Below are 121,896 nucleotides of genomic sequence, written 5' to 3'. Positions count from 1 at the left end.
TTGCCACAATAGTAGCATTCAACATTGCTGTTTGCATTTTGGCCTCTCTGCCATCCACCATGGCCTCTTTGGCTCCCCCTGCCTCTAGAGTTACCACGTCCTCCTGCATAGGACTGGTTTTCTTGCGTTTGCTGCATATTCTGATTTCTACCATGGCTTGCAGATCGGCCTCCTCTACCTCTGCCTCTACCTCTGCCAGCATTTGAGTAGAAGACAGTTTCTTTTGAAGTTCCTACTGAAGAAGATGCACCCCCATTTCTCTGCTCTTCAGAAATTAGAAGAGCAATCAACTCCTCAAAATCTGGAAGTTTTTCACGGACGGCAATGGATGTCCAGAATTGTGCATAATCCTTTCCTAGACCATTCAAGGTCACAGAAACCAAATCGTCATCATCCACTGGCGACCCAATGGAAGCAAGTGCATCCGCAATTTTCTTCACCTTCATGTGGTAGTCATTGATGCTCATGTTTTCTCTCTACACATTGTGCAGCTCCTGCTTGAGCTGCATTTTCCTGGCTTGCGTATTTGTGTTGTACATTTTTGCCAAAGTATCCCATGCCTCCTTTGGCGTACTTGTATCCTGAATATGCACAATCATGGAGTCCGAAATACTAATAGACAGCCAGTACATAACTTTCCTGGCTCTCTCATGCCATCCTTTGAATGCCTGCATTTCCTGTTGACTGGGAACATTAGGAAGAATAGGTTCTTCTTCATTTCCTGTAATGAACTCCCAATAGCCTTTTCCCATCAAGAAATTCGTCATTCTAAACTTCCATGCCTGGAAGTTGTTCTTGTCAAGCTTTTCAGTGACAATCTGTGAAAGAGAATCAGATGCCATTACAGAACACTGCAAAATATTCTGTCACTGCAAAAAACACAGCTTTTACCTCACACGGGCAGAACTGCAAAACTGACGAAAGTGGTATTTCACCACACAGTCACTTCCTAGTGACGATTTTGCATCAACAGGCAACAAGCATGAATCTGCAACTCCCAATATCTCTGCACAAAGGCATACGATGCAATTTCTGCGACAACTTTTCACCGACAACTTTTCACCGACCCGCAGAACAGTGGTCGCACAGCAAAAACAGGGCCTTTTTCTGAGTGCCTGCAGAGAACTTCCGTCTCCAAAACGGGCCCCGAAATGACCTCGAATCAGAAAAATAACGTGGGCAAGGGCTTTGCCCTTGCTTGCAGCATATACTGCGCTCTCGCCACACCGCGAAGGGTGTCTCAATCTAAGACAGTGCACTCTTGCACTTCCGACTGTGCTACCTGCAGAGATTTGCTCCCAAACTCGAAAAAGGAAAGCAACACTTGTCCTCTTACCAGGACAATGCGAACTTGGTTTGCTTTCTTGAGCTCCTTACCACGAACAAGGCTCTGATACCATGTGAAGATAGTGGGAGAGAGGGAAGGAGTCTCACTTGCGGCTTTCTCACATGCACAATGGGGGAGTACACACAAAGGTGGAGGCTGAAAACAGTTTTCCTCTTCTTAGTTGTGAAAGCCAAAAGAACTCAAGTACAAAGAAAATAGAAGAACCCTATATGTGGGTCTCAAACCAAACTCAACTAACTAAGGTGGCATACTAACTGAGCCACAAACTAGAGTAGATAAGGATAGCTGTCATCCAGCTATTATTTGTGGGCGGTGTACCAACCGCATCTCCAGCTAACAAGTCGGTGACATAAATGCACAACAGTCACCCTGGCATATCACGAGTGGAGCTTGATATCTCAACAATGAAAACTCAAGGTGGATGGATGCTAGACAACTTCCCTACTAACCTTTGTCAACGTCAAGTTAGTGAAGATTGGGTAAGCAAGTTGGATCCCCAACCTGATTGGTGTCGTCCCAAGCTCTTTGATGTAGTCTTCTTGAAAGAGTACCTGCGTGCACCTCCATTTCTCAGAACCCATCCCAAGTTCTATGCAATTCCATGACGTCATAGATGGAAAGACAACATACACACTTTGGGTGAAGATCGCACCATAAATTGGCCAATAATCGACACATACTCTAATGTAGAATGGAATATCCAAGGCACACTGATCCGAGCACTTTAACAGCATGAGCAAATAATGTGCAGCAACATTGACTGCATCCTTCGCCAAAGTGCTATCTTCTACAAAACATTGGAATACACTCTGGAGGTCCCCAGCCACATCAACCGCCATTTGCCTCCACTCAGTTTCAATCCCAATAAATGGATCGATGCTCAGATTACAAGCCGACTCTATCAAAGAGTCATCTTCTTAGAAGCATGCCACATATCTCTGTTCGAACAAATGGTGGATAGGCTACCTGGAAATAGAGCAAATTTGTATGATGTAAGGCTTTACAACAGCATCGAATGGCACGACACAAGTTCCATAGCCACTAGATTACACACATGGCATCCCAACTCCGTGATCACAATAAGCCATAACCTGAGGATGGGTAATAAAATGGATCTGGGAGTATGTTGTCTCTGTGCCAACATGGACTTAGGTAGCACAGAATGTGTGTGTAGAGTAGCAGCAAAGCTCCGCTTATACTTGCATAAGGCTAGGACTAATCTCTCTTAGGAATCCTCAACATGCAAGTTCTTCTTGCAACTCCTTCATGCATGTTCTACATGCAAGTCCTACATGCATGTTCTACATGCAACTCCTACATGCAACTTGCAACCTCTATATGAGAGTTCTACATGTAGAGAGAGAATGTCTTACAATTCCTACATGCAAAGAGACAAGCTCTCCAACTTGTATAAATACCCCATAATGGAATGAAGCCCACACTCTTTGGGGCATTGTGTTGAGTTCTACTTTGGTATTCCAAGCAATTGTCTCCAAGTGTCCATGCTTCCTTGCACTCCACGTCCAAAAGCATGTCCTAACCTTGCAACTCCTCCTCCCCTGTCCTCCAACCTTGCAACCCATCATCTCCCTCTCCTCCTCCTCCTCCTCCTCCTCCTCCCTTCTCTCTTCTCCTCCCTCCTCCTCCTCCTTTCTCCTCCTCCCTCCTCCTCCTCCTCCTCCTCCCTTCTCCTCTCTCTTCTTCCCCCCATGCTCTTACACCTTCTTCCTCTCCCACTCCTATGCTCCTCCTAAATCCTTAGTCCCTCAACCCTTGACCTCCATGATCTACGAGGGAGACGAGTTCTCCACCATGTACTCTACCCTAAACCTTGGATCCTCCTTCTAACCCTTGAACCCCTTCTGGACCCTGGAACCTCTTCTAAACTCTGGAACCTCTCTTTGAACCTTGGAACCTCCTTCTAAACCCTGAACCTCCCTCTAACCCTTAAACTCCCAATGAAGGCAAAAGCCTTCATTACCCCAACCATGATGATCCACGTTCCTTTCACACATGCATACACTATGTTTCCTTACCACACTTAAGCGTACGTCTCATCGGAATACGACCCAAGGTCCTAAACTACACTTATACTACAAATGACAACACTGATATATCTATCGGTGACAAAAAGTCTGGGAACTCTGCATACTGAGAATACCTTGCTCTTCTTGTGAAAGCCATGGGAAAGAGCCAACAAGCACTGTTAATGTCCGAATCTTCATCGCTATGATCCGACTTCTTAGATTTTGCCAACTTCTTCTTGGTTTTGCTTTTTGAGGATTTGCGATTCTTGGCCACCCTGTGCAAAGATTGCCCTACTCGCACTGCTTGTGCCATGATCGCCGTGAGTTTCGCTTGTGTCCGATCCACTGTAGCCAACACAGTCCTCAGTTCCCAAGACAACCCCAAAATGAAGTAGACATTCAGCACCTCCTGAGCAAGTTGATTCGCTTGCAGCACACGCTGCATAAGTAAATTGAACTTGGATGCTTAATCCTCCACATCTATGGGGGGACAAGGTCCATATATAATATGCATGGATTTCCTTTAAAATTTTCAAATATGCAAGGGAAAAATATGAAAATTTCATGTCCCCCCCTTCCACAAAATATAAGGTATATACCTTGAAAAATATGCAAGATTTAAAGATTTGTACATATTTTTCATAATATGTGAGGCCCAAAGAGGGGGTCCTTTTGGATGAGCATGGCTAAAACAACAAAAAATACACTAAAATATGAAACCCATCTCCTTTCAAATTAATGTAACTTTTTCATGCGCTACCCAAATTTCAAGGTATAAAGACAAATTTGAAGCTCTTTTAGTGTAGAACACAACCGTGTTAATTTGAATAATTTCTACTCATGGCATATTGTTAAATTCATGTCATACTCAAAATTTTGATAGGTTTTCTTACTAAAGGGAGTTGGCGCCCTAGGATCCAGAGTTTGCAGTATCGTTTTCTCTTTACGAAACCGTCTCAAGAATGTGGTGCGGATGAGATCATATGTGGTGAATTGATCCACCGCATACTCTGCAAGCCACCTTGATGGCTTACCTACTAAGGTTGATTTGAACACTGCCTCCTATTGAAGTGGTACCACGGGTGGCAGGTTGTTAACCGCATACACCTTCTCAAACTATCGAACATGAGCATCCAGGTCATTGGATTTCCCCCCTGAAAACTTAGCATGCTTGACTTGACCTGCCATTGCTGCACCTCCAACGTTTGGTGCTCCTCCTCTTGATGGTGCTCCTTGATTAAAGAGGTTGTGAGAAGTAGTCAAAATCACTGTTGGAGACAAGGATGCACTTGACACTCTGCGTCCATCCGACGAGACCCGTACCCACTGCCCTGACCGCAGCCTCAGCAGTGAGAGTGAATGTGAAGGTGTTCCTCGACAACGGTCAACTCCGCCTGGAGAGCCCTAAGACATAACATCTCCATGCTTAGGATCACTCCTCCATCTCATAACCGTGTCGTCGGTGTCAAAGGATCAGGAGGGCCTTGCAAGCGTGTTCGCATGCATGCCTACTGGAAAGATAGCAAGTGCAAATGCATTGCCAAGACACCGGATGAGCTTCTTCACGGGGATTTTCGCACTTGCTCGACCGTAAGCAGGGTGTTGGGGATGTGTCTGCATCCGCTGGAGTTCATCTTGAAAGCTGCAAATGTGATGCTTCACCACTATAATCTCCTCCTGAACCTCTGCCTGAGTACGTGCCGATGCATGCAACCTTCCATGTGAAGTGCCTCCCTAGTGACAGCAAGGAGGGGACAACATGAGCTCGCAAAACACCCTATCAAAAGCAAGTTGATCACCAAATCGCGAATTCCTTTTGTGCATAGTAAGAATGCACCTTGTGATCGCCAATCTATAGCATCATAACTCAGTGCAGACGCTACAGGGAATAGGGATAAAACAACTGCACAACATCTTATGAAAGAATACAAAGAACACGAATAAGAATATCACATCACTGCGTAACTATGTATTCTCACAACATATGGAAAGAACAGAGACGGAATGCTAGTAATAGCATGCGTACAAGGACCGACTGTTGGCTAGAGAATGTTCAAGACTCAAACCGCTTGGAGGACTGCAATTCCTTTGCAAGAACCATTGGAAGTCGATGGATTCCTCAAGTATATGCTGAACTTCACGTGGTTCTACAATTAGTTGAAGAAGGCACTATAACGAACGTATGACACTGCTTCTGTAGGCTTCATGAACGCTCTTTATAGGTGCACTGCGCAAGTAGGCTACGTGGAGAGATGCTAGGTACTCTGAGCCTTAAGGTTTTCAGTCCATCGTCCATGGACTGGGTCAAGGTGAAAATAGAAAGTCGATATCGTAGGTAGAATAGGGCATGGTCCAAGCCACATCATCTTTTCGTAAAAATGAGTCCTTGCCATTCTTTGTCAAGTGCTCTACCCTGTAAGGGTTCATTCCATCTTTGATTGGTGACTAGGCTCCACGTGTTCACCTACACTCCATTCACCAAGTCACTCACTCACCAACAAATGGCCAAGGTCACATTGCAATACTTTCAATTTTCATCGCCGCATCATCCACACCACTTCACATGCACTTGCACACACTTAGGTTGCAGTCAATCAATCTGCAAGAGGCCTCAACAGGGTGCACAAATGGAGTCATTACTATATCTATAACATAGCAAGACCAATAACACGACAATTGACTCAATTGCTACCATACAACTAATGCAGCAACTCACCACCTACTATGCTAAAACTAATGCCGGTCGTTGTTATATTAATGCTACCCATTGCTTTAATGCTAATGCCCCCATCCCTAATGATGTGACACACTATCCAACTAATGCCCACCACTTCCTTAACAATGCTAACCGCTACTATAATAATGCTTACTTGGCTGCTTTATTAATGCTGAGTCATTGCTTTATTACACTGCTAACACCAGCCTCGCTACTTTATTAATGCAAAATTTCTACCGAATTTCCACAGCCCTCAAATGCTCTCGGATCACTCTAGCTTCCAATCACTCTACATGTCTACCACCTCCTCGCACTCCATTAGCGCCCATGATCTCATTTCCATAGAAGATCTCACCAACAAAGCTTCATCTACCACTCCCTACTTTGCCATGCCCTCTTCTGCATGTACCATCTCCATTCCACTCCCTAACCAGATGTAGTTGGAACAGTCCCCACAATAGGCCATCCACGAGCTCGAATCTTCATCTTAGCATTCGACCACTTGCACGCTCCACAGACAATGCACCCTAGACACCGCGGATGTCCAAAACTTCTCAAAGCATGTAGTCCAAGTCACCTGGTTCTCACCCCTTGGACAAGATTGGCTCCAGCACCTCCAGGGGGTGGTCCGGCTATACTACCACAACGCCGCATCCTACTAGGCTCTCTAAGACCCAGATGTAGTATCCTACCTCCCGATAGTTGGTTTGCAATTGATCGCTGATAGATTTCCCTACCACCTTAATCTTTGCATGGTAGTGGACTTCACTGATAGATATAATCAGGCTACACACACCAGCAAGGAGATACACATGGACAAGGAGTATCACTACTACTACCAATTCACGATAGAGACAATCCAATGGGCATTCAATCTCCCCGACCTCTCCCAACTATTTGCTAAGCTAAGGACCATGGAGAAGAGGTTGGCCACAATGGTCGACTATAATACAAATGTGCATAGGGGTGGCATCCCCATACACTGCATCAAGAATGCGACACTAGCCAAAATAGATCACGTCGTCACCTTGCTTGTGTAGATCTAGCTTACAAAGCATCATAGTGTGGTGTTATCCAACTTCCTACCCTACCTCCACAAGCCTAAAGACACGAACTCGATAGATTTCTTATACTAGGAAATCATCAGCATCTACACACATGATGAGAAACTCGGCAACCCGATGTTCTTGATGCCCATCATCCATCACCTAACTGACAACCCCATTTCAAAAAGGTTAGGGTGATGCAGAAAGAGAAGTCAATTTACTCTAAGTCCCCTCCACGATATCCATGCCAACGAATCCCTCGCCTAAAAGGAGAGAAGAGCAAGGCCAACAGGCCTAGGAGGAAGCAGCTGCTGCTAAAAGACAGCATGACAAAGAAGCCACACGAGACTTTAAGACGAAAGCAGAAACCCAAAGACAAAGGGAAAGGGAAGTAGATGAGAAACAATGCGAGGCCCTCCTCCAATAGTAGTTTGAAATAGAGCAACTTTGAGCAGAGGAAGAGCAAAAGAAAGCGGTTGACAATGGTCAGCGTCTCCATCATAGCAAGCATCGGGTAAAGAATCCCATTGGTCAGGGGGAATAAATCATTGCCATGACACAAGAGCCCAACCCCCCTCAACAGCCAACAACTAGCCCACACCAGCAGCCTCTACAAGCCCCATTCCTCCACAATATATATCAACAGGCCATGGTGAGCTCTGCACCTCTAGTGCCTACACTTCCGATGAGGGGTACCAAAAACTCTTGATGGAGGATAGCTAGGCGAGGTGGAAAGACATGGCCGGGCAGGGCAGAAAGAGATGGCCAGGCAAGGCAGAAAGAGATAGCCTTCATGGAATCAATTACAGCCTGAATAGTCATCACCAAGAACATCCTTCAACGACAACATGAAATCTTAATGTGGCACAACCTAATGCAATTGTTGCATACCACTGATTGGCTCTAGCAGATAGACGTAGCCCTCCAAAAAGAAAAAGCAGAGCGCCTAGTGGTAGAAGCTAGCAGGCTCTAGGCAGTTGAAATCGGTAAATATTTGGAGCATGAGCTCCAATAGTAAGAAGTCCTAGCCCTTGAATGCTCTAGAACTGACACCCTCTGAGCAGACTTCAAGGCCTTGTAGAGACAGGCAACACGGGGTCAGGAGCAGCATGATCAAGTCTAAGAGGAGAAAAGGGTCTAACTAGTAGCATGCAGCAGTCCAATAGCGTTGACAGCAAATCAACATCCTCTAGACGGTGGATTTGCATGCAGCTCGAGCATCAATCCCTCCACAACAGGAACCAGGTCTCATCCACGAGAGGCTATTAGAAGTGTCATCCCAAGCCTCTACCCTTTGCTTCACCTCACGCATAGTCCACGACATGTTCCACTACTTTTTGCACACAATCTCCATCGTGGTCCTTCCCCATTTTGACAACACACTCCCTTTGCACAACCTTGAAGAGGTTTTTCGCCACACCACCACCCAAGCCCGTCCAATCATCGCCATGGCATATTTTCACGAGGATATCATCCTAGAAAATGATGTGAACATCCTAACTCTCTTTTACCACCCAATTGGATACAGTTTTATCGCATGGACTAGAGTGTTACAGGATTCCCTCAAACTTCACCAAGGCCACTCCCTACTAGAACTAACTAAGCCATTTTTTTTCGAAGGCCAACCTTGCAGTCCAGATTCACTCTGAGAAATCTCAATGGATGCAAGAGTGTGGCCGGAATGATGCTGAATATATTTTCCACCGTCTGTTTTGGGCTGGCCAGCAAAAGGTATCTCCCTACATGCATTATTGTTCTATAGAATAATATTCTCCAAGCAATTCAGAATATGATTCAAATTGGCATACGTCAATTTAACGATTCCCATGTAGCATACCCAATAGATGTATAGCCCAATGACATGGATACGGCTTGGAACCTCTTTAACTCTGCCCCACAACCACCACCACCCTCATAGCCCGACACAACTCTTAGCACAGGCCCCAGCTCAACCCTCTCTTTTCCCCTCATGGAGTCACTCGCACACATTTTGGTAGACGCTTGGGTGACACAAGCGAAAGGCTTGCGCATACCAAGCTCCCACAAGGAGTTGTTCGGGAGTAAAGGCTTCGACAACATTCTTCCAAGATCCCCACGACACGTGAGTCACCACTGGAGACTACACGATTGTACCCGAAGGTATGGTGGAATTTTACCTAGAGAAGAGGGAGCTGAAAAAGCAAGTGGCACATGGATTACCCACAAAGAGCCCACAAAGCAATAAGGATGATGTTCTTCCCTATAGATTTTGTGTGTGTTTGGAGACTCTTGATAGAGCTAATGTTACAAACTTCTCGTGCCATTATGGTAACAAAATCTACTGTCCGATGCAGATGTGGAATACGTATTGTACTTACTGAATTTTGCTCCACGAATGTAGGATGCTCTTTATAATTGTTTGTGTGCAGTCTTTGTTTTTTGCAGAGAATTGGTTGGGGGAGCCATAGGATGACGAATCTGATGGTATTGGTTCTGGAGTAACCATGAATGAAATCCTAGGACATAGTTATCCACCAGACAAATATCAGGTGGTTGCATATGATGTTTAGTAGGATAGATTCTATGTGATTGTACCTTCTACTTGTGCGGTTGTCTGAGGCAACCTCCTTCCGAAGTACCTTTCTCTGGTAATCAATCCAAGCATGAAGGACGAGCAGGATAGGCTACAATTTTGGGGTTTGCTCCCCGATCAGCACCCCATTTGTAATTGGAATTGGATAGTCTATACAACCATGTCGGCCAGTAGGCACTCCACCATGCATTCCAATTTGGTAGATGTTATCTCTTGAAGGTTTTTGCAGAGCTTGCATTGAAATGAGTTTGAAACAAAGGATGTTTGCCCAAATTGTGAGTGTAAAAGATGCATTTTGTAAAGTTTCAAAGTGCAAGGGCTTCAAGGTTGTTCTAATGAGGCATGACAAAGATATTGGCGATTGGGAAGCAAGGACGTATGACCCTATTTCTAAGTGCTAGAAGGACTGAAAGCTCAGGACATGGTGAAGTCTAGGCACCATGAAGGAGCGAGGGATTTGGATCACTTGCTCTCAAGGTATCATAATGCCGAAAGGCAGTCTAGATAAGTTGTTATTTGCAAACAATGAATTCATCCATTTGCAAGTTCGATACAGTATAATATGTGGTTTAGCCACATCACTGTTGGTATCTTCACGAGGAAGGCAAAAAACGGGTTGTGCACATAGATGTGAAACCAAGCAATATTATGTTGGGTGCCAATTTTGAGGCAAAACTTGGAGACTTGGCCAAGCACATGTTATTGATCCTGATGTTATTCCACGATCCATGACTGCGGCAGCTGGCACAATCGGTTACATTGCCCCAAAGATTGCAAGCTTCCTACTATAGAATTTGATGTTTGCAGGTTTGGTATTGTTGTGCTAGAGCTGGCATCTGGGCGACAAAGCTTTCAAGTAGCATTTGCTTCTTACTGGAAAATGTGAGGGAACTGAGCAAACAATGGAGACTAATGGAAGCATTTGCTCCACGCCTGGCTAAAGTTCAACAAAACGGAAGAGGAGAATGGCAAAAACTCTGAATGGTATGAAAGGGAAGGGACAATTGATGCGGGGGGGCATGATGGAAGGTTTTGGGGGAAACGAAAACGATAAATATCAGGTGTGCATATAGAAAGGAAGAAACAACGGATGGAAATTTTTTCAAAGAAGTGAATGTTCATCAAAAAATTTCTTTCCCAATCTTGCATTTGGACATTGTGACTACGAGTAGCCTGACCCGTCTACGATGGGTTTGGGCCCCATTTTTGTGATGCTCCAAACTTGCGATGCATGTAGTCCAGCCCTTTGAGGTCCATGTACGTATAGAAGGATTGGTGTACGTAAATTCATTTACAAACAGATGTTTCACCTTCCTTTGATGCTCTCACTATACTTATCTCCTACCAAACCATAATAAATTTGGAAATTGAGGCTTATCTCTAAGATACACCATACTTATCCCCACTATAAATATTTGGACATTGAGGTTGCTCTTACACAACACCCAAGCTCCCATTGCTCATAAATTCCAACACCAAAGACTTCACCTCCAAAGTAGAGACATAACCCAAGATTTTCACCAGATTTCTGTACCTTAGTCTCCCAAGTATTTGTAGCTCCCTTACAAATATATTGTAAGATCTTTCATCTTTGAGTTTTTTTGCAACAATGACCTTGTTGTCTCGCAACACGCCTTGGTAAGCCACGTGCTCCAAGGACATTTTTGTCATGTAGCGTATCATATGGCGAGAGCATGATGTGTCATGCGTGAGCTACACCATCAAAGGTCTATGTTCATTACTTATTGGGCGTCCGAAGCAAGCCCACTCAATCACAAAAATGGATTGCATAAATATTCTGAATCCTAGCTACACTGCGCCGCGTGCCATGGTATTACTTGCTGTAGAGAAATTGTAGCAAGAGCAGCCAAAAATGATAAGAAATGGCAATGTTGTTTCATTGCAGCCCGAGAAATTGTAACCAATTAGGAAAGGCTTACTTACCACTGCTATTCCGCCCATCGCCGGGCAGCTACTACTAACAACCCATACCCATGTTCACTTCCTTCCTCAAGCTGTGTTTGTGTGGAAAGTCGGGGAAATTGAGGATGCCTTTGAGAGTATCAAAACCTGGAGTGTGGAGGCATGAGAAATAAGTTGCATCCCGATCAATGGCAACTAATTAGTGTGCAATGGGGAAGGTACCTAACCAAATGATTTTTTTGATGCTGCATGGGCGCAACGTAGCTGGGACTCGGATTTTTGCAGTCCTTGCTCTCAAGGGGGTCGTTGTCGAGTATGGATAGTATTTCTATGCTACCTCTGTGCAACCATCTTCTACACCGAGTGATCTTCACACGTTTAGGAATTGTCTCACATCTTGTAGGTACATAGGAAGCTCAATGAATGGACTGCACATAAAATTTCCTTCAATGACAATGTCGAATGCTTTCATTCAAAGATGAAAGAAAGTAATATACTTACCAAAGTAATGCCTGTGATTCTGAAAGTGCCTTTTAGTGTGACTAAGTTGAGTGAAATCTGACTGTTGATACGTAAATTAAGATCTTGACTCCGAATTCAGAGTAGCGATCCCAATTTTACTATGAACGTGTGTTGAGACCTATTGCACGAAATCCGAATACACATGTTCGTCTCCCAAATTACTTAAATCAAGACGAAATAAATGTATAGCAATCAAGATGAGCTACCCTGAATCGATTAGTATATCATCCTCTTGTTCACTATCCAGATCTCCATTGTCGACATTGTCCCAATCGGAGCCCAACACAGACCTTAGATGGTGAAGATCGTGTGAGAATGAAGAGAATGAATGTAGTGAAAGATGCACATTGGATAAGATGAGAGGAACGAAGGAAAGAGAGAGATTGAAGCGAAAAAGATTGAAAGAAGTTATGACAGTTTGAACTCATATGCATGAGCACGTGAGGGTCGCGACTCATGTAGTCTCATGGTGTCACATTATTAACCCACTCATGAAACTCCTCTAATGGTCCTATCGTCAGTTATGGCAGTTTGAATTGACCTACATGAGCACGTGAGGGTCGTGACTCATGGAGTCTCATGGTGTCACATTATTAACCCACTCATAAAACTCCTCTAATGCTCGCCACCTCAAACTCTAAAATAAGAGATATAAGAAGATAAGATGAGATTTTTTCATTGATAGCCTGCATATGACGATTTTATTGATACCATGCACATTTAGAGAATTGATTGTTGCTCTGACTTCACTCTCATAGATTGTAAGTATCGTTGCACTGCTTGATTGTGTGGCACATTACAAGGTTGAACTAGATATCACCGGCCTTGTCTCACAACGTTTCATCACACACTCTTGTCGCCTGACAAACATTTGAAAATGTAATTTTCTTTGGTCAACTATTGCACTATTCAAAACCAATGGACCAAAACTGATAGACCGATGGATCATTACACCCATACACCACGAGGGAAGGGCCCGTTCTTGGTTTTTATAGCGCTCGGAGAGGAAGGACACTGCTTCTCCAACCACACACTACGTGGCTATATTTACTTTTATATATATATATACATACATACATACATACATATACATTACTTGCAACATGGAAAAAGTATATCTTTTAAATCAATTAAATTTATCTATTGATGATTCCTCTCTTTTCATGCAATGATCTTGATGCAAGCGAACATTCTGACTTAATAAAGAAGATAACCAACTTGGATGCAAGATTGAAGGATGACGATAACATTGTATAGACTGTACAACAATGATAAATTATGAGCTCTTGTGAGCACATCCTTATTCATGTATTTGTTGGGCTTCAACGCCTAAAAGGCACAAATCTTTTGGCATCACCAAATTAATACTAAAGTAGCACCCTTGCCATTTGCAAGGAGGATTGGGTTCTAATGGACCCTACATTGTGTCTTGTGTCCGTAATTTTACTCATTCTTTAAAAATTAATAAAATAATGGGAAGCGATCATGAATGAAGGATACAACGACCCTCAAGCCAACTCGGGGTCATCGAATGAATTTATTTCTTGAAAAACAAAGAAATAATCTAGATGAATCATTTTGGTAGATACATAGTTTTTTGCTATGGGAAAGGGTCTTCTTCTATCGCCTAATTTTGCAATATCTCCACCCCCCAACCTCCCGGCCACCACCCAATATAGATCATACATAAACACAATTGCATCGTTTTTTATTGGGAAAAAGGTATCGTTCTATCGGCAAATTTTACAATTGCATGAATGTGAACGACTAATTCAAACGGGTCTCAAGTACTAATTCAAACGAATGCGAAGTAGCTTGCTCTAGGTCGATGCCACCTACTAGTTTAAACCATGCCTTGTGCAATACTAGTTCCAGGGACTTGCAACACTTTTTGGGCGTGTGTGAACTCAATGACAATCCTATTATGAAAGAGGCATCATTCCCAAAGATTCTTTTTTTTTTAAAGTATAAAATTAATTGCTTTTTATTTTTGCGTTGTATTGAAATTGAAAGTGTCAACAACGATCCCATATAGGGTGACTAAGATAGAATCCCGAGCTGCCCTTGGGGTGGAACTCAGGACCGACACGTAAAGTGCCAAGGTCGGCAGAGAAATAATCTTTGTCGTTCGATCACGGCACATACAGAAAGGGAATGCGACCTCCCCATTTCCGGTGAGCCTATTCCCAACCCGATTTTCTGGCAAGCACCAACCACTCTTTCCGACGAGCCTGTTCCCAGCCCGATTTTCTGGCAAGCACCAACCACACGTGGTCCATCGACGTTGTGCAGCCACGTGTGGCATGAACACACCGCGCACATAGTGCCAACAACAGACCAGTGAGCGAGCACCTACCCACCACGTCATACGAGATGCACACTGCGCCACCACCAAACCGCTAGTTCGGTGCGCCGCGTGCCTCGCAATCCGAGCCAACCATTTTCTTGCAGTTTGCCATGCGATTCGCACCGTCCGATTGCCCCGTCCGATCTGCCGCCTGGTCGGCCATGTCGGAAATGCCGAACGGCTGCCATTTTCACGCCGCTTTTCTTCCTCCCGGCAAATTGCCCTATACAAAAACACCCACACGTTTTTGGACGCTTGGTCTAAACGATTTATAAGCCTGTTTTTCCTTAATCGCCCAAATGGAGTACTGCTAGTAACTTTCAACATGGCTCTTCCGTTCTCTTCAACAGTCGGAGTTCATGCGTCTGCAACTGCTGGTGAACCCAACAACGAAGAGGTGATTTCCTTCATATCAAGTTGCTTTTCCGTCACTTGCAACGACGTCATAATCACATGGTTGTCCTTTTTTTATACAATTGCATTCCGTCACATGACGAATTAAAGCTCCGAACACAGTCTACAAACTCGAAATGAATCCATCAATCGAGCAAAGGTCCTTGTCCCCGCTTTTCAATGTTGACATCCTTGGGACCAGGAAGTGATGCGGACTCCTTTGTTCTGGCGTCTTTGTGATATCGACTTCTGAGGGCTAGATCCTTTTGTGCAACATGCAGGCAGAAGCTTCTGCCATACTATCCTTTCAGCTCACTTTTGGATGCAGCTGAGCAATTCTGAATTTATTGAGAGTCTCTTCTAGAGAAAATACCGTGCTACATCTAGAAAAGATGTCCTCCTTAGGCATATTTATCCCAGAATGTATAGGCTATTCTTATCCATTTTGACAATTATGCCCTTTGCACTTCAATATATCTTGTGTCTCTGTGAGAGCCTGCCATGAAGACCACATCGTCAGCATGAGAACATTGTGACATCAAAAGGGCAGCCACTATGTCCACATCAGTGTGCTCCATACAAAGGCAAAGAACAAAGGCCAGTCTTGGTTAATCGATGTTACTGAGACCAGAGGTCTCTTAATATGTGTATACAGAGTTTGTGCAGGTCCATGTTGCCAGGTGTAAATATTGATTGTGCGGCCATTTCAAGTTCGTAAGACCATGTGCAAAGTATCGGCTTACCCATTTTTCCTTGAAAGCTTGAGGTGTTGAGATCAACTAACCCCTCTTGTCTGTGTCCATCATCCAAGGGTTTGCAACCACCTTGTCTTACTTGGACCTACCTGCATGCTTCGTCCATGGGTCCTCATTGCCATTTTGAAGCTCGCCTATAGCTGTAATCAACATTCGTCCTTGTCTGACCGCCTACTGCTGAGCATCAGCCTTCTTGGTCTCATTCACTCCAGCCAAAAGTGGGGGCAGATTACGAAAAGAGAAGAGCTTAGAACTAGAGCATTAGAGAGACATTTCAGATGGGAGACCTCCCTGCTCGAGTAATGTGCTAGTAGCCCCCCTCCTCCATCTGCCCTCACCCTCTCCGCCTGCGGCCTTCTGGCCTGTTCTTCTGTTCCATCCTTCCTATTCTCCTCACTTCCAGCCTGTGAAGCTTTTGCTTACAGGTTTGCTGCAACACCCCCCCCGCCCCCCCCCCTTCCCGGTTTTCTGTTTGTCACCCCCTGGGCTCCGTTTCTTCCCCCTTTGGCCTGGTCGCAGCCTATTTCTGCCTTTCGTAATGGGGCTTGCACAACCCCCCCGGACTCTGTTTTGCTGCCTGAATGCCGGTGCTTTGCCACAGCCTGGCAGCTCATGGGCTGTCTTGGATAGCCCGTTTCTCTCAGCCTGTTTTGGTCTCCCTCCTCCTCCCCTTTCCTCTTCGTATCCTCTACCTTCCCTCTTTGGCAGCCCCTGCTTTCTTCTTAAGCCCTCCCTCCCTTTCCTTTCTTTTCAGCTTCCTTCTTCCCTCTTGCCTTTGTCCCTTTCTTTTTCCTCTTTCCTTCTTGCGGCCTCCCTTCCCTCCCCTTCCCTTTCCCCTCCTTTTGTGTGTAGCTAGTAGTTTGCGTCTCTGTGTTTGTGTAGTGGATAAGGTGAGCCTTTCAGGTTTGGCCAAAGGAGCTCAAATGGCAACATCCTTGACTCCCACATTTTATCACATGTGCTTTCACTTGAGGATAAGACGCAAGTTAAGCATGCAGTATAGGAGCTCAATGCTGGAGCAATCATTGGGCATCATGTGGGTCTCACCCCTGCTAGATGATGGTCCAAGATGGGGTCCTCCCAACACTCCTCTCCTTCCTTGTAAGGAGAAGATTTGCTAGGTCTTTCTCAATGGCCTTCTCCCCTTTCCCTCTTATAAGCACCTGCTGTGGGATGATTTGTACAAAGAAGAGACCCCTCTGATCCAAATTTGAAAATCCAAAACATAGAATGGTACCCTCTAAGAAATCCCAATATACTCTGTTATAAGCTTTCTCAAACGCAAATTGATAGCTTTGTATTAAAAGTGCCCAAAAGAATCATTGGCCTTCATTGGGAAACCAAATTTCAGCAGCCGCCCTTTGGAATAAGATGAAAGAAATCCTCTTTAAGTGAATAATGCATGGTATTAGAGTCGTAAATGCCCTATCAGGTATGTTCCTTAATCATGTCCTAAAAAGCAATGGAAAGGGAGGGTATCAACCCATCTAGGCCTGCACTTGCCCTTGTGGAGGGCAAGAAGTGCAGTGCTAAATTTTAGATTGGTGGAAGGTGCATCAAGTCAGATCCTGATGTTGGTTTCACCAATGCTGGAATAACTCGCTAAACTCTTATGTATGGCATCATCTTTGGTAGGCATGTTAGGATCTGTTGAAAGGAGGCGGCATAAAAATCAGTAGATATATATATGATGGCATCGGGATCTAATCGGAAACTTCCATAGGAATTTAAAAGGACTCCCGTGCATTGAAGGCATACTTTGGTCTCTAATCTGTGGATCAGCCCTTGTTGCAGCATGGCACTCCTGAATCCAAGCATTTGTAGGCCGTTTCTACTCTTGCCTTTCCAGGGCTGCTAACTTTTGTTGGAGGCTAATCTCCAATTTGAGAATCTCATGTCTCTTGGTATTGGCGATCGTATGATAAAAATCACAAATGCCAGAGAGGGCTGCTGTCACATATGAAGGAGATGGTACTCCACCCCACAAATGAGACGCGTGAATTTGTAAAAACATCCTCCTCATACAAGGCATCTGGAATTGTGATATTGGTGGAGGGGCGTCTCAAACGAGGCTAAAAAATCATCATAACCACCAAAAAGAGAAACCCTTGTCAAACGCATACCGAGATATGGCTGCCTAATGTCCATGCCCAAACATCAACATAAAATCTATCTATTCGTGCATGGATGGGCATCTGCATGAGCAAATGAGGCGAAGTGTCATCATTTGTCCAAGCATCTTTGCCATTGAATTGGATAGGATGGCATCCCAAGCTGCTCTCTCTAGTGAGTGAATGCCACCTTCTCTTCCTCCTTTTTTGTCTGAGGGCAACTCCACCATGTTGAAGTCACCTCCGTGAGTTTGCAATGGCAGCCCAAGAGACGAGTTCCTTCTAGAAAAGGACACCATTCCCTCTATTGTTGGGGACATAAAGGTTGGAAGACCAACCTTACGTCCCTCGGTCAATAATATGGACACAATGACCCTATGTCTTGGAACCCGATACGATCTGATCACCTCTACTCTGGAAGTGAAGGGGGGGTCTCTGTGACCAGCCGAAAAGAAGCTCCAATTGCGGCTAGTACACTTGAGGCTACGTGGGAATTTGATGAAGAGTGAAGTCTTTTGCCTGTCCTCCTCTACAAGGTTGAGCCCTAAAGAGAAGGCTTGAAGGAGATCTTCCTAGAACCAAGCGCTAAGGGACTAGACTTGAGCACTGTGCTCGTGGCTCCAAGAGAGTCAAAGGTCAGCTGGAAAAGAAGCTTTGCCCTAGTAATCAAGTATCATAAAGGCATGGTGAGGTTCGAAGGTAACGCCTGTAACATGCAACAGTAATCTGATCGTGTAATCACAGCAAGACCTTCTTTAAACCTCTAGCGAGGGATTAGCATTATGCACCATAGAGAGAGAAAGGAGATAAGGGTAGAGAGAGAATGGAGTCGACATCCGATTGGGTCCGTGTACCCATTAAGGGTCCCCTTTCCCAATCAGGGGAGGATTTGCTTTATACTTGGAGAACTGAGAAATACAAATAACACTCTTCGAGAGAGCATGGAAATGCGCTTCTGAAGAGTACACTGTGCACACGTATTGCAGACCCAAAGACCTGAGAGGCAACGCCAACTAATACCGAAACCTTGATGCTGTCCACACTGACAATTTAGGGCACTTCTGCAAGGCAAGAAAGAGGCTTGTGCTGTCCACTGGGATGCAGGGTTACTACGTGAATGTGACAGTGAAAGCCAGGAGTAATAGATTCTAAAGAGAGCTGAGAGATGACTGAAATATAGAGCTGAGAAGTGAGCTGTGCAAAACTGTAAAGAAAGCTGTAAAGAGCTGCTGAGACAGTACCCTAACCTTACTCCGTTTGCTGGTCCGAATCCTCAACTGTGGTGCTGCATATACACCTTCCGAACAGGCTGAGCTGAAGCCAAAAGCTGAGGCTGATCAGGGCCAACTTTGGAGGTGTTTAGGGCTGCACACAAGAGGCTGGAGGGGAGCTATTTTGGAGTACTGAAGGTTGGGGAGCTGGATGGGAAATGAGGCATGGAGGCCCCCTTTATATAGGGCTGGAAGGGCTGAGCCAACCAGCCCAAAATGGCCGACTTTCTAGTCGGTTATTTAAAATTTTGGGGCTGGTAGGCTGGTCCCTTGGCCCTTTTAATCTTATGAATGACTATCATGAGATTGAAACTGCACTATGTTGTGCTTTTAGAGGATGAGTTTGGGAATGTTCCTGGATTCATCTAGGTATATTGCTGCAATGTCTACTTTAGAACATTTAAAGATTTTCTTTGTGGTGGGTATCAATAGCAAAGTCTTGGATTTCAATAATGCATGCAAGGAGACATGCTCATTGAAAGCTTGATGTCAAAATGATTACTATCCTTTATTTTTTTAACGCAAATTCTAGTTCAGGTTATATATTCCAACAAAAATTCTAAATTTGTATGATTGGACTTATTCTAGTCTTACAAAAGTATATATATATATTCCAAGTTTGCAGAAATGTCTAATTTGGAACTTTCATTGTGGTGGGACTCATCAAAAGCAAAGTCTTGGATTTCAATAATGCATGCAAGGACACATGATCATTGAAGCTTGCTGTCAAAATGGTTGCTATCCTTTATTTTTTTAAATGCAGATTCTAGTGGAAGAAATCAATCATGCAAGGGTGGTCATCTTAAACAGGCCTCGTCAACTAAACGCTCTTTCGCATTGGATGGTATGCGTTCATTTCTGCTTGCCTATCATGTTGTGAATAACTGCTTGCTTATCATTAGCTTCTCTTTGGTTTGCATAACTTAAGGCACCAAGAAAATGACTCTGCTACATATTGTGCAAACTGATGGAGCAATATTTGTGTCTACATCTTTACATAGAACATGCCTTGAATTTGTCCTTGAGCTACATTTTTTCTTGTTGTTTTTGTGGTAGAGAATCTAGTTGTACTACAAGAAATTCATGTCAATTTTCCTCACTGTCCTTATTGTTTGTCTATTTGTGGATATTACCAGAGTGGATCTTAAAATTGGATCAATGTCAAGATTGAAGGTGGAAGGCAATTAAATGAAACCTATCATAAAATTGGACAAGTGTCAAGATAGATGAAGATGGAAGACTACATACAATAAGAGTGGTATACTTGCTTTGGGCCTATAAGTAAATGGTTTAGAGTTGTAGAGCGCATGTGCACAGCGCATGTGCACATTTCATACAAGGCATAGCAAACAGTGAAATTGGATATGAAAAACAGCCGTTATAGGCAAGAGGATTGTTTCAACTTATAGTAAAACAATAATATGATGGGAACCTAAAGAAGAAAATGCTTACCTTTTCACAGCTTTAGCTGGATTGCCTATTTTAGACAGTCGATAAAGCTGGAACCCCTACTAAAAGATGTATGGCTGTAGGAGCAGCAATGATATGGCATCTAGCCACGTGGTAGGTTGGCAAATGGTCTGGCAAATAGTTGCATGGAAGTCGACAAATGACATGGAAATGTGCCGGTCTGTGTATGCCTTATTACATGGCTCTCCAGATTCTTACTTTGTTAGAAGGTCCAGAGAATCTTCAATGAGCTCTGTTATTGATGTTCTAACTCCACCTCATGTGATGCTTTGAGTCTTGTGCCAATCTTTTGTCTCCTTGTAGAATGCTCTGACGCCTTTATCATAGTAGGTGAGGAGTTTCGAAATGCCAAGTTTCGAAACATGTTTCGGGGCAAACCCGAAACGTCTGTAAAAACGTTTCGTGCATAATAGGGTATTTAAACATATATTTCTTTCCCAAAAAAAAAAAGCATTTTAGATTGTTACCACCAGATGTCCAATATCTGAAAAAAACTCTGAAACGTAGTGCACAGACATTTGATATGTCACCTAGAACTTGAAATCGGATGCTTGAAACATATTACTAATTTCTAAATCAGAAAATTAATAACACATCATTGTAGATTCAAGCATTAATGGTCATATTTAAGAATTGAAAAAGTTACATGGAATCATGAATCATTCGAATCTGTGCTGCACTTGGACGGGCTAAAAGGCAAATGTACGGGCTGAAGGTCGATTTCAGCATACAAGCGATGTACAGGTGGCCCTTTGAGACGTATGGGTGGTGAAAGTGCGACATGACACCAGATTTTCCAAAATCAAGAAAAATTGGGGTTTTTGGGGGGCCCCGAAATGCGCGTTGCAGAACCGAAACGTTTTGTACGTTTCGGGCTGTCACCACAATGTAAATATCCTAAGTCAAAGTACAGTTGACCATTTATTTGATCATAATTAAAGAGATTTCATATGTATTAATTATGGTCAAAGAGTTCTTTTAATGGTCAAAGATACTTGACTCTGGTCAAGTAAACCTGACTTCGGTGGGGGAGACTTGGTATATTACCAAGAGGGTTAACTATGGTTAACCAGAGAACCACAGAGCTGACTACGGTCAGAGAGTGTTGACTTCGGTCAACGAGACTGGGCATGCACCAAGAGGGTTAACTACGGGTAAACAAGATGTGCCAACTTCGGTTGGAGAGTTGTGCCAACTTCGGTTGGAGAGTTGTGCCAACTTCGGTTGAAGAGACTTGACTATAATTAAGGCGCCTCGACCCTTGGTCAAAGCCCTTAATTATAATCAAGAGCGTTGACTTCGGTCAACCAAAAAATAAATATATATTTTTATATTTGTTATGTGTGGATGCCCCCCGTGACTAGAATTAGTCCACAGTGTGTTATTTGCATGCAAAGCGCTAACAATTAATGGGTGCCATGGTAGTGCGCTTTAATTAATTGTTGCAGGTACTAGGAAGAGTGATTTTTCCTAAGCGCTACAGGAGCCTTACAAGAGTCTAGGAGGTAGTTTGCGTGACCAAGTGCTTTGAAGACTCTAGAGTTGCCCTTAGTGGCATGTAATTAGGAAAGTAATGTAGAAATTGACAAGTGGCTTGTCGCCAAGAAGGGAAGCCTTAGAGCTTATGTAATATTTATTCACGTTTGGATTTATGGAGGAACAGCCTCCACGTTGAACTCTTGTACTCAATTTTCTCTCAAGTAATAAAAACTTTGGGGGGGGGGGTCCAGCCCGAGGATTGTCCTAGGCCCTAGTGTATTTGTTGAGAGAGGGAGAGGAAGGGCAATTGAGAGTGTCTCTACTGTCTTTTACGAGGAAGGTTTCATTGGTATCAGAGCCTAGGCTCATAGCGTTTTAAGGCTGTGACGATTCTAGCAAAGGGAAAGAAAGTAGAGACCCATCGTGACCACGTAAAGCATCGTGCAATGTATAGCCTGTTGGCAAATGCAAAGCGTGGTGATTAAATGTTTGCAGACAGAAAGCTCAGGCGGTGAGTGATTGGGTCTATGTGACAGTCCGTGAAGGTAACAAAACGTGGTCACGAGGCGTTTGCAGGCGACACGAGCGTCGTTTCTGAGAATTGGCTCTGGCGTTGGGAGATCACGGGGAGCTAAAGAGGCATCACACATTCCAGGCTTGGTGTGGTATTAAAGATAGACGAAACTGGAGCATCAGATCGGTGCTAGGCAAGCTAGAAACCAGGCGGAACCATTGACGGACTACGTAGGCTCCACAAAGCTTCTGCTATACGGCGCGTTGTGATGCGAAAGCTCCTGCAGCTGGAACTCGTCTAGGCGTGAATTGACGGAGAATAGATGGGCTGACTATGTTGAGCGCTGACAGGATTTCCAAGTTCCGTCGTCGATTCCTTGCGCAGGCACTAGGTGTTGCAGAAGAAAACACGGCGCTGGCGCGATGCGCGATGCTGACTGACCAGCCAAGGTCTCAAACCTTAGGCTGATGTGGTAGACCTGACACGTGGCAGGGGTAGTCTTCATAGGTCAGCAGACACGTGGCACACAAGTGATGTGGCGGCCACACGTGCGAGCTGATGTGGCACACGTGTGGATGCTGACGTGGCAGTGGGAGCTAATGCTGACATGGCAGCATATGCAGGGTGATGACATGGCAGGACGTGGCAGACTTGGGTCAGAGCAACCCGTGTCAAGATTAACTACAGTTAGTCAATCATGGTTTTGTTGACCTTGGTTAGAGGTCCAGCCAATTTGATCTAACCAGACCAATCTGGTTAAGGGAACTGAATCCCACTCACTTAGACTCTGGTTAGAGTCTAGTCCAGTTGACTAGACTGGTCCAGCTAACCACAATCTCAGTCTGGTTCAGTTAGCCAGATTCCAGTCTGGTTCAACTACTTCAGAATCTAGTTAATCTGGTTAGAGGTCTAGTTACAGACCAACTAGACCAGAACCAGTCAGTCTGGTTAGAGTAACCAGTAGTTACCCATCTGGTTACTGTCAACAAAAAAGAAAAGAAAAGACAGTTGCAGAGACTGTTTCTGCTAGCAGTTTTCACCTATCTGAGAGAGTATTTACTGTCAGAAAAAGCAGAAATCAGAGAAAATCAGAGATTTGCAGAAAAAGAGTATGCATGCCTTTGAACAGTGAAAAGAGGGAAAAACAGATGCTTTTTGAAGACATTTGCAGTAGCCAGAAAAGATGCACACAGCTTTAAGTTTATGCCTTGAGTTGACAGCCCGGTACTAGCATAGATTGTGAATGCAAGACACCTCTTGTTGAGGTAATTTTCTCTCTGAAAAGCAAAGGCTGCTTACATCAGTTGCATACACAGTGTGTGTGAGAAACTTGCAGATCTCAGACGAGTTATAAGAGAATGGCTCAATCACCTATCCAGAGGGAATCACAAGATAGGGATGCACATCCAAGACAGAGAAGTGTGCAGCAAAATCAGCAAGAATTTGAGCAGATGGTAGGCACTCATATGCAAGAGATGGAAAATCTCAGAAGGGATCCAAGAGCTCAGCATTTGTTTCAAGCAGAAGCTATGCCTAATGCAGCGTATGATGTGCCAATGCCAGAGGCACACTCTTGTGTACAGCCAGAGAAAGAGAGATCTCATAGGGGACGGTCTCATAGCAGGAAGAGATCGAGGCATCATCACCAATCTCCCAGTCCTTCACCGTCTGCCTCGAGCTCGACTTCTGTATCTTCTTCTTTATCATAAAAACCATCCAGGAAAAGAAGGAAACACAAGAAGTCTGTCTTCCAGAGAGACTAAGGAATTCAAAGAGGAAGGTAAATCTATCAAGTTTATGACCTACAATGGACAATATGGTTATATAGACAAAGCATTGCAGTTCATCAGGCAGTTTGATGCTGCATTCGGTATAGAAAAGTTTTCAGGATCCTCCAAGTTAAGAATGGTACAATTTGCACTTGACAGCGAGAGCTAGTGCATGGTGGAGTGCATAGACCACATATGGGTCAGCCCCAAAGAGGTGGAAGGACTTCAAGAAAGCCTTCTATTAGCAGTTTATGCCTAAACAGTTTAGAGATCATGTTCTTCAATATTGGGACAGTTTGCATATGGATGTAGGAGATACAATGGATGTGTACAACCAAAAGTTTTGGGATGCTTATTTGCAGGTTGCACCTTTCAAAAAGATCTCCAAAGGAACCCAAATGAGAAAGTACAGAGCAGGTCTCAGTCCAAAAATTCAGGTAGTAGTGAATGCTTTGGAGGCAAAGAACATTCAAGACCTTATGCATTCAGCTTCAGTAGCTAGTCTTGTGCCGTTACAAGATCCATCTACAGTACTATCCTTGCATGCAGGATGTGCTAAAAGAAGAAAACTGATTTTTCAAAATCAAAAAAGAAAGAGTATCCCAAGGTTGAAAAGAAAGCGTTTCAGCCTCAGAAGCTGAGGGGTACTCAGTTTTCAAAGACATATAAAGGCAAATTCCCATTCACTCCTGAACAGATAGCTGAGTTTCGCAGAGATGGGAAATGCTTTAAGTGTGGCAAAGAGGGGCATGTGGCTGCCCAGTGCCCGGAAAAGCCTTCAACTTCGAAGGGAAAAGAGGTAGAGAAGCCACGGGGACCGCAAAAGCGAATGGCAGGAGGAATTCCTGACATACTGGTCATGTTTTAAACCCAGAAGAACGAGAATTGCTGCTATCATTGGGCAAAGTCAGAGACCAACAAGCACTGATTTTATTTGATCCAGGGGCTACTGATAACTTCATATTAGAAGACCTAGCCCTGAGGCTGGGACTAAAGACGGAGGAGTTGGGCAGGGCTTTGGATGCTGATCAGATGTTCTGTGGGAACCCTGTGCCAGTCACTCCCTTCATAGGGAAGCTCCGTCTTCATGTACAAAGTTATGTGGATCAGGAAGACTTCTTCATTTCTCCATTGAAACATCATGATGTAGTCTTGGGTATGCCTTGGTTCCATGGCAAGGGAGTGAAGTTGACTCTTCCTGAAAGAGTGCTGGAGTTTGTACATAGGGGCAAAGTATATCGTGTGGTTGCTAGGAATAGAGGGGAAACTATTCCCATTGTATCAAATAGTTCTGTTGGAAAAGAAATAAAGTTTGCAGTTTCAGCTCACATGATTTTTGTGAAAGAGAGAGATGTGGAAATGCATGTTGAAATAAGTGAGGCAGATCAAAATAAATTTCAGTTTCTTGAAAATTTTAAAGATTGCTTTTGTGACGCTTTGCCAGGGGAGCTACCCCCTGAGAGACCTAAGGATCATGGCATAGAACTCATTTCTGGTAGCGAGCGAGCCACCCAATAGGCCCCCATACAGAGTTAGTACAACTCAGCGAGGAGATTATGACTCAGGTGCAGGACTTGTTGTCCACGGGGTTGATTGAGCCCAGTTCTTCTCCTTTTTGTTCCCCTGTTTTGCTAGTATAGAAGAAAGATGGCTGATTCCGTATGTGCGTCGATTACCGCGCACTGAACAAAATGATCATCAAGAATAGATTCCCTATTCAGCGCATTGATGATGTGCTGGACCAGTTAAATGGAGCTTCAGTTTTCAACATGATAGACTTAAAGAGTGGCTATTACCAAGTGAGGATACAGCCTCAGGATGTGCATGAGATAGTGTTCCGCACTACTTTTGGGTTGTATGAATATCTGGTGATGCCTTTTGGATTGACAAATGCCCCAGCTACTTTCAATAGGATGATGGATCATATCTTCCGACCCTACAGACAGTTCACCGGTACCTTCTTCGATGACATAATTGTCTTTTCTAAGTCCGAAGAAGAGCACAAGGAACATCTTGCTATAGTGTTTCAAGAGCTGAGAATCATCAGCTCTATGCAAACAGCAAGAAAAGTGAATTCTTCCTGGAAGAAATCCATTACTTGGGGCATATAATATCCAAAGATGGGATACGGATGGATCCGGCAAAGATTCGTGCCATTCACGAATGGTCAGAGCTGAAAACTGTGCATGAAGTTCGAAGTTTCCTAGGCCTGTGTTCTTACTACAGAAGATTTATCAGGCATTTTGCGGATATAGCTGCTCCACTCCATGATCTTACTAAGAAAAATGCAGCTTTCAGATGGGGAATTCCTCAAAAGACAGCCTTCACCACACTCAAGGAGAGGCTGACTACAGAGCCAATCTTAATCGTTCCAGATTTGTATCAGCCATTTGATGTGGATTGTGATGCTTGTGGGGAATGTGTTGGGGCTGCATTGCATCAGAATGGTCATGTAGTGGCCTATGAGAGTAGGAGACTCCGGGATGCAGAGAGATATCTGGGAATCTAAGAGAAAGAGTTATTGGCTGTAATCCATGCCATCCATACATGGAAGCATTATCTTTTGGGTGCAGATTTTACTGTTAAAACAGATCACCAAAGTCTGAGATATCTTCTAACTCAGACAAAACTTTCCGAGAAGCATATGAAATGGGCAAATATGCTGTCAATGTATCATTTACAGATTGTCCATACGCCAGGAATTCGGAATAGAGTGGCAGATGCCTTGTCCCGAAGACCCGAGGTCAACAATGTGACTATTGCTTATCATCAAGACCTGGAAGGCATGAGGGAGCAATATGCTAATGATGCAGATTTTGGCTAGATTTTACAGCAAATGCAAGAGGGGCAGTCCACCAGTCACTATTTCCTAAAAGATGGGTATCTAATGAACGATGACTGCCTATGCATCACCCAGGAGATGAGGAAATTTTTTTTGGAGGAATGCCATGCACCTCCCTATGCTGGACATAGAGGAATTACAGCAACAACTCTAGCACTAGAGAGGTATTTCTTTTGGCTAGGGATGCAGAAAGATATACATCTGTTTGTTACTGAATGCCTTACGTGTCAGAAAGTGAAGTATGATAGACGGAAGGCACCTGGCCTACTTATGCCTCTTCCTGTGCCTCAGGCACCGTGGGAAAGTATTACAATGGACTTTATTTTTGATTTACTAAGATCAAAGTCAGGGAATGATGGATTTGGACTATCATTGATAGATTCAACAAGCAAGCTCATTTCATTCCGGTTCGCAAAACCATAAAGGCAGATCATATGGCTAAGCTTTTCATGGCACAGATCTTTAAGCACCATGGTATGCCTAAGTCCATTGTCAGTGATCGAGATCCGAGAATGACCAGTCTATTCTGGAGAGCTTTATTTGATAATATGGGGACGAATATGAAATTTTCTTCTTCTTTCCATCCCCAGACAGATGGTCAAAGCGAAGTAGCAAATTCTACAGCATTGGATATGCTGAAATGCTACGTGGGTGACCAAGGTTCATAGTGAGAAAAGTACCTACCATTGGTAGAGTTTGCTTACAATAATACAGTACACAGCTCCACAGGGAAAGCCCTCTTTGAGGTCATCTATGGGAAGGTGATTCTGCCACCTATCCTGAGGACCAAGGAGGAAATATTTGCAACTGATCAGTTTGTGAGAGACCTCCAGACGGCTTACAGCCAAGTCTGGACAGCAATTGAAAGGTCTCAAGAGAAGCATAAAAGAGTTGCAGATAAGCATAGGAGACAGTTAGATCTCAAGGAAGGGGATTGGGTATTTTTAAAGTTCGAGAAAGCTAGGCTCCGCAAGTTTAAAGGCAAACAGAAAGTGTATGCAAAGTTATCTTCCAGGTATTATGGCCCTTTCAGGGTTACAGAAAGAATAAATGAAGTTGCATATAGGTTAGCATTGCCAGAGCATTGGAGGATTCACAATGCATTCCATGTGAGTCTTCTAAAGAAATTCCAAGGGCTAGAGGCTACACAGCCAGTATCAGAAGATCCACCAGAAGTGGATGAGTTGGAGGAGGTCCTTCAGCCAGAGTAGATTGTGTACCATACTGTACGCAAAGGCCCTCAAGGCAAGGAGTTTTACAGGTATCTTGTAAAATTCAAGAATTATACGGCATTAGATGCCAAGTGGATGAAGACATGTTGTCCGATCATCCACAGCTTTTGGATGTTTACAAGGAAGCTTTTTAGTTGAGGTCAATTGAATAGAAGTCGAGGGGATGTCACCACAATTTAAATATCCCAAGTCAAAGTACAGTTGATCATTTATTTGATCATAATTAAAGAGTTTTCATGTGTGTTAATTATGGTCAAAGAGTTCTTTTAATGGTTAAAGAATTGACTATGGTCAAAGATACTTGACTCTGGTCAAGTAAACTTGACTTCGGTCGGGGAGACTTGGTATATTACGAAGAGGGTTAACTATGGTTAACCAGAGAACCATAGAGCTGACTACGATCAGAGAGTGTTGACTTCGGTCAACGAGACTTGGCATGCGCCAAGAGGGTTAACTACGGTTAACCAGGATGTGCCAACTTCGGTTGGAGAGACCTGACTATAGTTAAGGCGCCTCGACCCTTGGTCAAAGCCCTTAATTATGATCAAGAGCATTGACTTCGGTCAACCAGAGAATAAATATATATTTTTATATTTGTTATGTGTGCACATGTGTTCAGTGGGGACGCCCACCGTGACTAGAATTAGTCCACAGTGTGTTATTTGCATGCAAAGAGCTAACAATTAATGGGTGCCATGGTGGTGCGCTTTAATTAATTGTTGCAGGTACTAGGAAGGGTTATTTTTCCTAAGCGCTATAGGAGCCTAACAAGAGTCTAGGAGGCAATTCGCATGACCAAGTGCTTCGAAGACTCTAGAGTTGCCCTTAGTGGCATGTAATTAGGAAAGTAATGTAGAAATTGACAAGTGGCTTGTTGTCAAGAAGGGGAGCCTTAGAGCTCATGTAATATTTATTCACGTTTGGATTTATGGAGGAACAGCTTCCACGCTGAACTCTTGTACTCAGTTTTCTCTCAAGTAATAAAAACCTTCGGGGGGGGTCCAGCCCGACGATTGTCCTGGGCCCTAGTGTATTTGTTGAGAGAGGGAGAGAGGGAGAGGGAGAGCAATTGAGAGTGTCTCTGCTGTCTTTTACGAGGAAGGTTTCACGGGCCTACTATGGTGGCCCTTTGTTTCCTGCTCCACTATGCCTCTAACAAGGGTAGGTTCGACAAGGCTCCACTAGTTTGTTTCTTGCTCCAATTTGCATTACCTTCAGGCAGCTTTATCATCTCATAAGTTGGCTAGAGAGTTGGGAGATATCAATGAGCATTGGAAGAGTCAGATTTGTCACTTGGCCAAGTTTGAGTTGAGGGTCCACATCATCTTAGGACAGTTGTATTTCATAATGAGTGTATAGCGCTAGCATTTCTGAGCTAGCTCAGGGTTGTGCTCTACTAGTCCACTTTGTACTATGGGTCTGCCTGCTCTACCTCATTGGTGGAGCGCACTGCCTTGTGCGCTGTGTGCTTTGCATTGCTCCTCCAAGTAGGTACCCCATGTTTTCTCCACACGCCGTATACAAGACAGAGGCAAGCTAGCATGTAAGGGGGCAAGCTGAGTAAGGTAGGAGTACTGGGGGAAGAGAGCAAGATGGAGAGGGTGAGGAGGAAGCAAGGAGATTGCAAGGGGCATGGTTTGTGCAGCGATGGTGAGGGGGCAGAAAGGGAAAGGAAGCAGCAGCAAGCATCGGCCTTATGAGAAACAATCAAGTCCAAATTTACCATACCAGGGAGAAGACTAAACTCACTCTCTCCTACTAACTGTTGACACTATAGAGATAGAAACTGAGAGAATACTGCACTCACAAAATACAAGTGAGAGCTGTGAGGTGGGTGTGAGAACTGAGGGGGAATCGGGGGTCCTTCAAATATAATTCTATAAATGTTTGCCCAAAGGATTGAATACAAGTGTATAAAGAAAGGAGAAAAACAATGTATAGAGGGAACAAATCCCTCACTGTAGAAAGGAAGAGGAAAAAGTACTGTATGGAGGGAACTAGAGTTGTAAACTGAGGGCCTACTCGGATGCACACCCTACACCCTGCTGCTGCTGTCCATGCGATGAACCCTGGTCCTGAAGGGAATTGGGAGGGAGCTGGACTGCTGCTACGTGCCTGGCCTGATCCTGCCCATGAAGACTGCTGCTGGCTGGGGATAGATCTCCCCTGAACCAGCCCTAGAAGTGAAGGAGAAATGCGGGCCTGAGGGCTGCCGTTACAGGCCCACAGGGCTCCTGAAATGGGCCGACCAGGTCCCTGTACTGACTGACCAGACCCTTGGAACTATCCCAACCAGAATCAGGCCTGTCTTGGCCAGCCGACCTGGCCCTTGAATGCCATGTGGCTGGCTGCTACCTAGCGCTGTTGCAACGCCCTGCAGTGCTGCCTAGGAGGAATCTGAGCTTTGCAAAGACATTCTTCAAGAATATACACAGAAAATGGGCCTCCCGTCGCCTATCTACCATACAAGAAGAAGTGTTTGTGTCTACAGTAAAAGCCTGTTTAAATTTCAATGAAAACCATGTTTTCTCTAATTCAATGGTAAGGCTCATTTGCTTCCTTCTATTATCTCTAAGCTTATGTAAACAACATTATTCTTCTAGAATATACACAGAAAATGGGCCTCCTGTTGCCTATCTACCATACAGAAGAGGTGTTTGTGTCTACAGTAAAAGTTACAAGAAAGTGTTACGAAGGAACTCCAGCAAAAAATAAAAAACAAGTAGGCATTACAGTGGCTATGGCAACTTTACTAGCTCTTCATGCAAAAGCTCATACACATATTGTTAAACTTTTCTTTTGACTTCTTTAGCTTGTGTACATGTGAATATATGTAATGCTTTGTCTATTCATCATGTTCGACAATATTGCTTGACATTATATCTAACAGTGTTATCGGATCTAGATGTTAATGGACAAGTTGCAGTTTCTGTGAAGATCTTTGCATTTACGAAAGTCGAATAATGTTTGTGATTCAAATGTGATAAAGCCCTAATAGACTAAGCCACAACAAGCAAAAAAATACAATGAAATCTGTACTAACCTATAAATATCATAATAACACAACATTCACAATTAGCAATTCCATTCTATTTTGTAGAAATGTTAAAATAGCTATTAACTCATTAGCACGACCTTTAATATCTAGTTTAAAATTTATAGAAAATAAAATAAAACTGCTGATTATGGATGTTGCGTTATTGTTATGATACTTAATAGGTTGGTATAGTTTTATTGTATTTTTTAGCTTGCATTGGTTTAGTCTGTTAAAACTCTTCCAATTGGTTCAAGAGTACATGATTTCTTTGGAGTATGTGTACATTGAGTGACATGATGTGGGCATCAATTAGTTTGCAAATTCTAAACTAAATATGCGCAGGGCAATTGCAAGCGCATGAAGCTGTCAAATCTCTTGGAAATCCTTCTCAAGCAATAGTAATGGTTGTTACAAAGTGAGAATGTATGTCATTTCCATGTCAATGATACCTATTATCCTGACTTGGACATTAGCTAGAATGGTATTATCAATGGTACCTTTTACTTACATCGAAGCTCATTATGGGGACAAATTTACCCTGACATGCAAGACAACCCATTGAAGATAACTCTAATCAATTTTAAAAATTTAATCATTTCTATGCAACGTAAATATAAAAAAATATAGCTTTGCAAGAACAATCTTTCATGCATAAGGCGTTGTAGTCCTTTGATGTGACTCTGCAGATAGTGAAAGCTTATGTGTACCTATTGGAAATATTTTTCCATGCAAAGTAGCTATACCTTGCCTCTAAGATGAGATCCATCTCCTTTGAATGAGCACCTTTGGTCTCGCAAGGTCTTTACACACCCTTGGCTCGGTTGTGATTCATTCACTAAACCACCAGCAGTCGGTTTTCAAAAGTGATTGTCTGCTTCCACAAGCCACTGGCTGGAGTATACGCAGCATAAAGAACCCGAATACAAGGGCTCTTTGAAACAACAATACCACTTCTTGCTGTTGTAGTATCACCACTACATAGACAATGTCACATGCACCCCTACACTAGGGAGCATTGTTACACATAGTCTTACCCATTTGTCGTACACCGTGACCCCATTGTGAGCCCTAGTCCAGGGACGAGTCAAGCACGAGGTACGGGGGTCTATTCTCATTTCCCAAAGTCACAAGCCACGGTGGAGCAGTTCGACTCGCCAGGGCAAAGCGTTGCGAGGTATCCACCTAGCAACAAGTTCAAAAGAAGGGAATGCCACATGCACCGGGGTCAAGCCCAGGTGGCAGTGTAACTGGCTACCTTGACAGCCAATCGCAGCTCCCTACGCAGCAGATTTGGCATGATTTTGGGATCTCAAAAGGGCACCAAAATGCTTAGAAAGTGGGCTGGGGGAGGTGCCTTTTATAGGCAGCCTCAACCCCCTCTTGGCCTCTAGGGCTGGGCAAACAGCCTGACCAGCCCAGCCAACCAGCCGACTGGCTGGTCAGACAGTTCAGGCTGGTTGGGACGGCCAAAATGGGCCTTTCCAGCCCCTATATAAAGGGGGGCTTGCCCCTCATTTCAGCATAACAGCACTTTCAACCAACATATCAGTGAGGATTGGGGTCCTAGTTCCGTAGCATAGCTCCATCTCCCGCATGTCTTAGTTAGGGGAGTGGTCTCTGTACAGGTTTGTATGCCGATTAGCAACCATATATAAATAAAGCAGTGTACTATAGTTAGATAGATCTCTTGTATGTCTCATGCATGAGTTCTCCTTGATTATTCTTCTATATTTCTGCTCAGCTAGGCCCCGCATGTTACATTGGTATCAAAGCAATATGGTTCCTGCTGATGTGAAGTAGGTTGGAGGGAGGCCTAGCAAGCTTAGTTACGGGGACTCAGTTAGCAAAGGAGGGAGCATGATCATGTCTGGAGCAAAATAGACTCTTTTTTGAGCAGCGGAGCAGGAAACGAAGACGAAGAAGGATGCAATGACATTGGACCGTTTCGGGCTTTTGTTGTGGAACAAGAATGCCTTGAGGTGGCCGAGCATTGATCCAGACGTCGTGCCGACTTGGCAACATACGAGCTCCAGCACAGGTGAGATCGAAAGCATATGCTTTTCTGTTTCTCATGGCCTGCTGACAGTTCCTCTCCTCATCCATAGTACCCACAGACCATGCATCAACAGCAAGTCCTTTATCTACTTAGGAGTCTTCCATCTCCGAGCACAGTTCAATGGACTATTTAGCAGTAGCACAGATAGTGGTTTCCCTTGGGTCTACTAATCTAGGGGACCATTCAGTTTCCATAGTAGCTACATTTAGTACCTCAAGGTCTTCCACCCATGGGGGTAGTGCAGCCAGTTCCTCTGCGTGTTCCCAGGGGTCTTCCATCCTAAGCTCATTCCACACGCACGATGATGAGACTCTTGGGCATACCACCCACGGGGATCATCCAGCTTCAATTGCTTACTCTCTTGGAGTTTCCACCCGAGAGGATCAGTGAGTTCGTGCAGCTACCTCGGATGGGTCTTTTACTCGTCCAGTAGCTTTATCATAACCAGTTAGTTCCTCTTGGTCTTCCATCCTAGGAACTCAGTCAGCTGGATCAGCTTTAGCAGGGGAGTAGATGGTTTTACAGCTATGAGTGGTGGGTCTTCCACCCGTGAAGATATCTCAGACCCATCAGCAGTTGCCATAGATGAGCCTCTTGGGTCCACCACCCGAGGGAGTTGTCTATTCCCCATAGTTAGTTCTCTTGGGGCTTCCACCCAAGGGGGCACCCCAGATGCAGTAGATAGGTGTGATGGGTCTTCCACCTATCAAGCCTCTTCATCAGCTCCGGTTAGTTCCTATGGGGCTTCCACCCTTGAAGCTCAGTTGGCCACATCAGTGTTCATAGGCATGACTCACATTTCACCTTCTCATCAGGAGTGTTCAGGACTAGGGGGCTTAGTTTCTAGTCCCATTGGCCGTGAGCAGGAGAAGGCGTCTCAAGAGTTTGCCAGACCATTGTCAGGCCTAGCAATAGGGAGTACGCTCATAACTCGAGGTGCAGGTGTAGCTATTAGTAGCAGTACAGAGGTTGATGATTCCTTGACAGTCCATGAGGATAGTAATGTAGTCCCCCCTTCGTAGCTCCCCTTCCTTAGTTCTTTAGGGAGGCAGCATTTACATTACCAGTCAACAAAGAGGTTGATGAGGCCTTCCCATTATTGTGTCCTTCACTCCGGGAGGTTAGTCATACAGTGTCTTGTCCATCAAATCGGGAGCCACGAGCAATAGCAATGACCAGTGTCTACACCAACAGTTTCCTTGGTGATGACAGTAGTTCGGTCGATGCATCAGAAGTGTGCTCATTAGCCTTAGTACTTCCTGAGTACCTCAGGTGGAGTACCTCAGGGGGACATGCTCATTCCTAGTATCCCGTCAAGAAGGAGCCATGCTAGCCATCTCTTACTTCTTTCAAGAGGCATACCAGTCATTCATGGTAGAGGAGGTGTTCACAGCGATTCTGGGCATCTCACAGTTCTTTTAGGCAGCATCCTATTCAGTTGATTCATTAGTGGGGTGCCCTAGCTCCTCCGTTCCTTGGGAGCGCATTCAATAGAGTCTCCTCCTTGGAGGGGTGCTTTGTAGTGCTAGTCACCACTCAGCTCCTTGGAGAGACATCCACAGTTCCATCCCTCTCGGAGTTTCTCAGAGAGACAGCTACAGTTTCCACAGTTCCTAGCATCACGTAGGTTCTTTGGAAGACATTTCCATCCACAGTAGATTCCAAGAGGGTGGTAGAGTTTTTACCCTCAGTAGTTATCATGCTAGCAAAGGAGGCAGGTACATTCGTACTTTCTCTCACCGCAGTCATGTAGAGAGCAGTACCACAATTTCTAGGAGTGCATGTGAGTATTTTGGAGTTACCAGGTTTTGAGTTTTCGTTGCCTAGCTTCAGTGGCTCTATCATCACCCCAGCAATTGCTGGAGTAGCACCAGCATTTCTATGTCGATCGTCGATCTTCCGCAGTGGGGACAATGCACGCCAACAGTTGGTAGCCAGTTTCATGCCATTGGACTTCTAGAGTGCAGTGCCTCCACATCAGCAGCCCAATCTGTCCTTAGTAGGTCACGAGGATAGCGTGCGGTTCATATGTTCAGGAGCCTATCAGAGTGCTATACTACCCGAGGATCAGGAGTTTGGCTTCCAGTCTTCATGGCAATACTAATTCTTGGGAGTTTTTAGTGAACCTGTTGTGTTATCATAGCAAAGTATTCGTTCATCAGCCTCTTGGAGTGGTACTAGATTAGTCCCAGTGCTAGACTGCTATTCCACAATTCTTTGGGAGGATAGTCAAGTTTCAAGCAGCCATTGGTGGTCATCAAGATCACATTCGCTTGGCAAATTCACTCAGTCTCTCAGTAGCTATCACCATCCAGAATTTAAGTAGGAAGGAATGTCACATGCACCCCTATAGTAGGAGCATTGTGACTCACAGTCTGACCCATTTGTCGTACGCCGTGACCCTGTTGTGAGCTCTAGTCCAAGGACGAGATAGGCACAAGCTACAAGGGTCCTTTCTCATTTCTGAAAGTCACAAGCCATGGCGGAGCAGTTTAGGTGGCCAGGGCAAAGCGTTACGAGGTATCCACCTAGCAACAAGTTCAGAACAGGGGACTGTCACATACACCAAGGTCAAGCCCGCTTGTTACATACAAACTATGTTGAAGTTATAGGGACCCAAAACAAGGGGTCCTTAGAAGGAGATGCTTCTCTAGAGGGCAAGGTGGCTGACAGACCATACGACATTTAACAAAAGCTAGGACTGAGTGTACAAGGGTATATATTACAAGGGTTTAGCAAAATATTGGGAAGAGGTGGGTTTGGCACTATGTACGAAGGCGTTCTGCAAGGTGAAACTAGAGTGGCAATGAAGTGCATAGAGAACTTAAGGCAGCACACAAACGAGTTCCAATCAGAAGTGGTGATCATGGGATTATCTGTCACTACAATCTAGTAGATTTGATTGAGTTTTGTGCTCAAGCTCCAAAAATTGGACCAGAAGTTTCAAAAGCTTATGCACTTGAGAAGATCACCTCCCAACGTTTCAAGATGGAAGAAGGAAGTCATTAACGAACTTTGGTAATAACGATCCTTGAAAATATTTCATTGTTTCCTTTGCTGTTCCAGTCAAATGTGCTCTGTTGGATTTGATTAGGTTCCAAGTTCACGAGAATTATGTAACAGGCGTGTTCAAATTTGAGAATAAGGTGAGGCAAGCACTTGAATTGGCAAACAGCGAGCAAAAGGGAGCGAATGGTCATGAACATAAATATTTTTGCAAAAATAGCTCGTGAAAGAGGTAATTCAGCCTGAGTATAACAATAGCAAAGACATGAGTAGCAGAAGACCTGTTCAAATGGCTGAGTGTCAAAGGTGTAACAAAGCTAAAACGCATCCTTTTAGTTTCTTCTCGAGGTAAACATGTTGTTTCAGGCCTTAGTTCTCGAGACTCGCGGTAGTAGCTCATCCAACAGAGGGCTGAAAATGAACGGAAGATAAATTAGCACTTGATAGCCTATAACTGGGAAAAGCAGCCTTTCTAGTTCCCCTCGTAGCTTCAAAGGACTTACTTGCTGTGGTAGGAAATGGTCGAGTGGAAATATGAATTCCAGGAAGAGCTTCAAGCAAGGCAGAAATCAGGAGGAAAAGACAAAAAAAGCAAAGTAGGGATATCCATATCGGGAAGGTAACAGAGATGGAACAGGATGGCCACAAGAGACGTGGCAACCATGTGGCAAAAAAGGCTTGGAGGAACACGTTAGTAGAGTGCTGCCTGGCAGGCAGTGCTAAAAAAAGAGAATATGGATACTGTAGGAGCAAAGTTGTTGTGTGTTTTTACTGCTATGTCCTCGTGCTTTGTGTTGATTGCTGCCACGTAAGAAACTTGCCAAATGTTTTTAAAACTTTTCCAAGGACTGGCAGGTAGTTTCACCTCATTTTTTGACTTATAAGTTATCACACAGGTAGGACGACTGAAGGAGCTCTATGAACAGTGGGAGGTCGATGATTCAGTTTCGCTGGTTATAATCAAGGTTTGCCCTATAGGCATTGGATTTCTCTCTTTGCCTTTACAGAAGTTTATATTTCAGATTGCTATACAGACACAAATAAAGCTTCTGTCACATTATAGGGGTCTGGCAGGGCTTTCTGTGCTGGTGGTGATGTTGCAGCAGTCTACCAACTTGGAAATGCAGGCAAGCTTTGAGTTTTCCCTTGTACTTTTGTCATGCTTTAAGTATCTTCATCAGAGCCATGCCTGTTTTAATTCACAGTTCTCCGTATAAATACCTCAGTTTTGCATTAATCTTCTCTTCACAGTCAAAGCACTCTAGACATTACATAACAACATTGACTTTGTGTTCAGGGCAGCACACACGGGGTACAGAATTCTTTCTCACGGAGTACATTGCTAATTACATTATAGGAACCTACAGAAAGCCTCATGTAAGTTGTCATTATTATTTTCATTCACCTGTAGTTTCAGGGTATCACAGAGCTGGGGAAGTTCTCTTCATGGATACAATGCTAAACATCACATTATTGGAATATTCATCCCTTTGCAAATATTTTAGGCAAAAATCGGGAATATATTTGGTTGCTGTGAAGCCAAGGATTGTATCTTTCGTTTTGGTGGTGTACTTGGTAGGTAGCTCTACTTGATGGGATTACTTTGGGAGGAGGTGCAGGTATTTCAATCCATGGAGCTGTTCGGGTTGCAACAGAAAAAACTGTATTGACTTGAATCTCCCTATCATGCCTTGTTTTCATGAGAAAGAAATGCCTGCTCATCTGTCATATAGCCTCCAGCGTGTCTGCCTGCCAGGCTCAGCATTTGTGCAAAATTTTGTAACTACAATATTGGGGTTATGTTTTAAACTTTGGTTGCCTTGTTATCTTTTTCATTTGTGTAGAAAGCGTCACCATGTCTTTTGCAAACCCGCTACCTGAATCCAACATGAGCTGAACCATTCATCCATGGATGTAGCGAGTCCTTTTCTCAATGTTATTTACTATAATTGAGTCCGATTATTAATGTACGGTGGGTGTATGTATCTATGTTATTAATCGCTCTTTAAAATCTGCAGAAATTATATTCCCAAATGAAGTTTCAATTATTACTCATATTGTGATCATTTAGAAAAAGTGGATTTAAGACATACACAATGAAGTTCAAAAAGCAACACTAGTTAGGAATCTCGTACAAAAGTGGAACTATGGAGAAAGCATTTCATGCACAGTTTTGAATGAGCATAAAGATTGTGGATCTTCTCTATTGGTTCTTTTTCAGCTACCTCCAAAGTAGTAGCTACAGCTTTATGACAAAACATGACGAGGGGAGAGGAGAAGAGTGGAGATGAGGAGAGAGGGCACAGTTAGAGAGCACACCACAAATGACTAACTGCACACTAGATTTAGTTGAAAATGTAGAATATATACAAACCCATTTAGGGTTAGGGTTAGGGCATCTAACCATGGTGCTATGCACACATGATCCCATGATGTTGAACGTGAACTATTAACACCTTCCCTTAAGATCAACATCATGAAGTAGGCCTTTCCTCAAGATGATGATTCTGGGGAATTGAAGAAGGACTGAGCATTACATTCCATCACACCCCTTTAAAGGAAATGTCCTTCCTTTGCATCAAACCAAGAGCTAGTTGGTGTTTCTCGAAAAGCTCTTTACCGAGTGGTTTGGTAAAGATGTCAGCAACATTTTCTTTGCTATCATAATGCTGCAGTGTGATGTCACTAAGTAACACTCTTTCTCTGATGAAGTGTTCTCTAACATCAATGTGCATTGTCTTGGAGTGATATATTGGATTCTTGGCCAATGCTTGAGCCGATTGATTATCACAGTATATTGTTGTTGGCTTTGACTGATCAAAGTAATCTGTTTCTGACAATAGTCTTCTGAGCCATATAGCCTCACATGCACATGTAGTGAGTGCTCTATATTTTGCTTTAGTCGAAGATAAAGAAACAGTTGGTTGTTTGTTTGACTACCATGATATAGTGCCTTGACCAAGGAAAAATGCATATTCCTGTGTCGATCTCCTGGTCTCATGATCTTCGGCTAGTGAGTTTTGGATTTGCCATAAACTGTGCTAGTAAGAGACTGTTTTGGATTTGCCATAAACTGTGCTAGTGAGCTTACTGTATAACAAATATCTGGCCGTGTGATAGTCATTGAATCTTTAGTAAGTTTCAAACTCTGTTTCATGGGAGTGGTTGCAATCTTGTAATCTGCCATATGAAACTTCTTCAGGAGATTGTCAACATACTTGAGCTAACTCACAAATGTGCTATCTGAATCTTTCCAGAACTCAATTTCAAGACAATAGTGCATAAGTCAAGATCTTTCATGTCGAACTCTGCAAATAAGTCTTGTTTTAGTTTTCTTATGAAGCTATCCTTGCTTCCTGTCACAATCAGATTATCTACGTACAAAAGTGCAATAGTAATGTCTTCCCCTTGAACTTTGTAGTAGAGAGTATGCTCTGCATTGGACTTCAGGAGACTGTTAACATACTTGAGCTGACTCATAGATGTGCTATTTGAATCTCTCCATAACTCAATTTTAAGACAATAGTGCATAAGTTCAAGATCTTTCATGTCGAACTCTGCAGATAAGTCTTGTTTTAGTTTTCTGATAAAACTATCCTTGCTTCCTGTCACAATCAGATCATCTACGTACAAAAGTGCAATAGTAATGTCTTCCCCTTAAACTTTGCAGTAGAGAGTATGCTCTGCATTGGACTTCATATATCCCAGATCAGCAAAATACTTGTCGATTATGCTGTACCAACTTCTGGGTGCTTGCTTTAAGCTGTAGAGACAAGATGGCAAACCTTATTCTCCTTTCCTGGTTCAACATAACCTGTTGGTTGTTGCATGTAGACTTCCTCGTCTAGATAACCATTGAGAAATGCATTCTTGACATCGAGCTTGTACACGTTGCATTTGCTGAGTGTCGCTAGTGATATCAAGAATTGTATGGAATCCATCTTTGCTACTAGAGCATAAGTCTCATCATAATCTTGACCATATTGCTGTGCAAATCCTTTTGCAACTAGTCTGGCTTTGTATCTTTTTTTTTTCCAAGAAAGAGACTTCTATTAAGTAAGAGAAAAAACCCGTGAGAGCAAGCTCAAAGTGGAATACATCATGAAATCATGAGGATAAATAAAACCCCTTTCAAAGTGAAGTGGAAAACAACCAAGGTTGAGGCTGAAAGTGCCACCTCAACCGTGTAGGAGTCTCAGAGAAGAAAGGAGAATCCTTCCATTCCCTGAAGAAAGAAGCCCTCCTAGTTGAGGCTGCACAAAAGTCACCCTGCATACTCGTCCATACGGCCATCAAAGTATGTACGGTGTCTGTCCAGATGTCTGTCCAGATGCTAGCTAATGTGTGCGAGGGATGATGAACCTGAGTACCCTCCAAAGCCTCTGTGCATCTGGCTCTCCAAAGATGCCAGGATGCTATGCTCGCTAGAATCTCCCAAGAAGTATTCACAGAGGCATGTACAGCTGTAAAAGGAAGGTGTGATACCACATCCAACAAACAGGACTCGATTTGATGACGTCGAACCGAAATGGCCCGAGAGGAGTCAAGTCTCTCATAGAATACTTGAGGCCCTGTAAGAGAAAGCCAAGCCACTGAGCCCCATGTCATAAAGAATGGGGAGTGGGCAAAGTGACTGAAAATCCTGGCTATCGCCATCCAAATCATCCTCGCCTGTCTGCAATCCCATAAGCAATGCTGAATAGTCTCTGAAGCAGAGAGGCAACGAGGGCAAGTAGGGTCGGCTCTGAACCTGGATCTCCAAAGGTTCACAGCAATCCCACCATGGATAGAAAGCCAAAAGAAGAGAGTGATCTCTCTATTCCTGTGGGATTTCCATAGTCTCCTCCAGAAGCACCTCTGCAAATCTGCAGTGATATTAAATGTCTCCCAATGAGGAACTCTGGAAGGTCTCCAACCTCTACTACTGAGCTGAAATCTCCTGGCATTACTAACCGTGTAACAAAAGAAGGGGATGCTCTTTTCTTGATGCCCTGCGTCAATCCACTCCCACTCTCGAGGTCCCACTGCAAATACCTAATGGGAACTCCCTTGTAGAGCCAAAGCCTCCAAGATTGGGTGGAGACTAGCCGGGGGTCTGGGTCGAGGAATCCCTCTGAAACTGATCCTTGCACCAAAAGACCTACAACCCTGATAGGCTGAAAAGCAGACTCAAGCAAGATGTCCTTTGTGGACCTGAGCAATTTGCCACCATCCTGCACACTAAAAACTAAAGCATCCTCATGTGCATCTCGAAAGGCCAAAACCTGAAGCGGAACACCGTCTCTCGTAAAAGTATCTGCCTAAGTGGGGCAAGTGAGTGGCCTATCATCTGTGTCTACCCAATCCTTTGGAAGGGCTACCTCAATCTGCAAGATCCTCCCTGCACTCCCTCCCTATCAACTGAGATTTGGTCTCCTCTGGAAGCCTGCGGAAGGCTTTCCAAGACCCCAAGGATGATGCAGGTCCCCTCTCCCACCTGGACCACTGCATGTAGAGTGAGGCACCAAGTGGTTTGCCATGATCATCTAAAATACTGTTATTCCACATGATTGGTGGCCTATCAATCTCTTCACGAGAGGAAGGAGGAATCCTTTGAAGAGTGCTCCTGAAACTGGCCCATGCTTTCAAAATGGCAACCATGAGAGGGGACGAAGGTGATCTGAGGTGTGCTGTGGTGAAGATCCACCTCATATTGCTCATCCAGTCTCCTCTTGAAGAAGGTGTGCACCTCTGTATGCTGCTAATAAGAAAGGCCTTCCACAGTTCCTACCCTGACATAAGTCCCCGCACCACCATCTTGCATAGTAAAGCTCTGCACTGTAAATTTGGATCAATAACATTGAGACCCCCTTCCTGTGGAGGGAGGATGAGGGTCTCCTAAGCCACCCTAGCTGAGGCATCTGTTGTGCCATCAAGCCTACTCCCAAGCCACCCTGGCTAAGGCTTTGTATCTTTGAATACTGCCATCTGGATTGTACTTCACTTTGTATACCCATTTGTTTTCTATGGCCTTCTTTCCTAGTGGAAGGTCGAATAATTCCCAAGTATTATTCTTATACAAAGCACCCATTTCTTCATTCATAGCAGTTTGCCATTCTGGCTTGTCTACTGCATCTTCAAAGTACACTGGCTCTTCTGTAGCCATGATGGTAGTCATAATAGCATAGTTGGTGGTTTCCACGTGAATTGCTTTGCCTTTCTGAGCATATGTCAATCTGGCTGGTGGTCTGCTTTTCCTAGTAGACCGTCTGAGATGCTGTGGCTCTGCTTGGGGTGTTGCTGGCAATTCTTGCTCTTCTTCATCAACCATTTCTGTAGATGTGTGTTTGAGGTTTTCCATTTTGATTCCTCATCAAAGATTACATCTCTGGAGAATAATGACCTTGCAGTTGATGGGATCATATAATTTATATGCTTTGCTTTCTTCACTGTAGCCAACCATGATGCATTTGCGTGACTTCGCATCCAATTTCCTGTGATGATCATCATGTATGTGGGCATATGCTATGCAACCAAATATGCGGAGATGCCCAATGTGTGGCTTGTCTTCATAAGGTGTCATACCTTGTATTGGTTCAGTAGGAAGCCGATTAAGCAAGTAGTTTGTAGTGGCTATTGCTTCTGCTGAATACTGATTCTAAAGATGCTTCTCACTAAGCATTGCTCTAGCACTGTTTGCTAAAGTACCATGCTTCCTTTCAGCTCTTGCATTCTACTGAGGAGTATCTGCACATGTGAATTGTCTTCGAATGCCGTGACTTCTGCAAAAGTTCATGAATACTGAAGACATGTATTCACCTTCTTTATCTGATCTCATGACTTTGATCCTTCTGCCTGTTTGGTTTTCTACCATGGCTTTGAATTCTTGAAATCTGAAAAAGACTTTAGATTTCTCTTTCAGAAAGTAGACCCCACAATATCTGCTGTAGTCGTCGATGAAAGTCAAGTAGTAAAGTGAACCATTGATGCTGCGGGTTGGGCATAACCCCATACATCTGTATGTATCAAATCAAGAATATCTCGTGCACGAGAGGTACTTCTGCCGAAATTGGTTCGCTTTTGTTTGCCGAAGCAGCATGCTTCGCAAACCTTTCCAAGAAACTGTAGCTTTGGAATCCCGATTGCCATATTTTGATTCCTGAGGTTTAACAAGTACTTGAAATTGACATGACCATATCTCTTGTGCCGTTTTGCAGATAGTGGCATTTGTTGCGGTTGAGCTGACATGGCATGCTTATTTGGTACTATAGCTAGCATTCTGTACAAGCGTCCTTCCTTGATACCTTTCGCTACTAGCTGATATCTTCTGGATTTGTCTCTGATAGTGCATTCATCTCCGTCGAAGATGACTCGATAATTGTGTTCCGTCATTTGACCTACTGACAAGAGGTTCTTGTTGAGCTTCGGAACATATAGTACATCTTTCACTAATCCTTTCGTACCAGTGAAATTGTTCATAGGAATAACACCTGTCCCTTGAATTGGATTCGGTGTATTATCTGTTATGTAGATGATATTTTTCTGACCTTCTAATGGTTGATTGGTCATGTGAGATGATGCACCGCTGTCAATATTCCAAGGGTCGTGTTTTGCTTGGTCGACTTGATAGCTGAAATCCTCTTTTAAATTGAAATCAGTGTCTAGGTACACTGTATCAGTTTGCTGCATTTTCTCATTTGTAAGAAACATATTCTCATATTCATTTGCAAATTGACTGTGACTAGAATGTCCACCACGATGATTTTCTCTGCCGCGGAAATTCCCTCGATTACTGCTGGATTGACTACCTTGGTCGGACTGCTTCTTGCGGCAATCTCTTTCATAGTGTCCAAACTTATGACAGTAGTTGCATTGAATGTTTGACACGTTGGTGGATGCATTTCCTCGTTCTTGGAATCTTCCTCGGTTGGAATGATTCTCTTTGCTGATTTTGATGCTGCTGAGGATGATGCTGATGCTGATGTTGATGCTGACTTTGATTTTGTTGCTGATGATGGCTACTTTTCGGAAATGATCTACCTCTGCCTCTGCCTCTGCCTCTGCCTCTGCTTTTGCTTCTCTCTGAAGCTGTGAATGCCTGATCATTAGAATGACCTTTGCATGCATGAATGGCTTGAGTCCTGAGTTCTTCACCAAGTAAGACTGACTGGAGCTCTTCTAGTGTCGGAATTTGCCGTTGAATGGCAATACTCTGGACTAAATTCTCGTATCCTTCTCCTAGTCCATTCATGATGACTTGAACCATTTCTGCTGGATTCATAGTCTCTCCTGCTGCTGCTGCGAGTTGATTGTTGTAGTCTTTGATCCGGAGTACGTAAGCATGATCAACTCTTTCGCTGCTATTGTGAAAACTGTGGTTGATTTGGTTTCTCAGTGTGAGAATCTTGGATGTGTTCTTGGACTCGTAGAGAGCTACGAACATATCCTATGCTTCTTTCGATGTCTTGATGGTATTGAGCTGTCCCAGCATGACATTTTGCACATTCTGCTTGATCAGATGATATGCGTACTTATCTTTCTTATCCCATTCTGCCTAAGCTCGGGCAATGGCAGGATCTGCTACAAGTGCGAAAATTATTTGTGTAGCTATAGATCCCGCTGTTAGTGCTGTGACAACAGGTGGAGTAGAGCTACTGTTGGTTGGATCATCCAATGGTCTATGTCTAGATCCATCGACATACTCCCATTTGCCTAAGCTCGGGCAATGGCAGGATCTGCTACAGGTGCAAAAACTGTTTGTGTAGCTGTAGATCCCGTTGTTGGTGCTGTGACAACAGGTGGAGTAGAGCTACCGTTGGTTGGATCGTCCAATGGTCTAGGTGTAGATCCATCGACATACTCCCATTTGTCCTGAAGTACAAGAATAGTCTCCATTCGGTATTTTCATGTGTTGTAATTGGACTTGTCTAGCTTAGCAGATGCCTCTAGATTGAGGTTGCTAGTCGTAGACATTGAAAATCACTGTCTGAATCAACTGCAAAACATTGACTGTGGCAAGTGAAATCTGAATTGTCGGTGAAGATAGAACTGCAATAGATAAAATCCGATCTGAATTACAAGGCTTGTAGCAAATGATGCCGGGAATAGCCAAGAGGCTTTACAAGGCTGAAATGATGTGCACAATGCCGTGAAATAGCTGAATAGGCTTTACAATGATGGCATGTGTATGTGAAATCAAATCATGTGCTATTTGTTCACTGAACAATTGGCAATGCCTTTGAACACTGTGAATTCTGCTCACTAAACTAATGAACGTCAGGTTTCGGGTAATGTGATGATGTGAAACCGTATGTGAGCATATGGACTAACTCCGAGTAGGTACGAGTCGGGAATTTCGGGCATGGCTTAGATTGGTAACTTGGGGAGATTCAAAGCGTCCCCTCTATGGCGATCTAGTCTACTTTGAACTAGATCTATACCAACCGTCGATCATGAAAGAACAATAAATAATTTATTTTCTTTTGTTCTTTTTAATGCATTGCAATATTCAGTCTAGACTAGGCAACAACATATGCAACCGGCGATATGGTCCTAACCAGTTCAGTTCGATCTATAACTCAAATTCATGGAAGAAGTCTAGGGTCCTCCCCAAGGTTTCTTCAATATATCACAGTGTGTGCAATCCATTTCAGCTGTCTCAAGCATTCTTCAACGTAGTTGCATACTCTCCTCTTTCGCAACTTAGCAACTATCATGATCAAAAAATGGCAGATGTGAATTGGGAACTGTCAGGTCCATATGACATGACAGATTTGGGTCTTTTGTACTATCCCTTGGGCATTAAGTTTTGGCAACAGCAAATGCTATCTGCATGTCACAAAACAAAGTATACAGAAAATACCGATCATCCATGCAGGAATTCGGCAACAATCCGATAGCAACCGTCCGCATGAAACGGAATTAAGCTTTTAGCACAAGCATTTGTTTTGTGAGGCTAGATATTCTTTGTGCTACCGGGTTGCTGGGTTAGTTATGCAATGTCCTATGGGCATGCATTGAAATACAACTAAAAGAGGAGTTCTTGGGTATGTGCAAGCAACCCTCATTTTGGGTTTGTGTTAAGCTAGCAATAGCAACTTCGATCCTTTGGGCTCACAGAGTCAGATCGGGCAGGAGACATGGGCGATGAGGCTTCAAGTCCGGAAGACTGGAATCTATTTCTCACTTTGGTAAAGCTTGCACTTTTATGGCTCAGTGTTTATCAAAAGCTATGCATGGACAGATTTGTCCATTTTTGAGAAGGCTTACGGATGAGAGATTTCCCTGTGCCTTGCTTCTCCAGTTGCATTTCCTCTACACTTTCAAGACCCTGAATCACATACACCTGCAAATCACAGACAAGTCAACTTATTTTTGAGCTAAAATAGTCAGAAATTATTTTTTTAGATAGTCGTCTGCATCAATACGGCACTTCATTATTCGATGGTGTTGCAAGTCACCCATTTAGCAAGTTTGTGTTTGTTTGCAGGTCTTTTCTATGCCTGAGACTTCTCTTGGACTTCATCCAGACGTTGGGGCCTCTTATTTTCTTTCACGTCTTCCTGGATACTTAGGTGAATTTTTGTAGACTTGCATTTGCTAGCTGCCTTTTTTATCAATTCTTTATGTGCAAATGTATGTATTGGTGCGCCAGTCTTTTCTTGTGACAGCAGATGTTAAAATAGTTATCAAATGGTACGTTCTTGGAATTTTATTTTTTTATTCTATCAACTTTGTGCAAATATATCTTCCTCTGAAGCTGTTGTGAAAAAGGATTAAATTCTCAACCCTCAAAATTTTGCAGGAGAGTATGCAGGTTTGACTGGAGCACGTTTGGATGGAGCTGATTTACTTGCAACTGGACTTGCGACTCATTTTGTGCCTTCAGAGGTGTTGCACCATCTTTTTTACATGTATAAGTGATTTACTCAGAAACCTCTAGGACATTGTATGTATCATTCAATATTTTAGGTTTCCAATTTCATGACTTATTGCTGCTCTGCTTGACTGGTTTTGGATTTCCTGGATTGATGACATTGAACTACTGGATGCTATTTCTTCTTAACATATTCATGCTGGACATCTCTCTGTCTTTTTTTTTTGAGTTAACTAGAAATTGTCAATGCCCTTCTAGATTTAAGCTATTTTTTTCCTCTCATGTTTTTTTGAAAAAGGTGATAGCTCGTTCACAATGTACTCGTATTATTGTATTGTGAAAAGCAGTCACTACCGGAGTTAGAGAAAGCTCTGAAAGGCATTACTACCCAAGATGTTGAAGGTGTGAGCTCAATTATAGATGAGTTTGCCATAAGAGTGAAGCCCAAGGAGAAAAGTCCTCTTCACAGGTAATTCATTTGCAAACCTTCGGACGAATATTGGGAAGACATACTGCATAGTTTAAGATGACATTCCACTTTTGTAATTCCTTCCTTTTTGCTATATTGTGCTCCATTGGCTACATTTTTTGCTTAGAAATGCTTGAGAGACTAAAGTAATTGCGTAGTCTTCACAATCAGCTTTAGCTTGAACGAACAGATCGGAATACTTTTTGTTAGCCTTCTCCTTTAGTGCTGCCTTTGTCATGACCGAGTCTCCCTTTGCCTCTGGACTGCTTACAGAAACTCAATACGAAGACCTTTGTATAAATGGATGGTTGAGTATATGTGGGTTTGTGGATATGTATGTGTGAGAGAATATGTTTATACTATGGTCTATACCCACCTTTCGCCACTGATGACGTCTGTGGGGATGTCAGTCCCATTGCTATGCATGATGGAGTTGATAGTATTCAACCTTGTGACTTGTCTTGAGGGTGAAACAGCGCTGTGTTGTGTTTTCAGATGGATAAATGGATGGTTGAGTATATGTGGGTTTCAATCCATGTTGCGGCAGTAGTCTTCCAAGCAGTAGCTTGAATGAAGAGAATGTGGACTACTTTTTGATTAGCCTTCTAGTGTAGTGTGAGCCTTTGTCATAGCTAACTCTACCCTTCACCGAGTACTGACAGAGAACAATATAGAGAACTTTGTGTAAATGGATGTGTGGGTATGTGGATATGTGTGAGAGCATATGTTTATACTATGGTCTATACCTACACTAATGATGTTGGTGGGGATGTCATAGTCGGTGTTCCCTGTTATGTGTGATGGAGTTTATGGTTTCGGAGGATGAGTTTGGGCATGCTCTTGGATTCATCTAGGTATATATTTCCTTCATATTAGTGGACACCTTGTGAAGGTTTTGTGGATGTCGTGGCTTGCTCATATTGCAATAAATTCTTTCTTTTGAAGTGGTGCGAAACGCCCTCTAAGATGAAATCATAGAGTCTTCACAAGCAATTGTAGCTTGAATGAAGTTGATTAGCCTTCTTCTGTAGTCCTAGCCTTTGTCACAGCTGAGTTTTTTTTTTTTTCCAAAGAAAGGAACCTTCTATTAATGCTTGAAAGATTTCGTACAAGACAACAGCCCCGAAGGTGCTGAGTATGGAAAAAACCAGAAAAGGCTGAAAGAAAAACCGGTCTGTTCCTAAGAACCCCAGCTCACTGCTTAGGGGATCTCTGGAATTGGGGCTAACAGCCAAGTGGGGGGACTCTACAGCCAACGAATCCCTCACGGAGTTAAGATGTAGAAAACACCTGTAGGCCAAGCCTTGCAGAAACGAGCACGCCTCTCGATAGTCGCCCTGGAAGTGGGGGGACTCTACAGCCAACGAATCCCTCACGGAGTTAAGATGTAGAAAACACCTGTAGGCCAAGCCTTGCAGAAACGAGCACGCCTCTCGATAGTTGCCCTGGAGCCTGGAGTCCCGCGCTCCAAGGTGGACCGTAGAGTGTAGATGATATCCTACCATATGGCGACTAGGGTAGCCGCGCGTGGAACCGGGTGCTCACCCATCACAAGACTGCAATGAGCCACCTAAATGCTCCAAGCTGTGATGCTGCCTACTACCTCCCAAACACTATCTTCCTTAGGAGGAGGAGCTAGACTGTCAGGGGGGACTGCCTCGTGGAGTGCGATCCTCTGGATGCTCTGACCCTGTATCAGGTAGGCTGGGGAGATCTCATCAATTTGAAACGCGTGTCCTCCCTCTGTCAACCAAGCCACCATCCCCCAGGTGTAGTCTCTATGAAGACTCTGCATACGTGTCATGATCTTTAGGGCTCCCATCGAGATCCTCGCTGCGCTACGACAGCTCCACAGGCAATGCGGGATAGTCTCCAGGACACCATTGGAGCAACAATGGCACTGCCTGTCCACTCGCATTTGCTCCAACCACGGTCCGATGGGCAAGCCTCCGTGGGCGGCCAGCCAGAAGAAGTAAGGGATCTTCCTCGGCCGCAAGCTGGACCACCATCGCATCCAAAACCTGGAGCGCACATCCCAGGGCACTCTCTGGGTCACCCAATGTCTCTCCCTCGAAGGGGTCCACCTCGACGAGTCCATCTGAAGCCTCCTGCAAAGAAGGGCACCTCATCCACCTGCTCAGCTAGGCCGCTCCTAGAGGGCCAAAACCACTCTCCTGGATCCCACTGGACCTCCCTCAGGGGTCTACCCTCCCACAGCCAAAGGCGCCATCTAGAGGTGTCCTGCTCTAAAACACTGGGAGGGTCAATGTCCCACTTCTTCCCCAAACGTCTCACCACTCTGATCATCTGCCAGTGTATCTCATCAAGACTCCCATCCATCTCAGGGTCACTCTTAGTGAGTGGCTGAAGTAGGCCCACTGCATCAACATCTTCAAGGGAACACCAGTACAGGAAAATTGCCCCAACCATTTGCTCTCTCCAAACGTGAAGTCCTTCCCACTAGGACTCCAGAATGGCTAAGTCAATCTCGCCCATCCGCTGCCCTGTTGGACCACTGTCCCACTGTGCCCAACCAATGTGAGTCTGCTGTCTGAGCATACGACCCTCCTGATCTCTGATCTTTGGGTGCCACATAAGGGGTTGGCACTCAAACTCCTCTCCGCATCTGGGCGGAGCACGGATGAGACCCCCTGCCAGTCTTTGCCATACCCTGTGAAGACTCCTCATCAGGGGGGAGCCCTTCCTCGTAAGGGAGGCCTGTGAGAAGATCCATCGATGTGAAGGCTGCCAATGTCCCCTAGTGTGTGCGGTGTTCCTTAGAAGCCCTCACTGTAAGAGGAGCTTCCAAGGCTCTGCACCTGGGGTGAGGCCACGAACCACCAACTTGCCCAGAAGGGCCCTGCTATGCATCTTTGACCCAAGCCTCCCCCTACGGCATGATCACTGTCTGCCAAGCTACTCAGGCCCTAGTGTTCCTCGTGCCATCTGAACCTGCCCAAAGGAAAATCTGTACCAACCGTTGGAGCTACCCAATGCAATCTCTGTGAAAGCACGAGTAGGAGGCGATATACCAGGCCATGGCAAGAAGAACTTGGTTTGCCACTAAGGTGCGACCTGCTAAGGAGAGTTTGGCAGCTCCAATAGAGAAGCTTGCGCCGAACACTCTCAAGGACCGGGGCAATCTGCTGCTCTGCTGTAATGTCAATACCCACCTGGCATCCGAGGTATCTTGCTGTATGGCCCCACGGTATCCATCTGAAGCCAAAGTCACTCCCCCACTCACGGATCCCTTGTGTCTCCTCAAAGCCTATGAAGAAACCTATAGATTTCGTTTAGTTGATCCGTGCCCCCGAGGCCTCACAATAAATAGTCAAGATGCCCCTGACTCTCTTTAGACTCGCTGTGGTGCCCTCAACATACAAGGCCGTGTCATCTGCAAACTCCGAGTCAAGTAGCTCCTTCTCCTGTCTGATTGGGAGCTTCAACCCTGTGAGACCCGCCACCTGTGATCTCAAATAGTAACCCAAAGCCTCCGCCATAAACAAGAAGAGGAAGGGAGCGAGTGGGCAGCCCTGGTGGATTGAGCGAGAGAGAGGAAAGGCCTGGCCTGTGTGTCCCTCGATAAGCATCTGGCTAGAGCTCCCTGCATATAGCGCTGAAACTCCTGTGACCCATCTGTCTGAGAAACCCAATCTCCTCATAGCGCCCTCCAAGAAAGACCACTCCACCCTGTCGTAGGCCTTCTCAAAGTCCAAGAGAAGGACGGCCAACGGTTGTGACTCCTCCCTGGACCAATTCACTGCCTCCCAGAACGTGAAGATGTTGTCCAGGATGCTACGCTTCTGGACAAACCCAGTCTGTGTGTCATGGATGATGTCGGTAAGATGGGGCCGTAACTACAAATTCAAGAACTTGGCAAGGATCTTGTATGCAGTATCAAACAGAGTGATCAGCCTCCATTGTCGGATGCGTGACCTATCTCCCCCTTTCGGGATCAAACAAATCCACCCCCTGCTCAAAGACTGAGAGAGAAGGCCTGTGTCAAAAATCTCCTGGCAAGCTAGATGGAAAGGGGTGGAGATAATCTCCCAGAAGTTCCGGAAGAAGGCTAGAGTCAAGCCATCCTCACCCGGACACTTCTGGGTGGGGAGAGCCTTGAGGGCTTCCGAGAGCTTCTCATCTGTGAAAGGCTCCTCAAGTTTGTTGCATAAGTCCTGCGAGACTACTGGCGGAACGTGATCCCAAACTAGCTCTTGGGCCACAAGACCAACTGGGGTCATCCTCTCCGTCTGAAAGAGCTGGCTGTAAAAACCGGTGGTCATGTCTAGAATCTCCTGCGGATCAGTGTGCAAGATGCCATGCGAGTCCTGGAGACGCTGTAGCTGTGTGCTTGCCGACTGGGGCTCATTGGTCTGAAAGAACTGCTTCGTCATCTTGCCCCCCTGTTGCACCCATCAGGCCCGGGAGGAATGATAGGAGAACTCAGCCTGCCGCACCTCCGTGTCCTGGAGCTGAAGACGAGCGCTCTCGAATCTGTCACTAAGCCATTGAGACACTGGGTCCTGCTCCCTGAGCCTCTCGATGGAGGCGAGGTCTCTCCTCAAATCCCGCTCACGCTCTTGAAGGGTACTCCTCCGCCTAAGGGCGTGAGCTTGCAGCTCCTCACTGCTCCTCTAAATCGCATCGGCCACCCACGCAGCCTAGCCCTCACACGGTGCCGTCTCTGGCAATAACAATCGAGGAGTCTACATCATCCGGAAGACACTCTGACAGCCTCCTCCAAAAGGCGAGGCGGTGCTGTCTACATGCTGGGGCATACACGTTCAGGATCCCGATCTTGGACTTTCCCGTCCGAACTCCCATCCAAACTGCCCGTTTTGGAATGAGCTCGCCCTGATCGTAGACCTCTGGGGCCAAAGTCTGTGAGATTGAGATAAAGACCCCTCCACTCCGTCCTACCACAGGGGACCACTCCTCTGGACCTCTCCTTGGGAGAAGGTGATGACATCGTTTGATGTCTGAAGCTGAAAACATGTGCTCTTGAATCATAGGGATGTCCACTGCGCGCCCTACCAGTGCCCTCTGCAACTCCTGCCGGAGTATCAGGTACTGCGGCTGGCTACGAACACGGTCGTGGAGCCCATGTACGTTCCAACTCACTATGGTCCAATTCATGAGGACAGGGGAGTCGGGAACAAGGCTCTCCTGTGAGTGGGTACCTGTCCCAGAAAGACTGCTTTGTGTGATTTTGCCGAGGGTTTAGAGGGTGAGTAGTTAGTATTTGTGCGACGCCGTACTAGTGTGGATACCGGCTCAATACCGATTTTTCGTGCCCACTTCATCATGAAGGAGGCTTCCACCCCGAACAGCTCCGCACACTTCTAAAGGAGCCAGAAGTGTGCCTGCTTCACCTTTGCCTCCAACGGCAATCTGATAACTTCTGTCGCCAAACCACACACCGGCTCCTCGCACGTGAAGCTCAACTGAAAGTTCACCTCCGCACCATGGGCGTACCAAAGGTCTAGTCCAAGTGGCCCCATCCACTCATCCATCATGAGTGTATCTGATTCCCTAAAATAGCATCGAACACCTCTGGGGACCTTTCTCCAACCTTGTGGAGGCAAACTGAAATCTCCAAATGGGGTGTGTGGGAGATCCCACCACACTGATCAAACCCCCCTTTCGGGGCTGAAGGACCATGAGCGTTACCTCCAATGGTAGAGGATAAAAGTCCGGAATCTCCAGATAGTTCCAGGCTCCTAACCTCCAGAAGTCCCGCGGTAAGGGACGCCCAGGCTGGAGGTTGGGAGCTGCTGACTGGGAAGATGAGCCTCGTCCCTTGGGATCCCTCCCTGAACGAACCTGCTGCTGCGATGAGGAAGCAGAAGGGGGCGTCATCGTTCCCCTGCCAGCTGGTACGGGTGTCGAAGCGGAAGAACCTGCTGCTGAAGTGGAGAGGGGGGCATCAGGAGAGGGAGCGGTAGGGGTGCGGTGGATAGAGGGAGGGGGGCGGGTGGTGAGGGTGACTATGGGAGGGGGGGCTGAGGGGGAGGGAGGGGACACGGGGAACCTTGGAGGGGAAGGGGGAAGTGAGGAATAGGGGGAGGGGTCAGGGGGAGGAGGGGGGGGGAGGAGGGACAAGGACCACAGGGCCCCCCTGCTGATTTGGCTCGCCGGGGCTCTGGATTGGCTCCTCCGCGGCCCCCATCGGGCTAGCGTCTTCGGCCTCCGCCATCGCCGCATCTGGAGCTCGTGGGACTCGCGGCTGTTGCAAGGGCGGATTTGGAGGCTGAACCTCTGAAGCTGGAGGACCGTCTGGATGGGCGGTGGGCCCTGCCGCTGGAGGAGGTGGCTCCTGCTGTTACTTCTTCGGGGCCTCTCGAGGAAGAGGGGGAGGAGTCAGGGGGAGGAGGGGGGGGAGGAGGGACAAGGACCACAGGGCCCCCCTACTGATTTGGTTCGCCGGGGCTCTGGATTGGCTCCTCTGCGGCCCCCATCGGGCTAGCGTCTTTGGCTTCCACCATTGCCTTATTTGGAGCTCCTGGGGCTCGTTGCTGTTGCAAGGGCGGATTTGGAGGCTGAACCTCTGAAGCTGGAGGACCGTCTGGATGGGCGGTGGGCCCTGCCGCTGGAGGAGGTGGCTCCTGCTGTTACTCCTTCGGGGCCTCTTGGTCAATCCTATCCCTCTCTCTGCGATTGGCCCTCTGCCTGCGGCGCTTGTGGGTCTGCTTGCTTGTTTTCTTTTTCTTTTTAACTTGGGTCTAGTCCCCTTCTGAGGGGGTAACCCAAGGGGTTTGAGACTCCTGTTGCTTCTGCTTGGGAGGCCGCTGGGCTCGGGCCTGTTGACTCTGTCTACTATGCGGAGGGGGGGAGGAGGTGCACGAGGGAGGCCACGGGGGCAATCTTTGGTGAGGTGACCCATCTGTCTGCACGAAGACACTGGCCTGATAATCTAGAAATCTCTACCCTCTGGCGAAGTGTGCCCCCTTCAAGGGTCTCGAGAAGGATCAACTCTGGGAGGGACTCTTGGCTCTCAACCACTAGTCTGATCCTGGGGACTCCATCATCTGCTAAAATTGAGGCGGCCGACTCTGGCGGGGACTCGAGCACTGTGCCAAATGCCCGACCAATGGAAGGGAGGATGGCTCAATACTCCTAGGGGAGCCCTAGGAAGTGAAGTGTAACTAGGAAACGTGGAACATGGTGTGTCGTATCCATGTCCTCCACTATGAACCCATGATACCAACGAAAGAGGTAAACAAGATGTGGGCCGAGGAGGATGGGGCTCTCCTCCACGAGTGTCGAGGCAGTGTCGGGGGAGCTCAATTGGATGAGGAAAACGTCTCATCCATAGATGGTGACCTCTTGGATGTGGTCTCCTTCTAATGCCAAGCTCGCTTGGATCCACTCTCACATTTGTCTCCGTGTAGGCGTGAGGCCCACAATTCTACCCACAAGTGCCTTGTCCTGGAGGGACTGAATTGCTTGCTGTACCATTTGCTTGTCAGCTTGGGAAAGAAGAACCTTAACGGCCGTGGGATTCGAGGGTGCTGCCATAGAGTCCCTCAGGCCAGACCAAGGGTCACCACCAAGGTTTTCTTTCACCTTAAGAGGCGCAAATGCTCCCGCTGCAGGGAGGAAGAGGAGAATGGGGAGAAAAGCGTCAGAGGGGGTGGCGGAGACGAGGCAGAGTGGGGGGGGGTAAGGACAGAAGGGGAAAGAGGAAGGCAAGGAGGATGGAAGGTGGAGAAGGAGAGGGCGGGACGAGAAGGCGAGGAGAGGGAGAGGGCGAGGGCAAGAGGCGAAGAGGAGGTGGGAGAAGGAAGCCGGCAAGGGGGGGAGGAGAGGAGGAGGCGGAGGTGGAGGGGGGAGGAGGTGGGGGCAGTAGGAGGCGGAGGGGGGAGGTGGTAGAGGCGACGGAAGGAGGCAGGAAGGGGCAGCGGGGGAGGCAGGAGGAGCAGCAGGGAGGGGAGGAGGAGGGGGAGCGGGGAAGCGGAGAGGTGAGGCGGGAGGGGAAGCATGGGGAGACGAGGCAGGAGAGGCGGGGAGGGTAGGCGAGGGGAGACGGGAAGGGGGGGCGGAGAGGTAGCGGAGGAGGTCGAGGGAGGAGGCGGCGAGGGGGAGCGAGGTGGAGGAGGCGGAAGGGGCTGCGGGAAGGAGGAGATGGCGGGAGGGGGGCAGCCAGGTATGCAGGCTGATATAAGCATGCAATTCTATAGATCTGTGAGCGTATGAGGTCGATGAAGCCTTTACTATGTTTCTTCTACACTTTGTCTCCGAGAACATCCTTCATCACCTTGCACAACCCCTCAAACTTGCCTTTCAATTCCTCTTTCCTGTCACGGCTGAGTTTGCCTTTATGTCCAGAGTGCAGTGTATACGAAGAGCTTTGTATAAATAGGTGTGGGTGTGTTGATATGTATGTGTGAGAGCATATGTTTATACTATGGTATACATCCACCGTTGGGCACTGATGATGTTGGTGGGGATGTCATAGGAGCTAGTCCTTGCTATCTGTGAAGGAGTTATGGTTTTCAACCTTGTAAGTGATTGTCATGAGATTGAAACTGCACTATGTGTTTGTGTTTCCACAGTATGAGTCGAGCATGTTCATAGATTTCGTCTAGATATATATAATGTGCTTAATTGGTGGCTACATTATAACAATCATTAGATTTTGTATCATGTTTTTTATTAATGTTTTGCCAAGCTATTGAAGGTCTGATTGGGAATTGAAGTTGCCAAAGGTGTGAAATTAGATGAACTAAGTCTGGTCCTTCACACACGATTCACTTTCAACTCCTTTATTATTTGGCTTTTGCTATATATGCCCCTTTTCCCCTGCTTTTTACAGTTGATATTTTAGCTTTGTTTATGCACTTACATCAGAATTGGAACATTGACCATAGTTCCTTTCCGCTACGGAAGAAAGTACCGGCTATTGTATGCAGCGAAAAAGGATTTTTAAAACCAGCTCTCTCTCTCTCTCTCTCTCTCTCTCTCTCTTAATACACTCCTCTTTTCTTTTTTCCTCCCCTTCTTCTCCCTTTTACTAGTTCTACTTGCTTCCCCTATTGTCTAGATCATCTTGCTTATAATAACAAAGTGCAACTTCCTCATACAACTAAGTGAGGCTGTGCGCCTCTTTAGTGACCTCTCATGCATTGGATGACGTGTCTGGAGGGAAGTAGCACACCGCAATAAAGATTGGTCGGGCATCCGGGTGTTGAACTCGTATCTACATGTGTCATGCATGCTCCTCTCTTCGTAACAAATATGAGTGGCCTTTGGTGTACCCCCCTAGAACCTCGTACTCCGATGTCTCTTCTCAACTCCCTCATATGAGTTGGCTCCCATGTGTATCCTGTCACTGTGGGCAGTCCTCTCTCTGGGCTTTCACGTGTCTCGGTGTAGAAGATCATACCTATGTCATTGTATGTCTCCAAGAACCCTCCCGGATTAGACCATAGTGTGCCATTTCAATTCCACATTGCCATTTTCAGTCCATTTTGTACACGCATCCCATTGGTCCGACACTGTCATAATTCCCCCGTCCTTCTCCCTGTGTCTATTCTTTCTCTGATAATCACTTTGCGATCTCTGTAGGCGGCCCACTTTCCTGCCTCTTTTGCTGTCATTACTCGTACCATTCCCTCCCTGCTATGTTCCCGCTGTAGTAGAGTGAGGTCATCATCCAAGTATATCTTTGTCCCTTTCAGAGCCCTCATACTCATGAGGGTAGATCTGTCCATGACAGTCCGGAGTTTCAGCTTTACAGGTCTAGTTGGTGTCTCTGCCTTGTCTATCCTCCAAGCTGTCTCACATGTGAGGTTGACGCCCATCTTAGTGAACAAACTTGTGCATCTGCCATTGGAGTATCTCCTACTTTCAAGCCTCTTACCAGTACGTTTAGAGCTTTGCTCGCCCTCCTTTTTCCTTCTTAGGGGCTGCTGCTCCCTTTTTAATCAATGCTGTCCATTCAAGCATCTCCTCTTTTCCTTTAGTGATATGTTGTGCAATTTCAGCATGTTTGCCATTCATTGTGGCCTGCATGGCAGCCATCTCCTTCTTGAGAGTCGCATTTTCTGCTCTAAGTTCCTCCATGGCTTTGCAGCCCCCTTTTGAGGTCACTTGCTTGTCTCTCATTTGCTGTAGTTCAGTCTTTAATGCGTGTATCTTCTCATGGAGGCTGGTTCTCTTGGTTACCCATCCTGCTTTCTCTTTTTCCCACTCTTCATGCTTTGCCGTTTCTTTCCTCCATTCCTCCTGTTTTTTCCTCCTTGTTTCTTGAATGCATTAAGTGTCTTGTCCACATGAGCCTTCTCAGGCATTAAAGCCACATTTCTGGCCACTTGACACGCCCCCATCACTCTTGAAACCTGTGATCTGCAAGCAGACACAAGAACACACCAAACGTGAGGAATCTGAGTAGGCTGCTCACCACCCAATGACGACATCTACGGGATGCGATCCCGACGAATCAGGAGATGTCCCCTCTGATCCATGAGCTGAGCTATTGGCATGAACTCCCAACCAGATCCTAACTAGCCTATTGTCCCATACCACCATGTGGCGCCTAGAGGCCTTGGATTTGTTGTTGGGCCTTGGGCTACGCTAAGATGCAAGCGCGTGTCCGCGACTCAATCCAGGATCAGACCTAGCACCTGGGAACGAGACTTGCTCCCATCGGCTCATCGAGAACTGAACCTCTGGGCCCCTTATATAGACTCGTGCCCAATGCACCAAAAATAGCGAAGACATCTAATTGGTTTGTACCCTTGCCACTCAACCCAAGAATCAAGCCAGCCTAGCCCTAACCCTCCCCAAGCTACCTGATCTAGTCTTGTGTACCCCAGTACACGCTAGATACCAATCTGTGCACATGACATACTTCCCCTCCTCTAAGAACTCACTCCTGAGTTCGCTAAAAAACCCTAAAATGTCCTCTGGAGGTTCGGTAATGTCTCCCATGTTGCATCCTCCTCAACACGATCCTTCCACTTGATCTTGTATACGGTGATAGTTCTTTTACAAATCTGTCTTTCACGAAATTCAAGAATACTCTTAGGCTCGTATGGAATAAAAGTCAAATCTGTGACTTCTACTATTTCTTAAGAAGAAACAAGTTGATCATCCGCACCCAGTAACTCTTTTAGTCTACTGACATGAAATACTGGATGTACTTTAACATTAGGAGGCAATTCTAGTCTATATGCAACTGGTCCAATTCTTTTAATAACCTTGAACAGATCACTGTATTTGGGGGATAACTTCGGAACCAAACTAGTACTTAGGCTCTTGGATTCCTTGGGAATACGTAAATATACCATCGTCCCTTCAGAGAACTCTCTGAGTGAACGATGTCTATTAGGATAAAATCTCTCCTGATATTGGGCACTTCTAATAGATTCCTTGGCAATTTGCAACATTTCTTGCATGTCTTGCAAGAATGTCCTTGCAGCATCATTTTGCATTCCCTTGAACCCAACCATAACGGGTGACTTAGGTTGAAACCTGTACATAAGCATAAAAGGACTATAACCAGTACGTGAATGCTTTGCACTGTTATAAGCAAATTCTATCATGGGGAGATAATCTTCCCATGAAGACCATGTCTTAGAAACATATGCTCGAAGCATATCTTCAACCAATGGTTGATCTGGAGTGATATTTGGACCTTAACACTGAAGCCAAAGCGTCCACCTGCGTGAGCGCTTGAACATTGCTAGTCAAAAGCGAGAGAGTGAAGTCTGAATCCCTTGGAGTTGTTATGTCAACCCCATTTGATTCGCATTAACTCGCTCAAACTTTTCATCGAGAGTAGTGGTGAATTCACTTAAGTTAGTCTTTGTAATCAAATCATTGTAGAGGCTCTGGTCGTCATCTGCCTGATACTTCATAACCTGATCACCCATCGCGAGCCCCGGGTCTACGGAATCAGCCATAACTGAAATCTGATCTGGTGAAGAGAGTAGACTAGAGAAGAGAAGCAACAGGTGGGTTCAGAGCAAGGAGGCTAGAACGAAGTGGAAGCTGGCCAGATAGGAGGTGACGAAAGAGAAGAGAGGCTGGTCGATGAAAAAGGTAGGCTGGTACGAAGCTGACGATCAGCCCGAATCATTGAACTCGGATACTCCCGCTCCTAGCTGTGCCGTACGGACGTCTGCAGCAAGCCATACCAGGTGACGAAAACCGCAAGAGGGGCGTGGAGGGGTCTTCACGTGTGCGCAATCACGATCTAGGGCAAAGCTGCAATTTCTCCAGGCTATAAGGTGGGTGGCCCAAGCTTTTAGAAAGCCCACCCTCCTAACTTGGAGGGGTGGTGCTTTTTTTAGCTTCCAGGTCCCCCCCGAAACAGCTGAGCCTAGCTGTGACCCTGCTCCAACCTATGGCGCACCCCTCTGTGCTGCCTTTCGTGGCGCCATCCCGATCTCTGCGCAGCCCAGCCTTACAGGGGATCACTTGGGTTCCACCTCAGCCCATCGCTTGCCTAGCGGCTCCTCTCGCGTGTCTCCTACAATCCTCTCCGCTCCCTCCTAACTACACCTCTCACTCACTCTCTCTCTCTTAGACCCTCACATCAGCGCCGAATTCACACCCGTCTCTCTTTCTCCTTCCTTCTTTTCCAATCTAGAACCACAACCCTTAACGATGAACCAATCAAGTACTTGCAGGGGATGAATATGAATTTCGAAATTGAGGCATACCTGGAAGAGATCACGTCCACATTTATTCGTAATAGAGATTCCTACCTCAAGAGTTGGCTCTGATACCAACTGACACCTCCCCAACACTCTTGAAACCTCTGCTCTGCAAGCAAACACAAGAACACACCAAACATGAGGAATCTGAGTAGGTTGCTCACCACCCAACCGTGACATTTACGGGATGCGATCCCGAATCAGGAGATGTCCCCTCCGAGCCACATGTTGAGCTACTGGCATGAACTCCCAATCAGATCCTAACCAGCCTGGTATCCCATACCACCAGGTGGTGCCTAGAGGCCTTGGATCTGCTACTGGGCCTTGGGCAACGCTAAGATGCAGGCGCACGTCCGTGACTCAATCCAGGATCAGACCTAGCACCTGGGAACGAGACTTGCTCCCATCGGCTCACCGAGAACTGAACCTCTGGGCACTTGGGCCCAATGCGCCAAAAATAGCGAAGACCTCTAACTAGTTTGTACCCTTGCCACTCCACCTGAGAATCAAGCCTGCCTAGCCCTAAGCCTCCCTAGGCTACCTGAGCTAGTCTTGTGTACCCTAGTACACGTTAGATACCAATCTGCGCACATGACACCTCCAAAACGTTGGTCCTCTCAATTAGTGCAAGACATATTTGGTTGAGGCAGGCCAATACATGCTGTTTTGTGAGCTGTCCTGATGATGAGAGGGCTGCCATGAAATTATCCAAAGCTTGTTTGCCCCATGTGTTTTCTATAAACCCTCGTGTAGGCATTGTAGGCATTGTGTAGAACTGGATAATCACTGCCAATTTCAAGCAAGCATCAAGTGACGGACGTTCTGATTTTTACCCCTCTCTTGATCTATGTTGATGGGCTGTTGTTTGTTTATACAGACTTGCAGGTTCGGGGTGTTGGAGAAGCGTGCAGCAGGTGTGGGGAGGTATGTCGAGGGGATAAGCCTGGTGTTGAAGCAGCCGGGGAGCCCTTAGGTAGTGCGCCTTTTTGCGCACTATTTTGAGGCAGTCGGGGGCCACAAGAGAGCCCTAGAGGGCTGTGGGCCCTGCTCCTAGCAGCCAAGGAGGCTGCGAGGCTGTCACCCAGCGCATAGCAGCTCCAAGGCTAAGACGGGGGGCATAGCAGCGCTAGCAGCATGGTGGAGGCGCGAGGTCCACAGGAGGGAGGCATCAACAACGTGCCATTTGGGAGTAGAGGCGCCAACAACGCACCCGTAGAGAGGGAGCCCGAGGGGAGGGAGGCGAGAGAGAGAGAGAGAGAAAGAAAGAAAGAAAGTTTATTAAAGTCTTGGGGAGACTGATGGGTCTATGAGACTGTGAAAACCTAGTACAACAAGTGGTGGTGGTGGAGCTACTAAACGAGCATCCACACCAATGCAAAATGCAAAAAATGCAGAATGGTAATACTAAGTCCTAAGTACAACATAGTCATGTTAGTGGTCGACTATATATCAATCTCATCATCATCATCATCATCAGGGTGGAGGATGAGGCAATGGGGGCATGAAATCGGCGATTAGAGTGATGTTGGCCACTCACAGGTGCAGCCCTGGCACGTCCCCTGTGGTCATAGCTCTGTGTCTCTGCCGCTTTCGATACAAAGTCTATGTGAAGAGACCTGGAACTGCCCAATAGAGATCCTCAATGAGTGGGGCAAGTAGATCTATGTGTATCCTGGGGGGTCCATGAAACCCTTCTCTATAATATGTAAGCAGTGATCTCTGTAGAAGCTAAGCTTCACTGTGGGTCCAACCAGGTCCAAAATGTGTGTAGCTAGCTGTAAGAGATCCTCATGGATAACTTGGTTGACCTCATGTGATAGGAGGGGAGAAAACGGAGCATCCATGCTGTACTGGAAGGGAGGTAGTCTATCCATGTGGAGCCGCAGTCGCTCAAACCATCTCTCTGTGCGTGCATACCAGCACCTATGGTCCCCTCCTGCTATAAGTGCCATAGAAGAGGACAATGCTAGACATGGTAGCCTGCTACACCTATAGGTGTAATCCCCATACTTCGTGACTCGGTACAGTTACATGATGATTTGAAATGCAGCATCTAGCTATAATGGGGGTGACCCAAACTTAGCCTGAATGATTTGGTGAGGAACGGATGGTTTACCATGAATCATCCGTGATAACATGAGAACCTGTAGTCGCTCCACACGGGCCCACTCTGTATCCAACAAGTCTGGCCCCTAACATGGACTGCCGTACATCCCCACTGGACGGATCAAGCAACCCCTTGGTTCGTGGATCCTGCAAGTGCGAGCGGAAGCATTGCCTCTCTAGTCTGGCCAATGAAGCATATCCTCTGCCCAATCGTGCCTGCATCGCAGGTCTCATAGTGAAGATGGGTCCGGAAAAGACAACCCCAAGATAAGTGTATAATGAAACTATCTCAACAAGTGATCCATCAAATGTGAACTGCTCCTGGCGCAAGATGGCTCGAGATGTATTGAAGATCATAACCTTGGTTTTACCTAGGTTGACCTTCAAATCATGAGACACTAGGTTGACCTTCAAATCATGAGACACACAAAAGGACTAGAGTGCGTTAAGGTGTCTCGGGTACATCATGATAGGTGGAGTAAGAACTTAGTGGGGTGGAGCGTGTTGTGTGACAGGGAGTGGAAATGCTAAAGAAAAGATAGGTATGATCAGCCCTGGAGGGAGAGGTGCTATGGTAAAATCAGTGATGCGAGATGTGAAGGCAGGGGATCCCATGATGTAATCAACGACGCTGGAGCCTCCTCCATGTGGAAAGCACGTGAAACCACCTGAGGCGGGCCATGTGTCAAGACCATTATAAATAATGAGATCATGCATCCTGCCGAGGTCTAATAGGGCCTGCCCATAAGATGTGATCGGACCTCGTCTGTCAGTCGAAACTCGTAGCATACCTGCATCCTCAAGGTCAATGTCTGGCAGTAGAGTGGAATCATCCCTGACGTGGAGGAGTGGTACCTGATGGGCGCCTGTCCTTGCGTTGAAGTCCCCAACTAGGAGGACTTCTCCGCGGCTAGAAAAGTCCACAATGGACCGATAAAGAGCAGCAAATGGAGATGTCTCATTGTCACCTCAAGTATCTCTAGCAAAGTGGGAGGTCTCACGGGGGAAGTAGCAAACTGCAACAAATAGATCCCAGCTATCCATGTGCCGAATCCGGAACCTGGAATGTGCATCTCTCTGCTCTACTAAAATGGCCCCCAAAAGTGTGGATCTGTAAAGGACTGCTACTCCACCTGACCCTCGAACTCCCCCTGTATCCCGCATCTCATCTCTGTAGGCAGACTCCACTCCCATGTATACCTGTTGACTACTGGTAGTGGGCGCTCTGGACTCTGATGTGTCTCTATGTAAAAGATTATGTCGTGACCTCTATAGGATCGTGAGAAGCTCGGTGGTTCTGACCATAAGGTATCATTACAATTCCAAATGGTGCAGGATAGGGTCTCGGATATTTGAGTCTCATAGACCCTGCTTTCCTATGTAGGGGAGGGGACTGGTGCCCTATGGGGGCCTGTAAGAAGTCGTCCCTCTCGTACCACTGCCCACTTCCCCTTCTTACGGGCCTGATCTCGCTTCTGCAACAAAGAGTCCTCAACCTGTAGAGGGGTGAGGTCCTTATCCATGGAGATCGGTGGCTAGTCTCGAAGTACTGACCCGTGTCGTAAAGCTGAAAGTCATGCCTGAGTGTCAGGGAACCGTATGATCAGGGGTTGCTCTCGGTTGGGGTCTTTCCCCACCCGCCATGCCCTCTCGATCCTGTGCTCAGCCACACCCAGAGTAGCGGCTACGAAAGGAGCCACATCTGCCATCGGTGTAACCTCCGTGCATGGGATCGCACGTACTCTGATGTTGAGAGCCTTGTTGACTCTCTGTTGCTGCTCCATGAGGGGAGCCGAAACGGTTACCCTTGCGGGTTCCCGTTTGGCCACGTCAACCCATCTTGATGTCTCCTCAATAACAGATTGCATGCTGGCAATCTGTGCCTCGACAACCGGGGTACTCCCTGGGACTGTGTGTATGGCTACAACCTCCTGCAAGATATCTTGTTTGAGTCCCTGAATGAGACCAGCCTGCTCTTGGTTGAAGTGGACCTGCTCCTGTGCGAAGCGTTTCAGCTCCATCTCGCGCTCACGGATAGTGTGTACCTCCATGAGCAAGGTCTCCTAGGCCTCTGGTGTGTCAGCCCGCCCGTGTCCTAGCTGAAACTAGAATGGCTATGACATGAAAGTATGGGGATGAGTCCGGAAGCTGGGTGGTGACTGGGTGAGCTGGGTAAGGTACGGAGATGACAATGGAATGGGGATGAGGCAGTCCCAATGGGATGTGGGAGCGTGGGCTGGCTGAGAGGGAGAGGGGAGAGAAAGGTTGAGGTGTAATGCGGAGTAGTGCATGACACCTCCGAAGTAGGTGTCATAAGCGGTGAGAGAGCTGTAACAGAAGAGGAAGCAACCGACATCAAGGGTATGAGTATGTCACTGATAGTGGCTGTAGCTGTAGCTGGGGATATAGAGGCTGTAGCTGAAACTAGTGCTGAAGTGGAAGCTGAAGTCGAAAGTGAGGATGTAGAGGGATCTGAGACTGAAACTGAGACTGAAGCGGGGGCTGAAGTCGAAGTAGGGATAGAGGGAGCTGAGACTGGAACTGAGACTGAAGAGGTGGATGTGGATGAGGACGATGACGATACCACTGAAGTGGATGATGTGGCGTTCTTCGTTATTGCTTTGCTGTCCACTCCTAGCCTGCTCCTGTTGATGCGTGTATTCACGTCCTCTATGCTCGGTTGCTTTGGAATCCTGTTCTCTTTCTTATCTCTCCCTTTGTCTTTGTAATTATCTCCCTCTCCTTTCCCTATGTTTTTATGGCACTGATTTTGCAGGTATGTGGAACAGCCCCATCTAGGGGCTGTGGTCCCTCATGAGGGCCCGCTGACCCCTAAAAGCAGTATCATTTTGACAGCACTAGCCTGTTAGAGTAGTGTAGGGTGGACTGTAGCGGTGGTACAAGTCGCTCTAGGTAGGAAGCCAGCCTAGGGGCTGCAACAAGGGCAGCAAGGCTGTCAATGGCAGCAAATGCCGGGCGATGAAGACCAAGGCTCAGGCGTGGGGGCAGTCCGGCAAGGGCAGATGGAGATGGATACCCAAGCGGGAATGGAGGGGCAGGCGGGACTGGAGTCAGAGATGAAGGTGCAGACAAAGGGGCAGGCAGGGCTGGAAGAGCAAACGGAGGTAGAGGGCAACGGGATGGAGCAACAGCGGGTGTTAGAGGGCAGCCGGTATGAGGAAGCAGGCGGGTGAAGGAGTAGATGGAATGGAGGAGCAAACGGGCGGAGGGCAGTGGGATTGTAAACGTCTCGCTAGTTCTCTACCTTCCTGCTTGTGTAATCTTACGACAGCTCATAAATTACAGCAAGGAAACACTCTCAAATGCTCTCCCTCTCTCTACAGATACACTAGGGCCCAGGACAAAGTTGGGCTGGACCCCCCCGAAGGTTTTTTATTCATCCAGAGAGAAAAGAACTTAGTACAAGAGTTCAGTGTAGAGCTGTTCATACATATCCCAAAACGTGAAAATGAATCATTACATGAGCTCTTAGGCTCCCTTTCTTGGCAACAAGCCACTTGTCAAATTCTACTTTCCTTTCCTAAATACATGCCACTAAGGGCAACTCTGGAGTCTTCAAAGCACTTGGTCATGCGAACCGCCTCCTAGGCTCTTGTTAGGCTCCATTGCGCTTAGGAAAAATAACTCTTCCTAGTACCTGCAACAATTAATTAAAGCGCACCACCATGGCACCCATTAATTGTTAGCGCTTTGCATGCAAATAACACACTGTGGACTAATTCTGGCATCCCCACTAAACACATGTGCACACATAACAAACATAAGAAATATATTTATTCTCTGGTTGCCCGATTAATCTTCATGCCTTACAGAAACTCTCAGCATCGCGCGTTGTGGGACCTTCGGCATATGACAAATCTGCCTCACTAAGCATCACTTGCACACAGCGTCACGGGACCAGCAAAGATTTCCACCAATTGGCCGGAATTAGAACAGTAGCATGACCCGCTCTTTTGCGCCTTCTCCACGCAGGTGAGGCGCTGCTTTGCAAAAGCTTTACGTCACCCATCCAAGCCTCTATGTGGTACTTATGCACGATACGCCCAGGCTTCCATCAATATCTTCTTCGTCATCGACAAGTCTTCCTCCACAAACGATCGCTTGACCCGTTCGGCGTCAACATACACGATGTGCAGGAATTAAAATGTGCGACCAAGATAAATTTTCAGTTGCTCATTAAATTCTCCACACGTTATGACCTTCACGGCCTACTGGGTACACAAAACTCACCCTTGCAATCTCGAACCGTGCTCCAGTCAGCTAGCTTCAAAATCCCTCTAGCCCTTACTACTAGCGCATCTTGCAGGCAGCCCACTCAAGACTTTGACAGGTGCAATGATCTTCTAATCGCCCAGGGACTTCACGTCCACAAACCTTCTCGGATCGTCATAGTTTGAGGAAACTGTGGCACTATGCTCTGATACCAATGTAAACGTCTTGCTGGTTCTCAACCTTCCTGCTTGTGTAATCTTACGACAGCTCATAAATTACAGCAAGGAAACATTGTCAAATGCTCTCCCTCTCTCTACAGATACACTAGGGCCCAGGACAACAGTCGGGCTGGAACCCCCCGAAGGTTTTTTATTCATCAGAGAGAAAAGAACTTAGTACAAGAGTTCAGTGTAGAGCTGTTCATACATATCCCAAAACGTGAAAATGAATCATTACATGAGCTCTTAGGTTCCCTTTCTTGGCAACAAGCCACTTGTCAAATTCTACTTTACTTTCCTAAATACATGCCACTAAGGGCAACTCTGGAGTCTTCAAAGCACTTGGTCACGCGAACCGTCTCCTAGGCTCTTGTTAGGCTCCATTGCGCTTAGGAAAAATAACTCTTCCTAGTACCTGCAACAATTAATTAAAGCGCACCACCATGGCATCCATTAATTGTTAGCACTTTGCATGCAAATAACACACTGTGGACTAATTCTAGTCACGGTGGGTGTCCCCACTGAACACATGTGCCCACATAACAAATATAAGAAATATATTTATTCTCTGGTTGACCGAAGTCAACACTCTTGATCATAATTAAGGGGCTTTGACCAAGGGTTGAGGCGCCTTAATTATAGTCGAGTCTCTCCAACCGAAGTTGACACAACTCTAACTGAAGTTGGCACATCTTGGTTAACCGTAGTTAACCCTCTTGGCGCATGCCAAGTCCCGAAGTCAACACTCTCTGACCATAGTCAGCTCTGTAGTTCTCTGGTTAACCGCAGTTAACCCTCTTGGTAATAAACCAAGTCTTCTTGACCGAAGTCAGGCTTACTTGACCAGAGTCAAGTATCTTTGACCGTAGTCAATTCCCTGACCATTAAAAGAACACTTTGACCATAATTAATACATATGAAAACTCTTTAATTATGATCAGATAAATGGTCAACTGTATTTTGACTTAGGATATTTACATGTCACCACTATACTTTGACTTAGGATATTTACATAATGGTGACAGGGATGGAGAAGCAGACGGAGATGGAGAGCAGTGGGGGGGGGACGGAGGACCGATGGGTCTATGAGGTGATAAAAACCTGATACAAACAAGCAGAAGGGTGGAGCTACTAAGCGAGCATTATCACCCATGCTGAATGCTAAGTCTTAAAATACATAGTCATATAGCATCAGTGGTGTCATCAACATCATCCTCATAAGGACAATGTGACCTCATGATGGTGTAGGTGTCAAGGGGGAGAGAAAGAAAGAAAGTCTATTAACATCCACTGGATACCAAAAGGTCTATGGGACAGCAAGAAACCCTCTAGTACAACTGCTTTAGGGAGGGTGCATGGCAGCTCCCAAGGAGTGCAAAAGCAACCCCCATTTATTTAGAGTACCTATATAATAGTCTGAAAGAGTAATCAGCCATACATCAGTTTAAGACTGAGAGTCTTTTGGTTTTGATTTAAACTCTCTGATTAGGGCTACGCCTTCACCATAAACTGCCCATTTTCCATCCTTTCTGGCACCCCTGACTTTAGCTAATTTAGTTGCCTTATTTTTGAGTTGAGCTTGTGTAAGCTCCTCAGCTATCCATACTTTGGTACCCTTCAGCTTGTAAGATTGTCGAAGAAGCTTGATTCGCATTATCTTTTGACTTCAGTGTAAGGATTTCCTGACCTTTCTAGTGCATAATAGAAGCGGGCCTAGAGTCGTCGTCATCCTGCTCATCATCATCCGTCCATGCTTTGATCTTTGTCAATATTTCACTATAAGTGTCCTCTTCTTTGTACCAATCTTCTGGAAATCCGCCTATTCTAATCTTCAGCGCATTATCACATCTAGCTTCGTGTTCTTTAATCTCTGCTTGAATATCAGACTTACTTGCTTTGGTATCCACTTCCACAATCACTTCCTTCTTAGCCATTTGTACTTCAATGTGAACAATATCTTTGACTGTAGAGACTAGCTGTGGGGTAGGGGAGGAGTCCTTACAAGATTTTACAGCCTCATCAATTACTGCTTGCTTACCAGGCCCTTCCAGTATGTGAAGTTGAGCTTTTACTTTTGCTAGTTCCAATCATAGCTCTCTCACTGCTTGCTGCACATAAAAAATTTGATCCTGTTGCCCAAGGATGGGTCGTTTGGAGCCTTCTTGTTGATAATTGCATGCATACGGAGAGGGTGTCATTGTTGCAACTGTAGAGAGTACCGAGTCCTGATGGAGGTTGAAGGAGTTGAGGGGGACTTGGAGGAGAGGATAGGCCAGTCCATAATTGGCTGTCTGGAGAAACCCCTAGCTAAACCTAACCCTCGGGTTGGGTTGGGGGTTTAGTCCAACTTGAGGTTAGGGTTAGGGTTAGGGTTTAGCCTAACTCGAGATTAGGGTTGGAAGGGGGGGGTTTGTTGTTAACGACGGGACTGGAGGGTTTGTTGGTGACGACTGGCTAGGGGGAGTTGGCGGCTAGCGACGGCTGATGGCTGCTGGCTCCTGGCAGCTGTTCGCTGCTGGCGGCGGCTCTGGTAGCTGGTTAGCTAGGTTAGTTAGGTAGATAGATAGGTTAGATTAGATTAGATTATATAGGATTAGATAGTTTAGGTTAGGCGGCGGCTAAGACAAATGACGGATGGGCTGAGCGGCGACGATGACGAGCGATGAACGGGCTGAGCTGAGCGATGGATGGGCTGAGAGAGAGAGAGAGAGAGAGAGAGAGAGAGAGAGAGAGAGAGAGAGAGAGAGATTAACAACTCTTTGTTTTTATCAGGTTGGACGAAATCAACAAATGCTTCTCGAAAATGACAACGGAGAAAATTCTTGAGGCACTTGTATGTAGAAATTCTAGAGCTCAGCACTAAATATCCTCATCAAATTCTATTGAAGTTAACCTCTATGATGCATGCAAGTATTCTGTTAGGTATGTGATGTTTTTTGATCAGGAGTCTAGAGGGGACAAATGCGGATGGCATAAAACAACATTGGAAACCTTACTAAAAGCGTCACCTGTGAGCCTCAAAATCACATTGAGATCAGTACGTATCTTAGAGCTTGTTTTCATGATTATCATTTTTAAACCAAGTCTTGTTAGCTACAATTCTTATTTTGTTTCTTGCAGGAATTTGTCATGGGCAGTGTTGGACATGTCGAGAGGTTGTTATAGGACTCTTACCATGGGGTGGTGTTGGCATTCAAGTCACCACGACTTCCTTTGAAACTTCTATGGGCGATGGAATAGAACGAATGACGGTGTCTTCCGGATTTACGATTACAAACCAAAGCCTTACGGAAATCCTGTAGTGACAGGTCCTACGTTAGGAGGCTAGCCTCTAGAAGTGTAGTATTTGATAGTCCTAGCACCTAGAGGGGAATGAGGATGGATGTGATTATACCAAACAGGATGAAATGTCCAAGGAGCTCTTTGTTTTGGAATTCAGCTCCTTTGGATTTGGGAGGGTTGGCTAGATCTGGATAGTCATATTAATGAGATGAACTTGTTACTTCATCTCTACAAGATTGGCTTCATCATGTAGTCATCTTTCCTCCCATGCAATGGTACGCTTGTACATTGGTGCTATTTCACAAAATTGGAGATGAGCGTAATAGGAGGCCACGCCCCATAGCAATTGTTCTCTTTGGATAGCTTCATTCCCTTCAGATGGACTTGATATTTGAGCTATGATTTCTATAGTGCAAGATGTTTTGTCCTTGTTAGTGATCATAGCTCACTTTGGTTGTAGAGAGCTAGAGTTGGCTGCTTTAGTAAGCTTTGACCTGTTGGTCTTTCATGCGATCAAGTCATGGACTGAAGAAGATTTGAGCTTTTAATTTCAATGTTATCATTAGTAGTACACTAGTATCTTCTACATGTTTATTTCAAAGGGTCGCTATCATCTTCCTAACGTTTCCAATCTTTGCACAGTCCAAGGCATTTCTCAGTACCTGCATAGATCCCATTTATGCTATTATTGATTGATCATCTGATGAGGCAAGGCATGTACTTCTATCGGCTACTCAAGTATATGCATTGAGAATGGGGGGATCTTCTGCTTACCAGATGTCTTACCATTTTCAATTATTGGATGGGGAAGAGGCCTTTGATGGTGAATCCTGGGCCATCTCATTTATTTGAGACGGAGGTTGTCTATGGTGCCAGAGACCACTAAAGGCATGTTTGCAGCCTTCAGTATGATAGCATATATTGGGATTACCTGGAGTCTTCCTCTATAGGAGGGTGGTTTCGGGGAGTTATTTATACTATAAGCTTCTTAAGGATTTAGTGGACAGGGAGTAGGTTTCTTATTGTGGGAAATCATAACCTGCGTAAGAGTTTGAGACCTGCTAGTAATGGAGCATCTATGTTTATGAAGGCGTGCCAGTTTTACATTTTCTGCTTTACTCAAGCAGGTTATGAGGTGGCATTATGAACCACTTAGTTTGTTTCATTGGATAGATATCAAAATTTGGGAACTGTTCTCCCGTAAACTTAAAATATTTTTTTGGCATTGAATCTTTAGGGAAAATCTTTTTGCTTTTCCTGTTAGTGGTAGGGTAAATGACTTTGGAGGCAGACATAAAGGATATGGCTGCCTCATGCAGCAGCATGTGTAGTAAAATTATAGAGAGGTTCACGCAGGTGGTGCATAATGTGACACACAAAATTGTCCCCTGAGTGGGCTTTATTTGGATTGAGGTGCTAAGTTTAGAGATATGGCTTAAATCACAAGAAGAGCTGGTTAATTTGGGGGCTAAACTGTTTTTTTTTTTGGGGGTGCTAAAAATAGACTTCCATTAAGTATGAAACAAACCTGTGAGAGAAAGCTCAAAGAGGAAATACATCATGCAGTGCATGAGAAAAAAAACTCTTCAGAAAGAGGTTTAAAAAACCCAAGGTTGAGGACTAAGAGAAGAAGGGGGAACCGTAGCCCTCTCAGCAGAAGCTGTGCGAGAGGACCCCTGCATACTCACCCAGATGGCCATCAATGTACGTATAGTGATATACAGTGATATACTGACCAAAGTGTGGAAGGGTGAATCTATGACCCGTACAATGCCTCTGTACATCTGGCTATGCCACACCGCAATACTCGCTAGTATCTCCCATGAAGAGTCCACAGAGGCAAGCTAAACTGGTTGGATTGACAGCTATCCAAAAATAGCACAGCGGACACCCGGCGTGTATCCAGGTGACACGCGTCAACTTCTGTGTGCACCAACATTTGGTGTCAGAGCCCCAGTTCGGGCGATGGCGGCTGCGCAAGTGACGCGTGGCATCATGCCATTTCTCTGGATCTGTGGACTGTATGCACTAATGTAGAGGTGTCGTGATCTACACGAGTGGGTGTTAAGTGCGACTCTTGGATGTGTTTAAGGTTCCGGTAAAAACAGGCATCACATTGAGTCTTAATGCTCTTCTAATCCATTAGTGCATTGTAGTAAAAGTACTTTCCACCTTACATCATCCTCTCTTTCAATCCTCATTATCTGCTATGCAGATTTTTTGGTTGGGTCTTATATGATAGACAAGTGCATAAGATACTCTCTCGTTTTCTCTTTTTCATTTTCCTATGTGGGAGGGATGAGAATGGATGCTTTGGCTTGTAGTTTGAGGGTAAGTTAACACCATGTACACGCACACACAAGCACAACATAATCATTTATAGTTACATTGGGGTATCTAAAATGTTTTCAAATGTGCATATTCAAAAGAATAAGCTACAAATCATCTTTTTTTCTGCTCAGATAAGGGAAGGCAGGCACCAAACTCTACGTGAATGCCTTATACGGGAATATAGATTGTCTGCCCGATGTGTAACTCAAAAAATTTCCAATGATTTTTATGAGGTAAGAATATATTTTTCTCTTGTTTCTTTGAAAGGAGCTTTTGAGTGATCACTATGAGTATTGACTTGTTTTTAATTTTACTTTGCAAGGATTCTACATCAATCAATTGATCATGTATTTGTTGTCTTCATAAGTCATCATTTGGTTTACCAAAAGTAAGCTATCATAGAAGAGGCCTAATCAAAGAATTTCAAGGAGAATGAGACTCATGCAAACATGTGCATGCAATGTGTCCACACACGCATGCGTACACACACACACACACCCCTATGCATATATATGTATATTTATATACATATAGATATAAATATATGTATAATTTTTTCTAAGCTCTAAGCAATTACTTTAAATATAAATATAAACACACACACCACATACACACGCACGTATGCATATACATATGTGTATGCACACATATGTATGTGTTTGCTTATCTCTTGCAATACAACTTACGTTGCTCTCCTTCCTACTCACACTCTTGCTCACCTTGCTCACACCCTTTGCTCACATTTTGTATCAGAGCCTAGCTCGACATCCTCACTTGGACAAGCTCCCTCAGCCAGCCCGCTCCTCTTCCGTACAGCCTACCGTACCACTGTACGGCAGATTCCGCACCAGCTTGCCATACTTTACTTGTTTCCGTTCGGACAGACTCGCCGTCCATACAGTTTCGTGGTGTGTGCCGCACAAAAATTCAGGCACCTCCGTACAGTCCGCACAATTGTCGTCAGCTGTACCATACAGGCCCTGTATAGTGTATCCGCACCATACAACGTCTTGCATCGTACCTGTACCTACACCGCCGTACAATCTGCTGCTTATTCCGTATTGTTCTCGCCGCCGCCGTATATGACCGTACACCCGTACCACTCTGTATAACCGTACGTTGCATCATCAACCATACAGCCGTACGTTGCTGTCCATACAGGTTCACTCCATCCTGTGGCTTCCTTTGGCGCGCAGGTTCAGTTGATATACAGTTGTAGGTGCAATTAGAAGGCACAATTGGGCATTTGATGCATTCCGGAATTTTTGGAACATGTGCCCTTTCTGTTGGCACATTTTCCCCTTGAACATTTGGGGCTTTTGCTAGTTGTGTTGGTGAATTGGGCTCTAGTGCCTTTGGGTATTTTTGTTCCAGCTACACAAGTGCATTTCGAAGCCATTGTTTGGCTGTGACTCAGGCCGATTTTGGGGCAGATTTGAGCACATTGTGTTTGATTTGGGCATTTGCAATCAATTTCGGGCTTTTCGTGGATTTGCCCCAATTTTGGCTATTGGAATTCTGGGTCTTGTCGAATCTACCCCTTTCCACCTCTAGATCGTGAGAGCTGGTCCTTATTTTGCAGATTAAATGCCGTGTGAACAGTGATACGCCCTCTTAGAGGTACTCTTGCATTTCATATTTATCGATTGCATTGATTTCCTGTTTGTAGAACTCCATTTCTGTAGCATTTTCTGCAGAGCCAGATTTTTGTTATCTTCCGTGCCCTTAGGGATATCTACAGCCTCTTTTGCCCACAGCTCCATTAATTTGACCCCTTCTCTATGCCATCCCTTGGTTTCTGTGGCCTCCATTATCCTGCATGGGATCCTATTTACTTCCATTTTCTCAAGCTTATTAAGGTAGGTCATGAAGTGGCACAGTGCTTCCCCTTGGATAGGTATCATCCTTGTCTTTGCTAGTAGGATAGGATAAGGAGGATGAGAAATCTTGTGTGGATTGTCTATGTTCTTTTCCAATATACCCTGGAGGGCCTAGGTGCTCATCCAGGGCATCCATAGAGGACCGCGGTTTGTACAAGCATAGTGTATAGGAATTTTCTACCTGCTCATAGAGGTTGCCCTTCGAGCATGAAGGGCATCTGCTTGCTTTGTGTTCCAATTACCATGACTCTTGTCTTGGCAATGTTAACTTGCATGCTCGAGTGTTTGGGAATTTACCCAATGCATTCAGCTACACCTGCTTGTCCTTTTTATCTTTTGCAAAGAGCACCACATCATCTGCACAGATGAGCAGGAGTTATGCACAACCTGCAATTTGGATTCCCTCTCTAGTATGTGCTCTCATCATTTCTTCTAGTTCATCAATGAGTAAACCGAAGAGAGTGGGTGAGAGGGGGCAATCGTGCTTGGCTCATATGTCAATGTATGAGCATCTTTCCCTTGGAGCTTGACCCATAGATACAAGCGGCCTTGCCAGTTTGGCTAGTACTTTCTTGTACAATCTGAGCATGGCTTCCCTTAGTACTTGAGGGATTTGCAGATTCTAATCTTTCCCATGGTGTTTGATGGAGTATTGTGTCAAAGGCTTTATTGAAGTCCACAATACAGTAGTGGATGGCTTAGGACAGAGACTCTTTAGAAGGAGACAAGAAGAATACAAAAAAGTGCTATGATTGTGATATGCCTTGACATATGGCAAGAGATTGCTGGAAGGAAAAGGATGATCAAAATAGGAAGCAAGAGGAGAAGTCCAAGGGAGAAACCTGAAAAAGAGTCAACTCATTGAAGGGGTACCGTCATGTATCACATGTAAGTACCAACTAGTAGAGCTACCCATACCAACTAGGTCCACCAACCAACAGAAAGCTCCAAGTGCCTCTGTTAAGTGAGCTCCTCTTGAACCTGTATGAACCCTCCAAGCTAACAAGCATTGAGTGCCAAGCATACTATTGTAATCGTCATATAAATACAAGGAGATTATGTACCCGTTAGTTTGTTGCTTTCTGTCAAAAACAAGCCTAATCTGTGCAAGTTACCAACTCAACATCCATCTCGGTACCCGTTAGTTTGTTGCTTTCTGTCAAAAACAAGCCTAATCTGTGCAAGTTACCAACTCAACATCCATCTCGGAGTGGTCTTCATCTTCCTCATCCTCTATGACAGATACAACCTTGTCCTAAGATGCTATGAGCAACATATGCTGTCCTCATCTTTTGTGAACTTGGGTCCTTTGACCATTGCTCTATATTGGACATGAGCACTATCACACCTGGATCTATGCATCCTGTCAAGTTGCTATACGTTGTAGTCACCAAGAACAACTAACCTTGTACCACCGGAAGTGTCCTTTTTCTTACTGGGCTTGCCTTTCTGTGGCTTGCCCTTCTCTTACCTCTGATAGGGACATTGACGCTTTATCACTGCCAACATCCTCATGCAGCCTCTGCCTTGCTTCCTCTTGGATCAACAAGAGACCAAGCTCCTCGAAGGTCAACGTCTTTGATAACTCTCCAGCTGTTAGGGTTGTCACTAACAGGTTGAAGCTTCTTGGCAATCTACTCAGCATGAGAGTGGCCAAGTCATTGCTGTCCATGTTATGACCTACAATGGCCAGTGGATCCTTCAACACTTTTACCTTGTCTAGATGATCACTCACCTAGTCACCTTCGTCCATATTGAGCACGAGCAACTGATTTTTGAGCTTTATGACGTGACCAGTATTCGCCGTCTCGTACAAATATTTCAAAATCGTCAATGCCTCAGGTGGGTTCTCCACCAATTGAATGTGCGGAAGCACTGAATCTGCAGTCATTTTGAGGATCATTGCTAATGAATCATCATCCTTTTGCATCCATTCTTTTACATCATCTAAATCTGCCACCATGATTACCTTCCTTGACACATCCTTTTGATCATCTGGTTTTGGATCTTGTCCTTCAATTATACACCACAATCCATGTGCAACCATGTGACTGCAAATCTTGTTCTTCCACTTTGACCCATCTAGCATCCCCACTGAATCAAAGTTTCGAATGGCATTAGCGTGTGGTTCACCACCTGCACTCCTGAGATTTTACTTCAAAGGGAAGTCTTACACATTGACCTTCTTGTCACACACCTTATTGATCAGAAGTTGCCTTCTCTTTCAGTTATCGAAGTTGGTCTCTTACTGGATGGCTTGATCACCAAGGCATACATGTCTTGGCTTCAAATCTCTGCCTCCAACGAAACCATAGTCTCATAGGTCTCACTTCCTAGGAAACCACTGTCACATGGCTCTCTAGGTAGGCAGCCATGGCTCTGATACCATGTAAGAAAAACCTAGTCCCTATGGCTACTTTCTACACACATCAGAAATAGTAGAGAGCATACAATAAAGGGATCGGACAGCTTTCACCACAGCCGTGGATGGTTCAGATCAATTGCATCCAGGATGTCTTATTGGTCCTTGGGATCGAGAAGTATTTTCCATCTCTTTTTTCTCTCAAAGAGGGCATTAGGTCATCTTTGAGGATGACAGATACATAATACGTGACAGAGAGCGAGACTATGCCTTTGTGTCATAGGTTATTCCAGCCTGATACCTATGAAAAGCGAGCACATTCACCTTATGTTGCTTCTATCTCTACCATGTAGGATGCAGAGTTTTGGCATGCCAGGTTTGGGCATGTGAATTATGGCAGTCTATGTTAATGCGAAAATTCCATATGGTTAGTTGATGCCTTACCTTGTATCAAGGCCCCTCATAAGCATATATATATGAGGGCTGTATTTTGGGGAAAATGCATAGATTCCCTTTTCCAAAGAATGGTGCAGTGCGGGCTGCGAGAAAATTTCAGTGCATACACAGTGATGTTTGTGGTCTGATGCGGACATAATCTCTTGGAGGCCATATGTATTTTGTCTCCCTTATAGATGACTTCACAAGATTTACCTGGGTGTTATCTTTCAAGGAGAAATCCAAATTTTTCACTGTGTCCAAGCACCTTGTTGCCTTGGTAAAAAAATCAATCTCACTGTAGGTTGCAGACCCTCTGTCCAAATTGAGGAGGGGAACATATGCCCAAGAAATTGACATATTTTTTGGCTGAGAAAGGCATTAGACATCAATGCATGGTATAATACACTCACACGCATAATGGAGTGGCTGAATGGAAAAATAGGGAGTTGCATGATTAAGACAAGCCACAATGTGCTCAAATCATACTCTTAACCAGTGTCCTATAAACGCACTTGAGGCTTCGACACCTTATCAAGCTTAGTATGACCATAAGCCTGATGTGGATTACTTTCGTACATTTGGTTGTGTAGCATATGCATGTGTGCCTCAGGAATTGTGTGGCAAGCTTGATGATAAGGCCAAAAAGTGCATTTTTATTAGCTACAATGCTGAAAGCAACGGTTACAGACTTTACAACCCCATATCCAGGAAGGCCTTTACTAGTCGAGATGTTTGTTTTGCAGAAAATGCAGATTTGCCCCTTGCTGTTTTGGACAGAAATCAAGGTTCATCTGATGCTTTTGACGGGCTGCTGCCCATTTCTCTTGATGTCGCAGTAGATATGCCTTTGGAAAATTAGAATTTTCTATGGTGGTTGGTGTGTTGATTCAGCCTATGGCTGATCCGATAACTGAGCAGGATATAGAGCAAGTAGTGGCTCAAGAAAGTACAGCTGTGAAAGAAGCCAAGACAGTTCCATGCTGGCTGCTTGCACTCTTGAGGATAGCAAGCTTTCTGCACTTCTTCCAGGCCACACACGGAGAGGCAGTAGAGATGCTAAGGATGCCCATTGATGTGAGTTTGCTTGGGTCAGCAAAATATTTGGGGCCTGGTTGTTTTGAGAATTCATGTGATAATGTGTATTGGAGGCAGGCCAAGCAAGTGAAGTTGGACTCCATTCGGAAAAAGCGCACTTGGGAGCTAGTGGATTTGCTTGCCAGCAAGAAAGCAAATGGAACCAAATGGGTATACAAGCTGAAACGTAAGTTAGGTGGTTCCATATACAGGTACAAGGCCCATCTCGTTGCATAGGGCTATGCATAGAAGAAAGGCATAAATTCTAATGAGACCTTTGCCCCACATTCATGTATGATGACCGTTAGGCCTATGGTTGCCTTGGCTGCATTCCGTGGATGGAATATCCATCAGCTCGACATTAAATCTGCATTTTTGAGTGGGGATCTTCAGGAGGAATTTTATGTTACCAGCCCATTGGTTTTGTAGTGCCTGGCATGGAAGGCAAGGAATGCAAATTGAAGAAAGCCTTGTATGGTTTGAAACAAGCTCCTAGAGCTTGGTGTGCCAAGATCAATGCCTCTTCACACACACATTTTTTTGTCTCACTCTTTTTTTTGGTGAAACCATTGTATTTATATCAAGAAATTTTTTTACAATGAGAATAGTCTAAAGAAAAGACTATTCACACACACACACACGCACACACACACATATTTTTGTCTCTCTCTCTCTCTCTCACACACACACACATTTTTTTTTAAAGTGAAAACTTTGATTGATTATATTACAAGAATAGTCACCTTAGAAAAGAGGCGCTAGAAAATACATTAACTGAAGATCTTAGTGTAAGCCAAATAAACATCCTGATCTATCTGGCGAGTCTGCTAGCAATCAAAGAAAGATTGCTATAGAGAACGCTTAAAGGAAGCAAACAAAGAAAAATTGGGATCACTAAAGACTTTACAATTGTGGTCTGTCCATAAAGTCCAAAGTGCCCAATAGCGAGCCCAAACAAAGAAAAGATGAAACTCTGATCGCTGTTGATGAAAACCAAAGAGCCAAAAAAATTTCCCAAAGAGAGCAGTCGGGAATCTCACTCGTAGTCTTTGTTGAAGAGAATCCAGAAATGGCCGAGAAGACGGGCAATGACAGAATAAATGAGGTACAGTCTCCTGAGAAATTAGACACCGATGACATAAAGCAGGAGTAATGTGCCTACGGGCCAGCAACTGTCCAGATGGAAAACTTCCCAGAAGCACTCGCCATAAAAAAACTTGTTGTAGGATCGATAGGCAAAAGAGAGAATACAAAGAGTCGATGATAATCAGCCGTCACGTCAACTAGTGTGTAGTGAAAAAGAAAGAGTACAAAGTACTTGTACCTAGACCTAGGACTAAGTGTCCTATGTGGCCTAAAAGGCACTAACACTATAAGTGCCTATATTTATGCGTACAAGGCACATACCATGGCCTATAGGGCATCACTAGAACCACCAGAAGATGGCCTACAAACCCCCCTCCATGGGATGGGCTGAAGTATTATGGAAACGTCTCAGAATACCTGGTATTTTTTGATCATGGTGGCACATGTTCATCCAAAAGGATATAGCCACCTATGAATGTACAAGGGATGTCAGATCATGTAACAAAGGGAACCAAGTGTAAGGCCTGTCGGAAGACTTCGAACTTGGGACGAGGAAGTGCCTTGTAAACATATCTACTATGTTGTCCTCTGTGGGAAGATAGGACAACTCTCTGTCGCCTGTTGACAACCGCTCCCGAGCATAATGATAGTAAACTTTAATATGCTTGGTACGCACATGAAACACTAGGTTACGCGCAATGGCCAAAGTACTCTGGCTGTGAGTGTAGACCATAGTGGAAGATGTTTGGCGTATACCAAGATCTGTAAGTAACTGTCGAAGCCAAACACACTCTACTGTAGCGGTGAAAGCTGCCCTGTACTCAGCCTCACAGCTAGATGTGGCAACTATTGGTCGCTTCTTGCTAAGCCAAGAGATACATGAATTGCCAAGCAAAAAACAATTGCTGGTATGTGACACTTTGGTGTCGGAACATCCTGCCCAGTCACTATCCGTGTAAGCATGCATGGTAAGTGAACCCTGATCACCATAGAAGAGGGCTAAATCTTGAGTGCCTCTGAGATATTGGAAGACTCTCTTCATTGCCTGCCAATGCTGTGAACTGGGCATGTGCATGAATCTGCTGAGCTGAGATATTGCATACTGTAAGTTAGGTTTGGTGTGACATAAATAAATAAGGCATCCAACAGCCTGCTGATAAAGAGTGATATCACATGGTGGGCTTCCATCATGAGCTGAGAATTTGAAGCCAGGGTCCACCGGAGTAGAGATTGGCTTGCAATCCTCGAACTCAAAACGATCAAGGAGCTGTCCAATACAGTTGGACTGAGACATCATGATACCCCCCTCAACATGAGCAAGTGGAGCTGTCCCATGTCTGACATTTCAAAAATCTGCTGCAAATTAGTCTTGAAAGCTGCAATATGCTGAGTATATGGGCCCGTGATGAGCATATCATCCACATATAAGATCAGCACTAAAAAATCAGATCCACTCAAAGAGTGGCTTCTGTGGGACTATTATGAAAACTAAGAGATAGTAAGTGTGCATGAATTTTGGCATACCATGCCCTAGGTGCCTGCTTCAAACCATAAAGGGCTTTTCTAAGCCGGCATACCTTGTTTTCAGAATTAACAACCTCAAAGCTAGGAGGTTGCGTGACATAGACTTCTTCCTGCAGATCCCCATGAAGAAAAGCAGTCTTGATGTCAAGTTGGTGCACTTCATCTAATGGTAGTGATCCTGGATGTGGGAGCAAATGTCTCCTCAAAGTCAATGCCTTGTTGTTGGGCATACCCTTTTGCAACAAGACGGGCTTTGTGTCGATCTATGCTGCCATCAGATTTCCTTTTTAATTTGTAGACCCACCGGGTACCAATGGCATGTTTGTCGCGAGGGAGATCTACTAATTCCCATGTGTCATTTTTGGCAATGGATTGTAACTCAGCTCTCATTGCATCCATCCACTTTTTGCTGTCAAAAGCATCTTTATGGCACAAAGGCTCTTCATTGTAAGCTGTAGCAAGGAGTGCAAACTCAAGAAAGTGAACATGCATCTGTCTATTCCCTGATCTTGTCCGGGCAGCAAAAGGCTGATCTTGGTTGCTGTCCCTCAATGTATCAAGAAGCCATCTGGGAACTTGCCTTTGCTGTCTATTGACAGCTCTTTCTTCAATCACTGCATCATGAATAGTGGGATCATTTTGTGCTGGAAGAGAAATCTGCAAATCAGCATGGGGTACTGGCTGATCATTGCTTGTTGAAGGGCCTGCAGGAGGCTTATGTTGCTGGTCAAAGTCCTCTTCCGAGGATGGTAGAGGTAACCAAGATTCAAAAGCATCAAACATGTCAACTTCTGGCTTAGCTTTGCAGTCCACAAGAGAAGAATGTTAGAATTATAGATATAATTCAGCAGTGACCAATGTAATACAATAAGCTAGTTAGGGGCACTTTTCCCTCTTTAAGAGGTTTTTCCCCCTAACCGCAGTTAGTTCACTAACTATGGTTAGTGACTCCTAAGGTTTTGTCACTAGGACAAAACCTTATCTCTCACTCATTGAGTTGTACTCTTCACACTCTTCTATTGCAACTGAGCTTTCATCTCTCTCTCTCTTGCTCTCTCTCACTCTCCATTCTCTCACATTTGGTATTAGAGCATTAGATCCAGCTCCCTACGACTTCCCCGTTGAGCTTCAGCTGCAACTCAGCTTCACTGCTACACATCGTCCGTACAGTCTGTACGACTGTATAGAACCTGCACTTGGTTTCTGCACGTCCGTACCTGTCGTACTGCTCCAGCTCCATCCGTACGTTCCGCACCTGCAGACTCGAAATCCACACTGTACTGTACCTGCTCGCCGTACATTGCGACTGTACCGTACCAACCGTACAGTGCCGTACCACTCGTACCAGCTGTACAGCTTATCGCCGTACAGCCCCGTACGTACTAACGTCGTCCGTACCGCCGTACAGATCTGCGTCGTGTGTGGCGTTGTCGTCCGTACTCCATACAGCTCCAGTCGTTCGTACTCCGTACCTTCGTACGGTCATCCGTACAACGTACGAATCTCGTACAAGACCGTACACTGATAGTTCCGTACTGTCAGCTCAGTGTCCGTACACTTCTGTTGCAGGCCTTCTGTGCAGATTTTTATTTCTGCAGGTACTCGAGCAGTTAGTTTTTTGGCAGGCATTGTTTGCAGATAGCCTTGTTTGGCTCAGTTTTTTGGAAGAAATTTTGGAGCTACACTTGGAGCTAACATTGCAGATTTGGTCTGAAATTTGGGGCTTTCTGCTAAAATTGCAAAATTTGGGGCTTTCTCTATTTCTGCCCCTTTCTGGTTGCAATTTCAAGCTCGAAATTTGGGGCTTTTAGTTCTGCAGTACAATTTCTTGAAGAAATTTGGGGATTTTGTGATTACACTGCAATTTTGCAGTAAAATTTGGGGCTTTTGCAAACAGAGCGCAATTCTTGCAACATTTGGGGCTTTTGATCTATTTGCCCCTTTCCGGTTGCAATTTCAGGCCTATTTTGGGGCTTTTGTGTTGGGAGAGCAATTTTTGGAGTTTTCAGTTCATACTGCCTTTCTTGGAGTGTTTTGCAGCACTTTTGGCAGATTCTGGAGAGTTTCTGATGCTTGGACAGATTTCTGACAACGCAAGTACAGAAATCTGAGTTGCATTTACAGCCGGTGCTTGGTTGTGTTTTTTGGGAGTTGTGCATTTCATTCCCAGTAAGGGAATTCAGTTTTGTATCTGCTTAAATCTCTTTCTCAGATATGGCCCAGCAAAATCAGAATGACTTCCAGTTCGGTGGTCTTTCACAGGAAGACAAGTTGGATGGTACCAACTACTCCCTTTGGAGTTTTATGGTACGCAATATTCTGATTTCTCGCAATTTATGGGATTATGTGAATGGGGGTGAGATTTGACCAGCAGGTATGGCACCTAATACCCCTCCTTAGCAAGGAGGTGGAAGAGGTCGTGCACAAGGGGCAGCTGCAGAACAAGTTGTTGGTGCAGCCATGGCCACTACTCCAGATCAGAAGAGATGGGATTCACGGGATGCCTTAGCTTTGTCATGCATCTCTCTTTCAGTGAAAAGATTTATCATTCTGCATATCCGGTCGTGTAAGACCTCCAAGGCAGCGTGGGATATTTTAGAAAGCATGTATGCAGCTCGGAATGATGCAAGGGTATCTTTCTTGAAAAGAGAGTTAAGTCATACACATATGGAAGAGGGTGACTCCATGTCAGTCCACCTCACAAAGCTACAGGATCTCAGAGAGCAGTTGTTAAATATAGATGAAATTATTCCTGATTCAAAGATGATTACAACCACTGTGAATTCTCTTCCTGAGTCTTATCTTAGCTTTCATACCTCGTTGAACTTATCATTGAGGGGGGGTGCAAATCCTCTCACTTTTCATGAGTTGATAGGACTTCTGCTTCAGGAAGAGCAGAGCAGGAAAAATTTGGCTTCACGTGCAGGTGAACAAGCCATGCTCTCAAAGTTTAAATCAAAAACAGAAGGACAGGCAAAGACATAAGTAAATCAGTCTTCCAGTGGGTCAGGACAGCCTTCACAAAAGGCTAAAAATGATGCAAGTAAGCCCAAGAAGAAGGGTTTTTGTCACTACTGCAAAAAGCCAGGTCATCACATTGCAGAATGCAGGAAAAGGCTTGCAAAAGAGAAGAAAAACAGCTCGGGAATGGCTGTTTCAGATTCAGCTCCTCATGCATCTGACAGTGGGGATGCTGCAGCCAACTTTGTTGGACAGGATTATGCCTTTTTATTTTGCATTTCAGATTCTAGGCTGGCTGTTCCAGATGCTCGGGATAGTACAGCCACTTGCAATGATGATACATATGCATTTTTGACTTGCAGTTATGACTCTTCTACGGATGCATCTGCTTTCAGTGTCAATGAAACACTGAACACTTGGTATTTTGACAGCGGTGCATCCAAGCACATCACTTCTAGGAAGTGTCTTTTTACTTCCTTGCATCCACCTCCCGTTGGTAAGAAAGTCACTTGTGCCAACAACTCATCATATTCAGTACGTGGCACAGGAGATGTTGAGCTCACTGCCATTGAATGCTCAATTTTCAGACTTTCAGATGTCTTATATGTGCCTGGGTAAAACCAAAAATCTTCTTTCAGTGTGCACTCTTAACAGAGCTGGATTTCAGGTCATCTTTGAGGATGACAAATGTGCTGTCCGAGACAGGGAAGATGACTATGCCTTACGGTTATTTGGTACTTTGCTGCGTGGGCTTTTTCAGCTTGATCTTTTTGAGAAAAGAGCAGCCCATGCTCTTGCAGTTTCTACCCCTACAGCTGCCATGCAAAATGCAGAATTATGGCATGCCCGATATGGCCACATGCATTACAACAGCTTGATGACACTTCAAAAGTATTCCATGGTTGATGCATTGCCACCTCTTGAGATACCTCCTCCACATGCCTGTGAAGGGTGCATTTTGGGCAAGATGCATCGATTTCCCTTCAAGAAGGATGGTTCAGTTAAAGCTGTCCGCAAATTACAGCTTATACACAGTGATGTCTGTGGTCCCATGAGTACTCCATCGTTGGGTGGTCATCTCTACTTCGTTACATTTATTGATGATTACTCCAATTTCACTTGGGTTTTTGGGCTGAAACGCAAATCAGAAGTGTTCACGGTGTTTAAACACTTTGCAGCCATGGTTGAAAATGAAACCGGACTCAAGATACAGACATTGCGCACAGATAGAGGTTGGGGAATACTTGTCTGCAGAATTTGATGCTTTTCTGAAAGGCAAGGGTATTGTGCATCAGCTCACAGTCAGGCTGACCCCTTAGCAAAATGGCAAAACTGAGAGGAAAAATAAAACTCTCATGGAGATGGACAGATGTATGCTGAAAAGCAAACACTGCCTCACAAATTCTGGCTTGAGGGTTTGATGTGTGTCAATTACATTTTGAATCGGGCTCCCACTAAGGCTTTAAAAACAAAAACTCCTTACGAGGTCTGGAATGACAGGAAGCCTTCAGTGGATCACTTCCGAGTCTTTGGATGCCTTGCTTATGCTCATGTGCCAGTTGAATTTAGGCACAAATTGTCTGATAAAGCCATTAAGTGCATATTTGTTGGGTACAGTGCAGAAAGCAAGGGGTACCGTCTCTACAATCTTGCTACACACAAGATCATAGTTAGTAGAGATGTGATATTTTCTGAAAATTCAGCACACACTCAGGCTGAATTTCAAATGCCTTCGTCTTCAGAGGATGTCTTTGAGGGGTTGCTACCCATTGCCTTGGGTTCCCCTACTGATTTTTCTGATGCAAATCAGAATTTACAGCAACCTCCAGATGCTTTAGTTCTGCCACTGGATGTCTTGCCCCCTCCACAGGTAGTGGAATAGGTGGTGCAGCAAGAAATTGCAGACATACATGCAGCAAAAACAGTCCCAAACTGGCTGTTACAGACTCTCAGGGAGAGTAAAATTGATGCTCCGTTACTTGGCAGGACTCGCAGTGCAGCAAGGCACATGGAAGGTGCTAATTCAGTGGAATCAGCATATGCAGGTACTCTTCTTGATGAGGCGGAGCGTGTCACATTTGAAGAGGCACAGGACAATGTGCATTGGATGAATGCCATGCACGATGAGTTGCAGTCCATTGCAAAAAATCAGACTTGGGATGTTGTAGACTTGCCACCGGGTAAACATGCCATTGGCACACGATGGGTTTTCAAGGTCAAACGGAAGCCAGATGGCTCTATTGATAGATATAAGGCAAGGCTGGTTGCTAAAGGCTATGCTCAGAAAAAGGGCATAGATTATGAGGAGACATTCGCTCCTACATCCCGGATGACCACCATCCGATCAATTATTGCAATGGCTGCACATTTTGAGTGGAATGTTCATCAGTTGGACATAAAAACAGTCTTCTTAAATGGGGACTTGCTGGAAGAGGTGTATGTCAAACAACCTCCGGGCTTTGAAATTACAGCAAATGCACTTCAAGTATGCAAGCTCAACAAAGCTTTATATGGGCTGAAACAGGCCCCTCGTGCATGGTATGCCAAGATCCATGCCTTTTTGACCAGCAAGGGGCTGCACAATAGTCCTACTGAGAGCACCCTCTACATCAAGATGGATGGGGGGGAAATTTTAGTCATCCTTCTTTATGTCGATGACTTATTGCTCACAGGGTCCAATGAAGACAAAATTGCAGATTTCAAAGCTGATTTGCAGACCAACTTTGACATGTCAGATTTGGGGCTGCTTCACTTTTATTTGGGGATCCAGTTCTCTCATGAGAGACGTGGCACTATTATGTCTCAGTCCAAGTATGTTCAGAAACTCTTGGACAGATTTAACATGCATGAGTGTAAGCCCATAGCCACTCCCATGGAGCCGGGGCTGAAACTCACAATGCATGATGTAGGAGAATTAGTTGATGCCACACTTTACAGTCAGGCTGTTGGATGCCTCATATATCTCTGCAACACTAGACCTGATATTCAGTTTGCAGTATCAAGGTGAGCAGGTACATGCACAGCCCAAAAACTATGCATTGGCAGGCAGTTAAGCGCATCTTCCGTTATTTGCAGGGCACGAAGTCTTTTGGCTTGCTATTTCCCAGGGGGGGTGACTTGCAGATGCATGCCTATAGTGATTCAGATTGGGCTGGTGATTATGACACTAGGCAGTCCACTAGTGGCAATTGTTTCTTTTTGGGTAAATCTTGCATTTCCTGGCTGAGTAAGAAACAATCTATAGTGGCTACCTCATCATGTGAAGCTGAGTACAGGGCAGCTTTCACAGCAACAGTTGAATGTGTCTGGCTGCGACGTCTATTTGCTGATCTTCATCTGTCTTTGGAGGGTCCTTCTCCAATTCTCATTGATAGTCAGAGTGCCATTGCAGTGGCAAAGAATCCAGTGTTTCATGCTCGCACGAAGCACATTGAGGTTCACTATCACTACGTCAGAGAGAAGTTGTATGCAGGAGAGATCAGTATGATCTTTGTGTCCACACATGACAACGTTGCAGATATTTTCACCAAAGCACTACCACGTGAAAAGTTTGAGGCATTTCGCAGTGCCTTGAACTTATATCCGTTTGGTGATTGATCAGCCTTGTACATGACATTGGCACTGCAGGGGGTGTTAGAATTATAGATATAATTTAGCAGTGACCAATGTAATATAATAAGCTAGTTAGGGGCACTTTTTTCTCTTTAAGAGGTTTTTCCCCCTAACCACAGTTAGTTCACTAACTATGGTTAGTGACTACCAAGGTTTTGTCACTAGGACAAAACCTTATCTCTCACTCATTGAGTTGTACTCTTCACACTCTTCTATTGCAACTAAGCTTTCAGCTTCCAAGCTTTCAGCTCTCTCTCTCTTGCTCTCTCTCACTCTCCATTCTCTCACAGAGAAGCTGAATGTTCAGCAAAGATTACATCTCTACTGACAATAATCTTCCCAGTATTTGGTTGGTATAACCGATACCCTCTGCTCTCTTGACTGTAACCAATAAATATGCATTTGATGGCTTTGTCATCAAGCTTATGTCTCAACTGAGATGGTACATGAACATATGCAAGAGACCCAAAAACTCTCATGTGTGAAAGTGAAGGCTTCCTGCCTTTCCATGCTTCATAAGGTGTAACAGTCTTCAATGCCCGTGTAGGTGATCTATTCAGCACATAGTTGGCACACATCACTGCATCAAGCCAAAATTTATTGGGCAAAGACTTGGCCTTAAGCATGCATCTGGCCATCTTCATTGTGGACCTGTTTTTCCTTTCAGAAACAGGATTCTGCTGAGGAGTGTAAGGAGTGGTGCATGAGTGAATAATGCCCCGTGAAGACAGAAATGCATCAAACTCCTTTGACATATACTCTCTCCCCCTATCTGTGTTGAGAGTGACAAGTTTGCATCCTGATTCATTCTCAACCATATAACCTCTGAAAGCATGAGAAAACTTCAGATTTGGCTTTTAAAGGATATACCCAGCAATATCTTGTGAAATCATCAATGAGAGTCATAAAATATTTGTACCCCCCAATGGCATTTGTCCTCATTGGGCCACAAACATCACTGTGTACTAGCTGCAATTTCCTTTGTGAGAGTTTTGAACAATTCTTTTGAAAAGGAAACCGATGCATCTTACCCAAAAGACAACCCTCACACACATGTTTGGAAACTGTGTGAGTTTGAGGTACACCATTTGCCATCTGTTGTGAATGTAGCTTTGCAAGAGCTCTATAATTGAGATGACCCATTCTCTCATGCCAAAGATGAGTTTCAGCAAGCTGTGAATCTGAAATCGCAAATGCTTCAAGAGAAAGTGCAGCCGAGTGATGATCAAGGTGATAAAGCCCCTTTTGCAAAGTGCTAGTCAGAACTATGGCATTGTCATCACGAAGATCATAAACTAGGCATCTGTAGCCATCAAAAATCACTCTGAAACTTGAAGTGGCAATTGCTGAAATTGAAATTCCAAGCATAAAAAGAACATTTGTCAGAGTGACAGGATGGCTTGAAATGGATGTGAGCTACACATCTCCAATTCCTTTTATAGCATATGGAGCATTATTAGCACATGTGACAATCCCCCCTCGAGGTGCATCTGCTAAAGAATGAAACAACTGTCTGCAAGATGTGAAGTGCTTGGAGGCACCACTATCAAAATACCAAGACTGAGCGTCATTAGCAGTAAAGAGTGCATCAGCTTTGGAGGGATCAAATGAGCAATGGATAGCCCATGCCCAATCATCCTGAAGAGCATGTGCATGTGAAGCATTTGTTGGCTCATGGGATTCAATAGCACGTGAGGCATTAACTGTCAATCCAGCTTTCTTTTTCTCCGAAGCAATGCGCTTCCTGCATTTTGAAATGTAATGTCTAGGCTTGCGACAATAGTTGCATCTTTTCTTCTTTGACTTATCTGCTGTATCTTTAGATGCATGGGAGGAGTTACAGCTGCTATGCGCAGATGTAGGCTTGCCCATAGGCTTGGAAGCCTTGCCTCTTCCTATCTGCTGTGAAGCAAATGCATGATCAGGAATAATGGCTTGTCTATTAGCTCGACTTTGCTCTTCTTGCAAAAGCAAAGTAACTAGCTGATCAAAAGAATAGTGGTCTGGATTACCCATGGGCACTAGTCGAAGGGTTGTAGCAAACCCTTGATATGTATCTGGCAATCCATTCAATGTGGTACTCACAAGCTGAGAATTTGGCACCACCTCATCAATGTTGGCAAGTTGTTCCATTAGGTCCTTGACCTTTGTCAATTATGCATCCATAGAATCATCTTCATTCATACTGCAATATGCAACACGTGCCTCATTGCGAATCTGATAGAGAGAAGCCAACTTATCCCAAGCATCTTTTGCTGTTCTGCAAGACCGGATGTGTGGAATAATGATTCTCTTGCATGATAAGGCAATACATGAATGTGCATTTGCATCTTTTGCATCCCATCTTGACTGTTCCTGAGTTGGAAGAGCAGCAGCAGGAGTGCTAGAAGATGAGGCATCAGGAGGAGAACCCCTGCAGAGGGACCAGTAGTAGAGGCAACCACTGTAGCATTGGCTGGCCTCAATTGGAAGTCGGTTCTTTTGGGAGATGCATGCAAATCAAATAGGAAGATTGGACAATTGTTAGAGCAAATGCATTGTGGTGTATCTAGATAGCTAAACATAATGTGTAGTTTTACCAAGTGCATCCTAATCTAGAACTGGTTGTTCTTGGTGGTCCAAGAACATGAGAGACTCAGCAGTGTAGTAACGATCTTCAACAATTATATGGAGCAGTTGTAGGATGATATGGAAGAATTCTCTAGAGATGGACCAAGAATTTCACTGTACCCCCTCCCTTTGTTTCTCCTGGGAGAGAATCAGGCCCTACTGTAGCTAATGGGAACAATGATGATACCCATGTCTCTATAGATGGACAAAATGCTGAAGTCAAAGAAGAATCTCTTTGAACCCATGCTTTTTTATGCACTTAGCATGTGATCCTCAACATGCTTTTTTATGCACTCAACATGTGATAACAAGAATATGTTTCATGAGATAAGACCACATCGGATAGTTGGTGCCATCCAACTTATCATCTTCACGAAGAACGCCAAATAGATCTTGATTGTTTCCAGCCATAGCAAATGTGATACCTTGAAAGAGACCTGAAAATCCAAAAGCCTCAAGGCTATCACTGCAAAGAGCTGGTTGTCCAAAAATGACAGCAAATATCTGCAAATTTCCAACCTAAATCAAAGGGCGAATGCAGATGTGATTGTGGTAGGCAATGTTCACTGTAAAAACAGCAAATCTAGCAAAAGCCCCAAATTTAATGAAGGCAAATAGGCCAAAAAGAAGGCCAATGCAGAAAAGCCCCAAAGTTTGCTGAGATTTTGCAAATGTGACCCAATGTGTGAGAATCTGACTCAATGTCCTGCAAAAGTGACTCAATGTCCTGCAATCTGACCCAAAAGTACTGCAAACAAACAAGAGATTGCAGCCCCAAATCCCAAAGTCCCAATGTTCTTGCAAGAAATTGCAACCAAAGAAGGTGAAAAGAACTGAAAGCTCTAAGAACTGCCAATGTCGGGATTCACAGCCAATGCCAGCTAGTACGGATTCTGACAACAGTTTCACACGTGTGAAACTGTACGGAATACCTGGAGCAGGTACAAGCTGTAGGGATCTGTTACGTTGTACAGAAAGTACGAAATCCAATGTATGGATGCAGGTACGGGGTAAGGGTACCACACAGTACGATGTACGCGGCGCAAGTACTGAATGCAGTACGGAATAGGCACTAGACCTTTAGTACGTCTGCACGGAGAGATGTACGGCGCAGTATGGAATGGAGTACAGAGCTGGCAGAGTACGGTCTGACCGGCTGCTGAGGTACATAGCTGTACGGCTAAGTAAGTACGGAGTAGGCTGTAGGTACGGTCGTCTGTACCATACGACTGTACGGATGAAGGGGCAGTGAAGCTGAAGGGAGCTGATGTGAGTGCAGGTGCAGGAGAAGACGAGTCAAGCCTAGCTCTGATACCACTATAGGATCGATAGGCAAAAGAGAGAATACAAAGAGTCGATGATAATCAGCCGTCACGTCAACTAGTGTGTAGTGAAAAAGAAAGAATACAAAGTACTTGTACCTAGACCTAGGACTAAGTGTCCTAGGTGTCACATAGGACTAAGTGTCCTATCTGGCCTAAAAGGCACTAACACTATAAGTGCCTATATTAATGCCTACAAGGCACATACCATGGTCTATAGGGCATCACTAGAACCACCAGAAGATGGCCTACACCTGTTGCCGAAGTGGAACCTTGTATGCCCAAAGTTGCCGCAGTCTTTTTCTCCACCACTTAGGTGGTCTCGATGCATTCGCCAAAGAGAATTACCCCTTTCTGAAACCCAGGGTTGAGGCAAAAGGATTTTGTATAATGCAGGCACAGTAATCTGAGATAGCCTCAAAGGACACACACACCCCCCCCCCAGCCAGGGACTGCAGAAAAGTCCACACAAGAGCACCATCTTTGTTAGGAAAGAAGGGAGGGATGTTCCCATTATTGTCCTTTATGTCGATGACATGCTGCTTACTGGGACGAAACAGCAGATTTCAAGGCTGAACTATAGCAAACTTTTGACTTATACTATTTGCGGCTACTTCAATATTATTTGGGCATTCAATTTCTGCAGGATGACAGAGGCATTAAGTTATTGCAGTCCAAGTATACTGGAAAGCTATTGGAACGGTTCAGACTTCAGAACTGTAAGCCCATTCCCACCCTATTGAGCCAGGGCTTAAGCTGTCCATTCATGATACTAGTGAGCCGTTTGATGCCATTGTTTACAGCTAGGCTGTGGGATACATGCAGCCAGATATTTAGTTTTTAAAGTCCCAGCTAAGCAGGTTTATGCACAGCCCTAAGACTTCTCTGGATTGGGTTGGTGACTTTGAAACTGGATTGGGTTGGTGACTTTGAAACTCGAGAATCAACGAGTGATAACTGTTTCACTCATGCAATTTTTTGGTTAAGCAAGAAACTATCTGCAATTGGTATTTCATCATGTGAGACTGGTACACAGCAGCCTTCACAACCACTGTCAAGTGTATTTGGCTGAGGCGTTTGTTGGCTGATCCTACTCCAATTCTCACTAATGATTACAGTGCCATTGCCATTGTGAGGAATCCTATGATTCATGCTCATACGAAACACATTGGAAACTCATTATCACTATGTCAGAGAGTGGCTACATACACTGGATATTAGCTTGGTCTTATCCCTACACAGCAGAATGTGACGGATCTTTTCACCAAAGCATTACCTCGTCCAAAGTTTGAGGCTTTTCGCAATCTCTTTGTTGATTCATGTCTACCTTGTACATTGTATCATTTTCACTGTTGGGGGGTGTTAGAAATATTTATATTTCGTAAGGAAGTGGCCAATGATATGTAATAAGGGGCTAGGGGCACTTTTTCCCTTTATCAACGTTTTTAATTGCTAACCTCATTTAGAGGTTTCTGGGTGAGTTAGTCACATAGTCACAAGGAACGTTTCTAGATTTTGCTAGGCTTTTGGTCTAGAAATGGGTTTTTAAAATTTTATTTTATATGAATTATATATAAAACATAAATAATTATCTTCAGATTCTCTCTCTCTCTCTCTGAAAGGAGCTCTCAAATACACATATACGTATTGAGCACTCTCAAAAGAGTCAAGACACAAGTGGCAACTTGTACTAGGGCGTTTCGTCCAATGCACTGGCGTTTCGCCCGTTTCGACGAAACGGTTTGTCTAGAAACGTTTCTAAGTGTTTCGCATGCTAGAAACACGTTTTTTGGTTACACTGGTTAGTCACCACACATCTTTTGGACCCTAACTTGCTAGGGTTTTGTCTCTATGACAATGCCAGCTTTGTACTACAATCTCATTCGAGCTTGCTTCAGCTCCATTTTCTCACGTTCTCTCACTTTCATTTCCAACACATTGTCCTACATGAAAACCACCACATAATGGACAAGATGTGTGCAACAGAAGAATCTTACAGAGGAGAAGGGAGTGCTATAATTGAAAGCTTCAACTTTATGTGTCCACAAGACAGAACTTACAAACAAAACTCAAAATGCCTCTAAATATATTGCACAAATCTGGATTTACAGAAAGCTTCACCAGAGATCCCAAAACCTATAGCAGTCTGCTGCCCTGGATATGCTCTATGATGAGCACAAACTCTTCTCTTACTTCTGTTCTTTCACTTCTTTGGCGGTGTGCTCCTCAGTGAGCTTCAGTAACCTTTGTAGTGTTGACTCTCTGGACAGCACCCTCCCATAGACGCGTGCTCACGCACCAAGATTTTCTCCAAGAGGTAAGGCTACTTCCAGTCTGAACTATGTGAGAGAACCTCTATTGGTACAATCCTTCACTCCTTTGCTGTCCAATGAATTATTGGTCTACACATTGGAATGCACTGTTGAATTCTTCAAAATGGCCCCACCACAATGGAGGTTGGGAACCCCCTAGACTGGCTGACTAAACCAACTGACCCAGTCTGTTGCAGCCAACCAAACTGCCACGAACTGGGCTGACCCTGTCTCAGATCTGCCGACCTGTCCATGCCTTGAAAAGGCCCTTTCCTGCAACCTTTGCCTGGTGCAAAAATGCTGCCTGGAAGCCACGTGGCAGCCCTGATGATTGCGCTTGCTGACCTGCACAACACCTCCAAACAGGTCCTGCTTGCTGTGAAGGTCTATAGCTCTGTCTGCAGTGTGCTAACTTGATCCTTACAGCCTCGCCTTCCTGTATATGCATTGATTCTTCTGCCCCAAGCTGGTGTTGCTTTAGTCACAATTATATGATACCTCTCCCGGCTATCCTTGCTGCCCACCTCTAACAGTGGACCATGAGGCAGCCCACATGGATGTTTCCTTCCACCTAGATGTGCCCATGTGGCATCCAAAATTGATGCACACAACAGACTCTAAAAGCCCCCAATTCTATCTTGGTACCATGTCCCTTGGCGCATGAGACTTTCTAGCCAATAGATGCACTGGATAACTTGCCAAACAATGCCTACGTGAAGTGATATGGCAGGAAGGACCGCTTTCAAAATACCATGTTTCAGCTGTCTCATTGATGCTGAAAGTGTGGGACTCCCATGAGGTGTAATAGCTACAAGTTAAAAATGTCCAAGCATGCTCAACAAATTGAGCAGAAGTATCATTTGTGCTTGTATCATGGGGTGAACCTGAAACAGCCATATAGGAATCCTTTTTCCATTCTTTGGCAAGCCTCTTTAGGCCCTCACTAATCTGATGGCCTGGCTTCTTAAATAATGGCATTTACCTTTCTTAAGGGCTTTGCAGCACCCTTCTTATTCTTCCCACCTGCATGTCCTGAGTGGACATTTCTTTTTGCACTTATCCCTGGCTGAAAATGCTTGCTTCCCATTACAAGAATGTGATGCTATATTCTTGTGTCTGCTCCTCCTGCAATAAGAGTGTTAACAACTCTTGAAAAGTGAGAGGATGTGGATTTTCCCTCATAGAAAGGTTGAGTGGTGTGTGAAAAGTGAGAGGATGTGGATTTTCCCTCATAGAAAGGTTGAGTGGTGTGTGAAAAGAAAGATATCACTCCGGTAAGGAGTTCAAGGTAGTGGAAACAAGTTCTGCATCTGGGATAACTTCATTAATTGCTCACACATGTCTTGACTCAAGCGACATATTCCTACATGGAGTCCCCTTCATTCATGGGCACCCCATCAAGCTCCCTACGCAAAAATGAGACTCTAGCCTCATCGCGAGTTGATACATGTTTCCCAAAATATCCCACGCTGTTTTGAATGCCACGAGGACCGAATATGAGGAATGGTGAACCTCTTCACGTTAATTGAAATCAATGACAATGCTTGGGCATCACGAGTATCCCACCTAGTTTGCTCAGGACCTACAGGCGCTTGCGCTTGTGCTTTCCCAATTGGGGCAGCTAGTTGTTGTCCTTGTTGCCCATGACCTAGGCAACCACGGCCCCCCCCCCCCTCCCCCTCTTCTTGCCATGGAGGAGTATTTGACACTATAGCACCAAGATGGGATTCATCACTTGTAACATAGTCCCATAGGCCATTGGCAACCAACAGATTACGTCCAAAGAGGATGGTTGATATCACCAACTAATCCTCCTGGGCAAGCATATGAAAGAGATCATTTGGATTGTTTTGTGCCATTTGAGCAAAGTAAAATGAGGCAAGAAAACTCAGAAAAGTTCACATGTTGTGGACGCCTTGCTCAAGTAAGAAACCACTATCAAAGTCGAGACTTGGCTCAAGGATGCACCTCAAGTAAGAAACCACTGTCAAAGTCAATACTTGGCTGAAGGAGCACCTCAAATCCACCAAAAAAATCCCGTGCTGGGATATGTACTGCGATCTCAGAATTCTCTACTCAAAACTTAGCCAATGCGTGGCTCAACAAGGCATAAACCTAACTTAGAAATCACGTCTGTGCAAAAGCCCAATTCCTGTCAAGGAAGTAAACGTGTGATGGGTGAAGAGGAGAGCCGACCCCCTGAAGCACTATGAAGACGAGAGCCGACCCGAAGTAAGAGTGGGAGTGGCTTTTGGTTGTATGGTTCAACCATTAGTCCGGGATTCAGGACTACAAATAGTAAATGACAGTTCCAAAAGCCCAAACCCAGCCACCAACTGAGCTGACTAGCAGGCTGAAAATTGCTCTCAACACAATAGAACTCCCCCCTCAGTCAATACTTGACGGAACTAGCACCAAAATGGCCAGATGGACTGAAAATGCACCCATAAGAGAAAAACGGGTTGTACTTTGACAAAACAGGTCCGAAATAGGGTGATGGTTTTCGACATCATGAGTGACTGTCATGAGGTTGAAACTGCACCATTTGTTGTGTTTTTAGAAGATGAATTAGGGCATGTTCTTGGATTCATCATATATGTGTGTGTGTGTGTGCAATGGTAGATGGATGGTCATACAATGCATTGTCAATGGTGATATTCTTGAGTTTGCATCAGTATATGCCTCCCAGACCTCAGCCATGAGGGCTTCCCTATGGGATTCTTTAAGCAAATATCCATGGAGATCTAATGCATTTATCTGTGGAGATTTTAATAATTCCCCTCTGCCGAGAGATAACACCAGTTCAAGATCTCATATGCTATCATTGGAAAGGCAGACATGGGATAGTATGCTTCTTTCTGTGCAGGCTGAAGATTTATGGCTGCTTCTCCAAGGGTCAGTGCCTGGTTATACTTTTCATCATAATGCATTTACTACATACTGGGCAAGACTTGACAGATGGTATTTATTTTACCCACAACAATATGCAGATTTTAGCCCTCATCTATTCATAGATTCATTGGGCTTGTCAGATCATGCCCCATTATGGATATATCTGCAACTTGGTATGCCACTGGATGATTTGCCACCTCTTTCCAGGAGATTACTGCATGTTAATCAGGCTTATCTTCAACATCAATATTTCCAGCAAATGATCAGATCTGCAATTCATCCCTTGCCCTTGCATGCTCAGGAGGACATGGATTATGCTTGGCACAGTTTTGTCTCTCGTATACAAAATGTCATTAGAGAGTATGGAAACTGGTATATGACTAAATGGAGAAAAGAGGTTAAATGGGCAAAAAGGACAGCACAACAATTGACTGAATTTTCACATTTAAGGCCTCTCTCTGAATCAGAAAATGATTCCCTTTCACATGCTCGGATCAAACTGATTGATAATGATCAAAGGAAATTGAACAAATGGCAGATTAGAGCAAGAATGAAGCCCCTCATGGATAAGGGCTGTTCATCAAAAGCCTTCTTCCAGGGCCTGCATGCTACTCGAAAGAAAAACTCATGTCTAAGGGTAAGGAAGCTAGATGGCTCTTGGACGCACTCTTTCTCTGATCTCCAAGATGAATGCCACAATTATTTTCAGAAATTGTTCTCTGTTTCTGGTTCCCCATCAAATCAAATCACTGATGCGAGGACTGAATTCCTTCAATATGTTTCTGAGATAGTGGAAATGGATGATGCACTTACATTGGAGAGACCTTTTACTGACACAGAACTTGATAATGCATTGTCCCACATCAGCAAATCCAAGTCCCCTGGTTGGGATGGCCTTACGGTCAAATTCTATATTTCTTTTTGGGATGATTTGAAAGAGGTCCTTTTGCAAATGATCAATGTTGCCTGGCAAGCAAATCACTTGCCACACCTCTGGAAGCATGGCATAATCAAACTTGTGCCAAAAAACAACCTGTGTGACCATATGTCAGATTGGAGGCCTATTACTTTGATGCCTGTAGTTTACAAACTCATTGCCAAAATGATTGTGTATAGGCTCCACGGGATATTGAATGCGGGCCTTCATCCTCATCAATATGGGTTTGTGCCGCGAAGACAAATCCATGACAATATCTCCAATGCATTGACTGCAATCGAATATGCTAAGTATTCGCATCAGGATGTGCTCATATTGCAGGTAGACATTGCTAAAGCATTTGACACTGTTCAATGGGATTTTCTCTCTCAAATCATGATAAAGTTGGGCTTTGGTCCCAAGATAGCAAATGCTATTTATTGGCTTTATTCCGGCTCTACTTCTTAGTGCATTCTTGGGGGTCATCTATCCCACCCATGGACATTGGCTAGATCAGTTAGACAGGGCTGCCCTCTCAGTGCTCTCTTCTATGCCATTGCGACCCATCCCCTCTTGACATATCTTGATCATCTTACAAACACAGGACAGATGGCTGGTCTTAACATCCGTGGGGCTGCATCTTTTTTGGCACAGGCATATGCTGATGATTACTTCTTTATGCCACAGAACTCTCCTCGGGAGTTCGCATGCTTATGACCACACTATCATTGTATGGATTAGCAGCGGGATTGCATGTCAATTTTGACAAATCTAAATTGCTTCCCCTTGGGCTCCCGATAACTGTTTGGGGACAAATTCAATGAGGAAAAAGTATTCATTGGAGTGGCATCTTTGACATTCCACTTGCTTTACAAGAACCTGTTAGGGCATATAATCTCATGAAATTGGGAATTAGATATATCAATGATGTGGTAGATGATCAGGGCTATGTCTTATCTTTCCCTCAGGCCACTGCTTCCTATGCATTGGGAATGCATCACAGGTCGATATGGAAGAAAATTGCTGATTTGTTACTTCCTTTTCTACCTATACCTCCTGTGGCTGGCACAGACAGGCTTATGGATTGGCAATTGCAACCCTCTGCTACATGCTCTCATCCTGTTCCTCTGCCTGCCTTGACTTCTATCCAAGCCTACAGGCTTCTTCAGCCTGCTCCATGGATTCAGCAATATGCTAATGCGCTGTGGCATATCAGGAAGCCCCTCTCATGGTGGCGGAAGAATCTCCAGATATTGTGGAAGTGTAAAATGCCTTTGAAACAAAGACTTCTTCTTTGGAGATGCATGACTGGCACATTGTCAGTGGGAATCACACTTGCCAAACGTCACATTGCACCATCCACATGTTTACGATGTCAGGCTCCTTCAGAGACTGTCCCTCATTTGCTATGGCACTGCCCGGGTTCTAGGAACCTCCTTGGGAGAATTTCAGATCATCTTCGACTTCGTTTCCCGAGTCACAGATTTGGGAAACATTTTTGGTTATTTGGCAGATTTATGAGGTCTTTGTCTCAATACTCACTATTTCTCTCATGGGTGAGATATTGGGCTCTTTGGACAATCTGGAGTGAGCATAATTTGGCATACTTGGGTCGGCAGATTCAAAAGTCATATGAATTGTTCCGAGCCTCATTGCGGCAATCTTTATATGATGCCTGCCATGAGGGTGATATACATGCTTCTTGCCCACTCCGCCGCCTCTGAAAAGGTGAAGACATTATCCAGGATACTGCGATCCTGAACAAAGCCTGTCTGAGTGTCGTGAATGAGGTCTGGAAGTAGAGGCCGAACTCTGGCGCTGATCATCTTGGCTAGGATTTTGTAGGCAGTGGTAAGGAGAGTGATCGGGCGCCACTGACGGATCTCCTGTCTATCTCCTCCCTTCGGGATGAGGCAAATCAGTCCCGAGGAGAGGCTCTCTGGCATATAACCGCTGCTGAAAATCCTCTGAAGAGCTGCTAAGAGGGGCTGATGGATCTGGTCCCAGAAGGAGGTGACGAATGCTCGAGATAACCCATCCTCACCTGGGCACTTCTGTCCATCGATGGCCATCAAGGCCTCCAGCATCTCATCCGTGGTAAACGGTGCCAACAGCGTCGCCTGCATGCTAGGCTGGACCAAGGAAGGAGTGTGTCTCCACACCTCCTCACAGGCACGACGGGTGCGAGGAGCAAGCGGCTCCTGCTGAAAAAGGGTCCTGTAGAAGTCGGTGGCCAATCCCAAGACCTCTCCCGGATCCGTGACGGTGTGTCCCGCCGCTGTCCTGAGACTCCGAAGCTGATCACCTGCAGCTCTCTGGCCATGTGTCCTGAAGAACTCCCTGCACATCCGGTCACCCTTCCGAGCCCAGAAGGAGAGAGAGGCGTGATAGGAAAACTCTGAGCGACGCTGGAGTGTCTCCTCAAGAAGGGCTCTGGCTCGAAGGGCCTGGATCCGAAGCTCCTCCGAGCCTGGGGATGCCTGCTGGAGCCGCTGAATGGAGGCGAGGTCTCTCCGAAGGGCTCTCTCTCTACCCGACCACTCCTGTCAAACCTGTAGGGTGAGCTGGCAGATCTGGTTGGACTCCTGCAACGCCTGCGCCACCGAATCAACCAAGTCCGCGCACTCGCCCCAGTCTCTATCCCAAAGATCGCAAATACTGCTGCGCACGTCCTCCCTCGAGAAAATGGAGTCGGGAATCCGGCATGAGCGGGGGGGAAGGGCCTGAGCTGCCGAATCTAATGATAAGAGCACCGGCGCATGGTCGGAGAGTGTCGTCCCTGGAACTATACCGGCCTGACCGCCTCTGCTGATGGCCCAATCACTAACATAGAATCTATCCAGCCTCTCCAGGAGTCTGCCTCCTTCCCTGCGGAAACCCCACGAGAAGTCCAAGCTCCCTTGCCAACGTCGGAAGGACGGGTCTCGCCAACAGTCCCTTCCTCCTGTCGCAAAGATAAAAGAGTCCCAAGCGGACTGCTCTGCCTGAGCCATACCTGTAAACTCCGGTCCTCTGCCCTGCTGGTCCTCCAAGGTCTCCAAATTGTTGAAGTCACCTCCAACAATCCAGGAATCCATGTCTGGGAGAATCCCTGTAAGTGTCCTCCAGAAGGTGGCTCTACAACGGAGATCTGTGGGGGCATAAATGTTGAGAATTCCAACTCTGGAGCCCTCTAATTCCAGGCCTACCCAAAGGGCACAACCTGGAATCAGCGTGCCATGACCGAAAACTCCCTGGGCTAGCTGCTCTCCCACGGAAGTACAGACACCACCACTCCTCCCCAGTGCGCCGATTGAGGGCTCCCAATAAGTGTGAGAGCGACCAGTGAGGATCTTCCCACATCTACGGGAGTGAGCCGCCGAAAGCTTGTGTTCCTGGAGCAGAAGTACATCCAAACGTCCTATCACTGCTGGCTGAAGTTCCTGTCTCAAAATGAGCTTCCTGGGACCACGGGTGCCAGAAGAGTGAAACCCGTTCACATTCTAGGATACGAGGTGTAGGCTCATGGTGAGGATTGGGAGGCAGCGAACAACTGTCTGCTCGCGGGCGAGGTCGAAGAAGAAGCTGACAATTCGGAGTAGACGCGTTGGCGCTTATGGGAAGGTTTGGAGGGGGAGGCGGGGTCGTCCTGCCCGTCCTTCAACACCTTCAGAAAAGGCGAGAGGCCTTTGGTACCATGAACGAAGGCTTTCTCGAGCCAGCTCGAGATCTCTGAGGTGGACATCCCGTAGAAGGCACGGAGTTTCTGAGGCGTCCAGGCTCTGACATCTTGGGGGAGGGGCCAAGACAGGGGGGGCCTGAGGATCACAATAAGTCTGAATCGTTTGGCGGCGCAGCACCACCGCAGGCGCACGTCACCCTCGGACCAATGAGTCTCGAGAAGCTGCCCACTGGACGGGCCTTTCCAGGAGCAAATCTGAGCATGCGTCTGCTCCCTGAGAGCCTCCCAGACCGAGTCGTCTGTCCAGGTCTCGGTGCCGTCACTGAGGAACGTGAAAGCAAAGCTAGGGCCATCCCTAGGGGCCAAGGCGGCTATCTTCCCATCCGCCCCTTTGCGGAGCAGGAAGATACTGATGTCGAGGCAAGCAGGGAAGGTCCCGAGGTCGGCCACATCCAGGTAGTCCCAGGGGCCAGATCTGTAAAAGTCGCGGGGGAGCTCTCTCTCCTGAGGCTGAGGCCCATCAGAGTCTGCCACTGAAGGGCTAGCGGACGGAGAAGCTTGCTCCGGTGGTGGTGTAGACTCCGGGTGTCCTACCAGCGGAGGGGGAGGGGGAGGGGGAGGAGGCTGGGGAATAGGCAGCTCAGACTCCTCAGGGGCGGCTGGCGGAGGAGAAGGAGGAGGGGGAGCGGGAACTGCCCTCGGTTGAGGAACCGTCGGAGCAGCTAGCTCTGCGGGAGAACTGAAGGAGGCGGGGGGGGAGGGATGGGGCTGCAACTGGAACTGGAGCTGAAAAGGAGGGGGAGAAGACTGAGGAGGACGAGGGGGCTGAAGCTGCGGGTCGGGAGACAAGGGGTGCCGTTGGGGGATGGGCTGGGGTTGGATGGGGAGAGGCTGGGGAGAGGAGGAGAGGGGGACCTGAGGCTGTGGAGGGCGGGCTACCGTCGAAGAAGATGCTCTCCCAAGTCCCTGGGGCGGCTGCCTATCGGGTCTCTGAGGTGCAGCTACAGGCGGGGTAACCTCTGCCTCCTTGCCTTTATCGGAAATCTTCTTGTTCTTTCCTCTTTTTCTTCTAACCTCAGTCCAGCTGCCAGCTATCTCTGGTCCGGGCTCCGGCTACCTATGCTCCTCCTGGCGTGGCTGCTCGGAGGGGGGAGGAGGGGGCGGAGAGGGGGGAGGCGGGGGGGGCCGAGAAGAGCTGGCGAAACGTGGGCAGGCAGCCGCCGGTGTCCAAAGCCGTGACACCTCAGACACTGTCCTGGCTGTCCGGTGACTACCATGCTCTGGGTGATGCTGCCGGCACCTGTCACGATCTCGATCACTGCCGGGAGAGTCGCAGGATTCGCCACAGCCACACGGACTCGGGGGGCTCCTGCCGTAGTCACCGCATCGGCGAAAGTATCGTGCATAACCCAGCCGAAGTGGGAGCCCAGGTCCCTAACAATCGGCCGCAGCTCAGCAGCAAGACCAGGAAAAACTAGCGTCACTGGGATGGCGAGGTATACAGAACCGGGCATCAAAATCTGCTGCGCTGAATCCACGGTACCACGGGACTATCATGATAATCTTTCCGTCCACTGACGTGGGGGAGCCAGCAATCAGGTTGCTCGCAGCTTTCGCACTGGAGAGTTTAAGCCAGAAGATGCCCCTTCCCATAAGGGCCACCTCCTCAATATGGCCATCCTCTAGCATGAGAGTGGACTGGAGCCAGTCCCTGATGGCTGATCTGGAGGGGGAATGTCCAATGACTCTGCCGTAGACTGATGTAAGAGCAAAGTCATTGGCAACCTCCTGAACCCGAGATGATTGCTGCTCAGTCAGGATGACGCGGTAGGCATCTGGAGAGGGAGGGACCGTCTGGGCCTCCGGTTCCGGGCAGGGAGCCGCCATACCGCCAAGACAAACTGCGAGGCTTCCGATGAGGAAGAGGCTGTCACCCAAAAACGGGGGGGGGGGGGTAGAAGCGGGAGGGTGGAGCCTGGGTGTGGCGGGAACGGAGGTGGCGCGAGGTGAAGGCGTGGAGGCGGGAGACTGGTGAAGTGGCGGCGGAAGCAGAAGCGGGGGCGGGGGAGAGGCGGAGCGGGGACGAGGTGGCGGACGGGGGGCGGGGGGGAATGGAGGGGCGGATGGGGCGGGGTGGGGCGAATGAACGGGGGGGGGCGGGGGTGAGGGCGGGAGGGGAAGGCGGAGGTGAAACGGGAGGGCGGAGAGGCGGGAGGGGGCGGGGCGGGAGGCGAGGGGTGAGGGGACGGACTGGCGGCGTGGGTGAGCGGAGTGGAGTGAGGGGGTAGCGGGCTGGGGCGGTAGCGGGGCGGGCTGGGGCGGTAGCGGGCTAGGGCGGTAGCGGGTCGGGGGTAGCGGGCTGGGGGTAGCGGGCTGGGGCGGAGGGGGGTAGCGGGGCGGGGGTGAGCGGCGGGGGTAGCGGGGCGGGGGTGAGCGGAGGGGGTAGCGGGGTGGGGGGGTGTGGAGCGAGGGGGTAGCGGAGTGGAGCGGAGGGAGTAGCGGGGCGGGGGGGAGCGGAGGGGGGTAGCGGCGGATGGGGGGGTGGAGCGTGGCGAGGGGGACGGAGCGAGGTGGGGGTGAGGGGGGAGGTGAGGGCGGAGGGGTAGGGGCGGGAGAGGCGAGGCAAGGAGAGGCTAGGGGGAGGTAGATGTACGGCGGGGGAGGAGGGGAAGCTCGCAGGAGCGGGGAAGCTGCCAACAGTCTTACTGGGTACTTACCAAGCTAAAGAAAAAGCTTGAATACTGGAAATTAGCTACTTGGCCTTTACCAGCCAGTTTACGGATTGTTCAATCCATTTTGATAGCATACATACAGTTTTACTTGCCTTTGATTATGTTCAGCAAGGGAGACATTACTTCTTTCATGTCTATGATTATGGAAATCTTCTGGTGCTCCAAACATGGTAAGAAAAGTTTGTGATTGCTTTCGGTGCAACATCTCTGTTCACCAGAGATGCATGGGGGTCTCAATATTCTAAATATCCACGTGCATATTCTTGCTCATAAAGGTAAATTGATGCTGCAATTTATGCAGTGTTCTCAGCCTTGGGCTGCCATGATGTGCCATTTAATTTCGTGTCTCACCACTCCCGCCTTAGGATACTGGCAGCCCACTCACTGGGATTTCCTTCTTGGTTGTATTGATGGTAAGATCAAAGGCTGTCTACTAGTATCCCGCATGTTGATGGACTGGAAACATATACTCTCGCACTTGGAATGGCATGGTAAGGATTCATTGCAGGGCAATTCTCTACGAGCTGAGAGCATACATTGGTCAAGGGTTTTTACCCTTCCACAAGCTTTACAGGGGTCTCAACGTTCATATTTCCTAAGTTTGAAAGGGATCCTCTCGTTTGCAGATGCCATACATGATGATGGATCCCTTCTTTCTTTCCCTATGGCTGCTGCAAAATATAATCTTGGTATGCATTATTGTTCTATATGGCATACTATTACTCATATGCTTCAGCATTTTCAGCCAGTACCCCCACTAGAGATTGAGGATTGGCTTCAAGATGGACTCTTCACTTGCCAGGGTCGACATGCCGTCCTTTGCGGCTGTTCCACATTACTGTCTCTTCCTTGTATAAAGTCCTTCTGCCCTTGCCTTGGGTTTCACAAAGCGTGAATAATCTTTGGCAAATGAATCGTCCTGCAAAGTGGCAGGTTTTCTTGTGGAGAGTCTTGCTAGGAATTCTTCCTTCTGGGCAAATTTTGGCACGTAGACATATACCTACAGCTATTTGTCGCAGATGTTTTGCTCCGCGGGAATCAGTGCCTCATCTACTTTGGCATACTCAATATTTTCTGGGTTTCCTTGGACGGTATTTGAGAACCAGATTTCCGAATGCTACTTTTGGAAAATCTTACAGGAGTTTGATTTATTTTTAAGCTGGGTTTGCAATTGGGTTCTCTGGACTCTATGGAAGGACAAGAATAATAGTTTTTGGTGACCCAACTTTTTCACTTTTCTCCTTTTCAGGCACTCTTTGCAGCAATCCTTTTATGATTGTCTGCAAACTCAGTATATAGACTATGATGTATACTTGTCATGTATTGAAATCTTTTCTTGATGTATTTAGACACTTTAATTTTTTTGGATATTGTCTCTGTAGTATAATGCCAAAGAGATTTCACAAAAAAAAGTGTGTGTGTGTGTGTGTGTGTGTGTAAAATCAGAGTAGAAACACCGTGTGTCTATGTGTACGCGTGCCCGCATACACACACACACATGTATACACCTCAATGTCTGTCAAGGGAAGCTACATCTAGGAGGATGGGTGGGGCCTCTTCCTCCAACTCACCTCTTTGGAGACCACTCAGGGCTTGGTTCAGCATAGCCCTGTGTATATTAGACACCGCTTGGTGTCTATACTCCTATGGTACCACAATTACATGGTTAAGCACATGACATTCCGCTTGGTCTCTATGTTGGATTAGGGTTGGTCACCTCCCCACTTGAGCCCCTAAATGAGGAGTGCCTCAAGGGGGGGGGGGTTGGACTATAGGGCAGTAGAGAGGGTCATGGGGCTCCCAAATGGGCTGCCATGTGGGCAGCAGAGAAAGAGAGTAAGTACCTGGCAGATTAGGTCCACCATGGTGGGCATAAATGGTACAACAGTGCCACGTGGCTGTCCATGAATGGAGAGCACAGGCCTGTGCAGGCAAAACCAGCAAGAAAGGGCTGCGTGGACAAGGCATACATCAGCCAGGGCATGGGATCAGCAGGGACAGAGGCATGGACTGTTTGGAGCAGTTACGGAGTATGCAGGCACCTGGCAGGAGCAGGAAGAGGCACAGCAGGATTCACAGATGTTGTGGGCCCATATGGGCCTGGTTTGGGCAAGATAATAAGGCTAGATCAGCCTGGGCCACTGGCTGGATGCCATGTGGCCAAGCAGGCCAGCAAAGGCCTCCAAATGGAGCCCTGAAGGGCATTTATAGAGCCCCCCCTCCAGTCGGCTAGTAGAGGGATTCCAGTCGGCTAGTAGAGGGATTCCAGTCGGCCCAGTAGGGGTTGGCTGGTCGGCTATTTTGGAAGGGCCTTGTGCCCTATAAAAGGGGCCCCTTGGGGATTTGGTATCACTTGGAGCAGCAGTTCAAGAGCAGATTGGAGCAACAGGTAGGGCTTCCCTTGGGCCTACAACCAGGAGGTGAAGGAGGCATACAAGCTACAGACTTAGCTCACTAACATTGTATCAGAGTTGAAGGAAGTTAGCAGGACATGGAGCTTGAAGGCAAGGACCTTGCTCAGGGACAACCTTGATTCATTGCTCGAGGGAATTAATTTCGACGTCTAAAGGATTGTACCCAGGCGGGAGGCTGTTCAAGTAGGTGTCTGAAGGATTGTACCCAGCTGGGAGGCTCACGTTCAGGCAGGTGTACGACACTCTAATTCCTTTCAGTTCATTGTCATGGCCAACAGATATAAGATCCCTAATTTTGGTGAGCTTGGCAAGCTTGATGGGACCAATACCCCATTATGGAAAATGAAAGTTTGGAGCTGCTTAGTGTTGTGTGAGTCATGGGAGATTGCGAACGGGAGAGAGCTCATGCCTCAACCCACTGTAACTACTCAGCCACATCGATGACAACAGCAGTGCTGACTCCGGCAGACCCTGTTTTAATGAGAGCATGGCAGACTCATGATGCGGAAGCCTTGGCTATCATTGTGGGCTCCATAGCAGATGCGGTAGTACCTCACATATAGATGGCGAACACTTCGTTCAAGGCTTGGACAACACTGAGGGAGATGTATGAGCTTAATAACAAGGCGAGGATCTTGGACCTTGAGACGGAGCTGTATGGCATGAGCATGGCATCAGTACAGGAACACATCACCAAGATGAAGGTGGTATGGGATCAGTTGGCAACAGTTGGTCAAAAAATGAGCTTCACCAGGATGGCAAGGCTCGGGATTGCGACCTCAACTTGCCATGCTTATGCAGTCCACCCAAAAGACAGATCTGAGTTGTAAAATGTAATTCTTTTTTATTCAAACTGTTATTCCTTTCCTTGAATAAGAGTTTGATTCAAACTATTATTCCTTTCCTCAGCTACGTTCTTTCTGTAGCAAGGACTTGTTGATATCTCCTTTTGTCAGCATCTGGCAGATGTATTGAGCAGTTTGATGCACAGAGAAAATGAGTTTATACGTTAAGTGCTCTCCACTGTCAGAGTTCTTACCCCTGGCCCAATTCTGATTAAAAAGATGTCCAATTTTTTCATCTTTGCACCTGGAGTAGGCTGGAGTAGCAGACGATTGCCTATTTTGTTTTCAAAAGGGAAAAAGAATATAGAAATGATATCCCTTTTCCGTTGACTCTCATTGTTTTATAAGCCACCCTCTTTTTCCCACATAAAATCTCATTTTCATGGTTTTCTTTTGCTGGGGTGATCCAATGTTCAAGGGCAACTTGACTTTATTCAAATTTGTCGCTTTGGTGATGCAGGGAGTCAGAGCTGTCTTGGTGGATAAGGACAGAAACCCAAAGGTAAATCTCTGATACCTGCTGAACGTAGGCACAATACTCCTCTTGATAACTTTTTCCATGATATTTTCAGTAATTTTGTAAGCAGGCTTGTGTCTCTATTTAATAGCAGGTTTTTGAAGAATGCCACAGTGATCTTTCTTAGAAGTTGAATTTCGATGTCTATGACAGTGGAGATGTGAGGAGGGTTGAAAAAGAAGAATCATTTCTTGATTCTCACATGAGCTATGGAGACGCTATGAATTACATGTTGCATATCAAACCTCTTTTAAATGTACTAACAAATTGTAGGAGTGCTAATTGGAAGAGTATCCAGATACATATCTACTTGTTATAGCACATGAACCAGTGATCTGAAATTGTGAGCTCCCGTTTCTTCACATAAAGATGCAACATGGTTGTGATGTTTTCACAAGCGATCTGTAGTGTACTGGATGTGGATACTGATCAAATCCAGTTGTGGTGCATCTCCATCTCAGCTTTACTTGTTGGCCACTGGAACAGATCTTGTTGGGTTGTCTGAATGTAGAGTACTCTTAAAAGAAATAAAGCCACATACCTCCAGTGCAAATATTGTATGGTATGGCAATCTCACTAACAAACTGCTAAAATAGCAGCTTTTGGGTTTTCAGAATAAACTTCTATCATAGGGCAAAGAATTTCCATTGCAACCTCTCAGGGGCCGCAAAGGAAGCACATAATTGTGCTGCCCAACTTGGCTCAAGAATAATTGATGAGACACAATGCCAGAAGACAGCAATTGACAGAAGTCGTAAATCATCCTTCCTAGTGCAATGAATCAGGTTTCACTGTACGCATTTGCTTCAGATCAATTCATGTCCTAGATACTATTTGTGTAACCAATTTACACGTGCTTTCCCTACTGATCCCGAGAGAGGTTGGGTTAGGACCCAGTGATAAAACAGGGAGTTAGTAAACTGGAAGTAGTGCAATATCACTGTTTATTTCTGTTAAGAAACGTGTTCTTACCATGCTCACCCGTCTTATTTGAAACTCTTTTCCTGCAGGGATCTTTCAATTGTGTGGCTTTGTTTTTCATGGGCATGCTTTTTGGAAGAGCATGTAAAAACAACCAGGTTTTTATAAATTACTTTTAATATGTTTAATTGACTTTTATAACAGTGGAACCCTGCAAGTCTGGAGCTTGTGACAACTGATACCGTTGATTACTACTTCTCACCTTTTGATGAAGAGGCTGACGAGTTGCAGCTTCCTGTTCGACCTTGTGGACAAATAGCCAAGATCATTGGCCGTGCAAGGCTCTGACTTGCTCTATTGATGTTAAATGACCTGCTGTTTCCTTCTCAGTGAAGTAAACCATGCCCTCTATTATGGAATGATACTTGGAGGAAAAGGGAAAGGTGATTTTTTGGAAGCCAGAGATTCAATTTGTCCAGGGCCTATATACAGAGAGAGAGAGAGAGAGAGAGAGAGAGAGAGAGAGAGACAAACAAGTGAAACAGCAGTGGCTACAGATACCATATCAAATCAGAAAGTTCAAAATGTTGTGTTTATCTGACTATCGATCATTAGTAAAGTAAGACATTTACAAAAGATAGAAGAATTTTTATTGAAATGGCAATAATTGTAGGCTTATATTTTCACTCCTACATTAATTAACATTTCCCATTATGTGTCTTGTTTTTTCAAAGTTTCTTTAGCTTTGTACTTAGCTACGTTTTGTTCTATTTGTGTCTTTCTTAATGCTTTTGAAGGACGTTTCTTCTGCAACCAATTCTAATCTAATTCTTAGGTTTGTATTTCTGTAAGTTTTTTACTTGACCCTGGTTATATTGGATTGAGAGTTCAAGAGAATTCGTGGAGCATATGGTTTGATATTAGTATGGTACGTGCATGACATTCCATAGTCGTGTGGTGTTAATTATCTTTCATCTGACACACACACGAGTTTTTTTATGATGATCTTGAATCCATGAATGGCATTAGTAGTTTTGTGGTGGTAGTTTCCTTCGCTTTGTTTGAGGCACAAGAGTTTTTGGACTGTGACCTTTTTGTGAGTTTCTAGGATAAGCTAATCATTATTATGTGAATTTCTAGAGATAGTCAATAGTTCGAGCGGTGAAAAGTGAGCAAGGCACAAGAAGTGAGTGATGAAAGCCGAGCATGCACAATAGGTTGGTTCAAAGCATCGCATCGTTATCCCAACATATCCATTCAAAGTGATGGAACTCTATGTGGAAGTAGAAGCAATGCATGGCTTGATGACCTCAATGTATCCATCAACCCTAAGGTCAAAGTGATCAAAGTCCAAGGTGTATTTGAAAAAATATTGACATTGATTGATAACCCCAACATATCCATCAACCTTTCGGTAAAAGTGATAAAAGACTAAGTTGAAGTTTAACAAATACATTAATTGATAACTCAAGGTCTTACATAACTTGATGGGCAATGATCTTCAACGCATATGGAATGAACCCATTTCTTTTCTTAATCCTTTCATGATATTTCATCGATGACCCCAACATCCGTTGAAAGGTATTAAAGTCTATGTGCTATACATGGATTGGCGATAGTAATGTATCTATCGACCTTAATGTCAAATTGATCAAAATGTAGTTGAATTACAGACGTATTAACATTGATTGATAGCCCCAACATGTCACTATGCACATCACTTTTATATGCCCTAACTTTGTCTCCATGTAGGCTTCAAAAGTTAACTGCATCCTTGCGGTAGTATGGTGGGTTTCCCTCCCATACATAAATCGTCATCTTAGACATGAATTGCCGCACTCCCTTGCTTGCAAGCTCCCTTCAAAATTGTTTCCAACCTCCAATAAAGGGGTCTAGGAATCTCCTACTTCAGTAGTGACACGTGTCTCCTCTCCATTAGCCTTACATAGACACAATGAGACCCCTTTCTCAAGCATATAACCCTAATATTGGAAACGACTTTTCAAGCTTGCAACCTTACATGGGCTTATGGAATCACTGTACATCATGGTATTTGTGCACACTCATTTAAGCTATTATTCTACACTTGCTAATCATGTGTGACATCATTGCCCTTTTCTAGTTCTATTTTTATTTTAGCTAGATCAATATCTATCTCATATTATTCCTCTTATGCAAAATCTTAGTCTTGCTCAACATTCTCATTGGCCAAAAAATTATCTATAAGGACTTAATTTTAATATCAATATTCTCTTGCACAAAACTCTCACTAGGAGGGTGTCATCTTCATCCTTTGTGCACCTTTGTAGCAGTGTTAATTGGAGGTTTATCATTGTGCCCAAGCTTCAAGGCCTTCTTTTTCTATGCATGATACATATAAAAAACTACAAAAGAAATAGCCCAAAACATCACTCAGAATAAAAACTTCCTAAATTTGAAAGCAAAAAACACAATCTCAAACTATGTTTTGCAGACTGTAAGCTACAAGAAAATCCTTGCAATTGCATGAAATTATTGCATGCTAGAAAGAGTAGCCATAAGAAAAATTTGTTATAATGGACAACGAAGAAATAGATGCAAGTATTAGGAGAAATCCAATCTTCAAAGGAATGCTTCATGTGTTGGGATTCAGCTTCAAAGCCAATGAAATTTCATCCTATTCATGGCATTTGAGAGCATGATTCAAGAAACTAACCATAACAAACTTGTCATTATATTGGAACCAAAATGATGAAATAGATACAAGTTAATAAGAGACTTCTCACTTCATGAATCAACAACTTTCAGAAAGTCAATTGGATCCAATTAAATAAGACACTCAAGAAAGACCAACTCTTACCATTGAGCTCATTTATGGCCCTCAAAAGATTGCTTCATCAATCCAGCCATAACAAACTTTGTCATTATAAAGGAACAAGAAATTATGAATTGGATACAATGTGACTTCATTTCATTTTTCAATTTGTAGTCAAATCCTTGCCCAATTGCATGATTCAAATAAACTATTTTAGCATCTAACCCAGTGAAAAAACATCCAATCCTACTAATCTGCAACCCAATCTTGGCCTTCGAAAGCAAGATTAAAATAACTTGAAATAATGTGTCCTAAGCTGGCACTGATAATTAGTCTTCAATCACACCATTATCATGCAATCTTGTTTGCTTTTCCTAAGCATTTCAAGAATTCTACTCATAGAGCATGAAATAAAATCCTATCTTCCAAATGCACCATTCAATTAAATTTAAGACGTAGCTCTCATATTGGCATCTACTGCTAGAAATCACAGGTACCATTTTGTGGACGTTCCCATGCCTTTACTTAGTGCTTTAAATCACTTAGTAAAAGCATTCAAGTATTCCTGAAAATGGGGTTTATAAATACTTGAGATAAAACTCCAAATCATGTAAATTAGAAAAATACAATCTTGTTAGCATCAAATCCTAGACATCAATAGCACTATTTTTAGTCACTTTTTCCTACTTTTGTTAAGTAGTTTAAAACACTTATCAAAAGTAGGCAAATGTGCCTAAAAATAGGGTTAAAGGCAAACCTATAGGTCAAACTCCAAATCAAGTAAATTTTTAGCCAAACCTTGGCATCCAAGTACATCATTCACAAATTTTGAAAAAATAGAATCCTTATTGGCATCCATTCCCAAACATCACAAACTTCATTTTAAGGCACATTTGCTTTCTTTTGCTAAGCAAAAGCAAGAAAATGAGCCTGAAAATGGGCAAGTTTTGGCATCAAGCCTGGAGATCAACTTTGAAATTTGGTAAATTCCAGACCATATCCTGGCTTCCAAGTGCATCATTCTAAAATTGAAAAAAGGCACCCAAATTGGCATCTCATTTTTAGGTGCATTTGCCTCCCTTTGCTAACCATTTGAAAAGTGAGCCCTAGAAGCACTCTTCTTTAAGAGATGTTGCTAGCAATATACAAATGGTTCCTCCTTAGAATCCTTGCTAAGGAGGTTTATTTGCATGTGCAAGTGGAGGGGAAGAGGGATGTGTACAAATCCAAAGTAGTGAAAGGGATGTGGTCTGTTGGGGTTGAGATTTGAGAGGCAAGAGGGGGCCTCTTGAGAAGGAAGGGTTCGAGGAGAGGGGTGGTGAAGAGAATAAAGGGAGAAGAACATAATCGAAAGGGGGAAAAGTGACGCAAGGGGGGTTGTGGAAAGGCAAGGGGGAAGAGGGTAGGGAAGAGAAGTGAGGGGAGGAGGAAGAGAGCCAACGAGGGGGGTTTGTAGAGGCAAGGGACAATTGAGTAGAGAAAGGGTGGATGAGAGGCGAGTCAAGAGGGGGAGGGGGGGAAAAGTGGAGTCAATGGGGGGAGGGGAGATAAGTATAGAGGTGAGAGGGTGAGGGAGAAGAGGCTACAAAAGAAGAGACTCAAAGGGGTGAGGAAGAGAGGCAAGGGGGCCTATTGTGAGAAAAGAGGAGAGGAGGACGAAGAGCAACAAGAGTAGGGGGGGGGGGATGTCATGAAAAAGAGAGGCAGGGGGTGGAGGCTTTTGTGATGGAGGAGAAAGAGAGGCAAGAGGGGGGGCTATTGTGAGGGAGGAGAAAGAGAGGCATGAGGGGGGGATATGGAGAGAGGAAGACATATGGGGAGCAAAGGAATAAGGCAAGGAGGGTCTATCTGAGGGAGAAGGAAGAGAGACAAGAGAGGGTTGGATGGCGGAGATGAAGAGATGCAAGCAGCAGGGAGCACACGGCTACCATAACAAGCTTGTTTTATATCATCTCTATCATATCTTGCCTTATGTCATGGATGTAAGTAGCAAGGAGCACACGGCTACCATAACAAGCTTGTTTTATATCATCTCTGCCACATCTTGCACTTATGTTATGGATGTTGTAGGATCCTTAGTTTGGACGATGATCCTAAAATATTGGGTATTGAAGTATCCAACATGACACATGATTGTTGATCTTGTCTCAACCACTTTGTAAAAATTCGTCCACTCATATTAATAAACATTCCATGCAATCTTGTCAGGCGAGAAAATAATTTAAATGCAATTTTTTCGTGAGGTAAAAAAACCTAACTTATTCTTTAACCTATCTTGGTTTTATGGACTTGTTCTTGGAAAACTAAGCTAGTTGCCAATAGTGAAACTTGCATCGGCAAAATCATATTATGTGATTACTTCTAAGCATTCCTGGTCATTGCTTCTAAAACAATCATGGCCATCACTTTTGCTCTCCTTTCATTCAACTTTTGCTCATCTTTGTCTAGATCCATCTAGAAAATGCAACCCAAAATAGTCATCCTTCAATTCCATGATACTCAAATACTAGTTGTAAGATATTGCACAAGGTTCTGTGAGATTTTCATTGCAAACATTGGAAAACATTTCATGATCGACGATTGTGAAATTGAGCTACACCAAGACACTAGTATTGAGGATGTCACCATTACAATCAGTTGTGGTTTTAGAGGGTGGAGAGAAAGGATTTGAATTAGATGGTTGACAATATCAATTTTTTAAAGTGACTACCCGATAGAGAATGTTGACTATGAATACTTCTCAAGAGGTTAGTATACTTGCTTCTTAAATGCCTACCCCTCTGTAGTCTCTACATGTTGCCTTCTCAAGTGCAGAGTTAGTTCATGTGATTAGTTCATGAATACTTCTCAAGAGGTTACTATACTTGCTATCTTAAATGCCTACTACTCTCTAGTTCTCTACATGTTGCCTTCTCAAGTGCAAGAGCTCCCAGTGAGATATGATAGATATGTTTTGTATGAGCTACTGCCAATAACTTCAAGGCCTCTTATGCAAGGAATGGAGCAAAAGAGTTATGGGAATGTTTGGATGGATTACATTACAAGCATGCAAGATTGCTTTAGGAGTGTTGTGATATTCAATAGATGTGCATGTACTGTACTATCCATTGTGCTTATACTGAATGCATTGGTACCATTAGTGCTTGTATTGAATGCATTCGTACCATTAGTGGAACACAATGGAAAGGTAGATTGAAGAGGGAACCATCAATAGGCCCGCTCACACATGAACAAATTGGTTTGTAAACATTGTGGTGAGACACCTAAGTGTTGCTTTGCATAGTGCATCTGATTTACTATTATTACCATGAAAAAATAACAAGATGTGCAATTCACATGGGTTTGCATGACCAACCTATGGAATTGGGATCTCAAGTTACAATTAGATGGTATGGTATCAATACATGCTAAAATAGCTCTATATGATTCTTGTAAGAACATTGAGATGTCAGTGATAAGAGACATATTGATGGATATGTTACTTGTTGATGAGGGTGCTGCACATCATGAACAGAATGAATCAAGCTTTAATGAAGTGCTTGAGTCACTTACTCCACTGTGCCATCATAGGAATCTTCAAATATTAGTTGATTTGCATGCAGGGATTCTTCCATAGACAATGGTGGCCTAGATGCAATGCTATCATGAAGCAAAGATGTACTTATCCCTTCTTGCAAAGCATATTGTTTGCTATCTAGCTTCAATATAAAAGTTAGGTTGATATTTTAAAATGACCATGATTGGCCCTACTTTTGGGGATTGATCTTGTTAATATAATGAGGCATGGAGGAAATCTTGTAGTTACGTGGGTGCATTTTGAGCACATAGAACGTGTTGAAGGTTAGGCTACTATGCTCCTCATGCCATGACCCATATGTACATGAGCTATGACAATAGCAACATGTGAGATTAAAGTGCAAATCTCAGATGAAATGCACAAGTGCAATTTTGGGAGAATATAAATGAATACATGTTAAAGAATGGGTCAAGGAAAGTACAACTTTGACGATTTTTAGTAGATAGTGGAAGTTCATATTGGTTGGTTGTAAGAATTGTTTATAATGGTGGGCCTAGAAATAAAATGGAAGGCAAGGAGAGAACTTGTATATCTCATTGGCAAACAAGTATGGTCAAGCATACAAGAGAATACATTATTTCCCAATTTGAGGACATACATAAATCATTATGTAGAGAATGGAGAGATGCAACCATGTAAGCTTGTGAAGATGAAATGAATATAATAATAATAAAGTTCTAGTTTCTAGCTCATGTAAAGGATGGAGAACTACAGTCTATTGCATCCAAGTTTGAATGGATTTTTAGGACATTCGTATTAGGGTTGGTCAATGGGGAGCATGTTCTTAATGGAACATGTTAATGATGGCTTTGCTCCTATAGTGCATTATCTTTAAATAATCACTCTAGCATTAGAGCAAGTCATGGATCAAGCAAAAATGTTTCTCTGTATGAGGTCTCTATCATGGATCTCTATATGAGGTCTCTATCATGGATCTCTATATGAGGTCTCTATCATGGATCTCACAATGGATGCTTTGCAAAGTGCCCATTATCATACACTAATGTAAAGCAACACTTAGGACTGGACCAGACATGGATGCCTTGCAACAATGAATCTCAAAGGGTGGTTTCAATAGAGCATAGAGAAGTAATCTTATTGATTTGATAGAAGTCACACATGAGGAGAGTGGTTTAGAATCTCCCAAGATGAAGAGACCAATGCATGTGCCCTTGACAAACAATAAGAAGAAAGAGGGGTTTCTTGACAAACAATAAGAAGAAAGAGGGATTTCTTTTTTAGTATAATTAGCTCAATAGTCACCATCTAGAATACATTAGACAGTCACAATGGAACAGATTACTTGGAAAAAAAGAAATCCAAACATTGGAAGACATTCAATTAGACTAATTGCAAGCAATTATAAAGAGCAAATGTGAATGATGCCATTTGGGAAATACAAAGAACTAAACCACATAGTGTGATCACATGCTTTGGGTACACATGGGAGCTATAGGGCATAGTGGCATCAATAAATCTACTAGATAGAGGGGTTGACCAAGGAGTTCTTGCACAATGCTTCAAAGGTAGATGGCAACATCCAAAAGGGATCACAGAGCAATTCATCTAGTAGAACAATTTTACCACACTTAGAATCTAGATTGATCCATTCAAGGTGTGCCAAAAAATTCTCCAAGAGTGTGGAATATTTACTTTGGGTACCTCTCTAAGTACAAAAGAGAAGGATCAATTGATCATTGTAGGGTTTTCCCTTGAGGATGTTTTCCAAGGTACTCAACTGCAACATATTAAGCCATGGATGACCACCTTATCAAGATGGAAATATTGTGAGATGGAGATCAAAATTGAGTAATGAATTCAAAGGTAGCATAGAGAAGGTGATGATGAAAAATGGGTAGTTCATGAAATACGATATCATTATTAGATATGAAGCAATGTGTTTCATATATAGACTCCAAGTTCAATTCTTAAAAGCCTTACTCTCTCACATTAACAAGTTTTCTCCATTACACATATATTGACTTTGTGCAATGTGATACAAAGAAGAATGCATACATGCCTTGCAAGCACATCTACTACGCATTCATTTTTGTGCTTGGATTAAATGCAATTGTCTACCAATTAATGCATCAAACAACTCTTACAAAAGTGGAATTGCTTTAGCTTTGGGCGGTAGCGAAAGAGAGACCTTTTCCAATTTTGGCTTAGTGTTTCCAAAAATGGCATAGAAGGAAAATGTTTTGGCAAATGGCATGGAATAGAATGCTTTTGGTTGTTGAAGCATCGCACCTATATCATTCCTATATGACTGTATATTGAAAGTAAGTGGTTTAGCTCTCCATCACAAAGTGCTTTTGTTTTACATCTTTTTGTTCTCCTTTTTGAATTTGATTAGAGACTTTTGGAGTGTGCATAGCTCTAGTTGTTAAAACCATGTGGCCAATGGGAATGTAAAGCTACAGGTGGGGTGAAATGGCTGACTTGTATCAATTAGATGTGTACTCTCCATTTTACCCTAGTGGTGGTGTGGCTTTTCCCTTTGCATGGATTGTTTGATAAGACTTAATATATTTGCTAACCTTAAAACTTTATTTAATGGAGGTATCCCTTATGTTCTCGCTCGCCTAATACTTTTGTCACTCACTTTTTGGTAGTCCTTTGGGTTCTTTTATTGTAGTACAATTGTGACCCTTGCCCAAAGTAAATGTCCAAGGAAATGTTATTTTCTCCATTAAGGTGTGATTATCTATGACACACAAATGGAATATTTAGGGAACCTTGTTAAACAAGCAAAGGTAGGAGATGTTGTTAAGTTGCCTATAGAGTGAGACTTCTCCTTTTTAGTTGTGCCTTTGGCCCTTTATATCTCCTTGCCTCTCATTCTCTATTGGCCCCATCTCCTTTCTCATTTTTCCTTCTTGTGCTTGCCTAAGTTTTGGACTTTTTGTTTGGTTTATTTATTTTTTGTCCTACCCTTGATTGTTTCTTTCATGCTAAGTTCCTTCATGCTATATCTCAAAACAAAGTTCCTTCATGCTATAGCTTAAAACAAGTTCCTTGTCCATGTACGTGCATATTTTTAAGACAATTCCTACACCCAAATGTAATTCACACTAGAACCTAGAGGCAAGAGTGGTCATATCATGGATTATCCATTTCTTGATTCATGATATGATAGGATCCACTCAGCTTTCAATGGTCATGAATAGATCCATATGTAAGCATCACATATGGGCCTTTTCTTAGTGTGTGTAATTTGAGGCCATATGTCGCACAACCCACAAATTATGTCTATGCCATGGCAATCTGCAAAGCAACCTAAGAAAGTAAAAATGAAAATGTGAGATTTTATAGACAAATATCCAATCATGTTTTTGCATTGTTTTTGCATCCGTTTGAGATTTTTTTCATTGGTGGTTGAGCTACATGCCATAGCCCTACTTTTCAATCTATCCTAATTGTGCTTTTGGCCAAAAACCTTGATCTTCATTCCTTGATTCATTTTGTCAATTCATCTTTCCAGGCCTTTTAAGGTATGGTCCTATTATCAAAGCACTTTTTGATCCAGTGCAATCCATCCCATACACCAAGGACGTTTTGCTTCCTTGCCACTAGGGAGCACTGTATAGTAGCATGAGCATGCCTTCTTCAAATTCTCTTTTCTAATGATGCAAGCCACGGTGACACCGAAAGTCGAAGAAATGATTGTCAAAACCTAGATAATTGCATTTAACATTGTAAAGTATTACACCTAAAGTCAAATAAATGGAAGCTTAGACTATTATATTTTGTGACAAGCTACAATAACACCAAATGCCAAATAAAACAATTATTCTATTATGTAAGCTATGATGCCATCGAAATCCGAATGAACAACCAAGTGTTAAAGATGCTATTTTGCAAAATATATACCTAAGAAGACAACAACAAAAGTCAAATAAATGACCAAGTGTTGGATCCTATTATCCATCTAAGGTGCATGAACAACACATACAGCCGAATGGCATGACCAAGTGTCGAGCTAGTTTCAAAACAAGAGGAAGGAGCCCTTATAATGCCATTAAAAGGCAAGTATTATGACCAAGTGTCAAAATGCAAACTTAATTATCTAGTTACACCTATAGTCGAGTGATACGACCCAATGCAAAGAGATAAGCACCATACAAATGCATGGCCCAAAAGACGACTCAAATATTACATGACAAATCAAGTGATCGATGTATTGTGTCGTAAGGCCAAATACAACACTACATTGATATCTAATAGTCAGATAATATCAAGAAAAAAAGGGCATTATATTGATATATTATTTCAAAATACATCCCTGTAGCGAACGTGACCAAAAAAGGAACTAAAAAGAAACATAAACAACTTCAAAGATCCCTCATAATTATAGTGGCACTTACTTGCTAGCAATGCTCTGTTAAATAGCAACTCTTTTACTCTAACTAAACTTGCAAACCTAACAAATACAATCTCCCCAAAGAGGCACTGTTTCATATACAAAACATTAGCCCAAACACAACCCAATACAATCATCCACTCACACCTGGAGCTCTCAAGCAAAAAGGTTAGCAAACAAATGATAGCTTCTCTTAGAAGAAAGTGTGAATTGTGAAACTCTAGTCACCCAACAAAGCTCTCACAACCTAAATACTCAACAACAATCTAATGAGGTAATAGGCATCTACATATATAGGAAGCCATAAAATTTCTATTTCTATCCTCCTCTATGATGCTTGAGAACCACAAAAAATTTTAAATATCATATGATTGGCAATACCCCTCTATTAACCGAATGGGGATCAAATAATTAATCGAGACTTATACAAGTGCATGAAAGTGTGGATGCACAATTTAATGAACGAGGGATGACAGAATCCCATAAATGAACTAGTATATACGGAGTGTAATGGTGTGCATATGGGGATGGCATATTGTGTAATACAAGTGGTAAAGTAAAAAGACATGAGGAAATCCATTAAAAACTAACCCTTTTTCATTAGGATGCAACTGTGTACTATAGTCCAACAAAAAAGAGTGAGATGAGAAAAGAATAGAAAAATGTGCATATGGTGTAGGGAAAATGAATGCATAAGAGATAAGAAAAGAATAGAAAATGAGCATTTCTTGATATCCATTCATTCGATACATTACATGCAACTAAGATTAGGCTTTGCATGCAGTTGAAAACCCCTGCTTGCAATAGAGCACAATCATTTTACATGTCCTAGCTCCTCCATTGCAATGCACTCACAAGATTTTTTGAACAAAAGACTTTTTCTACAAGAATGTAGATTTGCTGACTACCTAACAAACGTATGAATTGGTCGGGTCACCTTACACTTTTAGCACAGAATAGGTATCAAGATTAGGATATAATAAGGGGAAGCTTTGACCTTTGGCCAAGTTACACCAAGTGGATGGGTTTTGGTCATCATTCATGAGGGTGTATTGGTGGAGAGTAGGGCTGTTTATAATATTGTTCAAGTTGAGAACACTAGTGTTTGAGTTCTCAATGTGTATCCTCACACCCCGCCAAATCCTAGATGCACATGTTGGCAGCAACTCAAAAAGTCTCTTTGTTGACATTTGGATTGTTGGAGGATATTTTCAACATGGTTGAATTCTTGAAGATGAGATTGGACATGGAAAGGGAGGCTTATTAGCATAGAGACAGGGCTAAGTGAGACCCGCTTCTTACTCCATGCTAGACTTCAAGATGCATCTCAACTAGATGAATTCTCTTACATATCAAATAGTTTATAGTTCTCTTGGGCTAGGGTTTCTCATGTCATTTTACCCTAGCCAGAGATTGGACAAATGTAGATTGAAAGAAGGCTTCTTGGGACTACCTATAAGATCCTAGCAAAGATTTTGGCTTTGCACCTTAGATCTCTTACTCCTTGATATCACCAGAAGTTACACAAACAGGTTTTATTCAAGATCAGACTCTCTTGGACAATGTGTTCATTTTTTGGGGGGCCACACACTAGACTCAACAAGATACCATAGTCTTACTTCTCAATTTTGAGAAGGCTTGTGATAGAGTTGAGTGGATTTTCTAGGACAGTACCATAAAGAGGTTTGGTTTTAGTGACAGATAGATATCATGGGTAATAGTCCCTATACTCTAACTTGGCTACAAGGATGGTGTTGTGTGGAGGTAGAGGACTTGCATTTAAATTGCTCACTAGGGTTTTCTTGCACCATATATTTTCTCTTTGTCATCGCCGAGGCTATGGGTTAATATATGCAAGCTAATAGTCATGGAACTTTGAGGTTTCTCTTCCAATCATGTAGGAGAAAAAGTTATTGGATAGAAGATGACACATCAATGAAAATTAGGGGCGATCTACCACTACTCCATCCATTGATAAGTTTTGCCTAACCTAATGAGGACTTGTTAATTGGAATATAATCTAAAGGTTGGACTGGTGCTAGGTAGGATAATCCAGAGTAGGGAGTCAATAGAGGCTTTGTCTGGGTGTTAAAAGGCACCTCCACTAGATATTTGGGCTTTTAAGTTGGTGTTGATGTGTTCCCTATTCCATAGTTTGCTCCTGTGTTAGCAAGTATACAAAGAAAGCTAGCATATTGAAGTACTACTACAATTGCTTTGGCTTGTAGAGAATTTTTGCTCAATCATATGTTATTGGCAGCCATGTATTATGTGGCTTCTTGCTAGTATTTTTCATGTTTATAGTATTAGATAGTCAAGGAGATTGCTCAAGAATCTTGTGTGGATTGGTGGGGACAGTTTAGGGACACTTGAGGCAAAGTTTCATGTGGCACTATCACCCTTGCCACAACACAGGGAAGTTTGGGGATCCTTGACCCTAAGCAATAGAGTAGAGCACTTCTAGTCAAGCTCCTCATGAGAAGCTTCACTC

General features: G+C 44.8%; 1 protein-coding gene across 1 annotated transcript; it reads left to right on the top strand.

Annotated features, from left to right (window-relative positions):
- Positions 1-14,734: 14,734 nt before the first annotated feature.
- On the top strand, positions 14,735-109,174 carry LOC147886310 (3-hydroxyisobutyryl-CoA hydrolase 1-like). Its single transcript, XM_087395496.1, has 14 exons — positions 14,735-14,898; positions 19,795-19,875; positions 37,333-37,401; positions 37,500-37,563; positions 37,734-37,813; positions 38,016-38,099; positions 46,905-46,989; positions 47,220-47,305; positions 47,639-47,760; positions 69,752-69,812; positions 69,924-70,016; positions 72,724-72,825; positions 107,694-107,735; positions 108,876-109,174. The coding sequence occupies exons 1-14, from the start codon at positions 14,827-14,829 to the stop codon at positions 109,017-109,019; spliced, it is 1,185 nt and encodes a 394-aa protein (XP_087251622.1). The 5' UTR covers positions 14,735-14,826; the 3' UTR covers positions 109,020-109,174.
- Positions 109,175-121,896: the final 12,722 nt, after the last annotated feature.

This window comes from Dipteris shenzhenensis, chromosome 24 (assembly GCF_047967505.1).
Source record: "Dipteris shenzhenensis isolate YYH24624 ecotype China chromosome 24, Dip_SZ_1.0, whole genome shotgun sequence".
Taxonomy (NCBI): Eukaryota; Viridiplantae; Streptophyta; class Polypodiopsida; order Gleicheniales; family Dipteridaceae; genus Dipteris; species Dipteris shenzhenensis.
Note: the sequence above shows the minus strand (reverse complement) of the source record. Positions and strands in the feature narration are given on the sequence as shown.

What these genes read in the sequence shown, in the direction of transcription:
- LOC147886310 (XM_087395496.1), top strand. Translation starts at nt 14,827, where the DNA reads ATGGCTCTTCCGTTCTCTTCAACAGTCGGAGTTCATGCGTCTGCAACT. An exon ending in CTACCAACTTGGAAATGCAG is followed by an intron (nt 37,564 to 37,733) that starts GCAAGCTTTGAG and finishes CTTTGTGTTCAG; the next exon opens with GGCAGCACACACGGGGTACA. An exon ending in GGGTTGCAACAGAAAAAACT is followed by an intron (nt 38,100 to 46,904) that starts GTATTGACTTGA and finishes GTTTGTTTGCAG; the next exon opens with GTCTTTTCTATGCCTGAGAC.